General features: G+C 44.4%; 1 protein-coding gene across 6 annotated transcripts; it reads left to right on the top strand.

The window, feature by feature from the left end:
• The first annotated feature begins 20364 nt into the window (after positions 1-20364).
• On the top strand, positions 20365-98236 carry LOC144693681 (nuclear body protein SP140-like protein). 6 transcript variants are annotated; one of them, XM_078563566.1, is made up of 18 exons: positions 20365-20532; positions 29903-30042; positions 40126-40273; positions 44362-44533; positions 57228-57413; positions 58844-59014; positions 59771-59910; positions 69107-69169; positions 78542-78625; positions 81344-81413; positions 83014-83121; positions 87707-87849; positions 88703-88774; positions 89235-89353; positions 92685-92805; positions 93628-93702; positions 96353-96496; positions 97987-98236. In XM_078563566.1, the coding sequence occupies exons 3-18, from the start codon at positions 40127-40129 to the stop codon at positions 98098-98100; spliced, it is 1929 nt and encodes a 642-aa protein (XP_078419692.1). In that variant the 5' UTR covers positions 20365-20532; positions 29903-30042; position 40126; the 3' UTR covers positions 98101-98236. The 6 variants fall into 6 exon arrangements, with proteins under 6 accessions (XP_078419692.1, XP_078419691.1, XP_078419695.1 ...); XM_078563567.1 differs by lacking the exons at positions 20365-20532; positions 29903-30042 and adding exons at positions 29710-29767; positions 39432-39536; XM_078563565.1 differs by lacking the exon at positions 29903-30042 and having other exon boundaries at positions 20376-20532.
• Positions 98237-144179: the final 45943 nt, after the last annotated feature.

A 144179-nucleotide genomic window follows, 5' to 3' on the forward strand; every position in this document is an offset into this window, starting at 1 on the left:
CCGGAAGTGGCCGTGGCAAGATGCCAGTCACGATCATCCAGGAGGCGGCTAATTAAGAAGCAGCCCCCAGGAGTCCCATCCGATTAAGGGCAACCGGTTGTCCAGGGAAGCAGGAGGCTCAATAGGAGGGTCCACAGCTATGCCAGGCTGGCAGCCCCACCAGGATAGGTGGACATTGTTGAGGCAGGTAGGTCCTTCCTCTTCATAACTTCTTTACTTTTAACTTCTGTCACTTGGAATTTGAATCCTCCACCAAAATCAGTTTGGCAATTTTCTCCATAATCTTGAAATCCTCTAAATCTGTCTTTAAATCCAGGCAGATCTAATGGGGTTAAAGCCTCTGTTGGCAATGAGGGTCTAATCTACAATGAATTTAGAGAACTTCATAATGGACATGTGGTCAAGGTATGAAACTTCCCCAAACTGGCACCAAATTGCAATGCTTTCTTGTGTTATGAGAAATGAAACATGTCACACAATTACGCAGTAGGGGATTATTTTCTAAGGTGAGCCTGAGGTATAGAGAGGGAGCTTTTCTCTCCTTACGTGATCTGGGATTGTTTATGGGACAGCGTAGAGAAAGCTTTACTCTATATTTAATCCACAAAGTACCTGATCTGAGAGTGTGTGATGGAATAGTATGAAGGGAAATTTACTTTGCATTGAACCCATGGTGTACCTGACCTGGGAGGGTTTAACAGAACAGTGATGAGGGAACTTAATTCTGTATTTAACCCATGTTGTACCTGGTTTGGGGTGTTTGATGGAACAGTGTAGAGAGAGCTTTACTCTAAATAAACCACATGTCTATAAAATATTTTACTCTTTCCCTTTTGTCTGCCAGTCTTTTCCCATTCCTTCTAGGCATTTATAATATTTTTGAGGCCCTTATATTATCGCAACTCTGCTTGATTTTATTTGTTGTTACTCTCCCTCCATTTGTCATCTGCCTCTTTTTTAAGCCTCATTTTGATTTGAATTTCTCTAAACATCTAAGGAATTTGGATGCAAGCAGAATGGCTAGAAAATTGGTGAGAAAAGAGAAAACAGAAAGCAGGGGTTAAAGGCAGTATGTTGACTGGTGGAAGGGTGGATTTGGGAACACTTGTTCATCATTTACATAAATAATTTGGACTCAGGGATTGAAAGCCTAATATAAAAATTTGTGAATGACACCAATTTGGGGGTACAGTTAATATGGAGGTGCAAGAAAATATTAATAAACTTGCAGTAAAGGTGTTTAAATAGTAAATGAATTACAATATAGATAAGTGTGAGGTAAAAGGTTTTGGCCGGATAAATAACAAGGCCACATACTCCTTGGAAAATAAGAGTCTAAATGAAATAGAGGCACAAAAGCATTGAGGATTACGGAGTCACAAATCATCAAAAGGGGGACACAGGTTACCATAAAAAACACAAACATGACAAGGAGATTCATTTCTAGAGGAATGGAATTCAAAAACAGAGATGTTAAACTTCTATAGAGACTTTGTTAGGCCATACTTTGAATATTAGGCACAGTTCTGGTCTCCTTATTGCAAAAAGGATATAAGCACTACAGAAAGTGCAAAAAAGATTTACAAGAATGTACCAGAACTGAGAAGGTACAATTAAGACTGACCGGGCTGGGACTCTTCTCTAGAAAGGAGAAGGTTGAAAGGGGTCCTGACTGAGATATTTAAAATTATGAAAGGGTCTGATAGAGTAGATGTGGAGAAGTTGTTTCCACTTATCGGGGGGGACCAGAACTAGGGGCTATAAATTGAAGATAGTCACTAATAAATCCAATAAGAAATTCAGAGAGTGGGTAGAGTGTGGAACACGCTACCACATGGAGTGGTTGAGGTGAATAGCACAGATGCCTTTAAAGACAAGCTAGCTAAGTACATGAGGGAGAAAGGAATAGAATGTTTGTTGATGAGATTAGACAAATTAGGTTAGGAGGAGGCTTGTGTGGAGCACAAACAGTGGCATGGAGAAGTTGAGCCGAATGGCCTGTCTCTGTGCTTTTAATTCTGCATAATTGTATGTAATTCTATGAACTCCTTTTACTGCTTGTGGCAAAATTTGTAATATGCAATCTAACCAAGTTCTGTTTAAAAGTTTACCACTTATCTGAAAATCTTTCTTTCCAAATTATCTATGCCAACTCCCTTTCTATTGTGTTGAAACTGGCTTTTATGCAGTTATGTACTTTAATCTTTGACTCTTCCTACTCTTTTTCAGTTACTTATATTGAGCCCAATTTTGTCATGGTCACTGTTTCTGAGATGATTCCTTATTTTTACATTACCTATCTTCCCCACTTAATTTATAATACAGTACTTCCTCCGTTCTTGTTAGACTAAAGACACACTGAATTAAAATCAGTAAGAATGTTTTTGGTTCAATTGCCAGTTGGTGCTGACTGAGCTGATCTCAGTTAGGCTAGGATTTGGGCAGCAAAAGGAGCTTCAAGTCCCTGAGATAAAGGAGGATATCAACTTGCATTCATACTCATAATCATAATCCCATATCTCTTACTGGGAACTACATGTGTGCAAGAATCTGGCTCACTCACTATGACACCATCCTTGGTTGAATACGCCCCCAGCATTTAATGTTCCCTGCGCTGTCCTGTCCGGGTTCAGACCATCTGCCCCTTCCTTCGGCCCAACTTCACTGGCAATAGCTCAGCCCTACTCTCTGGAACTCACTCCCTATCACTGCTACACCACTCCATTCCCCATCTTTAAACACTTGCTCAAAATCTATGTTCGACTTTTTGGTTTCTATTCCTAACTCACCTACCTCATCTCTGCACCTGTTCCTTTTGTTATTATTCCTTCTTGTGAGATGGGTGATGCTGGCAAATCTGCTTTGATTGTCAAACACACATTGCCCTGAGGTGGCGATGGTGAACCTTCTCCTTATGGCACTGTAACCCTAGTGCAGTAGCTGCTCCCACCATAGTAGGGAGCTCTAAGACATTCACCCCGTGTTGATGAAGCAAATGAGGTGATATATTTCCTTCAAAGAGTGGGGCGGGGGTGCAGTGGGTTGCAGAAAATTGGAAAAGAAAGAAATTTAGGCTTATGCAGGCATCAAGAGCTTTCAAATGATAGTGTTCATTGAACTGCTGAATTGTAGCACTCAGTGTGTGATGTTCAGGAAGCTTAGTGCCACTTGGACAAGGCATGTGTGTAAGGCTGCTAGCTTGTCTTGCACTCCTGCCATGTGTGGTCCTGGACTCTTCACAATGGTATTAGCCTTCCTTGTCTATTCACAGGCTGAACAACAGGAATTAGGAGGGGTTGAATGTTGCCGCCACTTTGCATCTGTTCAAATAAGCGTGATAGTATCTGAATGCAGCTAATATGCTCCTTCCTTAGACAGGTATAAGGAATTTACAGGGCACAGTGTCTCAAATGCCTAACCATTTTCCATATCTTGACTTCGCCATACCCATGGGTAATGCGACTGTGCTTATTTTCTGTGCTGTACTGTTAGGTCGCCTCCATCCTGTTGGATTGTGGTTGAGTGGTTGCTCCGTGAGGCACTGCGTGCAGTAACACAGGTCAGAGACAAGAAAGAAATTCCTCTGCTGTAGTGCAGTGGAACTAAACACCATCAAATCCAACTTGGTGTGGTGTTGATTAACTAATTTCCTGAGAAAGAGCTGAAAGAGCAGTTCCGAGCTGATAGAAGATTATAGTTATTGACAAACAGGTTCAATACTCCTCACAACACTGAAAAATGTTATCTGTGGAATGCAGGCTAGCTGGTTGAGGAACTCTCACAGATCGGACTAACTTCACTGTTACCATCAAGGTAGGGGAAAAAGGATTCACAATCAGCTATTATCTTCAACCCTTGGTCCCTTAGCCAGCGACTCCATTCCTCTCCCTGGCAACTGTCTGGACCTGAACCAGACTGTTCATAATGTTGGTATCATATTTGACCTCAAGATCAGCTTCTAATCACATATCTGTACCATCACTAAGACTGCCTACTTCTCGCTCCGTGACATCACCCTACTCCAATCCTTCCTCAGCTCATCTGCTGCTGAAACCCTCAAACCTGCGTTTGTTACCACCAGGCTTGTCTGTTCTCACACGCTCTTGGCCAGGCTTCCACGCTCCACCCTCCATAAACTTGAGGTCATCCAAAACTCTTGCATGGGTCTTAACTGGCACCAAGTCCCATTCACCATCGCTTCTGTCCTCATTGACCTACACTGGCTCCCAGTTAAGGACCAAGGGCTGAAGAATTTTAAAATTCTCACCCTTGTTTTCAAATCCCTCCATGGCCTTACCCTGTCTATCTCTGTAACGTCTCCCAGCCCGACAACCAGCATGCCCTCGATTTTGTTTTGAGTCTGTGGGCAATTTTTAAAAGTTGAGTGGTCCCTTTAAATTTGTTTGCCCAGCTGCTTGCATGTGATAATTGAAAGGGGCAGTCTTGTGCACAGCCTGCATGGGAACCTTTGGGTTGCTGTGCGGCTGTGGAGCTTGGGGGGAACATTGCCTACACCGCTCTGAGATAACTGTGCTCATTTAATTCTGGCCTCGTGTGCGTCCTCAATTTTAACTGTTCCACCTGCAGCTGCCAAGACCCTAAGCTCTGAAACTCTCTTCCTCAACTTCTCCTCCTTTCTACCACTCTCTTCTCCTTTTAGATGCCGCTTACAACCTGTTTCTTTGACCAAGCTTTTTTGGCATCTGCCCTAAAGTCTCCTTAAGTGGCTTGTTGACAAATTCTGCTTTAATAATAGTCCTGTGAAGCGCTTTGAAATGTTTTATTATGTTAAGGGCACTATGTTGTTATTGTTCAGGGAGCTCTCTTTTCTTATTTAGTTTCTGATATTCCTCCTCTGCCTCTGGCTGGTCCTAATGCTCACTAAGGTAGCAGCTCCAGGACATTGGCCGTTTGCTGATACCTCTCCCACATGGCCATTTTTATGTGATATGCTGACAGGATATTCAACCACAGGTAAGTAGCGAGGGCTCACATACTTTGGCAAACTTCTTGTGGGCTTTTCTTCCTTATCTGGTAGGATTCCCACTAAGCTTCAGACACTGCTTTAAACTGTCTTCACAATTGTTGCCTTGCAGCTGTCACTCCATGTTTGTGAGGAGATTGCCACTCGTAACCAGAGCCTCCGTTCCTGCACCTCTTCTAGCATGACTTCCAAGCCTCTCTCAATAAAGGAACCAACCATAAGATAAAAGCCAAATGCTGCGGATGCTGGAAATCTGAAATAAAAACAGAAAATGATTGAGAAACTCAGCAGGTCTGGCAGCATCTGTGGAGAGAGAAACAGAGTTAACGTTTTGATTCCTTTATGACTCTTCTTCAGAGCCAACCATCCCCGTCAAACTTTGCACTCACCTTCCAACATTTTCATCAAAACTGCCCTCTAAACCACTCACAGAAAATGGATGTACAGCTTTAAGCTGTTGTCCCAGTGTTAGCTGTGGCTCAGTTATAGCCCTCTTGCCTCTTGAATTACAAGGTTCTGGATTCAAGTCTCACTCCAGGACTTAAGCACAGAAACCAAGGCTGGTACTCCTGTGAGATATTGAGGGCATGAGGTGCTGTTTTTCAGATAAAGCATTAAATTGAGGTCTCATCTGGCTATTTTGCTGGATGGAAAGGATCTTGTTTGCTATATTTTGAAGAAACGTTAACTCTGTTTCTCCCTCCATAAATGCTGCCAGACCTGCTGAGTTTTTCCAGCGTTTTCTGTTTTTATTTGAGTTGTCCCCAGTGTCTTGGCCAATATTTATACCTCAATTAGTATCACACAAATAGATTATCTGGTCATTATCGCATGGCTGTTTATGGGAGTTTGCTGTGTACAAAGTTAGCTGCTGCGTTTCCTGCATTATATCAATAACTACACTTCAAAAGTACTTCGTTGGCTGCCAAGTGCTTCGAACTGTCCAGTAGTTGTGGAAAGTGTTATATAAATGCAAGTTTTTCTTTTGTTTAGGGCCATTGCTGTTCTCTTTGTCAATGATCTGCAGTTGGGTATAGGAGGCACAAGGTAACAAAAATCCAGAGAGAGCCTCTCAGTGGGAAATCAATGCTGTAGGAACATAACATCAGACCCATAGTTATTGGAGAAAGGAGTGCTTTGCTGCAGGGAGTGGCCGAGGCAGAGATTTGTACATCTTTCAAGGGAAAAGTGAATAAATATTTGAATATTTGATGACTCAGGGCTATGTGGAAAGAGCATGGTTAGTTTTTGGATTGCCTAACAAAATGTCAGGTCAAACATAATGGGCTAAATGGTCTCACTTCTGTAGTTCCATGGTTTTAAAGTGTAGTGAGGAGGTAACAGCCTCTACCAGGAATTAGACGGAAGAAGAAGAAATATTAAAAAGGCTAGCAAATAATTTGAAAGGAACATACAAACAGCAAAAGAATACTAAAAGAGAGGGTCAGAAAAAGTGAAAGAAAGGATGGCAGGTGGAGTTTAATGCGGAGGAGTGTGAAGTGATGCACTTAGGATGGACTAAAGTGAAAAGCCAGCGTACTGTAAATGACACCATTTTGAGAAGTTTAGATGAGCAAAGAGATCTTGGTGTCCATGTACACAAACTCTTAAAGATAACAAAGAAAGTTGAAATGGTGTTGAAAAAAATAAACATTTGGCTACTTGGGTTTATAAACAGAAAAATAGATTATAAAAACATGAAGTCTTGCCAGAACTACATAAATCACTGGTTAGACCGCAACTGGAATATTGCGGATAATTCTGGACATCAGACTTCAGGCAAAATGTAAATGTATGGATTATAGATGTGGTGGGTATGGATTATTGATGTGTGTGTGGATTTTTTTTATTCTTTCATGGGATGTGGGCATCATTGGCGAGGCAAGCATTTGTTGCCCATCCCTAATGGCCTTTGAGAGTGGTTAAGACCCACATTGCTCTGGGTCTGGAGTCACATGGAGGCCAGACCAGGTAAGGAGGGAAGATTTCCTTCCCTAAAGGGCATTAGTGAACCAGATGGTTTCTTATGACAAATCAAATGATAGTTTCAAGGTCATCATTACTGAGACTAGCTTTCAATTTCAGATTTTTTTCTATTAATTTATTGAATTTAAATTCCACCAGCTACCATAATGGGATTTGAACTCATGTACCCAGAGCATTAGCTGGCCTGTGGATTACTAGTCCAGCAAATGTTGTTCAATCGCGGAATCACATCTAATGTTGGACACTGTGTTTTGAGTTTTGCAAGTACGGCCTGGTTGGGTACGGTCTGTTGCGAACCACAGCTGGGACATGCTGTTTGATATGATCTGCCAATCTTTGGGACCTCCGGCCTACATACCAAGCATCACACTGGCACTGAAATTCATATACCACATTACTCATTTGTGTGATAGGTAGAATGTCTTTTTGGCTTGACGGCAGCATCCTGTTAGTGGCGAATACCACTTGTGTTGCTACTGCATAGTAGCAGCGTGAAACAGCTAGCTTCACCTGTTGCTCAAATGTTTGGGATTCCTTGCCCTTCCAGGGTAATCTGAGGTGGACAGGGCACTTTTCAGTGCTGAAAGTAATGACCTTAGGCCCGTTCGTGAGTTTGCGTGATATACAGCACAAAATGATCTGATCAGGGTAGCCATTACCCTGCAGGATTACTTTGATGCGCCCTATTTCAGCATCAAGCTTGCATGGTGAGCAAATGGCTGGGACCCTAATTACAAGGTTGCCAATAAGACCAACCTTATAGCGCGTGGAACTGTAAGAATCCTAATGCGTGTATTGACCAGTGCTCGCAAAACTCAAAACACAGTGTCCAACGTGAGACATGATTCCACGATTGAAGAACATTTGCTAAATAATCCTCAATGTGCTAAAAATCACGCTGCCAACCAATTTAAGGTTGTCACTTGGGCTCGCAATGTGATGCATTTGCGTGTAGTGGAAGCTACATATATTAATACGCAGGGCCCTGTTCGTTGCAGACAGAAAGAACATGTCCATACATTGCGCCTGTTTCAACTAAACAAAATAAGTGACAGCCATTCACTGACTCATTCTTCAGGACAATGCCTTGACCAATCAGGTTCAAGCTGCCTGGTTTAAATTTCAAACAATGCGTGAAAGTTAACTGTTAGTCACCATCAGTGGTGCATTCTCCATGGCAATGCCACTTGCCAACCAACCAGCAGTCTCTTCACATACAGTATAAATTGTTGTTTTCCCCCTTATATTGGTATTCTTGTGAGTACAAGATGAAAAGCTTAGGCATGTCTGTTTTTTTCAGCAAGTATAGATGTGGTGAGTATGCATTATAAATGTAGTGATCTGGAATTTTGGATGTGTTTGTGGATTATAGATGCAATGGACATGAGTTTAATTCCCCCATTATAGGCCTTGTGACCAACTGAATCTGAAATTGAAGTTGAATCTTGCCTTCCAAAAATGGGTGGATTGGAGCCGTGAGAGAGATGAAAATTCAAAAAATCTGAAGCAGGAACCCAGTCCGCTTCAAACCCAATTTCTCCTGATGTTAATGGGGCTGGGACAAGGGGTAGGGCTTGTAGGCAGCGTGTTGGTCATTTAAGTAATATAATATATATAATATAATGTATAATATAATGATTACACAATGTTCAGTACCATTCATGACTCTTCAGATACTGAAGCGGCCTGTGCCTATATGCAGCAAGACTTGACAACATTCAGCCTTGGGCTGATAAGTTGCAGGTGACATTTATGCCACACAAGTGCCAGGTAATGACCACCTTGACATTCAATAGCATCACCATTGCTGAATTGCTCATCAACATCCTGGGGGGGTTACCATTGACCAGAAAATTAATTGGACCAGCCATATAAATACCGTGGCTACAAGGGAATCTACAGTGAGTAACTCACCACCTGACTCCCCAGAGCCTGTCCACCATTTCCAAGGCACAAGCCAGGAGTATGAGGGAATACTCTCCACTTGCCTGGATGAGTGCAGCTCCCACAACACTCAAGAAGCTTGACACCGTCCAGAACAAAGGAGCCCACTTGGTTGGCACCCCAACCACCAGCGCAAACTCTCATTCCTTCCATCATTGATGCACAGAAATAGCAGTGTGTACCATCTACAAGATGCACTGCAGGAACTCACCAACAGTACCTTCCAAACCCATGACCTCTACCACCTGGAAGGGCAAGGACAGCAGATGCATGGGAACACCACGACCTGCAGGTTCAAGCCACACACCACCCTGACTTGGAACTATATCACTGTTCCTTCACTGTCACTGGATCAAAATCCTGGAACTTCCTCCCTAACAACACTGTGTGTGTACCTGCATCAGATGAAGTGCAGTAGTTCCGGAAAGTGGCTCTATACAGATGAATCCTACCACAGGTACTATGATGTATTCTGTTGAGGCTACCCTTGTAGAATACTGCTTGGACATTGTGAAGCAGTCTTATATAAGTTACAAGGAAGTATTTATTAACAATAGTTAACTATGTATATTTTCACAGTAGATATGTAGAGGACTTCAAACTAGGTGCTTAGACATTGCACCTCATCTCTAGACTGGCCCTAGCTCTAGTTCATATGCCTTCTTACATCATCGTGTGGGCAGTAGTGTACCCAGTCTCATGTTAGCCCTTTAGGTAACAGATCCTTCTATCACTTTTTCAAGGGCAATTAGGGATGAGCAACAAATGCTGGCCTTGCCAGCAATGGCAACGTCATATGAAAGGTTATATCTATAAAAAAACATTGAGCCTTCAAGCCTTCATTTTAACAGTCTTCCTATTCTTTGATGATATTGTCCAGGTTTCCCGGGTCTCAGGAAACACGACAAGTGAAAGCAGACAAGGAGAGTTGAACCCACAAAGTGATCAAAGAGGACCAAGAGGAGCAGAAATATTTCCACCAGACACAACAAGCTACCCAGTAAACCACCCCACTGCCACAATCTGTCTGCTTCCTCGCCCCACCATTGGACTTTCCCTGTCCTAATACTGTCAGAACCCGCCCCCACCCACCCACCCCCCCCACCCCCCCTCCCTCCCCCCCCCGACTACCATGGCCACCCCCCTTAATTAGTCTCCCCACTCCTTCAATGATTGGGACATCTTTTCCCACAATCAGCCCTCAGGTTTCACCAAACACAGACTATTTTACAACAATTTCATCCTCTATTGGCTGAGCAAACTGTTTATGCCCAAAGGATTTTCTTTCTTGGTTCCACCCAACAGTTTTTCACAGCAGTGCTGAGTGAGGTCAGGCTGCATCCAGCTCTGGGTTGTGAATGATTGTCTATTGTTACAGTCTATTGCCAATGTAACTTATGTTGATAGCGAGAGAGGCAATCTACATAGAACTTCATTCATACAACACTCCACTACCTCAAAAGGAAATAAAGCTTCTCTTCTCAACGTGAAGGGATTATCCTCTCACACAGCAGAAATTTCCAGCACTGTTTCAATGTCCTCTGAGTCAATGGTGCACATTCAAAGTGGGTCATGTAGTTATAGTGACATCTGATGGAAAGTCTTAGTAATGATTATATGGCACAAGTTCAATATAGAGTGACATTCCTTTGATGCACTCCCAGGGCAGGTACAGCACAGGTTGAATATAGAGCAAAGCTCCCGCTGCTCTGTCCCATCATTACACTCTCAAATAAGGTAAAGGACCAGTTAGATAGAGATTAATGCTTCTTTTACAAGGTCCCATCAAACCAGGACAGGTTCGGTACAGATTAGAAACAAAGTAAAGCTCCCTCAACACTGCCCCATTGCACAATCAAGATCAGTTACAACATGGGCTTAAATAGTATATTGGCAGCTGTGTTCTGTTGTTTTCTCTACATACTCTGACATTGTCTCTCTCTCACAAACATTTAACTACCAGACATCCCTCAAAGTCACTTTTTGACATTATGGGGCTGACAGAAGTATAATAACCATCTCCCACCAAATCCTGCCACACACTGTGCACAATTTGGTAGTGAACTTGAGATTGATACAGGTTTGTTGGGTTTAGCTTCTATTTCCAATTGCAAGCCCACAATGGAACGGTGCCCCAATTCTGAGAAGCCTCCACCACAACCAAATATTTTTACCTGCTGTTATAGAATTGATTTTCCAGGCAACTTTTCTTGGTGGAAACATTGAACTTTATTTAAAAGACAGCAGCAGCAGTTACATGTGCATCTAACTCCACAGCTAAAGAAGAACTCTCTCCTAGAGGTTCCCCGTGCTACAAACTGGTTGGTTTACACAGATCATGTGATCTTACAACACAGAATTATTCTCAAGGCTACAGTCTGAAGTTTATTAAACTACAATTACTACAATCCTCCCCCTTTAACTTTTCTGTACATTTTCTATTTACAAGGATAATTGTCTCATGATATTACAATATTTACACAGGTCATGAAATTATAAGTTCGCTCTTTCAGGCGATTTCCCGATTCGTGTAGAACATCGTAACTCCACGACTTCCAAATCTTTTGCAGGAACCACATTCTCTGGAACCACAGTAACATCAGGTACCTCATTAGGCACAGGCAGTTCAGCGTCATTCACTCCGACAAAGACATCGGGCATGTCTATCCTTGGTTGAACAATTTCAACAGGACTCACAGGTTACAGGTGGAACATTATTTTATTATGGTATCTCCCTTCTTCTTAAATGATCCACATGCTTACGGGTGATCCAGACCTCCACTTCTACATGGTATGACAATGGTCTGGTCATAGAGCTTACTTTACCAGTTAACCACTTCGGTCTGCCACTGAAGTTCCTTACATAGACTGCTTCACCAACAGTAAATTCTCGCTCACGATTATGCAAATCATGAGTTGCTTTTTGGTTCCCTTGATTTTTCTCCACCTTCCCCTCCAAACTGGGAAGTATCAGGCTTAGTCTTGTTCAAAGATGGCACCAGTAACTCTGCAGGTGTTGCACCAGTTGCAATGTTGGGGGTTGTTCTGTAGTGAAATAGGAAGAAGGCAAGTTTAGTTTCCAAGACTCACCTGTTAATTTTTTCATTCTCGTCTTTTATTGTCTTTTCGGAGCCTTCTTCCTTTTTGTCGTCTTCATTCTACCACAGAGTTTAGTCCCGTCCTTCATTTTGACTTCACTGTCAGGCAGACTTCTCTCAAGTGAAATTTTAATTTGTCTTAGTTCAGTGGTTGAGCTCCCCATGACTTCATTATCTACTCGCATCTTGGAAAGTTCTACTTTTTTGCTTTTATAGCCTCTTTTGTTTAATTCAGCTGCTTCTTCAACTCTTCTGACTCCTTCTTGTAACTGTTGATTTCCTCCTGGAAATTTGAACATTGCTGCATCTTCTCTGCCAACTGGTCCTTCAGCTTGTTCAAAGTCATGTTAAATTCATCCTGTTTCTCTTCATAATTTTCCAGAGGCACAAACTTTGACCTGAAGGATTCTTGTGTGTGAAGGTCTTTCAACAGGTTTTCCTTTTCTTTGCGAACCTCAGTCGCTTCATTTTGAATTCTGTAATTCATCAGGGTCTCCTTGAGTTTCTTCTGCTGTTCTTCCATGCTGCTGTTTAAGACAGACTTCCTCGGGTTGCTGAATGGCTATACACTCCTTTTTCATCCTGTTGTGGTCCTTGGACTCTCCAGACTCTTCCCGAAGTACCTTGCCTTGTTCCTTTTCCAACTAAGGAGCTTTACCTATTTCCTTTTGAAATCTCAATGGCCAATCAAGGTTAATTTCCCTCAACCAACTCCAACCTTGAAGGCTTGGTCTCTGCCTTCTAATACCATCATGGGTAGTTGTACTGTTTGGTGTCTATAATAAACAGGTACACTAGTAATGCCCTTTACCTGGATTTCTTTGCCTGTATACATTTTCAGCTTGGCAGAAGTCTGTTCCAAATTTAATTGTTGAGCACCTTAATTAAAAATCTAAAAGTGTGCTCTCTTACTAGTGGTAGAAGCATCAGTGTCTACTTCCATTTTTAAGGGTTTCCCATTAACCTGTAAAGTGACAGTGGTTGGCACTGTCTCCCCTACTTTCATGTTGAATAAGGAATAAACTTTAGAAATGGTTGCTTCTGGTTCTTCCACACTATATACTTCATTTGACTTCGTTAGTAGCCTGGAAGCCTGTTTTAATTTTGCTTTGCAATGTTTCAATATATGCCCTCTTTTGTGACAAAAATAGCACTCCACCTCTTTAAATTGTCAATTGTTGGGAGTATGATTGTTTCCACATTGATAACAGTTAGTTTTCGAATTTGCTGCTGAGCTGTTTCCTTTAAATTTTTGGTTAGCAGGGACTGTTTCCCGCTTCGCAGCGGACTCCCTGCGAAGGAAGGCTTTTCGCGCAACTTTCAGCTGACCGTTCCCGTCCCACTAGGAAAACGGCACCATTTTGTGCACCTTGAATCACTTGTGAATCCCTTACAGCACCTTACATTGCAAGCACTACTTCTAACGTTTTCTTAAAATCAAGATCCACTTCAGCCAACAAGCTTTACTGAATAGCATCACCCTGCACACCACAGACCAAACGATCCCTGAGCATGTCATTCAGGGTTTCACTGAAATCACAATCTTCCGTTAGTTGTTTTAATTTTGCCGTGTAAATAGGACCGGTCTCCCCTGGGGTTCTATTCCGTGAATTGAACCTAAACCTCTGCATTGCAACTGAGGGTTTGGGTTGAAAATGTCCCTTAACGAGGTCAACTAATTCACTGAAAGTCTTTGAATCTGGAGCACTGGGGGCCATCAAGCTTTGAATTAAACTGTAGGTCTTGCTCCCACAAATACTTAGGAGAATCGCTCTCCTCTTTTCCTCCCATGTGGTTTTGTTGGCTTGAAAGTAGAACCCAAGGTGTTCTGTATGTTGAGCCCAGTCATCTGTGGCTGATTCTGTCAAACTGGATCATCCGAGCACTTTGGCGTGATTACATGTCGACATGTTTCACAGTTGTACAATGAGCGACCTGCACCTGGCGAGCTTCACTTTGCTCAGGACTTCGAGGTTTGTTTGCCCACCTGGCTTTGGGCAGCTTTCGCAGACATCAGCACCAGGCTTCGCAGGCAGCACCACATCACTTATAGGGGGGCTCATGGGCAGGTCTCTACCTACCAGACCTGCTGTAAGGTGTGTGGCTATTCAACAGCCGTAGGGCTAGGACATGTTTGGGGAAGGGGGAAAAGTGGCCTCAGGCAAGGGAAAAGGTTGCAGGGTGAGGGCTGTACTGGGGAAGAGGAGTATCCCAAGGTATTGGGACATATGTTGATCTGTGCGAGTGGCCTCAAGATGTTGAGGGCTGAGAAGGCAGTCTCCAGAGGAGATGAGGCCAGATGGAGATGTGAGGATGTGTGTGAGAAAATGAGTGGCAGTGAGTGAGATGCCAGCGAATGTGTGATGGGCTTATGAGTGTGGGAGTTTAGAATGATGAAACGATTGCCTTACCCTGACAGCACAGATGAGATCATTCATCCTCTTTCTGCCTGAATAGCCAACTTCTTCTGTGCAGCATTGGCACTGACCACCACTGCCACCACCTCCCAAGCTGGAGTGGTGAGATTTCTGGACATCCTGCGGCCAGAGCGATGGTGGAGAGCATCATGGCGGGCCTCCGAAAGGCATTCCAGTGATGGGTCACTGAACTCTTCTTGGCTTTCAGGGCCATGTCTTCACTGGAGCAGTCCTGGGCTTCAAGCATTGAGAACTGTGTGTGTGGCTGCAATTCAGGTATGGCACCTGGAGTGAGGAAACGGTGAGGTTACAAAGCAGTGGGCAATTCAGAGGCCGCTTTCCAGCGAGACAAAGTGTTTCCTGTGGCTTCATAATTAATGACGGGTTTGAGACGATAAAGCGTGAAAAACCGCCATTGTGGCCGGTGGATAAAATATCCTTTTTCCTGCCCACTACTGCGCTTAGTGCAAATCTGGGATGATTCTGCCCCCAGCCTGGTCTGTATTGTAAACTGTCCATGTTCTAACGCTGACATTATACCATCTCAACAGCAGCAATCTGCTTGACCCTGAGCTGCCAATATAACCCCACTCTGTTGCCTCCATGAAAGTCTTTATTGTGTTAATCAACAATGAGGAAAGGAAAATACAATTGCTTAACATTACTTCTATCAGAGTGTAGCACAGTTCACAGAGCATAACAACTAATGCAAAAATATATATTGTGTTGCTGCCAGTCTATTACTGCTTCTCAAACCTCTTTGACAGCTAAAACCAGGGTCAAAGTCCAAAGTTTTGGTATTCTGTTGCCTTCTGGGGAAAAGGAAAATCACATGAGATCAGAGAATATAATTGGCAGCTTAAATTGATGAAAGAAGGCCTCTGTCCATTTCTGGACTGCTGCACATTTACCTGGATATCTGGGAATGCGAGAATGTTTTTTTGGAGATGTAGGGAAATAGGCTTTTTTTACTAGAACAGTCTAAGACACAGAAACCAACCATATTGAGAATAAAAAAGAACATAAGTTTAATGTATAGTGCAATGCCGTGTAGCTGGGGAAACCGCTATTATTTAAACAGTAAGTTTCGTTCGCTATAGAAACTCTCCAGAGTTGTAGCTGCGGCTTCTGTATTAGAAGGTTATGGGATTGAACCATGACATGGTAACTAAATCAAAGTAACACTTCGACGCAGTACTGGCAGAATGCTGCATTGCCTGTGACCCGATTCATCGGATGAGACATTAAATGAAGGTCCAACGGTCCATCGAAACGGCAGCAATCAGTATACAAATACATCCCTGAAGAGGGAGAGAGAGAAATTGCAGTAATCGGTATACAAATACGTCCCTGAAGAGGGAGAGAAACTGCAGCAATCAGTATACAAATGTATCCCTAACGAGACACAAAGAGTTGTCGTGCAGCAAATTCAGGCTGATTTTACATTGGATCGAGTTTCTGATATTTCAAATAGTTCTTGGCAGGACTCAACGCTAACATGTCTCTACTTGTTTTTTTTTGCCTTCACTGAAGCAGGGCTTTCCACATATCAGATCTAGCAGAATCTGACTTTGCTTCAACACTGAGCAATTTGAAGGGATTAAGTAACGTAAAATGTTAAATTTAAATTCAAAGAGAAAAGCACTTCTCCCTATGATTGGTGTAAAAATTTTTTTTAGCGGGCTGTGTGTTGGCTTGAAGCCTAGAGGTTGGGATTGTTGTTCACGCTCCTTCCTCTGGTGATACTTCACATACGCTGCACTTGATTCAGACGGTTGTTAGGGATCATCTCAAAATTCCATAATGATATGAAGCGTACAGAAGACTCTGAAATTTTACTTGTTTCTATGCAGACTGCACAGATACAGATGAACAATATCAGAGCCAGAATCTGGAAGAGGCGTGTTCTATTGTCAGCGTTACGTACTCCCAGGTGAGCCATAGCTTTACTTATATATCCTACCAAACACTCCCAGGTCATAGCTAAAAGCGAAAAACTGCGGATGCTGGAAATCCAAAACAAAAATAAAAATACCTGGAAAAACTCAGCAGGTCTGGCAGCATCTGCGGAGAGGAACACAGTTAACGTTTCGAGTCTGTATGACTCTTCAACAGAACTAAGTAAAAATAGAAAAGAGGTGAAATATAAGCTGGTTTAAGAGGGGGTGGGACAGGTAGAGCTGGATAGAGGGCCAGTGATAGGTGGAGATAGCCAAAAGATGTCATAGACAAAAGGACAAAGAGGTGTTGAAGGTGGTGATATTATCTAAGGAATGTGTTATTTAAGGGTAGAAAGCAGGACAAGCAAGGTACAGATAGCCCTAGTGGGGGTGGGGTGGGGTGAAGGGAAGGGATTGAAATAGGCTAAAAGGTAGAGATAAAACAATGGATGGAAATACATTTAAAAATAATGGAAATAGGTGGGAGAAGAAAAATCCATATAAATTATTGGAGAAAAAAAAGAAAAAAAAGGGGGATAGGAAAGGGGGTGGGGATGGAGGAGAGAGTTCATGATCTAAAATTGTTGAACTCAATATTCAGTCCGGAAGGCTGTAAAGTGCCTAGTCGGAAGATGAGGTGCTGTTCCTCCAGTTTGCGTTGAGCTTCACTGGAACAATGCAGCAGGCCAAGGACGGACATGTGGGCATGAGAGCAGGGTGGAGTGTTGAAATGACAAGTGACAGGGAGGTCTGGGTCATGCTTGCGGACAGACTGAAGGTGTTCTGCAAAGCGGTCACCCAGTCTGCGTTTGATCTCTCCAATGTAGAGGAAACCGCATTGGGAACAACGAATGCAGTAGACTAAATTGAGGGAAGTGCAAGCGAAATGCTGCTTCACTTGAAAAGAGTGTTTGGGCCCTTGGACGGTGAGGAGAAGGGAAGTAAAGGGGCAGGTGTTGCACCTTCTGTGGTTGCATGGCAAGGTGCCATGGGAGGGGGTTGAGGAGTAGGGGGTGATGGAGGAGTGGACCAGGGTGTTCCGGAGGGAACGATCCCTGTGGAATGCCACCAGGGGGGGTGAAGGGAAGATGTGTTTGGTGGTGGCATCATGCTGGAGTTGGTGGAAATGGCGGAGGATGATCCTTTGAATGTGGAGGCTGGTGGGGTGATAAGTGAGGATGGGGGGACCCTATCATGGTTCTGGGAGGGAGAGGAAGGTGTGAGGGCGGATGCGCGGGAGATGGGCCGGACATGGTTGAGGGCCCTGTCAACCACTGTGGGTGGAAAACCTCAGTTAAGGAAGAAGAAAGACATGTCAGAGGAACTGTTTTTGAAAGTGGCATCATCAGAACAGATGCAACAGAGGTGAAGGAACTGAGAGAATGGGATGGAGTCCTTACAGGAAGCGGGGTGTGAGGAGCTGTAGTCGAGGTAGCTGTGGGAGTCGGTAGGCTTGTAATGAATATTGGTGGACAGTCTATCACCAGAAATTGAGACAGAGAGGTCAAGGAAGGGAAAGGAAGTATCAGAGATGGACCATGTGAAAATGATGGAGGGGTGGAAATTGGAAGCAAAATTAATAAATTTTTCCAGGTCCAGACGAGAGCATGAAGCGGCACCAAAGAAGTCATTGATGTACCGGAGAAAGAGTTGTGGGAGGGGGCCGGAGTAGGACTGGAACAAGGAATGTTCCACATACCCCATAAAGAGACAGGCATAACTGGGGCCCATGCGGGTACCCATAGCCACACCTTTTATTTGGAGGAAGTGAGAGGAGTTTAAGGAGAAATTGTTCAGTGTGAGAACAAGTTCAGCCAGATGGAGGAGAGTAGTGGTGGCTGGGGATTGTTCGGGCCTCTGTTCGAGGATGACTCGGATGGGTTTGACCTAGAATTAAGTGGCCCTTTCAGACACTCTTAGGTAAGATACAGCATAGATTAGATACAGAACAAAACTCCTTCTACAAAACAAACAGGTACATCTTGGGTATTTATAAGCATTAACGGAAACATTTCCATCTTGGAAGATTGCTACATTTGAAAAAGAAGTAAGAAACCATTTAATTGAAAATTAAGGAAATAGCAGCTTGACCACTATCCCATCAAACATTCGCAATCCGGGAACAGTGTAGGTAGATACAGGGTAAAGCACCACATACACTGTGCCATCAAATGCTCCCAGTCTGGGTACCCTGTGGATTAAATACAAACAGAAGCTCCCTCTACACTCCCCCGTCAAACATCCCCAGACTAGGCACTGTGTGTGTTAAATACAAACAGAAGCTCCCTCTACACTCCCCCATCAAACATCCCCAGCGTGGGTTCAGTGTAAATACAGAGTAAAGCTCCCTCTACACGCCCACATCAAACATCCCAGAGTGGGTTCAGTGTAAATACAGAGTAAAGCTCCTTCTACACTTCCACATCAAACATTCCCAGAGTGGGTTCAATGTGGGTTACATACAGAGTAAAGCTCCCTCTACACTCCCACATCAAACATTCCCAGAGTGGGTTCAGTGTAAATACAGAGTAAAACTCCCTCTACACTCCCACATCAAACATTCCCAGAGTAGGTTCATTGTAAATACAGAGTAAAGCTCCCTCTACACTCTCACATCAAACATTCCCAGAGTGGGTTCAATGTGGGTTAAATACAGAGTAAAGCTCCCTCTACACTCCCACATCAAACATTCCCAGAGTGGGTTCATTGTAAATACAGAGTAAAGCTCCCTCTACACTCCCACATCAAACTTTCCCAGAGTGGGTTCAGTGTAAATACAGAGTAAAACTCCCTCTACACTCCCACATCAAACATTCCCAGAGTGGGTTCAATGTAAATACAGAGTAAAGCTCCCTCTACACTCCCACATCAAACATTCCCAGAGTGGGTTCATTGTAAATACAGAGTAAAGCTCCCTCTACACTCCCACATCAAACATTCCCAGAGTGGGTTCAGTGTAAATACAGAGTAAAACTCCCTCTACACTCCCACATCAAACATTCCCAGAGTGGGTTCATTGTAAATACAGAGTAAAACTCCCTCTACACTCCCACATCAAACATTCCCAGAGTGGGTTCAGTGTAAATACAGAGTAAAACTCCCTCTACACTCCCACATCAAACATCCCCAGAGTGGGTTCAGTGTAAATACAGAGTAAAGCTCCCTCTACACTCTCCCATCAAACATTCCCAGAGTGGGTTCAGTGTGGGTTAAATAGAGTAAAGCTCCCTCTACACTCCCACGTCAAACATTCCCAGAGTGGGTTCAATGTAAATACAGAGTAAAACTCCCTCTGCACTCTCCCATCAAACATTCCCAGAGTGGGTTCATTGTAAATACAGAGTAAAGCTCCCTCTACACACCCCCATAAACATTCCCAGAGTGGTTCAGTGTAAATATAGAGTAAAGCTCCCTCTACACACCCCCATAAAACATTCCCAGAGTGGGTTCAGTGTGGGTTAAATACTGAGTAAAGCTCCCATTACATTCTCCCATCAAACGTTCCCAGAGTGTGTTCAATGTGGGTTAAATACAGAGTAAAACTCCCTCTACACTCTCCCATCAAACATTCCCAGAGTGGGTTCAGTGTAAATACAGAGTAAAGCTCCCTCTACACACCCCCATAAAACTTTCCCAGAGTGGTTCAGTGTAAATATAGAGTAAAGCTCCCTCTACACACCCCCATAAAACATTCCCAGAGTGGGTTCAATGTGGGTTAAATACAGAGTTAAACTCCCTCTGCACTCTCCCATCAAACATTCCCAGAGTGGGTTCAGTGTGGGTTAAATACAGAGTAAAGCTCCTGCACTGCCCCATCAAATACTCCCAGCACACAGCAGTCAGGCAATAATTAATGAATTTGCAGTGAAAAGGCGGGATGTCGGGGAAGGCAGGGTAAATTGCTCTTTCACTCAAGGAAAATAAATGAAAGGAAGGCTGTTTCTTTAGTTTTGTGCCTTTTGAACAATGGTAGGCACTTTGCAGATGCTCCCTATGAGGCAGCAAAATGACTTCCTGTTAAAATGTGACGATCACAGCCCTCAACTGAAACTAAGGGTTTGAAATATCTGAGTAGCTTGAATTCACGGAGCAAAGCTCAGAACCAGCTTGTATCTTCAAACCCTCAGTGCAGCTGCCACCCACCGAGACCATCAGCACTCAAGGTAAGGGTCAGTCACCAGAGCCAGTTAGTTCCCTGTTTGAAGAGCCAAATGAGGTTCCATTTGTACAGCTTTATTCTCACTGCGGTTTGACGCGCGGCAATGCTGGATCATATAAACAGTGATACAGAGAACCAGAATGCTGAAGCAATGTTACCACGCTTCGGTTACTCTTAAGAGTACGGTGTGCAGTTTTATAGACAATGCTTTATAGAAAGTGTGTTAGCAAGTATACAATGTTGATATCAGAGATAAGTGACAACAGTCACGGAGTGACTCTTGGGAAATTCAAACTATTTCCTCGGAAGCAGAAAATGTCATGGAATAAAGAAAGGGAGGGGGTAAAAAACAATGTTCGGCATTAAATTTGATTTTGCTAAAAAACAAAGTGAGCAACTGGGCTCCGAGACCTGAGTCAAATTTGGTTTTGGGATTCATTTAAGTACCACAGGTGAGCTATGGTTATCAAACAGATGCCAAGTTGTAGTTCGCCATTTTTTGGGCGGGGGTTGGGGTTGGTGGCACGAGAATTGGTTCACTCCTACTCCGAACTGGCCAGCAGTTGAGTCCATGGGGGGAAAGAGGTGATCCGGGGGAGGATACTGAATGGACCAGAGTATTTATGGGCTCAGGAGGAGGAGTCCTCCTTCTCTCATCGTTGGCATCCTTCCATCTACATATGGTGCTGGACATGGCAGCATATCCTTTGGGGGTAGAATGGTGCACTTTTGCTGATGGCTGAAGAGACCTATCCATGAGAGGCATGTTCTGCCACAAGTGCTATACATGAGGTGGTCATCAGGTGTTATCGTGGGCTGTTGTTTTCAGTGTTGGCGACTGTTGTCAAGCAGCTGTAGCCACTGGTAGTTAGTGCCCACATCACCGGCCCACAGGTGATTTCACCACTTCCTTCAGTCATTGGCCTATTGTCTCCCAGGGCCTTCATGTCACATTTGCAAACATCCTTGAAGTGGAGCTTTGGGCGTTGGCTGGTTTGTCTGGCTCTGGCTTTCTGGCCATACAAAATTCTTTGGAAATGCGTCCATCTTTTCCTGCAAACATGCCTGAGCCAGCAAAGTCACCTCTACTTCAGTGCTTGCATACATGGGAAAGTTGCCTTTGAAAGGTACAGTCGCATTCATGATTTTGTCTTGCCGTAAGATGCTGAGAATGAGATGAAAAGCGTTGAGCTTCACTTCTTGATAGCTGGAAGCTGTTCGTGCTTCACAATCATGCAATAAACAGCTCAGAACAGCACATAAACCAACATCTTGTTCCTAAGAGTCAGCTCCTGACCTTTGCCTTCTCTGCAAACATGGAAGATGTTTTATCTGCATTCTAGGTCAGTCAGCAAGCTGTACAATCTGTCCAGACTGAAAGCAAAGGCAAAATTACAACACATCTTGATCAGAGAACTCCTCTGCGCTGATAATGCTGCACTAGTTGCTTACACAGCAATAAAGATTCATGGATTGTTCTGTAACTTGTTCTCCCTTCTTCTCCCGGGTACATGAAAATAAAGACTGACTTTTCTTTTGGAAGCTATTTGCAGTCACTTTAATGATCACTGGTTTAGTATAACTAGGTAGAGTGTGCTGCACGCTCTTCCCATTTGTACCTGAATTTCACATTCATGGTTCTACAACAGGCCCAAGGCCTTGATCTCAATGTTTTGCTATGATGTGGCAGGTGACGTGTGCCAGGAGGACCAAATCCACAAGGGAAACTTGTATTTATTACGAGAAGATTTGTGGGCTGAATTCAGAAGTAATGAGTCCACTAACACCTTTAGAGATTAAAAGACCAAATTAAAACATTTATTAACTAAAGAAAAGATTTCAAGTACATACATAAGATTACAGTTACTTAATACTATGACAAATCCCAAAAATCCTAATTAACCTGACTCCCAGCTATACGCCCCTTTTAAGGCAACAGTCCAAAATAGATTCCAAATTTGAATAATTGAGCCAGCAAGTTTACCACAGCACCAATCGACAGTGGAATTCCAAAGGCTTTCCTCCACCTTTGGTTACTGCACACAGTCGACTTCTGCTAAAGTGGCTGGAGGCTTCCCCAGGGCTGTTTTACAAGGTCCTCTTAGAGCTTACATGGCCTCCCAACATAGCCTTCCATTGTCTTATATATGCTTCTCTCTCTCTTTAATCTATAAATTCCATTTTTCTATATATCTTTGGAAATGTACTTTTCCCATAATATAAAAATCTTTCATGTTGCCAATATGGTCCATTCCTTCAGGAAAAATAAACATACAGCTTGGCCTTGCTTATCTTGTATGTTGTAAACTTCCTATCATCCCTTTGAAACCTAAACAACCCCTTCATGTATCTAAAAATGCAAATTTCCTTCACACCCTACATGCTAAGCCCTCATCCATGTTTACTCATTAGCATTTCAAATGCCTTTTACCCCTAACTTCTCTTGCTGATTTCAAGCTTGCAGCCTATCTGACTCTAATTCAATTAAACCACACAGGCAGACCCATCCACACTCACACCCATAAACCTACTTTACACTAACCCACAATAATGTAATGAAAAAATGTTAGTTTCATGACAATTTAAGGAGCATATAACTCCTTTTTCTGACCCTGTTACCCAGGATAACTAAAGGTTGCTTGATCCAATTTTGCTTTGGGATTACTTCTGTTGTAGTTCAGGCATGGCAGATGCAAAATTCGGGGGTTAAATGTTGAATTTACGGGCTGCGACTTTCATTTATATCAGCTCCTCAGGACATCCCAAAACACTTTGCAGTCCTTGAATTCTTTCTGAGGTATGGGCACTTAACGTTGAATTTTGCCTCGCACTACCAAGTCCCACTTCTGGGGCTGAAAGAGAAAGGCAACCCCAGGAGCTGTTGGCCCAATCAGAGGGCTAACAGCTCAGCAGCCTCAGCAGCACCACCACTAAAAGTGGCCATTGCTGAGGCTACAGCTAAAGGGAGAGGGTGCCTCAATGGCTGAGTGCCATTGAAGAGAGTTGAGATAGGTTTGCAGGGGCCAGGCCCCAATGATCAGCGTGGTGGGGGGAACTGGGGGTGTGGAGCACCGGCGATTCCATTGCTGCCTCGGGGCTCCTGTTTGGGCTCTGAATGCTCATAAAGGTGGACCGCCATGTGGCAGAGGCAGGAAATGGCCCTTAGTTGGTCACATAAGTGGCTCAAGAAGCCACTATGTGCCCTGTTTCCCACTGCTGGTTATATGGCATGGTGGCAGGAAGATTCAGGCTCCTCCCCTGATGTCTCCACCTGCCCTCTTGACTCCTGGCCCATCACCAGGAGGCTGGGAAAATTCATCTTTATTTTTCTGGAAATTCAGCAGTCAATTTGTATGCAAAATAGGTCCCATAAACAGCCCTTTTTTTCATTGGCTAACTTAGTTCAGTACCTCTAGAAGTAAAGCAGTATCTTCTCCAAGTGAATCCCTACTTGAAGTAAATGGTCTTCCTTAATAGACGGCTTACAACCTCTTCAGTTAAGCTTTGAAGCATTTGTTATTGCATATAAGCTAGTATTACCCAGACATGTTCTTACTCACTGGTAGAGTTCCAACTGTGATTAAGTGTATTCCTGGAGGTTTCATCATCTGACTTACTCCCAAGCTCTGGCCATTTGTTGGCCAACACATCCACCCTTGTGATGCATTGCCTTCCTACCCCAGTTGGAAGGCAAAAAGACTCATTACCCAACTGGATGATGCATGACTATCAGCAAAAAAGCCTTTTTCCTATTTTCAATATTTTTATTTCAGGTAAAGAGAAATTTTTAAAGAAAATGACAAAAAAAAACAACCTTTTTGAATGTCCTGATGATTGGAAAGGCCAGGTCAATCCTGGAGAGTTAGCAACCCTACTCACTAGCCTTGTTTTTACCTCATTTCTACCACACCTGTTTGCTGAAATATTTTATTTTTTATTTAATAAATAATTTCCCCCTGAAATTTACCATTTATTCTCGTGAGTAAACTACAAATACTAATGCTGGTTTGTTCTGGTTCTTGTCTTGTTGATGCACATTCAAGGATTTGTCAGCAATAGGTTAAGTAACTATATTTACTGGAAACTCACAGGTTTCATACTCCAATCATTCTCTGATGTCAAAGTATATCTTTTCATGCTACATCTATGTGGTTTCATTCTAATTCTTGTGGCCTTTGTGACATACATTGGTTTCCGCTCTGGTAATTGTCTCGGTTCTAAAATTTTCATGCTTGTTCTCAAATCTGTCCATGCCCTTGTTCCTCCATATCTCTGTAACCTCTTCCAGCCCTACGACCCTGCTAGACAACTGCGTTCCTCTGATTCGAGCCTCTTGCACCCCCCTGATTTCTATTGCTCTACCATTGGAAGTTCAAACTGTTAACATCTGGGCCAGAATTTTCAGGTTGGCGTGCGGGGGCGGGCCCCACATGCCAACATGTAAAATGACACGCGGTGACATCTGGCCTATGTCCATGTGTTGCCGTGCTCCATTGCGATATCTCGGTGGGCAGGCGCGCGATGATCTCCAATGCGCGCCCAAAATTAATTAACGGGCCACTTAAGGCCCTTGAGGCACCAATTGACACCGATTTTTTGAGAGCCATGCGATCTTCAGGCCATCGCATGGGCACAATGGGCAGGCGGGTAGGCCACATTTTTATAAACCTCATCCACGGGCGGGTGAGTGGGGTCGCGAGTGTTATTTGTTCGACATTTAATGTTTAAACTTACTCCTACTTGCCTGTGTGAGCAGGAATACTTCAAAATTCTTCACGGCTGCTTGGACAGGAATAACAGGCTTCAGGTCAGGGCTCTGGAGTAAACATCATTTCTGGGGTCTGCAGGTTTCAGGAAGCCTTCCCTTAGCCTGGGAATGGGAGTTGTGCTCTCCACTGGAGGCACCTCCTCTGAGGAGAAAAGGAGGGCCAGAAGGGGGACGAGGCCAGGAGTCCACATTCAGCCTCCAGGGGAGCCACCTTTGGGAGGAGAGGCACAGGCACAAGGGGAGCAGGGCCAACAGGAAGTCCAAGGCGGAAGGGGCTGCAGAAGACGCCACTGTCCTGCTGCCAGGGTATACAGGCGGCAAAGCATCTACCTCAATATGTTCGAGGTGCAGTGCCGAAGGAGACTCCATCTCTCAAGGGAGACAGTGACCTCCATTTGTCAGATGATAGGCCCTGAGATCTGTGCCAACTGTGCGGGTGGGCACCCCATGCCAGTGGTGTTGAAGGCCTCAACTTCTATGCCTCCAGCTCTTTCCAGGGATCGGTGTGTGACCTTTGCGGAGTCTCGTAGTCAGCTGTCCATAATTGTGTCAAGCAGGTGACAGAAGCTCTGTTCAGGCGTGCATTGACTTTCATCTACTACCACTGGGACAAGGCCAGTCAAACAGAACCAGCCAGAGGCTTCACAGCGATTGTTGGGTTCCCCCACATCCAGGGTGCTATAGACTGCACACGTGTGGCCATCAAGGCGCCAGTGGGTGAGCCGGGTGCCTTCCTCAACAGGAAGGGATTCCACTCCATGAACGTGCAGATAGTGTGTGATCACAGGATGCTGATTCTACAAGTCTGTGCAAAGTACCAGGCAGCACCCATGATGCTTACGTTCTGAGACACTCTTCAGTGCTCCAGCCCGGCTGGATGGTTGGCTGCTGGGTGACAAGGGCTATCCCCTCAGAAGGTGGCTCATGATGCCTCGCTGCCATCCAAGAACAGAGGCTGAGCAGCGGTATAATAGGAGACACGCCTCCACAAGGGCTGTGGTAGAGAGAACCATCGGTCTTCTCAAGATGCGCTTCGGATGCCTGGACCGTTCAGAGGGCGCACTCCAGTACCCCCCCAGATCGTGTGTCACGGATAGTGGTTGCATGCTGTCCTCTCCACAATCTGGTACTGGAAAGGGGGGACGCAGTGGACGAGGAAGATGTAGACACAGTTACTCCAGCTGCACACTCCAGCAGTGAGTCCAAGGATGAGCATGCACAGGAGAACGCTGAGGGGGTAGACACTGACCCGGGCATACTCCAGGGAGGCAGGGATACCTGGGAGGCTTTCGGCTAGCCCACCACAGTTGGACCTTCAACACAAGCCAGGGCTCCAGGCTCCATACTCGATACCTGAGAGCAACATCTGCCTGGTTAGGAACGTTAACTATGTGACTTGTCAATAAAGCTCAATGACAAACAAGTCACTCATAACATCATGGGTTCCCTTCCACCTGTAGGAGTAATGAAGCTCCCTGAGCCATGCTCACATATAAACATTTAATGAATTAACAAAATGAAGCAGAAAATAAACTGAATGCAAAGGTGTTAAGCATCACACCAACTTGTCATCAACTAATAGCGGGGCAACATAAAACCACCAGTGAGAAGCCCGTGCTGTGCATAAGATGCCTTAAGTTTACGTTTGCGAGTGCTATGTCTAGGTGCTCCCCCCTCACTGGCGCTGGCATCTGAGACACCCTGCTCACTCTGCTGTCCTGTTGCCTTGATGACCTTGGCGGGCGTCCTCTGGCCCTTGGAGCCTTTGATGGCCCCGCCTGGGAGGGAACAGCCAGTGCCATGGCTGGCATCTCTCCAGTCACCGCAGCCTCATCGGATTCCACAGTCACTGGCAGAGGGTCGGAGGAGCTGCTACCCTCATCTGGAGTGACCTGAGAGGAGCCCGCAGAGACGAGAGGCAGCTCCTGCACCGACGTGAGGTCACTTCGGACCTCCCTGCTCACCATTGATGGATGGGCGCTGAGCTGGGATACTTGGTGCCCAATCCATCTCCCACACTGGCACTGACCAGCTGAGGGCTTGCAGATCCAAGCGCAACCCCAGGAGGCCCTGATTGTTCTCCTGGAGGAGCCTCTTTAAGAGCTTCGCCACTCTTTCCATGGTGGAAGCATCGCAGTCAGCCATGAGGCTCATTGCAATGCTGATGCTCCACGTGGACTCCTCCAGCACGGTGACCAAGCCACATATTGCCTCATGTATCTCCACCAGATCCCCCCGCGTACTCTGCTGGACTTCCAGCATTCGCTGCCTCACAGACGACTCCAGAGGCACATCATCAGCCACCAACTGAACATGTGCCTGGTCCCCAGCAGTCCTCTGATTACCAGCGCCATGGGCACTCTATGTCTCTGCCAGCACCTCAGGCGAGTATGAAGTGCCTTCACCGCAGTGCCCCAGGACACTAGCCAACAATTTAATTCCCACCGAGGTGCTAGTATCTGCACTGGTGCCTGCCTGGCAGAGGTGGTGTGACGCTGGTGATTCCATTTGTTCTGGGCCCTCAGGTGTGAGAGGCGGCCCCTCTGTCTCCTTCTCCTGGCCCTGCTCCGGTGATGCTAAGAGGAAGAACAAGGGCTTTTTATTAGTTTAAGTGGAGACAATGTCAATGTGTATGCCTGGCCCCCGGATCAGTATGCGCTCATCCTTCCATAATCAATGGTCAACCCATGTTGGAAGCTTCAATCACTGAACATTTAACAGTGGGGATGGCTGCTGGGACACACATGGTGACCTCAGTGCACGGCACTCTTACCTCCCTGTGGCACACCTAGCTTCACCGCCACCGGTGGACCTGAGCGCACGGCGTGTCTCCAGCTTCAGCACCTCCTGCTCGTATCTGGTGATTATGGCCAACAGGGCCTGGCCTCCGCCAGTCCGCATCCACTCGGCAGCATTGTGTGCAGTCTTCTCCTGAAAAGGAGAGAGGAGCATTGATTGGTCCACCCTGTACCTGGATTCCCATCGCATCCCTGCCACGCCCACCTGAGTGAAACATTGCAGGGCTCCAGTGAATCGTGACCCCACAGCTGCCGCACACTCACACCAAGAAGACAGGGCTGACCCCCTTTGCTCCATTACATTTGCCACCACATGGTCTAACCTTGCAAAGCAAGGATGCACAAGCACATGGAATGCCAAGGGCAGCAGATGGATGGGTGCCCTGCCACCTGGCAGCTCCCCTCCCAGTCAGTCAGCAGCCTAACTTTGACATGTTTTGCAGTTCCAGGCTGCCCCCAAAACAGTAATGTGGGTGTCAGTCTAACACATGCTGTGGGTGCAGAGCCCATCTCAGCACAACCCTCTCAGGGTGAATTAGGCATGGGCAATATCTGCTGGCCCGCCCAGCGAGGGACACATGCTGTGAATGATTCAATGCTGTAACTGCACTCAGAGTTGAAGTGGCAGGGGGGGAGGGGGGTGCTGGGGGGGAAAGCCTACCCGCTGTGTTAAGCGACCTCTGCCAACACGGTACTCACTCTTCCCGAGCTCAAGAGGTCATTGAATCACTTGCAGCACTGGACTCACGTCATCGGAGCTGGCTATGTCTGCAATCTCCTCCCAGGCACGTTTGGTCAGGTGGGGGAGCCTCCTCCTCCCATCCCTCAGAATGAGGATCTCCTGCCACACTGCCACCTCCTCCAGGAGGGCAGCTAGGCACTCATCAGAAAAGCAAGGGGCACAATGCCCCGCTGCCCTACCCTCCTGCCTGGCCTGTTCTCCAGCAGCGCTCTGGGGAGCCCCTCTGTTGGCCATGATGAACAGCCTTTACAAGGCTGCCTGCGCGCTATTTGAACAGGCTGCCAGGTCGCCATTGGACCCGGCGCTCATTGCACTCCTGCCACCACCCGCCCACTCCCGCTGTCCTCGGGAGCCGCATTTCACGCTGGGTGGGCTTTAATTGGCCCGCTTATGTAAAACGGCGGTGTGGAGCCGATCATGGGTGGCAATCGGCTCCGCGCCTGCCCACATCTGCTCCTGAACAGCTTGCCCGATGGGGAGAAAATTCCCCCCCTGTAGTATTTTGCTTTTCTCAGGTCAGGGTTAGGTTGACTGCTCCAACACAGAAGGTGGCGCTTCCCAGATCATGCCTGTGCCAGCTAAGTGATGGCACCTGGGCTGTTATTAACAGTTTGAGAGACGTTACCTCTTGAAGCCAGTGGCGTTGGAAGGGCGGGGGAACTGTCCAGGCTGGTGTCCACCTTGATCTGAAGTTACAGCTTGTCCCAGGAATTGTAGCCCAGGTTTGGCTGCTGGTTTTGCGAGAAAGGATTTGGGGAGGGGTGAAGAGCAGGTTTGTGCAATGGTTTATGCATTGGTTGTTTACTTTTGGAGCCTGGACTTTAATCCAGCCGAGGTACAATACCCTTGCTTCCTAATAGGGGCTGGAATCACATCACAAATCTGCATTAACCATCAATTTAACTCCTTTGGCTGGTGTGGAAAATGGTGGGTAACACCTGCAGTGATAGCAGGTAGGATTTATAAAAAGATTTTGTAGCATTTTCAGATGCAGTAATATAGGTTTTGTAAAGAACTCTGATTGTTAGACATATGATTTTTATACCAAATTTCTTGATTCTTTTAGAGTTTGTCCCTCGATTTATGAGACAGTGGGATTGACATACCTGTCGATATGCTTGTGGGTTTGGCAGTTACACAAGTTGTTCTGATGAAACCTGATCAGGAGCAATCATTGGCTTAGCAGTGTTTTCCTAAAATATCCAGGTATGTAACATGCAAATCCTGCTTGTAGTATTCAATTGTTCAGTTGTTCGGTCTTTGATTGTGTGTGTCCGTCCTCTGAGTGCTATTAGTCAAACCTGGGTGTGATTACAGAGAGAAGCAGAAGCTAAACTGAGAGCAAGAAGCTGGAAGCATGAGAGAGCTGATATTTTAAAAAGCATTGTAAATAACCCTCCTGCACACATAGAACGCGGTGTGTCATCTCTACATATCCTTGAGGCTGAATACACAACAATTGGCGACAAGGTGGAGAAGAGTTTAAATTTATCAGATCCAGCACTTTTCTTTTCTTCGCTGTGAGATCCAGCCGAGCCATGGGCTTGATGGATTTCAGGGTTCAAGATCTACTTGCTCACTACGGGGATGGACAGTCCGGATGCAGCAGTGGCCTGCAAGAAGTCGATACTTGTACATTGTTTTGGAGGAAAAAGGCAGGCAAATATTCAAACAGCTCACAGAAGACACGTCATTGTTTGACACAACGGTAAGTGCTCTCAAAAAATACTTTGGGCCAAAGAAAAGTGTGATGATCAAATGGTATACTTTCTGCCAGGAATACCAGAGGGCCCATCATGGTCAGATACCCTCAAACATCGGGCCAAATTGTGGAGGTACCCATCAATTCACTACACCATGTCCAGATCAAGGGAAAAAGTATACCTCATGTTTAAAGTGGAATCACTTTGCAGAGGTGTGCAGGTTATTGAAGAAGAGGACTTTAGGGGAGTAGGAGAGTCTCCTCCTGTGAGAAAACTATGGCATGTGTACACCATTATAGATGGTTAAGTACCAGGTCATTTTAAGAAATGCTCAGTTGAGATTGCAGATATTTTAGTGCTGCTTCGCATCGATGTTGACATGAAAGTTTCAGCGACAAACTCTATCATCGTTATTCTTCTCGCTCCTGCAACAGACATTCTTCAAGCTTAAGATGACTATTATTCCAGTTTTTGGAACAATCATGGTTCCGGTACGTTACAAAAACATCACCCTAGACAGGTTCATGTTCCACGTAACCAAAGGCAGAAACCTCATGGGGGTAAACCTTTTCAATAAGCTTGACTTCAAACTTGAAGACCCCACTGGATCACAAATTCATTTGATGAAACAGACTATACACAAAGGTCCTGCCTTATTAACCAGATTTGGGGAGACTAAGGGGTATTATTATGCTCCTCATGTTGACATGTCAATTCCATCAGTTTTGCAAAATTTGACATGGTTGCCATTTGAAAATTTGTACCAAAGTGTCACAGGAGCTGAAACCACTAGAAGCAGCTAGTATAATTGAGTAAATCAACTCATCACTCTGGATATCAAATCTAGTCATTGCACGATGCAAAAATGTCAAACATAGAATATATGTTGACCTTAAAGTGATCAACAAAACAATAATTCCAGACAGGTATCCACTTCCTATGGCTCAAGAACTATCAGCATCATTTCAGGACTCCACAGTCTTCACTAAGCTCGACATGATATCTTCAGATACCACCTAGTGGAGCAAAGCTGGTATCTTACAGCTTTTATTCCTCACCAAGGTGTTTTCAAGAACACAGAATGCCCTGTGGACTAAATTCAGCATCCAGTGCTTTCCAGAAGATCATTTCTTCAGTCTTGTCAGAATTGAGGAGATCGTAACCTATTCAATGACATCATTGTCCATGGAAGGGTCAAAGCAGAATATGATCAGTGGTTATTAGAGGTGTGGTGCTCACTCAGCTTGAACAACACAATTTGCCATGCAGCAAGGACAAATGTATATTTGCAGCGTCTGAGAATGACTTTCTAGAGTACAGAGTGACAACAGCTGGAGTAAAGCCTACACATGACAATATCCAAGCCATTCATGCACTTCTGACCCCATCTAATGTGAAAGAGTTGACATCATTCCTCAGTGCTGCCAACTTTTATCACAAATTTGTTCCTAAGTATACAGAGTTTGCGGAGCCTCTTTGAAAGCCATTACGCAGGGATGCATGATGGGAAGGAACAATCGCACAGCAAACAGCATTTGACATGTTAAAGGCAAAGGTAGCATCTCTGTCAGTCCTCGGCATTTCAACTCACATGCGGAAACATAAGTCACAATAGATGACTAAGGAAATGTGATTGGAGTTGCACTCTCAGTACATTGAAGGAAGCAAACAGCCAATCACTTATGTGTCAAGCCTATTCTCAGAAACTGAATGCAAATACTGTACTGAAGAGCGGGGAGCACTAGCCTGCATCTGCGCTTGTGAACTTTGGCACATGTATCTCTATGGTATAAAGTTCACTCTCCGCACCGATCACCAAGTGCTGACTACATTGTTAGTCATGTCAGGATTTGATCATTGACCTCTATACACCTACAGATGGTCAAACCATCTTCATCAGTACACATCAAGGTTGAGTATCTCGCAGGTTCAAGCAACCCAAGTAGCTGACATGCTTAGCTGTACTACTATCACAGACAGGGTTAGCGACATTGAAGACTAAGTGATTGCAATGATTTTACACGCAACCGCAAATCTTGTTATGTGAGAGGAGTTGAAGGCAGAAGCAGCGACAGTGTTACTGCAGAAAGTAAGCCAGAACCTAAAAAAAAAGTGGTCTTGAGAAATTGTTGAAGAACTGTTCCCATACTACAGAGTATGCAATGAATTCTCATTGATTGATGACAACTGTAGCAGATGCAGAACTCAAGCGGTTATCCCAAAAGCGCCACAGCAATGTGCATTGCTATGTGTCCATGAAGGACATCTGGGTGTTTAGATTAAACAACAATCCCTTAAGCAGTCTGGTAGCCAGCAATTGATCAATGCATAGAAGAGATCTTTAAAAGTTGTGTGTCTACTTTGCTCAGTGAATTACCTGTTAAACTGTGTCCCACACCTCTGCAACTGACCTCACGGCCACCAAACCAGGTCAACAACTTCAAGTTGATACTTTAGGAGAAGTGCAAACAGCCCCAAGTAATCAATGTATTTTGCTTGTTGTTCATTATCTTCATAGCAAATGGCCGGAAATCACTACAATAAATTCCATAGCCGCCACTTCAGTGATTTTTGGACAAGTTGTTTACAAATTGGGGTTTGCCGGAGACTATCACTGCAGACAATGCAGACAGTTTGTTTTCAGTCAGTTCATGGGGTTCTTCGCAAGCTACAGAATTCACCACCATCTGACATCTCAATACAACTTGCAATCAAATAGTGACATAGAACGATTCAATAGGGTGATGAAGAATGGTCTGAGAGCCAGCATATCTGAGGGGAAAAAGTTTGAACAACCCATTCATATCCTACTTTGGACATATCGATCCACCCCACACTCTCTGATCAGGAAGATACCTGCTGAACTTACGAGTGGGTGTAAATTTTGTATGCTGCTGACCATTCTTAAACCATCACCGCTATCCAATGAAAGTGATGGAAAGCAGAAGAAATCACAAAGTGACAAAGTAAAAGCATACTTCGACAAGCGAACACACGCAAGGACACCATGATTTGAAGTTGGAGTTTGGGTTCACATCAAATAGCCAAATTGCAACAACAAACTTGCATCATCTCTATCAGGTTCAAAGCAGGTTAAGCAGTTGCTCAATGCTTGGTACTAACGCTTATCTGGATGACAAGTGGAACACAAGCTGCTTGATAGCGAGCTGACCAGGTTTTTTTGAGGACAGTGATTATGAGGATATATTTCCTTTTCCGATGAGTGACTGTGATGTTGATCATCTGCCTCATCAAGTTGATCCTGCGATACCATAACCTCAATTTTTCAGATCTCAGTACCATCATCAACAAACTTCATATCTCAAAGACAATTTCTGTACTTACAGAAAACAGATGCTCCAAACTCTAAGAAATGATTTAAAATAAGGGGGAAAGGATGCAGTATGCAATTGTTCAATTATTCATTGTTTTATTGTGCATGTCTGTTCTCTGTGTGCTATTAGTCAAGCCTGTGTGTGGTTACAGGTAGAAGCAGAAACTAAACAGAGAGCAAGAAGCTGGAAGTATGAGAGAGCAGAGATGTAAAAAAGCATTGTAAATAAAGCTCCTGCACACACACAATGCAGTGTGTCATCCCTGCAAACCTCTGAGGCACAAAACACAACATTTGCTGTGAGAACCTAGACGAATACAAGATGGGAAAATATTCATCAGTCAGGGCCCAAAATCTCAAACACTGAAAAGCCCCACGGTGTGGAATAATTCACTTTTGTTTTTTTAATAGCTACACAGCAATATTGGCTAGTCAGGTGGAATATGACTCAATGTTTGCTTTCTGTTTATTTACTTTATCCACTGCTCCTAGATTTGCTCTATCGCTTATATCTTCCGCCATTGTGCTGACTTTGTGTTTTCCTACTCCTGCCGGGAGCATGATGGAGATTTTTTTGTTCGTGGTAACCAAATCTCTTGGACTTTGCAGGACAGTCCCGTTGTTTGGCCTTTCTTCCTACGTCCCGGCAGCTCAAACCCTACCCTCTGGACACCCACACGACAGTCCCGACACACCCTACTGTGCCCAATGCATGCACATTAGAAAGGCCAGACAGGCCTGAGTTAGGCCTTCCTGGGATGCGCTTTGTCCTGGATTTTTTTCTGTCTGCCCTTTCTAATGTGCATGCATCAGGACAGTAGGGTGTGTGGAGGTTGTCATGTGGATGTCCAGAGGGTAGGATATGAGCTGCCAACATGAAAATTGTGGGGGAGGAACACCCCACCCCCATCTCTGCTCACAAGAACTCACCAGCATCCGCATTTCCCCACCCACCTTGGATACTGGATCTTAAGGTCTCAACAGTTCTCCCCCACTTCTCCAATCTACCCAGCTCCTGAGTCTCAAGGTCTCATCAGCATCCACTATAGCAAAGTGTCCCTTATTTTTTTGCCCAGAGTTGAACACCCTGTTTCCATCAGCACTTGCCTAACCCACATTTCAAACCAGAATATCCCCGGATTGCACATGGGCAATGCAGCAAGAATTCCATGGCATGGTGTTGTATATAACCAGCCATTCCCCACCTATTTGTCAGTAATATACTAAAGAGTTAGTGGATGATACACTTTTCCTGTACATTTTCTTTTATTCCCCTTTCACGATTTTGAGTCATAACCATTTGCGTCATGTATAACGTGAGTAGTGGGTGTCATGCATGGGTAGAACCTCTCATCTATTAAGACAGCTATTCAACCATTGATACCTGGAGGCATTGCTACTATGACAAACCCTACCATTCCTCAAGATGGGGCCACAGGTAGATTTCTGATGAGTCATCCGGACTCGAAACGTTAACTCTTTCTTCCTCTCCACAGATGCTGTCAGATCTGCTGAGTTTTTCCAGCAATTTTTGTTTTTGCTACAGGTAAATTTCACTGATTTTATATTTAATTAAATTTAGCATTATATTTATTTATGACCTTTTATTTATGACCCTCAGGCCTGCTTCAAGCCTTAGGCCTTCCTCTTTTTCGATGCCCACTGGGCTTCCCACCCAGTGCTACAAGTTTCCATTGATACATGGGCTCTTTCCCCCATTTAGCTTTGCCACTGCCCCAGTTGTGTGATCTAGTCCTCACCTACCCGCAATTTCCTATTTCTACCACTCCATTTCAATTTTCTGCATCACAGATTCGGTCATCAGTTAAAATACCTTGTTTAGAGAGGCATCACAGCACCACCTAGCAGTTGGAGCCTGTAACTACCTTGTGACAGTCAAGCGTTTACGTATGAAGCACTGTGGGTGTACCACATGGACTGCAGCAGTTCAAGAAGGTGGCTTGCCACCATTTTCTCAAGGGCAGTTAGGAATGGGCAATAAATGCTGGCCTAGCCATCGACGCCCATAGCCCATGAAAGAATAACAAAAGATGTTAAGAGAGTAATAATTGACAGAAATGTTAAGATTGGTAGGCAGGTTGATGGAGATTACTGTAAATGTTGACATGAAAATCATTACAGGGACTAACAGTTGTGGACAGGAGGTGGCACCTTGCTCAAGATTTTTAATAATAAAAATAAATGAATATTCAGTTAAAGAATCAGCTACTGGTTCTTAAAGTCTCTTGGAGTCTAACAGTGTCTTGCCTCAGGTAAACAATGCCCACTGAAATATGTGAATCAACCATTCATGAGGTTCTTTAGCGTGAAAAACCTTTAGAAGCCCAGAATAACCAAAGAGCACAGAAAATTCCAATCTTCTTAAGCTCTTAATTCTGTTGAGGACATTGATAGAAAACCATATGTTTGAGACCTCAGAAAACTCACAAATCGCCACTATTCTGGGAATGTGACATGGGGAATTTTTAGGACTAGAAAATGACCATAAGATCCAATGTGGTAGTAGGGTTGTGGAGGGGCGGGGTGGTGTTTTCAATTGCTGGCTGCAAATTAATCACCTCAAAAATAGGCAAGCAGCAGTTGAAAACCATTTGGGTACCTAGACCACCCCATTGATGCCCAATGCATGTTAATTATCTGTTGATTAAGGATGACATTAGTACAATAATGAGAGGTGACCTTAGTTCTAAAGATCCAGATGTAGAATCAATTTGGGTAGAGTTAAGAAATAGCGAAGGAAAGAAGTCAATTGCGGGAGTAGTTTATAGGCCTCCGAACAGTTACAATACTGTAGGATGGGGTACACAGGAAGAAATAATGGGGGCTTATAAGAAAGGTACTGCAATAATCATGGGTAATTTTAATCTACATATACATTGGATGAATCAGATTGGCAAAGATAGCCTGGAAAATAAGCTCATAGAGTATTTTTGGAACAATTTCTTAGAGCAGCACATTCTAGAGCCAACCAGAAAGCAGGATCAGGGGCAGGATTAATTAATGACCTCATGGTAAAGGAGCCTCTAGGTAGGAGTGATCATAACATGATTAAATTTAGTATTCAGTTTAAGGGACAGAAGGGTAGGTCTAAGACATGTGCTTAAGACTTAAGTAAAGGTAATTACAAGGGTATGAAGGCAGAGCTGGTGAAAGTGAACTGGGAAATTAGGTTAAAGGGTATGTCAGTAGAGTTCTAGTGGCAGACATTTAAGGAGATATTTCATAATACTCAGCAAAGATACATTCCGGTGAGAAAGAAAGACTCTAGGAGAAGGATGCACCAGCCATGGCTAACTTAGGAAAGCAGTATCAAATTGAAAGAAAAAGCTTACAATTCTGTGAAAATTAATTAGGTCAGAAGATTGGATGGAATTTAAAAACCAGCAAAGATTGGCTAAAAAGCTAAGAAGGAGGGAGAAATCAAGGTTTGAGCTGGCTAGAAATATAAAAACAGTTAGTCGGAGTTCTACAAATATTTAAAAAGGAAAAGAGTAAATAAAATGAGCGTGGGTCATCTAGTGAGTGAGTCTGGGGATTAGTAACAGGAAACAATGAAATAACAGATGCGTGGAACAGATATTTTGAATGTGTCGTGACTGTAGAAGACACAAATAACATCCCAGAAATACATGTAAATCAAGAGATGAAAGGGAGGGAGGAACTTGAAACAATTACAATCACCAGGGAAAGGGCCCTGAGAAAATTACTCAAACTAAACACTGACAAGTCCCCAGGACCTGATTGACTTCACTCTAGGGTCTTAAAAAAAAATGGCCGTGGAGATAGTAGATGCATTGGTTGTAATTTTCCAATGTTCCCTAGATTCTGGAAAGATCCCATTATATTGGAAAATAGCGAATATAACTCCTCTATTCAAGAAAGGAGGGGGATACGGAAAGCAGGAAACTACAGGCCATTTAGCTTAACATCTGTCATAGGGAAAATGCTAAAATCTGTTCTGAAGGAGGTTATGGCAGGGCGCTTAGAAGATCTTGTTGCAATCAGGCAGAGTCAACATGGTTTTATGAAAGGGAAATTATGTTTGACTAATTTACTAAAGTTCTTTGAGGAAGTCACAAGTAACATGGATAAAAGGGAACCTGTAGATGTTGTGTTGGATTTCCAAAAGGCATTTGATAAAATGCCAATTCAAAGGTTACTACACAAAATAAGAGCTCATTGTGGAGGAGCTAACATATTATCATGAATAAAGTATTAGTTAGCTAATAGGAGGCAGTGAGTATAGATAAAATGGTCATTTTTGGGTTGGCAAGCTATAACTAGTGGAGTGCCACAAGGATCAATGCTGGGGCCTCAACTATTTACAATCTGTACAAGTGACTTGGATGAAGGGATCGAATGTATGGTTGCTAAATTTGCTGATGAAAAAGATAGGTAGGAAAGTAATTTGTGCAGAGGACATAAAGAGTCTACGAAGAGATTTAGATAGTTTAAGTGAGTGGGTGATAATTTGGCAGATGGAGTATAATGTGGAAAAATGTGAACTTGTCTACTTTAGTTGGAAGAATAGAAAAGCAGTATATTATTTAAATGGAGAGAGATTACAGAACTCTGGTACAGAGGGATCTGGGTGTCCTGGTACATGAATCTCAAATATTTAGCATGCAGGTACAGCAAGTGATTAGGAAGGCAAATGGAATGTTGTTGCTTATTGCAAGAGAAATGGAATATAAAAGTAGGGATGTTTTGCTGCAGTTGTACAGGGTGTTGATGAGACCACATCTGGAGCACTGTGTATAGTTTTGTTCTCTTTACTTAAGAAAGGATATAATTGCATTAGAAGCAGTTCAGAGAAGGTTCACTTAACTAATTCCAGGGGTGAAGGGATTATTTTATGAGGAAAGGTTGGACAGATTGGGAGTGTATCCATTGGGGTTTAGAATAATGAGAGGTGATCTTACTGAAACATTTACAATCTTGAGGGGGACTTGACAGGGTGGATGCTGAAAGGACGATTCCCCCTATGAAATAGACTAGAACTGGGGGCACAGTTTAAAAATAAGGGGTCTCCCATTTAAGACGGAGATGAGAAGATTTTTTTTCTCTCAGAGGGTTATGGAGTCTGTGAGTTCTCTTCCTCAGACAGCAGTGGAGGCAGTGACATTGAATATTTTTAAGGCTGAGTTAGATAGATTATTGATTGAAAAGGGAGGCAAAGGATATAGGGGGTAGGAAGGAAAGCAGATTTGAAGCCACAATCAGGTCACCCATGATCTTATCAAATGGCAGAGCAGGCTCAAGGGGCTGAATGGTCTACTCCTGCTCCTAATTTGTATGCTTTTATGTAATGCTCATCTGATTTCCTACTCTGCAATAATGACTACATTTCAAAAGAACTCCATTGGTTATAAAACTCTTTGAGACATCCAGTAAAAAGCACTGTATAAATGCAAATTTTTTTTTAATGCAATTTTTTGACAAGCCTGTAAATGCACAAACAATGAGACATTATTCTGCTTTTACTGTGTTGGTCTTCAGTATAATTTACGTTAGTTGATACTTTTTTTACATTGCAGGCTCTTTACACTTCATCTATTGTTTGCCTGATTTTGGCTGGAGGTAGTTTAAATATGCATATTGGAGTTGCTTGCAAGTTGGCACTTTTCACGGAACAATAACAGGTGTGTACAGTGGGCATACTGCTCACTTGTGGTGGTGGCATACTGGGTTAACCAATGATCCTAAATGACATTTCTGGTGGCGGCTGAAGAAAGGATCCAAATTATTTTTTGGGTAGAATTGTTGGGTCAGGAGGTGCAGAAGTGCTCTTTAAGGTTCTAGTAAAGTAGTTCAAGCCACTTGCAGCCCACCAGGATTAATTCACCCTCCACTACCCTTTGACCCACCACCACCCTGGGGTGCCTGTTTGATACCCACAGCTTGATAAAGTGGCCCAAAGGAGACCCAAACCCAAGAATGGTTCTGGGGTCCAAACACCAACTTGACACAGGCAGCCGGGCTGTTCAGCCAACTTCACATCCATTTTGGGAAGAGGTCTAAGATTACCGCCAACAAGTCCATCCTTTTTTCTCTAACGTTAAACCCATTTATTCATCATCTCAACATTCCCTCAATCTTTTCTCTCCCTAGAAACACATCTGAATGGCTTTTAACTCCAATTATATTGCCCACTTCAAAGTCCTTCTTTGGTGTGTTATATAATTTAATGCAAAGTTAATTGATGAATGCTTTCATTATCTTTTCCCACAGTATGTCCTTCCTTGGTTATTTTACTGATGTAGAACTCAGGCAGAAGCTTGTCACCAACAAAGTGGATATTTCCGTTGCGATCCATAAAGTATTTCCCTTCCTTCATGGCCTTCGAGACAAGCTGTTGATCACCGAAGAAAAATTCGATGTGAGTGAGTAACATCTTGGTGGGACAGACAAGCCCAGGAAAGTTTGGCCACAATTAAAATACTGAATGCAGTTTTGAACACCTCAGAATGTGCAGTGTGGATTTACCTAGAGGATGCCAAGCTTGGAAAGGTACTTAGGATGAGACACTGGTAATATTTCCACTGGTGTTGAGGAGAATAAGAGATTTAATACTTACAAGGAAATACTATACCCTTCCCTTGGGGAATCAGTGACAAAAGGTCATCAAACATAAAGTTGCCAAAATGAGAGCAAGGGGAGAAGTGAGGACAAATTCCTTTACCCATAGAAGAATGCTTTGTCACTGGGAGTAGATGAGGGAGAGAAGGTTGCATCTTTTAAGGAGAGAATAAATAGACATTTGTAACAAATAAAGATACAGGGCTATGGGAAGTGACTAGGGACATTGGGGTGAGTTTTGAAATTGCTTTAGCAAAAAGCCAGAACAGACACAATGGGCCAAATGGCCTCCTTCTAGGTTATAACTTTCTATGGGTTCTGTGAAACATTCCCTATGTGTCTGATCTATTAGCCCATATTTTTCCTAAATGTCATTTAATTCTGTCCTTGTGAAGTTTCACGGTTCTTAATACTTTTGAACCAAGTTCTTGGAAACTTTCTTGAACTGGACCTACCAAAATATTCGCACAGCCTCACACCCGACTCTGACATCCTACCCCAGCTTCCTTTTCACCTCTTTTCATTTTTCCTCTTTCCCCTCCCCTTTCTTCCTCCTGTGTTTGTGTGTCTCTCCTGGTTTTCTGTAGGGAACACGTTCTCTTCCCCACCCGGGTTCCTGAAGAGTTCAGCCATAGATGAGCAACATGCTGGAGTCAAACCTTTCAAGGTGTGAGCTGTTAGACATGAGAGGACGGAGCAGTAAAAAGATTAACAGTAACATTGAACATGCCACTTAGCTGCAGTACTATCATTTCTCCTCCCTTCACTCATACCTCAATGGCTTTAATGCGGCTGGTGCACTTAAATGAGTTACATGATCTGTGTTGTTACACCCCTGAGTAGTCATTGGCTGCATTGCAACCTTTGAAGGGGGCCCTCAGTTAAGCCTGACAGATGGGAACCTCTTTCGAGTTATCAGCAGTCACAGATTGCAACTCTTTCGAGTACAATCACAGTTCTTGGTTTCCGGGAGTGGGACATGAACCCACAACCCTCTGATTCAAAGGCGAGGGTGCTATGAACTGAGCCACAGCTGACACCTCTTAAATTACCATAGGAAACTCTTTCGAGTTATCAACAGTCACAGATTGCAACTCTTTCGAGTACAATCACAGTTCTTGGTTTCCGGGAGTGGGACATGAACCCACAACCCTCTGATTCAAAGGCAAGGGTGCTATGAACTGAGCCACAGCTGACACCTCCTGACAGATGGGAAAAGTGGGCTAATTGATTCTATAGTTTAACAAGCTCCAGCTAACTGAACATGCAGTTAAAACGCCTGTATTAATTTTAAAGGGCTCAACAATGAATATGGGACAAGTGGTTGGCAGGAAGTCCTGTGGTATGGTTTACTGATAATAACATTATGGATTATCAAGTCGAAAGCAGCATAGGATGTCATTAGGGTTACCATTTGTAGAAACGCACTCTGGTAGGCTTCTTAGTCAAACAAAACAAACTTTATTTGCACAAGAGCTTCCGTGGCTGCTTGTATCCAGCCAGCCCCTCGTACAGCCATTTTTTCCTAGGAAATCCCTCCCTAGAATTCATTCCCCCACGCTAGCCGCACGTTGCTTGAACAAATCACATGACCCCCTACTCAGTTGAACTGATTTTATAGTGACAGTCATCACACCATTGATCTTTCTTTGGAAAATCTAGGCCTTTGAATCTTCTATGTTGCGTCACCTGAAAACAAACGGCATAAAAGCTACTAATGTTCCCAGGTGGCAGTCTGGATTATTGTCAGAAGTTACTTCTTAAATTCAAGGAGGGCACACCACTGCTTAAAGGATAAAAAGGTTTACATTCTGCTGTTTAAAGGATAAGAAGAGTCACCTACCACTGGTTAATAGTAACCACAACAGCTTACATTTATATAGTCTCTTTAATGTAATGAAATGTCTCAAGGAGTTTCACAGGGGTATTACTAAGCAAAATGTGAGACCAGGCTGTACAAGAAGACATTTGGGAAAATGATGAAAAGCTTGATCAAAGAGGTAAGTTTTAAGAAATGTCTTAAAGAAGAAACAAGGCAAAGGGGGTTAGGGAGAGAATTCCAGAGCTCAGGGCTAAGGCAGCTGAAGGCAATGACTACCAGCGCTGAAGCAATTGAAATAAGGGATGCAGCAGAGGTCAGAATTTGAGGAGCCAGGCTGTCTCGGAGGGTTGTAAAGCTGGAGGAGATTTCAGGGATAGGGTGGGAGGGATTTGAAATCAAGGATGAGATTTTAAAATCAAAATCAGGAATCAATGTGTATGAGAGATTACAGGCAATGGGTGAATGGGACTTAGGACAGGAGAAACAGAATTTTGCATGATCTCAAATTTACTGAGAGTAGAACAGGGAAGGCCGGCCAGGAGCGCTTTGGAATAGTCAAGTCGAGAGGTAACAAAGGGCTTCAGCAGCAAATGAGCTGAGGCAGGAGCGGAGTCAGGAGATCTTACATAAGTGGAAATAGGCTACTTTAGAGATGGTGCAGATATGTGTTTGAAAGTTTAGCTCTGAGCCAAACATGGCACCAAAGTTGAAATCAGCCTGGGTCAGCTTCAGTCAATTCAGGGAGAGGGGTGGAATTGGTGGTCACAGAACTTAGTTTGTCACAGAGACTGAAGTTAATGGTTTCAGTCTTCCCACAATGTCGGACAAGCAGCCTGAAGTTTAGAGAGAGTGGAAGAGTGTTGAGAGAGGTGGGGGAGATGTAGAGCTAGGTATTGTCAGTGTATATGTGGAAAATGATACTGTGTATTCAGATGACGTCGCTGTGGGACAGCATATAGATAAGAAATTTGAGGGGACCAAGAATAGATCCTTGAAGGACATCAGAGATAATGGTACAAGAGTGGGATGATATTTATCTAATCATTGCCAGAGTAAGAATGAAACTAGATGAGAGCAGTCCCATCCAGCTGAACGACAGTGGATAAGCATTGAAGGAGGATGGTACTGTCAACCTTCTCAAAGGCTGCAGACAGGTCGGGAGGATGAGGGAAGATCATTTACCTTTGTCACAGTCACATAGGATGTCATTGTGATTTTGATGAGAGTCAGTTCAATACTGTGACCGGGACAGGAATCTGATTGGCTGGATTCAAATATGGATTTCCAGGAAAGGTAGGCATGAATTTGGAAGATGAAGACAACACATTCAAGCACTCTGGAGAGGAAAGGGAGGTTGGAGATGGGGCAGTAGTTCACAGGGGTAGAGTGGTCAAGGGCTGGTTAACTAAGGAGAAGGGTGATGATGGCAGATTTGCATGAAAAGTGTACAGTACCTGAAAAAAAAGAACCATTAACAATATCAGCTCATTTGGGAGCCAGAAAGGGAAGTTGGGTGGTCAGGAGCAAGGGTCCAGGAGGTTAAAAGATAAAAGGGTTGCACAGCCCTGGTAAAGGATAAAAAAAAGTCACAAACCAATTACTAGAGAATTGTAAAAAAGGGCAAGTAAAAAGTTAAGAAAGGTAAAACCTCTTTGCTATTGTAGAAGTAACTAATATGGCAAGCTGTTCAGCAAAAGTTAGCAACACTGCCAAAGTAGCAGTAGATATAATTAATTTCAGATTAGCAAAAGTATTCACCTGTCCTCTGCATACCTCCAATTTATAAATGCTTTAAATTAAAGGCAGAAAGCTTACAACCAATCAGCTTCTGATGATTGGAATGAACTGAAGATCCATTGGCTTCCAATGATTGGAAAGAGTTAAAAATGCCATGAAGTCTAATGGTTGCAAGCCACACAGGCAGAAACCAGTGTTCCTCATGTGTGTTTGAGTAGTGATGTTACTGATTGGACTAAGTAAACTGGGTTGCTGCAGCCCAGTCATTACAATTATTTATTTACTCCAGGGTACCACACACAAATCTAAGGTAAATGTTTCTCTTGTAGGAAATCTCAAATAAAGGAAAAAAGGACTGCAGTAAGGCTGTGTACTCGTTGCTGGAGTGGCTGGAAGACAGTAATTCTTCAACCATTCGCAAGTTTTGGTGCAACTTGTTTCAGGACTATAACTTGCAGGAGTACCCAAAGCTGTATCCCTTACAAGCCAGCTTGATTGAAGGTATGTTAATGAAGGTATCTGGGTGGTGGTACGAGCACCTACTCCTTAAAACAGACAGGAATCATTTAGTTTTTCTCTTAAAGTTTCCTTCCAACCCTATGGGAAGTATTCCCTGTCAACTTATGACTACATTTCCAAAGTGCTTAATTGCTTCTAAAGCACTTTGTGATACCTGAGGTTGTGAAAGGTTCTATACAAATACAAGTCTTGTTCCTTTTTCTACCATATGGAGGTATTGGGCATGAGTACATTTGCAGCTCTTAAAATGCTTCAATGGAAGCTGTGATAACTCTGTGGTAGGTATCCAGGCTTCTCTTCCTCCATCTTCCCCTCCCCACCACTAAATTACTGTGTCAATAATCAAATTTCTTGCAAACGATGTCGGTGTAGTAAGTAAAGTGGAATTTAAATGAACTCTGAAAGTAATGGTTAGCAGGGATTTACTGTTAAATGTTGACTGGTAAATTCCTCCCACTCCACTGGCATTACTTCACTGGCACTGAGGGAGGGTCCATGTGAGGGGAGATTTGGAAAATCAAAAAGAAAGGGCAAGGCAATAGAGGTGGTTAGTGATACAGGTAATGGTAACCGGAGTGTGACAGGAAGGGACATAGCATAAAAGGGCACCAGCAAATATGGTTAAAGTAGTGGAAAATGGCTTTAAACTAACAGAGGGAGGAAGGTTCAAGTGAAGGGAGATTTAGAAATCCAAAAATTAAAGTTGAGGCAATAGAGAAGTAAATTGATGTGGGCCAGGAAGGGACAGAGCATTTAGTGGTAATAGTACATCAGAGAGTAAGCCCTGTGCAGGAAATGGTAGTTAAAAAAGTAAAATTGAAGTCACTTTATCTTATTGCACTGAGTGTCTGCAATATGATAGCTGAACTAATGGCATAAATAGAGATAAATGGTTTAGATCTAGTTGCCATTGCAGAGGTGTGGTTACAAGGTGACCAAGTTTGGGAAATAAATATTCCATTGTACACAACATTTCAAAAAGATAGGCAGAATGGAAAAGGGGTAGGGGTAGCCCTGATAAAGGATGATATAAGGGTATTAGTGAGAAAGGATCTTGGCTCAGAAACTCAGGAAGTGGAATCAGAACGGCTGGAGATTAGGAAAAGCAAGGGTCAGAAAATACTGATTGAATGGTTTATAGGCCCCATAACAATAGTTATACTTTTGGGCAGAACATTAAACAAGAAATTATTGGAATGTGTAACGAAGGCAATATAATAGTTGGGGGACTTTTAATCTTTATAGGCTGGACCCAAAAAATTGGCATAAGCGCTCTGGAAGATGAGTTTGTAGAATGCTTTCGTTACAGTTTCCTGGGGAGTTATGATGTGGAACCAATTAGGGATAAAACTATTTTAGATCTAATATTGTGCAATGAGGTAAGGTTAATTAGCAATGCCTTGGTAAAAGATCCACTGAGAAATAGTGGTCATCATACAACTGAATTCCACATTAAACTTGAAAATGACATACTTCACTCAAGAACAAGAATCTTAAACAAAGTCGATTATGTATGTATTAAGGGAGAGCTGGCTAAGGTCGATTGGATAAATAGACTACAAGATCTAAACATGCATACACAATAGGAGCAGAAGTAGGCCATTCGGCCCCTCGAGCCTGCTCCGCCATTCAATAAGATCATGGCTGTTCTATTTGTGTTTTGAATTCCACATTCCCATCTACCCCTGAAAACCTTTGATTCCCTTGCTTAACAAGAATCTATCTAACTCCGCCTTAAATATTCAGTGACCCCATTTCCGCCACCTTCTGAGGCAGGGAGTTCCAAAGACATGGCGGTGGGTAAATAAACAATGGAAAACATTTAAAGGAACAATTCAAAATGTCCAACAAAAATACATTTCATTGAGAAACACTCAGCAAGAAATATCCATTTGTGGCTTATGAAGGAGATTCAGGATAGTATTATGTTAAAAGAAGAGGCTTAGAATGTTGCAAAATAATAGTAAATCTGAGGATTGGGAATGTTTTAGAAACTAGCAAAAGGCCACCAAAAAGTTGATGACAAGGAAACAAAAGGAATTGAAGTAAACTAGCCAGGAATATTTTTTAAATTGTAAATGGTTTTACACACAAGGGAGAGAGTAGCTAAAGTAAGTGTTACTCTCTTAGAAACAGGGACAGGGAAAATATAATTGGGAACAAGGAAATAGCAGAGACATTTGACAAATATTTTGTTTGTCTTCACAGTCGAAGACAACACAATTTGCATCCCAGAAATAGAGGATAACCTAGAGGCTAATAAGACTTGAGTATTTTGAGGATGTAAATAGTACAGTGGATAAAGGTGAACAAGTAGATTTATTATACTTCAATTTTCAAAAGGTGTTCAATATATTGCAAAGCAAAAGCTCAATACACAAGCTAATAGCTCATGAAATTGGGGGTGATATATTAGCATGGACTGAGGATTGGTTAATGGACAGGAAGCAGGGAGTAGGGTTAAATGGAGCATTTTCAGGTTGGCAGACTAACCAGTGGAGTCCCGTAAGGATCAGTGATGGGCCTCTGGTATTAACAATCAATATTAATGGCTTCGACAAAGAGAAAAGGGGTAATGTATCTACGTTTGCTGAAGATACAAAGCTAGGTGGGGATGCAAGCTGCGTGGAGGACACAGAGGTTGCAAAGTGATTTAGACAGGTTGTGAACAGCCAATAACATGGCAGATGGAGTATAATGTGAGGAAGTTTGAAGTTAGTCACTTTGGAAATAAAAACCGAAAAGTATAACATTTTTAAAAGGGTGAAACTTGTAAATTATGGTGTTCAGATAGACTAGTGTACCTGTACAAGGAATGAAAAAGGTTAGCATGCAAGTACAGCAAGCAATTAAGAAAGAAAATGGCTGAACAAATTGAGCCTATATTGTCTGGAGTTCTGAAGAGTTAGAGGTGATATCATTGAAACATTCAAGACTTTGAAGGGTTTGGCAGGGTAGATGCTGAGGGCTTGTTTCCCCGGCTAGGAAATCTAAAACAAGGGGGCACAGTTTCAGGATAAGAGGCCAATCATTTAGGACTGAGAAGAGAAGAAATATATTTACTCAAAGGGTTGTGAACCTTTGAAATTCTTTACCCCAGAGAGTTTTGGATGTACCATCACTGAAAAATTGAAGGCTGAGATGGACAGATTTTTGATATCTTAGGGAATCGAGGGATATGGGGAATGGGCGGGAAAATGAAGTTGAAGCCCAAGGTCAGCCATGATCATATTCACAGAATCTTAACAGCACAGAAGGAGGCTATTCAGCCCATCATGTCTGCACAAGCTCTCCCAAGTGAGCATTGAACTGCTGCCATTGTCCTGCCTTTTCCCTGTACCCTTGCACATTGTTTCTATTTGAATAACCATCTATTGCCCTCTTGAATGCCTCGATTGAGCCTGCCTCCACCACACTTCCAGGCAGTGCATTCCAGACCCGGACCACTTGTTGTGTGAAAAAGTTTTTCCTCACGTCACACTTGCTTCTTTTGAAAATCACTTTAAATCTGTACCCTCTTGTTCTTGATCCTTTTATGAGCAGGAACAGCTTCTCCCTATCTACTCTGTCCAACCCCCTCATGATTTTGAATATTTCTATCAGATCTCCTCTCAGCCTTCTTCTCTCCAAGGATAACAGTCCCAACCTCTCCAATCTATCCTCATTGCTGAAGCTTCTCACCTCTGGAACCATTCTTGTAAATATCTTCTGCACACTCCAATGTGTTCACAATCGAATGGCAGAGCAGGCTTGACGGGCCTTCTAGTCTTCTAGTGCTCTCATATAAGCTGCAAGGATTTCCCAGCCTTTGTTCTTTGCCCTGATCCTAGAAATAACAGTGTGCACTCCTATCTCTGGGTCTGAGACCCACATGTAGCCAGTGCTGGGACTTCAGTTTCCTTACCTGAGGCTGGGAGTTTGGTTATTTTTGGGTAGAGTGTTTGGCCTGGGCTCATGGTAATTTCTCAATGCTGGCAATAGCATATGGAGTGTAACTTATGATGGTTCAAATGAGAAGCAGCACTGACATGACCTAGGGTAGAATTTACAGTACAGAAACAGGCATATTAGCTCAACAGATCCTATGCCATTATTTATTTTCCACATAGGCCTCCTCCCACCTTACTTCCTTTCATCCTATCAACAGGTTATATTCCTTTCTCCCTCATGCACTTATCTTGTTTCCTCTTAAATGCTTCTATTTTATTCCCTTCAATTGCTCCATGTGGCAGTAAGTTCCACACTCTCTGCGTAAAGAAGTTTCCCCTGAATTCCTTCTGGGGTTTATTAGTGATTATCATTCCTGGAAGGTTTCTTGGACTGCATTGCTTTCTTATTAATGAGGGTAAAATTCCAAGTCCTGAATTTGGCTGACCATCAGATCAAATCATATACCTGTTGCTGTCCACAGGCGAGCTATACAGTTTTCCCCTCTCTTCCACCCTGAGACTATATTTTTCAACCTTCGTAAGAGGCTGATAACTTTAGTTCCTTCAGAATCTCGGCCTCTACTCAGCTGGTGCCCAGTTGCACTGTTCTGGACGGAGTACGACTCATCTCTCTGGTTATACCAGTTTTCAAGTTTACGATCTGAGATTATGGAAGTGGTTATCCCTAGCTTGGGAACAGAGGGGTCCTGTTTGGGGCAGTTAGAGGGTCTAACCCAGGCAAGGCTCAGTAGAACCTTCCAGTGAAGGCAAGAACCTATTGTATCCAGGCTCCAGGCAATTTCTAGGGCCTTCTGCTGTGTTCATATTAAAGATACAAACTTGTGCACATTCAGAGCCATCCTTTCTTTTTAAAGGAAAGTAAATAAAGAACAAAGAAAATGTGTAGAATCTGAGCAAAACCTGTTGTGTAAAGGGTTAACTCTAGCACTCTATTAATAACTACTAAGGAGCTATATCATAATGATGTCACTCAGAACAGTGAGAAGTATCTCCGGGAGGAGCAGTAGCTCAGTCCTAATGTTCTGTAACCTTGTATATCGTTAATTATGTAAATAAAAGTACTTTGAAGAAAGGATCTTTGCTTCCAGTAAGATCTCTCACTCAGTAAGACACCCTTCATCTTCCAAGACACCCCAACAATAACAGATCATTCACTCCAATTATGGAGATTCCTAACATTCCTGGCAGGCCAATTCCTTCCCATTATAGAGAATCCAATGGACTGAGCACCTTCCCATTCACCCTTGTTATTTAAAATTCCAATGGATCAATCCCTCGCCATTGTAGAGAATCATAATGGTCCAAATCTTATTGTATGAGAGCTGATGTTACACAGTCGGTAGCAATTTCACCTCCTTCAGCAGCATATGGGCACACAATCTAAGCTGACACTTCAATGACTGAGTAAGAATGCACTGCATTGTCAGAGATGCAAGGTGCAGATCTTCCAAAGGAGAAGGAAAGAGATGTCTCGTTTGCTTGTTCAAGTTGGTTGTAAATAGATCCCATGCTATTATCCCTGGAAGAATAAGAAGTTCTCTTGGTGCCCTGGTCAATATTCCTTACCCCTCTATTGGTTATGTAAGATCATGTGATCTTCCTTTATATCATACTTTTTAAAGGTATACTGCATTTTACATAAAACCATAATTACGATACCCCTCCCCCTTTACGTGGAAACACATTTTACATTTACAATTTTCTCAACATGGAAAATTATTTACACAGAAGTAATTTACAAATTCAGTCTTTCTGGGGATTTACTTATGCATGTAGAACACCTCAGCTTTACAATTTCAGATGCTTTGTCAGGAACCTCCCTTTCTGTAGTTGTCTAAACATCAGGTTCTTCGGCAGGCACCTGCAAATCTGTTTCCTTAGCTCTTTCAGGTACAACATACGCTTCTGACACATCTGTATGAGGTTGAGTTCCCTCAAAAGGAAACATTGCCCTGGTCATGAACTGGTGGAATCATTTAGACCATAAGACATAGGAGCAGAAATTAGGCCATTTGGCCCATCGAGTCTGCTCCGCCATTCAATCATGGCTGATAAGTTTCTCAATCCCATTCTCCCGCCTTCTCCCCGTAACCTTTGATCCCCTTACCAATCAAGAACCTATCTATCTCGGTGTTAAATACACTCAATGACCTGGACTCCACAGCCTTCTGTGGCAATGAATTCCATAGATTCACCACTCTCTGGCTCAAGAAGTTTCTCCTCATCTCTGTTCTAAAAGGTCTTCCCTTTACTCTGAGGCTGTGCCCTCGGGTCCTAGTCTCTCCTAATGGAAACATCTTCCCCACGTCCACTCTATCCAGTCCTTTCAGTATTCTGTAAGTTTCAATCAGATCCCCCCTCATCCTTCTAAACTCCATCGAGTATAGACCCAGAGTCCTCAAACATTCCTCATATGTTAAGCCTTTCATTCCTGGGATCGTTCTCGTGAACCTCCTCTGGACCCTCTCCAGGGCTAGAACATCCTTCCTGAGATACGGGGCCCAAAATTGCTCACAATATTCTAAATGTGGTTTGACCAGAGCCTTATAAAGCCTCAGCAGCACATCCCTGCTTTTATATTCTAGTCCTCTTGAAATAAATGCCAACATTGCATTTGCCTTCCTAACTACCGCGTCAACCTGCAAGTTAACCTTAAGAGAATCCTGGGCTAGGGACTCCCAAGTCCCTTTGCACTCCAGATTTCTGAATTCTCTCCCCATTTTAAAAAATAGTTTATGCCTCTTCTTCCTACCAAAGTGCATGACCTCACACTTCCCTACGTTGTATTCCATCTGCCACTTCTTTGCCCATTCTCCTGACCTGTCCAAATCCTTCTTCAGCTTCCCCGCCTCCTCAATACTACCTGTCCCTCCACCTATCTTTGTATCATCTGCAAATTTAGCCAGGATGCCCTCAGTTCCTTCATCTAGATCATTAATGTATAAAGTGAAAAGTTGTGGTCCCAACACTGACCCCTGCGGAACTCCACTAGTCACCGGCCACCATCCTGAGAAGGACCCCCTTATCCCCACTCTCTGCCTCCTGCCAGACAGCCAATCTTCTATCCATGCTAGTACCTTGCCTCTGACACCATGGGCTCTTATCTTACTGAGCAGCCTCCTGTGCAGCACCTTGTCAAAGGCCTTCTGGAAGTCCAAATAGATAACATCCATTGGCTCTCCTTTGTCTAACCTACTCGTTACCTCTTCAAAGAATTCTAACAGATTTGTCAGGCATGACCTCCCCTTGATGAAACCATGCTGACTTTGCCCTATTTTACCATGCACTTCCAAGTATTCTGAAATCTCATCCTTAATAATGGACTCTAAAATCTTACCAACGACCGAGGTCAGGCTAATCGGCCTGTAATTTCTAGGTGATTTGTTTCCCTCTTTCTTAGATGATCCACATGTCTCTGTATGACTCAGCCTTCCACCTTCATGTGGTAAGATAGAGGTCCAGTCACTGCAATTATTTAATCCAGTAACCACTTTAGTCCTTCTCCAAAGTTGTTCACATATACTGTCTTTCCCAGGGTAAACTTCCTGTCCCGACTATACCATTTGTGTCCAGTTTTCAGACTTCCTTGACTCCTTTCCACTTCCGCCACCCACCCCCCCAATTTGTCATTATTAAGCTTAATCTCATCCTGAGACGGCATTTCATCAATAATTCCACAGATGTGACACCTGTTGTTGTGGTTGTGTGAGGGATAGTCCTATAATGAAAAAGAAAGTGTGCCAGCTTGGTTGCTAAGGAATCTCCAGTTAACATTTTCATGCCTGGCTTGAATGTTTGAACCACTCTTTTGGCCAGTCCATTTGAGGAGGGGTGGTATGGTGAAGTTTTTACGAGTGATAAGGTTGAGGCTGACAAACTGTTGAAACTCGGCACTCATAAATGCCATGCCGTTATCAGATATGACCACTTCAAGTAGTCAATTAATGGCAAAACTTTGTAACTTCTCAATTGTAGCAGAAGACATTAGTGACTTTACCTCTTTTGTCCATCCATTTTGAGTGGGCATCAACAATGAGCAGAAACATTGTTCCCATGAAAGGTCCCACATAGTCAATGTGTAACTGCATCTATGGCTTTCCTGGCCACTCCTAAGGGTGTAACAGAGCTGTTGAAGGTAACTTTTGCAATTGCTGATGCTGCACACAATTCTTCACTAAGCTCTCTATTTCTCCATCCATCCCAGGCCACCATAGATAGCTGCGTGTAATGGTCTTCATTCGGGAAGTTCCTGGATGTGCACTGTGTAGTTCAATCAACAATGGCTTCCTTCCTTTTGGAGGAACAATCATTTGTGCTCTCCAAAATAAGATACCACCCTGGCTGGTTATTTCACGTCTTCTGTTAAAGTACAATTTCATTTCATCAAATACGTGCTCTTGTGACCAACCTTGAAGCACTTGTTCTTGTTTTTGGTTAACATTGGGTCTCAACTTGTCCAGTCTCTGATCTGTCTAGCACATACCAGTGATGAATCTGAGAAACTTAACAATAAAACTAGTTCTTGTGGAACTGGGACATCCTCATCCTTTTCTTGAGGGCAAATGATTCAGTGCATCAGCGTTTGCAATTTAATTTCCAGGCCGATGGATGAAAGTACACTAGTATGCTGCCAGGATCAGCCCATCTTTGTATTCTTGCAGAGACTATGGGTGGTATAGTCTTGTCCTTGCTGAACAATCCTAGCAATGGCTCGTGAAACAATAACAAAATGACAGCCATGCACGTACTGGTGAAATTTCTTGACACCCAAGATGATTAACAGGCTGCCTTTTTCTTTGAGTATTCCTTTTCTGCTGTGGTGAGCATTCTTGATACATATCCTATAGGCTGTTCCGTGCTATCACCCATTAAATGGGAGAGCACTGCTCCCACTCCGTAGGAAATGTGTTACGTGTCAACACCAATTCTTTCCTCTGGTCATAGTGCACTAATAGGTTTGACAAGTGCAACAATTGTTTCACCTTTATGAAAGATTTTTTCTGTGGTGTCTGCCAAGACCAACGTTGGTGATTCTTGAGTGGATAATGCAGGGGTGCCAGTTCAATTGGGTAAGCACAGCCCATAATAATTGATAATTCTTAAGAATGATTTGAGCTCGGAGGTGTTCTTTGGCGCAGGTGCCTCTCTAATGGCTCACTTTTTCCTCAAACTGGTGGAGGCCCTGTGAATCTACTCGGTGTCCCAAATAGATTACTTCCCTCACTTGGAACGTGCACTTTTCTTTTGTAAACGCACTTCAGCCTGCAAGAAACATTTTAAGACTTCTAAGTTCACCAAATGCTCCTTTTTCAGTGAGTCCTGTCACCAGAACATCATCTAAATAAATAAATGTGTGGGGCAGTCCCTGCAGTAAAATTTCCATTGATTTCTGGAATATGGTGCAAGCTGAGGAGACTCCAAAAGGCAAACGGGTATATTGGTACAACCCTTTGTGTGTATTCATTGTGACAAATTCCCAGGAGGCCTTCTCTAACTCTAATTGTTGATAAGCATAACTTCAAGCTTCGTGTAGGTGGTTCCACCTGCCAGCTTAGCATACAGGTCTTTGATTTTTGGTATGGGGTGTCTGTCCACTTTATTAACTGTCATTTTGTAGTCTCCACAAATTCCGGTGCTTTGGTCAGGTCTAAGGATGGGGACTATTGGTGCTGCCCATTCTGAGAATTGCACAGGTTGTATAACGCCCAATTTCTCTAATCTGTCCAGTTCGGTATCGACCTTTTCCCGCAGTGCATAAGGCACTAGTCTTGCCTTCATGAATTGGGGGGTTGCCCCTGGGTCCACATGAATTTTTGCTTGCAGCCTCTGTTCGCCCAAGTTCACCCTTGAAGACTTGAGGTGTATTTTTGCAGTAGCTCTGGTAACCCACATGCTCTCAGAATGGGCTGAAATTTTCCAGTTAACTTAATCTCCTTTAGCCAGTTTCATCCAAGGAGAGTTGACCCCTCGCCTGCTACCACCATCAAGGGTAGTTTTACCAATTGGCTTCTGTAATGGACAGTAACTCTTATGCTTTTAACTTGGATAACTTCACCTGTGTAAGTTTTTAATTTGGCATCAGTTTCTTCCAAATTTAATTTATGTTCACCATAATTCAGATATTTGAAGGTGTGTTCACCAATTACTGTAGTGGAAGCTCATGTGTCTACTTCCATTCTAATAGGTCTGCCATTTACCTTCACTGTTAAATGTATTGGTTCTGTCTTTCCAACCTTCAGATTGAATATCAAATATCTGAATTTGTTACTTCAGGCTCTTCTACATTGTAGAGCTCAAGATTTTTTCTTTTGTTTGAAAGGCTGCCTGATCCTTTCCTTGCACTGTCTCATTGTGCCCATTTTGATGACAATAAAAACATTTGATTTTTTTTTTTAAACTACCAATCGTAAGATTGCTTGTTTCCAACTCTGTTGCAACTATTCCTTGTTTTTTCTGCTAGGTTATTTCTTTTTTTTTTTCTGCTAGCAGTGGCTGTTTCCTGCTTTGCAGCAAAGTCTTGCATTTTTGTGCCCTTTTTGGCTGGGGCTTCCCAAAATGGAGGACAGCGCCATTTTGCGCTTCCTGTATGGCTTTTGAATCCCTTATTGTGCTTTCCATGGCCGGTGCTATGTCAAGTCCCTTTAAAACCCAAATTTGTTTCAGACAGTAATCTCTTCTGAATCATGTCCTCAATAACATCGGACATTGAACGATCTCTGAGCATATCATTTAAAGATGTACCAAACTCATAATGTTCTGTTAACTGTTTCAAATTATCTACATAACAAGGATTTGTCTCCCCGGGACAATCCTCTTTATTGAGTTAAATTTGAACTGTTGTATCATTACCGAGGGCTTTAGTTAGTAATGACCCTTCACCATGTCCACCAATTCATCAAAACTTGTTGAATCCGGGACACTGGGTGCTGTCAAACTTTGAATCAAGCTGTAGGCTTTACTCCCACATGTGGATAAGAGGATCACACGCCTCTTCTTCCCCCGCAATGTTGTTCGTTTAGAAAAAGAATGCAAGGCATTCAGTATAATGAGACCAATATAATGAAACGGAAATTCTACTTACAATTACCATGCAAGGTACAGCCTGATTTTGTTTCTCTTGATTTCTTCCATTAACTTGTTTTATTCTCAAAGCCAATTTATTGTATCTATGCTTTAACCTTGCCACCAGTTTGTTGGATCCTAGTCACCAGTTTATTGGGACTTATGGATCCTGGTTGTATGCTTGTTGTGGGATGGCCAAGTTAGTACAATAGATGAGTTAATCAGCTGACATTTCTTGGGTGGAACACATTCTGTTTATTTACAAATGTACTCAGCAGCTACACTTGTGTGCTTTCAAGTCAAACCCTATCTCTATACTACTGACTACAGAGGTAGCCCATGCTACTCTATTGGTCACATAAGGTTATGTGATCTTCCTTTATAACATCCTTTATAAAACCATAATTACCACAGTTGCCCAAATTGATCTATTATTTCCACCTGATCAAGAAATCCATTTTTTTCTTTTGGATGATGACTGCCCTCCTGTAGTTTTCCAGAATTATCTTTCTAGGAAGCAATATTTTCCACATTATCAGATGATGGAATGCATTTCCCCAATAGCTCCTGAAGCTTAATATGGGATTAGATGAAGACTTGAAGAATCAAAATAATGATGAGCACGAGGGCAGAGCAGAAAATGGATTGGAGTTCATTGCTCCAATGTGAAGCTAGCATTGGTACAGCTGTGTTGGATTTGAAGAAGTTCCTTTGGTACCAAAATTTTTATGATTCTGATTTATAGCCTAAGTTTCCTTCTCAAGTTGCACATGGATCAATGCATTTGTGTTTCCTTTATTCTGTGTTTTGCGATGTTTCTGTTTAACTATTGAATGAATAATTCAATATGAGTATTTTTCCAAGTGATGTTATCATGTCCTACTAATCAGATTATTTTGCTTTTAGGGTTCAACTGTGTGTACTCTAGATTCCCAGAACACTGAGTCATTGCTGTTACAAGTGAGACTCTGGCACAGTATAGGGTATAGATGATAGATCTTGATCTTGGGCACTGATTAGGCCTATTGTAGAGCAAGCTTTACTGTGTACTTGACCCATGCTGACCTGGGGGTATTAAATAACCAAGAGTGGCATTTCAGACAAACTTCATTCTTCTGTTACTGATATTGCATAATTACCCCAATCTTCTTATGAATCTTCTCATGAATTGTACACTGGGACACTAGAATTGAGCACCATTCACATTAGAGAAGACTGGGGAAGGATCCTACTGAGTTAGTTAAAATCCTTAGGAGTACCAACAGTTTGGATCTTGTGAAATTATTTACCATGGTCCTGAAAGAGAATTAGTGAGAAGCACTGGACATTCAAAGTGCATATGGACAGGTAAGATATAACTTATTCACAGCTATTTGGAATAGGCTGCCTAGGGAGGCTGTTTTTCTATTTTTACACTCTTAACTTGGAGAAGATTGAAGTAGTGGAAGGATTTACAAATTAACAGACTGACAGGAGAGGATCAAGGCTGATGGTTTAAGTAATTTTAAAGAGCTGGGTGAAGAAAGCTAATTTAGGGATTCAGATAGTGAATAAAGTTTTTTGCTTTTTGACTCTGTGTCTGACTAAACGGAGGGAGTGATTTTTTTTCCCTCATCCTGTTTATTCCTATGTACTGATGACTATTTCCTCTGGCCCATCATCAGATCTTGGTGAAGACAGAGGAAAATATGAACCTGCAACTGTTCCTGTTGTGAAGACTGGATTGAGTATAAAGACTGGTGTAAAGAGGAAAAAGCATCCTGATGAAGAATGCGCACATCACTCAGCCAGTGGAAGAACTCAGAAGAACAGCAGAGACCAAAGCCTAGAATGCAGCAAAGACCCAAGCCGTAAGTTGTTAGCCTTCTCACAAGGCCCTCACTCCACACACAAACTCTCAGCCTTCTATATCTGTCTCTTTCTCTATCTCACTCTCTTTATCTCACTCTATCTATCTCTGTCCTTATTCATATTTAATTTGTAGATTGATGCCAGAGTGTAAATTTTACATTTCTATAAAAGGCACTCAATGCCAGTGGTAAATCAAAATTACTCCCTCTGTCTCACATTCTCGAACTCTCTCTTTCTTTCCCTATGTCTCTGTCTTTGGCCTTCTCTGTCTCTTTATCTCTCATTCTTTTGCATCATTCTCCATTTCCACTGCTTTCCATCTTTGAATCTCCCTTCACCTTGAGCATAGATACACAAGTCATGAATTGTTGCACAGGCAAATAAAACCATAATTGCAAGAGAATCCTTGATTTTTATAAAAGCAAAATACTGCGGATGCTGGAAATCTAGAACAAAAACAAAAATACCTTTTTGTACATGTCCGTCCTTGGCCTGCTGCAATGTTCCAGTGAAGCTCAACGCAAACTGGAGGAACAGCACCTCATCTTCCGACTAGGCACTTTACAGTCTTCCGGACTTAATATTGAGTTCAACAATTTCAGATCATGGACTCTCTCCTCCATCCCCACCCCCTTTCCAATCCCCCTTTTTCCAATAATTTATAATTTTTAAAAAATATATTTTTCTTTTCCCACCTATTTTTAAATTTATTTCGATCTATTGTTTCATCTCTACCTTTTAGCCCATTTTGATTCCTTCCCCCCACCCCACCCCGACTAGAGCCATGTGCCACTAGCTTGACCTGCTTGCTACCCTTAATGTCCCCATTAGCGCATCCTTTAGATAATATCACCACCGTCAACATCCCTTTGTCCTTTTGTCTATGACATCTTTGGCAGTCTCTTCTTGGCCTCCACCTATCACTGGCCCCCTATCGAGCTCCTCCTGTCCCACTCCCCTCTACCAGCTTATATTTCATCTCATTTATATATTTTTTAGTTCTGATGAAGGGTCATACGGACTCGATATGTCAACTGTATCCCACTCCACAGATGCTGTCAGACCTGCTGAAATTTTCCAGGTATTTTTGTTTTTGTCCTTGCTTTTTCAATCCAGGTATAAAATTCAAGGAACTGACGCTGAACTTATACCAGATCTTGGGCCGCAGTTGGAGCACTATGTGCATTTCCGTGTAACCCAGTTATTACAGGAAGCAGTGTGGAACTGCTAGGATGTTACCAGAGGTCAAGAGGTTACACTCCTAAAAAGATATAGGTTTTCATGGTTTTAAAGGGAGAGAATGGGAATAAACTAATTGACTTAGGTGGAGAAAAAACTGTCACAGATTTGTTGGGCTGTTTCTGTGCTGGTACTTTCTGTAATTCTGTTAGTTTAGATTAAAATTCTGGTTATTATTCTTTTTGCTCAGGAAAAGAGTGTGTAAAATGGCAGCTGATGAAAAAGGAAGATGACAAACCAAATGTTCGGAAAACCCGAAAGCTTCCTTCTCTGCCAGACAAAGTGGATTTTGACTCCAATGAACTGCCAGTCTCTTGTGGTGGCATCACTGGAATATTGGACAAGAAGCGACTAGCACTTGGTAATTATTCCATCTTTGGGTGTTTTCTAACCACTTTCCCCTCAGTCATTTCAGCTCCTGGTGTTGTCCACCACTCTCATGGTGGGTCCCAAGTCTGCAATCATTCAAAAATGGCCTATCCTCAACATAAATGATGTTTTGGTAATGTGACCAAGAAATAACAGCACACCATGATTAGCAATTATTCTTGGATCTTCATATGATTACACTTTGGTCTTTCAAAACAGTGCAGCACCACATCATGAATAAAAGAGTTTATATTGAGCAATGCCATTCACATCCTCTGAATAAACCCAAGTACCTCACAGTGAATGAACTGAAACTGAATTGTGTTCATTATATTGTAGGCAAAACATAGCAGTTGATTGGTTATGAAACCTTGCTGTGAAACAGCAGTGAGGAAAAATCACCAGTGTTCTGTACCTTTTGGATGGTAATGGGTTAGTTGGTGGTTTCATGGCACTATTACTGAGACTAGCTTTCAAATTCCAGATTTTTTTTATCAATTAATTAAATTTAAGTTCCACCAGCTGCTTTGAAGCCTGTCCCCAGGACCTTAACCAGGTCCTCTGGGTTACTAACTGAGTGACATTCCCTCTGTGTATTGTGTAATATTTCTGTGCTTATATTATCACTCTTCTACATAATGTTTCTATCCTGTATGCTATGTTATGCAATGATTCTGTGTTATGCTCTGTTACTGTGCTGAGCAATGTTCCTGCCCTCATGTGTTCCACCTGATCGCTCTTTATTTAGGAAGCAAAACAGCATGCATAAAGTCCGAGACTGTCTGGTATACACCAAGTAAATTTGAAGCAAAGGGCGGTCGAGGCAAAAGCAAGAATTGGAAACTCAGTATTCGATGCAAAGGCTATCAACTGTCCAAGTTGATAGAGGTACACTTCGTGTTATGTTTTCCTACATATTAATGCTGGCTATGTATATATAACTTTATTCATTGCAACCAAAGCAAGTCACTTTCACTGACTAGGATAAGCTTGGTAATGCTGAAAGTGGAGAGAAATTTGGAGGACAGAAGTTCTAGTCAAAAATTCCTTTATTCTGTACCTAATCACTGCCTTACTGACCTGGGAATGTTTAACGGCATGGTCTAGAGGGAGTTTTGCTGTGTATCTAATTTCATCTGTACCTGACTTGAGAAGAGGCAGGATGAAAGGAAGTAAAGACTTGAACTTTTATAGTGCCTTTCATGATTTCAGAATGTTTTCACAATCAATTAAATTTTTATTAAGTGTAGTCACTGCTGTAATGTAGGAAATGCAGCAGCCAATGTGTGTACAGCAAGATTCCACAAAGAGCCAGCAGATAAACTATTTTGTTTAGTAGTGTTTGTTGAGGGATGAATATTGGCCAAGATGCTGGGGAGCACCCCCCTGCTGTTCTGTGAAATAGCTTCATGGGATCTTTAATGTCCACCTGATGGGGCACAAAGACACAACCTTTGTGCATTATGGGTTCACTTGGTGTCTCATTGAAGTCTTGAGGCTTGTATGTTTAAACACTAACCATTTATTGGTAATGCTTAACTATGTATAGATCCCAGTTACTGCCATGCATGGTGCTGCTCCCATGCAGGTTCCATCTGGACTGTACTCCAAGACTATTACCATGTGACTCTATACATCATACAGTGGGCAGCGCTATTCCCCAGTCCCATGTTAGCCCTTGCTTTGCTGAGCACCTTTACATTGCAATGGAATACAGGCACACACAACAGCCTCGCTTTAAAGTGTCATCTGTGGGGTTTACTTTTGTTCTACCCAAATGGTCACAGTGCCCCTTTAAGACCCAAAAAATAAATTATTTTATATATCAGAGACAGGAAACCAGATGTGCGTGTGCTCTAACATACTCCAGTAAATGGGAAGTGTATTCACTAGGAATGATCATATAATACATGGTATAAAGGGGGATATCTCAGGCTTTGCTCTTCAGCTTTCTTTAAAACTGTATCAACCTAGGGAGCAGAGACTTTTATGTTGACTCTCTTCCTCCATGCCCCTACTAATGGAAAACATGAAGCAGCCATTAGGAGGAGATCCAACAAAAAAATCAGTTGCATCCAGTCAAATTATGAGCAGCAGTTCAAATGAAGGACTGAAAAGCAGTATAACTATGCTGATTTAGGCCTAAATGGCTGAGAGCCAATAAAAAGAGGTTATAACAAAGTAACTTTATATCTACAGTTCAGAACTAAGCAGAGAAACAAAATAACTGAGTTTGGTTCCTTCTTCATGACAACCAATGTACAATCAGAAGCAGGAGCAGAGGAAGAAAAATTCAAATCGTACAGATTGCTTCCATATGCTGCTCTGTGGAAATCACACATTCTTGCAGGAAGGGGCAGTGATCTGGGATTAGTTCTTCCCCCTTTCCTGTCAAAAATGCTAATTTTATATATATCCATTGACCATACATTGTTTAATGTTAAATTAATTCCAGCTGTTGATGCATTTTAAATGTTTTTTTTAAATTGTGAGGTTGGACACAGTATGTCGGATTTAGGATTTATGAGGCATTTTTGCCAATAACTCAAAAGTGGGCAAAAACATAGGACACCTTGGCACAACTAAATTTTCTTACCACCAACGTTAAACTAATTGGTCTTGTAGTTGCCCAAGCATGTCCTTTAAGTTTTGGAGTAACACTGGCAGTCCACAAGTCCTGGCAATACTTCTTTTCTAATGAATTGTTACATACGTAATATTGCCTCTGCTATCTCTTCACTAACATGTATTAATATGCGCAGATACAATCCATCGAGATGAGGCATTTTATCCTCTAAGTCTGACTAGATGAAGGATCTCTTAATTGTCTTTAGAAGGAGAGAGGAGAAAATATAATGTCATGCCCTCATTATTAGCCACCCTGGTAAATACTGATGCAAAATAACTACTCAATATCTCTGTCATTACCCTTGAGTTTATCTTACTCATCCTTTAAATCCTAACCTGATTTTACTTGGCAATTTATATATCTGTGGAATTCTTTACAATTTCTTTTTACTATAGTTTTTGATAATTTGATTTTATAGTTCCTCTTTGCTTTTTTTTGGGCTTGTTTCCTAACCTCTTTGTATTTCCTTTTGTTATCCTCTGCTTTCTAAACATCCAATCCACTATGATTCTCCTCCCATCTTAAGTCATTCTGTCAGTATATTGTCTGGACCCCTGGCCTCACAATTGACTGACTGATGAATGGTGCACTGTACCTCAGCTCAAAGTGGAGGAGATTCACGGACTGATTCAACCTTCACCCCCATCGTGCCAAAGAAAGGTGACCTGAAACACTGCACCAATTATAAAACAATTGCTTTCATCTCTCATGCTAGTAAAACCTTGCTCTGGATCATCCTGGAACAGATCTGGAAAAAGACAGTGAGATTGGTGAGCAAACTGGATTTTGAGGTAGGAGATGAACCAGAGATCAGTGGCAGAATTTTACCTTCACCCCCACCCGACACACACACACACACCCCCTCTCTCCCCCGCCCCCCCCTGGCAGATTTGTAGGTTGTGGGGGTGGCCATAATTTCTCAGATGGCCTTCTCACCAGGTTCCCACCCGCCCCGACCTCTCCTAATTTTATGCTGGGATAGTTGAGGTCGGGGCTGCCCACCTGTCCTCACCTCAATTGAGGCCCTTAAGTGACCAATTATCGACCACTTAAGGGCTATTTCCACCCAGCCTTAATTTTCAGGCTGGGGAGAGGAGTTTGTGGTTGGAGGGTCGCCTCCATCAGAAGCTTCCCTTAAACATCAGGTGGCTCCCCCCAACCAAAAAGGACTGGCCCCTGTGGGTCTTCCCCTCCCCCCTGCACCTCCCCCAACCTGACATCTCTATCAATGCCCCCACCTCCTGTGCCTCACTACCTCATCCCACCCTAAGAACCCCACACTTAACTGTTCTGTTGAAGGGTCATTCAGACTCAAAACGTTAACTGTGCTCCTCTTCGCAAATGCTGCCAGACCTGCTGAGTTTTTCCAGGTATTTTTGTTTTTGTTTCCCACACTTAACTGGTCTGAGATTCCTGGGACTTGGATCTGGAGGCTGCTTGCAGTCCCAGTTCTGTCCACTGCAGTTTCTAGTGCTGCAGGTACTAGAGGGCTGCCCGCCAACTGGGCAGAACTTCCTCCCAACTGAGGGGCAAAAGTTCTGCCTCCAGCCAATTAATGCTTGTTGGAGCATGAAATGGCTGCGGAGCAGGCAGTATTGACAGGGGGGGATATTTTCTCCGTTGACTCCTTGGATGGGGAAGACAATCCCTGCCACCCTAAAAACCCTGGCCCAAGTCACGATTCCTAGAATCATAGGCCTGAATTTTACCCTTGGAGCGCGCGATCGATGAGCCCACAACCGGTTGGAAACCGGCCTGCCACCCGCTATCAGCCCTTGACCGCAATATCACACTGGCTGGCCAATTAATGCCCACCCAGCGTGAAATGTATCTTCCCAATGGCCAGGAAGGGCTGGGTGAGGGCCTGTTAGCCGCTGGGCCTGATGGCGACCCAGTAGGCGGTTTAAAAACAGCACAGGCAGCTCCTTGAAGGCTGCCAAGGAAGAACATATTTGTAATGTTATGGCCTCAAGTGTGGCTGGAGACACCAGGCGGGAGGACTGGTCAGGTGGGTACTTGGGGACCCCAACTCTCCCCCCCCCCCGCCCCCCCCACCAGGTTTTCGCGATCCTCCTAGAAGTGACTGCTAGGAGGGAAACCCTTGTCCCCATAGATGGAAGGAGGAGGCCACTGCACCTGATAAAAAAGTGCTTGGGAGAAGGTGGCAGTGCAGATCAGCAGCCAGGACGACGTGGGTGCAGTGCTGCAAAAGTTTTAACGACCTTGCTGCACTTGGGATGGGTGAGTACCATGTTGGCATGGATCAGTGTGTTGAAGTGTTGAGGTCTGGCCATCCGCCCATGAGCCCAGGGTGTTAGAGTCTGAGTGCCAACTGTCAATGGTGCCAGAGCTGGCCAACGGGGTGAGCCCTGGCTGCTTGAACTTGAGTGCCATGCGGCTCGAGGGCCACAACTCGGATGTGCCCTGCAAGGTGTTCCTCAGGTGGGGTTGGCCAGGCTGCAATGGTGCTGCAGGTAGAGAGTGGACTAAGCTATGCTCCTCTGTCCTTTCAGGAAAAGACGACCCATAACAACGAGAGGTTGCGGACAGGCAGAGGCCCCACAAACCTCCTAATCCTAACCAGATTTGAGCAGGATGCCTTGGAGCTGGAGAGGTGCCACACACCTCATTCAGCCAGTCGTGGCGAGGAGAGGGTGTCAGACGAAGGTAAGAGTGCAGTGCACAGAGGTGAGAGTTTCGGATGGTGCAAACATCTTGTGTAGCCCATTCGTTGATGGAAGCCTCAAAACTGGTTTCCCCATTGATCATTACAAGATGATGGCACCATGATGCAGATCTCCATTGTCTCAGCAGGGTGCCTGGCATGCACAGTGACAGAGTGATGACTTAAACTAATGACATGCCGTTGTCCTCCTTTAGATTCGCCAGCATGCACTCATTCACAGGATCCTAAAGAGCCACCCCTGATGCCAGAGGACCGCCAAGCTTCATATGTACCTGCTTCACACCCGCTCTCTGAACCAGGCACCAGCGCAGATACCAGCACCTCGGTGGGCATTAGATCTTCAGCTGGAATGTCAGAGAACAGCAGTGAGGGCACTTCACACTCACTTGAGGAGCAGGCGGAGGCAGAGTCCGCTCAGGGCACTGGCAGATAGAGGGCTGCTGAGTTGAAGGCAGATGAGCCTCGAGTCATCCATTAGGCAGCAGATGCTGGATGTCCAGTGTGATGTGCAGGAGGGTATGCGTGCCATGGTCTCTGTTGTAAGGAGTCCATGTAGGGCATAAGTAGTGCGTTAAACCTCATGGCCGAGCGCACTGTCTCCTCCATTGAAAGAGTGGCGACTCTTATGGAGAGGCAGCTCCGGGGACAGAACCAGGGGTTCCTGGGGTTGCGCTTGGTCCTGCAAGCCCTCACACAATGACCTGAGGTGGTCAGTGCCACTATAGGAGATGGATGAGGCACCAGGTATACCAGTTAGGTGCCCATCTATCAATGGCAAGCGTGGAGGTCCAGAGCGACCTCACAGCGCACGAGCTGCTTGGCATCTCTCCGGGCTCCTCTCAGGGGCGCTCTGGCTAATAGGAGCAGCTCCTCTGCCCCTCTACCAGTGACTGTGACATCTGATCTGATGTGGTTGCGATGACTGGGAAGATGCCAGCCATGGCACTGGCTGCTCCCTCCCAGGCAGGGCCAGCACAGGCTCCACTGGCCAGAGGATGACCGCCAAGGCCATCAAGGCCAACAAGACAGCAGATTCAGCAGGCTGTCTCCAATGACACTGCCAGCGGAGGGGGTGGGGCACAAAGACGTAGCACTCGTAAATACAAGTTTGAGGCACCATGAGAACAAGAGGAACTGGTCACGGGTGATCTTCTGTTGTGTTGTGTAATGTTTTGTTTATATTTACTGGTGTGGAGTAGAACACCAGAGAAGGTTATGTTAATTTGTTTGGATTGTCAAAATGAGAAATTTTGTTTTTGTTGTAATAGCCTGGGAATGCTTCACCTTTTTATTTTCTTGGTGCAGGGTAAGCCGGTATCTAATGCTGGACGTGAGTGGCTCTAAACTTTATTGCACAGGCACTGAGTGGACTTTGGGTTCAAATGAAAGGGTCATTTCAGACATCCGGGATGGAGGTGGCAGCCCTGGCATGAGGTTAAAGCTGATCTTTGGTAGCCTAGCTGAAGGAGCGTTGGGTCAAGGCATCCCTGGTGTCCCTGCCTCCCTGGAGGTTACCGAGGTCTGCCTCCATGCCCTCAACGTTCTGCTCACCGTGCTCCTCTTCTGACTCACTACTGGATTCATCCTTTGTGGCCTGTGCAGCTGTGTCAAGATCCTCTTCCTCCAGGACGTCCCCACCTTGCCAGTGCCAGATTGTGGAGAGTGCAGTATGCAACCTCTATCAGTGACACCTGCTCTGGGGCGTATTGTAGTGCACCCCCTGAATGGTCCAGGCATTGGAAGCACATCTTCAGAAGCCTTATGGTCCTCTCTATCACTGTCCTCGTGGAGGAATGGCTCCTATTATAACGCTGCTCGGCCTCTGTTCTTGTGTGGTGGAGAGGTGTCAGAAGCCACCTTTTCAACAGCCCATGTTACCCAACAGCTATCCATCTATTCGTGCTGGAGTACTGGATAGCCTTGGCACCTGAGAGTGTCTTCGGATATAAGCGTCATGGGAGATGCCAGAGTACCATGCACAGACTTGCAGAATCTGTGTCCTGTGTCACACACTATCTGCACGTTCATTGAGTGGAACCCCCTTCCTGTTGACAAAGGCACCCGGCTCACCCACTGGCGCCTTGATGGCCATATGCGCATTTGATTGCACCCTGGATGCGGGGGAGCCCAGCAATTGCTGCGATGCCTCTGTCCAGCTCAGACTGGCTGGCCCCGTCTGTACGGAAATGAATAAATGTCATTACCTACCTGAACAGAGCTTCTGTCACCAGCTTGATGCAACTGCGGACAGCTGATTGGGAGACTCCATACAGATCCCCCACTGAAAAGAGCCGGAGGCATAGAAGTTGAGGGCTGCTGTGAACTTCAGAGCCGCTGGCATGGGGTTTCCACCCACACAGTTGAAGGTCATCTCAGGCCCAATCATCTGACAAATTGAGGTCACGGTCTCCCCAGAGAGGCGGAGCCTCCTTCGGCATTGCACCTCAGACATATTGAGGTAGCTGCATTGCCACCTGTAACCCAGGCAGCAGGATAGTGGCATCTTCTGCGGCTTTGGACTACCTGCTGGCCCTGCGCCCATCGTGCCTGCGCCTGTCCTCCCACAGGTCCCTACCCGGAAGCTGCATTGGGACACCTGGCTCCTCTCCCTTCTGCCCCTCTCTTCTTCCTCAGTGGATGTGCCTCCAGCGGAGACCACAATCCCCATTACCAGGGTAACAGAAGGCTATCTGATACCTGAAAGGGTCCAAAAGATCAAAATCCTCCGGGGGTCCTTGTAGACACCAAGGAGTCCCGAAATGAAGCCTAGAAATGCTAAAAATGAAGCTCAGAACAGAGATGAAGCTGTCGTGTTCAAATAAGCAACCAGCAGTAAACCATCTCCTAAACTCTTCACTATTCACACTGACAATGCTGCTGATATTTTTTAATCCCACCCTTGGATGAGGATTTGCAAAATGTGGGCTGCCTGTTTTGCCAATGCGATGAATGCAAAACCTTACGGGCAAGGTAAAATTGAGTTCAATTGGGTTTTTAATGGCCTTAAGTGGCCTCTTAATTGATGGCGGGCACGGCCCCAACGGCCACGTGCGCCCGCTGACCTGAATATTGCTCACGTGCGGGATGACGCTGGCTCGACGTCTTCTCACGCTATTTTCCGAGCGATCGGGTCGAGCGCTTGCCCTGCCTGCGAGGTGTCAAATTCTGCCCATAATGTGCATAGTCCAAGAACATCAGTCATTATGCATGCCTGCTATTGATTTTTGAGAAGGCGCTTGATTCAGTCTCGCAGCAGAAACCCTGTTTAATGATGTTAGACCATATTTAATCGACTTGCTAGCCAAGCTTTATCGTAAACAACGAGCTAGGGTCAGAGTTGCTGGCACCCCCTCAGAATGGTTGAGTCAAAAAGGGTGTTAGACAGGGGTGTCTGCTCTTCACCATATTTCTCCTAGGATGTTGAGAAATGGTTATGAGCGAGAGAGAGATGGATATAAAGATGGGATACTGATTGGTGGGCAGCAAGTTTCGAATTGTCGATATGCTGATGACATTGTTTTGCTCGCCAACTCAGTGGAAGAGCTACAGGAGTTGGTGGATCGTCTTGATCAAGTTAACCCAAAATTCTGTCCCTTGATCAATGTTGACAAGACGAAGTTGATAGGGATGGGTGAAAAGACCTGCAAGATTCTGATTAACAGAGTTCAGCTTGAACAGATTGATGATTTTAGCTATGTCGGTAACTTATCACGGAAGATGCAGAGTCCAGCAAAGAAATTCGGGACTAGACTTAACAAGGGTCATGGCATTGTAAACTCACTTAAGAGTATGGAGTTGCTATAGCATCTCGATTGCAATGAAAATTAGCCTCCTGAAAGCCCTTGTGTGGCCGGTGACAATGTAAGACTATGAAAGCTGAACCATCAAGATAAGTGATGAAGCTTGAGTTAGAGCATTTGAAATGAAAGGACTCGGACGGATATTACTTGTGTCACAGACGGCCAAACAGAAAAATGAATAGGTGTTCAAGAAAGCTGGTGTTAAGAAGAACTTGTTTGAGGCAGTGATATCGAGAAAGTTCACATATTTTGGCCACGTGATGTGAACGGGGGTGGTGGTGTTAGGAAAAAGAAATAATGCAAGGCAAACCACCTGGAAAAAATGCACAAGGAAGACCCAGGATGGCATGGATGGATACTATCAGAACATGGACCTGCCCTCTATGGGACAGGCAGTGAGGGCAGCAGAGAATAGAAATCCGTGGTGAAAGATTGTTCATCGTGCGGCCAGCCCTTGGCATGAGGACAGATGAAAGCCAAGATAAGACAAAAAAAAATCCTCTGCTTTGTTGTCTACATACTTCTGTGTGTGTTTTCTTTAGTTTCAATTTTACTCTCTGCTCTTTATTTATCCATGGTGTTTCATTCTTGGTTAGCTTGTTCTCACTTTTTAGCAGAATATTTTCCTCCTGAACTTTATTGATCACAGTTTCAATTATTTCCCACTGCTGTTCTATCTCTGCTTAGAATTTCTCCCGTTTACAGGAGAGCTTAATTTTGTATCTAGCAGTGCTGCACCTGACTTGAGTGTTTGGTGGAACAGTATAGAAGGAGCTTTATTCTCTATCTAACCTATACTGTACCTGATCCAGGGGTTAAGTGTATCAGGAATGTATGCAGCATAAGCTTTCAGTCCCATTTTACTGTTGCTCTTTTTCCTGAATATGAATAGACAGGTAGAAACATGTTTTACATTTCCAATTCTATTTGCAATTTCTCTATCTATTGACCAGTTTCTTTCACTTGCAGTGGAAATATTTGCTATGTCAGAGTCCAAGCAAAACAGGGAAAGTTAAAGCAGCATGTACTAAGGTAAGAAATCCCTGAATTTGGTATTTATTTTGGAAGCAGAGAAGGTTGCAGCTATATAGAGGAGCCAAACAAACCTATTGGGTGGACTTTAATAAGAATGGCATGGTACCCAGGGTGGGGCAGGAAGTGGACGACACTTTTCCTGATGTCAGGAGCTGCAATGCATGCAGGCGTGTCTCCCACATGCAATGATGGACGGACAATTGCGCTCAGCAGCCTCCCTCCTCATGCGCTGTTGATGTCAGGGTCACCACGAGGTGTAGCGGTTATAAAAGCAAAATTAAGAAGTATTGAAGGCACAATGGTGGCACAGGTGCTGAGAAACTGTCTGGTATGCACATGTAAATAGATATCACTATATTTTGTTCACTTGACTAGTGCGTGCATTTGTTGGGATGCTCTCCTTCAGAGGGCATATTGCCATGCTTCATGTCTGGCAGTCATTGCCACTGAGGGACATCTCACCTGTGTCGGCGACAATGTGGCAGTGTGTTAGAGGCCAATCTTTACTGGATGGTAATGTGTGTGGTATGATTTTTGCTCCCAAGATAATGTGACATGACTGCACGTGCATATCTGCTGGCCTTGCCATAAATGACTTACCAAGCAGATTGGCTGAGGTCACTGATAATTGTAAGAAGTGATACGCTGCTTGTGCAATCATGGCCTTGACAATGTGGGCAAGAAACAGATGGCTCATGATAGCTTCATTGACTTGAGTGTCAGTGCAAAGCCGGTATCCTCAGAGTGAGAGGGAGGGGTGGTCGGGAGAATCATCCCTTTTCAGCCTGTGTGAAGCAGGGAAGTCATGCTGAACCTTTTATAAAGATCTGGTTAGGCCACAACTAGGTATTGCATCCAGTTCTGGTGACCACATTGGACAACTTGGACCTTCCCATAGAGACCTTCAAGACCTCCAACCAGCTGTATGACTGTACAACCCCCCCACTCTGAACACGAATCGAACATCTCCAACTCCATAACATTGAAACCTGGAGGAAAGCTTGGGCAGAAAGCACACTCCCACATAAACATATTGTCCCCAACCCAACACCTCAACAACCAGGCTTCAATCTCCCCTGGAGCAATAGAATATGGACTGGGAATGGCCAGCGTGATCACCTGATGTACAAGTGGCAACTCAAAACCTTGTCTGGCTGCGATTGTGGAAACCATGACCAAACCATGGAGCACATAACATCTCCTCACCCACCTCCCTGACTCAAGTTTGAGGGTGACACCGTGGAGTTACACTTGCTCTCCAGCAGGGTATTAGACTGGTTAGGGAACTTGACATTAAAACTGTAATGACAGCTTCTGCTACTAAACCCATACAAAAGAAGATGGCACTTGAGAGAGAAACTTGCAAGGCTGTGGAGTTAGGGAGGGGAATGGGATTGACTGGATTACTCTACAAAGAGTCAGTATGGGCTCGATAAGCCAAAAGGCCTCCTTCTGTGCCATTATGACTAAGTCCCAATCCTAAAATGGTTTTATAGGGAATATAAAGTACCAGCTAAAGCGAGAGAATAACAACTACACTTTTTAGCAAGGGACAGATATTTCTGTTTGCTGTGCCACCTGGTCTCTTGCAGATAGCCAGGTGGTGAAGGAACTGGAGCCTGATCATTACACATTTATAAGCTTTTATTTAGAGATGCACAATATAAATGTGCACCTCCAAATCTAACCACCACAGTTTCAGTATGTAACGAGTATACTATTAACATTGATACAAATTGGCTGTGAAGAGAATAGCTGTTGACTCTAGAATGATATCAATGGTTTGGTTGAGTGGGTGAAAAAGTGGCAAATGGAATTCAATCCAGAGAAGTGTGAGGTAATACATTTGGAAGGCAAACAAAGCAAGAAATACACAACAAATGGAAAGACACTGACAGGGGTAGAGGAGGTGAGAGATCTTGGGAGTTCATGTCCACAGGCCCCTGAAGGTGGCAGGAAAGGGTGGATAAGGTGGTAAAGAAAGCATATGGAACGCTTTCCTTTATTGGATGAAATATATAATACAAAAGCAGGGATGTAATGCTGGAACTGCATAAATCTCTGGTTAGACCACAGCTGGAATTTTGTGTACAGTTCTGGCCACCACATTACAGGAAGGACATAATTGCTATGGAGAAAGTATAGAGGAGATTTACAAAAATGTTGCCAGGGCTTTAAATTGCTGCTATGAGGAAAGATTGGATAGGCTAGGATTGTTTCCCTTGGAACAGAGGAGGCTGAAGGATGATTTAATTGAGGTATACAAAATTGTGAGGGGGCTAGAGAGAGTAGACAGGAAATGCCTGTTTCCCCTAGCAGAGAGGTCAATTACCAGAGGGCACAGATTTGAGGTGATTAGGGAGCAGAGGAGGAATGAGGATGATGGCAGATTTAAGAGAAAAAGGGAAAGTACCTGAAGTGAGAGAGTTGTTATTAATATCAATTAACATGGGAATTAGGAGAAAATCAGCAGTTTAGTGGGAATAGGGTTGAGGGAGCAGGAGGTGGCTCTGGTGGAGAAGCTGAGCTCAGGGAATGAGGAGTGATAGGAGAGAAACTAAAAATGCAATCCTGGGCTAGGGTGGGGGGAGCTTTAGAAGAAGATTGGTCCTGTGGGCTAGTGGAAGGGACAGACATGGTGGGGGCAGTAGATTGAATTGCCTTGACCTTGGTGACAAAGAAGTCAATGAACTCCTTGGACTTATGTTGGAGTGGAGGAGACAAGCAAGGAATTTTTACTGCACAGGAAGAGGCCATTTAGCCAATCTGGTCTTTGCCAGCTCTTTCTTTTTTTGACAAGCCATTCCAGTGGAAATAGTTCCAGCATCTTAAATTTCTCCTCATAGGAACATAGGAGCAGGAGTAGGCCATTGAGCCCGCTCCACCACTCAATGCAATCATGGCTGATCATCTGCAATGCCATTTTCTCCACACTAACCCCATATCCCAATGTCATTGGTATTTAGAAATCTGTCAATCTCTATTTTAAACATACTCAATGGCTGAGCTTCCACAAGCCCCCTGGGGGAGAGAATTTCAAAGACGCTCAATCCTCCGAGTAAAATAAAATTTCTCCTCATCTCAGTCCTAAGTAGATTCCCCCTCATTTTGAAATTGTCCCCCTTGGTTCCAGACTCCCCAACCAGGGGAAGTATCTCACCTGCATTTATCCTATCTACCCCCTTTAAGTACTTTGTAGGTTTGAATGAGATTGTGCCTCATTCTTCAAAATGCTAGAGAATGCAGGCCCAGTTTTTCCAATTTCTCTTCATAGCACAGTCCCATCATCCTGGGAACGAGCCTCGTGATCCTTTGTTGCACTCTGTCTATAGCAGTAATATCCTTCCCTAAGTTAAGGGGACCAAAACTGCACACAGTACTCCTGGTGCAGTCTAACCAAAGTTCAGTGCAATTGAAGAAAGGCTTTGCCACTCCTGCACTCAAATCCTCTTGTGATAAAGGCTAGCATACAATTAGCCTTCCTAATTGCTTGCTGCACCTGCATGTTAGCTTTCAGTGACTTACTGACAAGGACACCCAGATCCCTTTGTACATCTACACTTTCTAATCTCTACCATTTAGGAAATACTCTGCACATCTGTTTCTCCTACCACATTTTTCCACTTTATATTCCAACTGCCATGTTCTTGCCCACTCCCTAAGCCTGTCATAATCCTACTCCTACATTTCTTTGTAGATTAGAAGTGACGAGCGCGCATTAATTTTAAGTTAGAGCTGTCAAAAGTAATAATTGGGTCATAGAGTCATAGTCATAGAGGTTTACAGCACAGAAAAAGGCCCTTCGGCCCATCGAGTCTGCGCCGGTCAAACAAGTACCTAACTATTCTAATCCCATTTTCCAGCACTAGGCCCATACATTGTATGCCATGGCATGGCAAGTGCACATTCAAATACTTCTTAAATGTTTTGAGGGTTTCTGCCTCTACCACCCTTTCAGGCAGTGAGTTCCAGATTCCCACCACTCTCTGGGTGAGAAGATTCTCCCTCACATCCCCTCTAAACCTCCTGCCCCTCATCTTAAATCCATGCCCCCTGGTTATTGATCCCTCCACCAAGGGGAAAAGTTCCTTCTTGTCTACCCTATCTATGTCCCTCATAATTTTATACACCTCAATTAAGTTCCCCCTCAACCACTGCTGCTCCAGGGAAAATAACCCCAGTCTAGAGCGATGGAGATTGAGGGGCGACTTGATAGTTTACAAAATTATGAGTGGCATGGACAGAGTAGATAGTCAGAAGCTTTTTCCCAGGGTGGAAGAGTCAATTACTAGGGGACATAGATTTAAGGTGAGAGGAGAAAATTTAGAGGAGATGTGCGGGGCAAGTTTTTTTACACAGAGGGTAGTGAGTGTCTGGAATTCGATGCCAGAGGAGGTGGTGGAAGCAGGTACAATAGTGGTGTTTAAGAGGCAGCTTGACAAATACATGAATATGATGGGAATAGAGGGATACGGACCCCGGAAGTGCAAAATGTTTTAGTTGACAGGCAATATGATCGGCGTAGGTTTGGAGGGCCAAAGGGCCTGTTCCTGTGCTGTACTTTGTTCTTTGTTCTATCCAATCTCTCCTCATAACAAAAACTCTCCAGCCCAGACGACATCCTAGTAAATCTCCTCTACACCCTTTCTAGTGCAATCACATCCTTCCTATACTGCGGTTTCCAGAACTGCACGCAATACTCCAGCTGTGGCCTAACCAGCGTTTTATACAGTTCCAGCATAACCTCTCTGCTCTTACATTCCATGCCTCGGCTAATAAAGGCAAGTATCCCATATGCTTTCTTAACCAGCTTATCTACCTGTCCCGCTACCTTAAGAGACTGGTGGACATGCACACCAAGGTCCCTCTGATCCTCTGTACTTCCCAGGGTCCTACCATTGATCGTGTATTCCCGTGCCTTGTTTGTCCTGCCCAAGTGCATCGCCTCACACTTATCCAGGTTAAATTCCATTTGCCTCTGATCAGCCCACCTGACTAGCCCACCTATAATCCTCCTGTAATCTAAGGCTATCCTCCTCACTATTTACCACCCCACCATTATTAGAGCTGATGCGCACGCTAATTGAAAGCAAAGCTGGATGTACATTGTGCATTAGAACTTGTACACACAAGTAATTGTCCCTTAAAACTGGTACACACAATTAGTTGTGATGTAGAACTGGTATACACAAATAATTATGCATTGGAGCGGGTATGCATAGAATAATTGTGCACATTAAAAGAAATTAGGAAAGGGATAGTAGAGCTGATTCTGAGTATATTAAAAAAAAATCATTAGAAAAGTGTATAGTGCCACACACTGTTACAACTAATGTTCTTACATATAAAAAAGGAGATAGAAAAAGTCCATTGTTCTTTAGGGAAGGAAATCTGTCGTCCTTACCTGGTCTGGCCTACATGTGACTCCAGACCCACAGCAATGTGATTGACTCTTAAATGCCCTCTGAAATGGCCTAGCAAGCCACTCAGTTATATCAAACCGCTACAAAGTTTTAAAAAAGAAATGAAACTGGTCAGACCACCTGCCAGCAATCTAGGCACTGGAAACCACAATGCCAATCTTAGCCCTGTCAACCCTGCAAAGCCCTCCTTACTAACATCTGGGGGCTAGTGCTAAAATTGGGAAAGCTGTCTCACAGACGAGTTGAGCAACAGCCTGACATAGTTATCCTCACGGAATTATATCTTACAGAAAATGTCCCAGATACCACCACCACCATCCCTGGGTATGTCCTGTCCTACCGGCAGGACAGACCCAGCAGAGGCGGTGGTATGGTGGTGTACAATCAGGAGGGAGTTGCCCTGGGAGTCCTCAATATTGTCTCTGGAACCCATGAAGTCTCATGGCATCAGATCAAACATGGGCAAGGAAACCTCCTGGTGATTACCACTTGCCACCCTCACTCAGCTGATGAATCAGTGCTCCTCCATGTTGAACACCACTTGGAGGAAGCACTGAGGATGGCAAGGGCGCAGAATGTGCTTATTGGGAGACTTCAATGTCCATCACCAAGGGTATCTCGGTAGCACCACTGCTGACCAAGCTGGCCGAATCCTAAATGACGTAACTGCTAGACTGGGTCTGCAGCAGGCGGTGAAGGAACCAAGAAGAGGGAAAAACATACTTGACCTCATCCTCACCAACCTGCCTGCTGCAGATACATCTGTCCATGATGGTATTGGTAGGAGTGACCACCGCACAGTCATTGTGGAGGCGAAGTCCTACTTTCACATTGAGGACACCCTCCATCGTGTTGAGTGGCACTATCACCATGCTAAATGGGATAGATTCAAACAGATCTAGCAACTCAAGACTGGGCATCCATGAGGAGCTGTGGGCCATCAGCAGCAGCAGAATTGTACTCAAACACAATCTGTAACCTCATGTCCCGGCATATCCCCCACTCTACCATTACCATCAAGTCAGCGGATCAACACTGGTTCAATAAAGAGTGCAGGAGGGCATGCCAGGAGCAACACCAGGCATACCTATAAATGAGGTGTCAACCTGGTGAAGCTACAACACAGGACTACTTGTGTGCCAAACAGCATAAGCAGCAAATGATAGGCAGAGCTAAGTGATCCCACAACAAACGGGATCAGGTTTAAACTCTGCAATCCTGCCGCATCCAGTCGTGAATGGTGATGGACAATTAAACAACTCATCGGAAGAGGAAGCTCCACAAATATCACCATCGTCAGTGATGGAGGAGCCCAGCATATCAGTGCAAGAGATAAGGCTGAAGCATTTGCTACAATCTTCAGCCAGAAGTGCGAAGTAAATGACCCATCTCGGCCTCCTCTGGAGATCCCCAGCATCACAGATGCCAGTCTTCAGCCAATTCAATTCACTCCACATGATATCAAGAAACAGCTGAAGGCGCTGAATATTGCGAAGGCAATGGGCCTTGATAATATTCCGGCAATAGTACGGAAGACTTGTGCTCCAGAACTTGCCGCACCCCTAGCCAAGCTGTTCCAATACAGTTAAAACACTGGCATCTACCTGGCTCTGTGAAAAATTGCCCACGTTTGTCCTGTACACAAAAAGCAGACCAAATCCCACCTGGTCAGTCACCGCCCCATTAATCTACTCTCGATCATCAATGAAGTAATGGAAAGGGTCATCAGCAGTGCTAAGAAGCAGTACTTGCTTAGCAATAACCTGCTCACTGATGCCCAGTTTGGGTTCCGCCAGAGCCACCCAGCTTCTGATCTCATTACAGCCTTGGTTCAAACATGGACAAAAGAGCTGAACTCCCGAGGTGAGGTGAGAGTGACTGCCCTTGACATCAAGGCCGCAATTGACCGAGTGTGTCAATAAGGAGCCGTAGTAAAACTGGAGTCAATGAGAATTGGGGGAAAACTCTCCAATGGTTGGAGTCATACCTATCACAATGGAAGATGGTTGTGGTTGTTGGAGGTCAGTCATCTCAGCTCCAGGACATCACTGCAGGAGTTCCTCAGGGTAGTGTCCTTGGCCCAATGATCTTCAGCTGCTTCATCAATGACCTTCCTTCCATCATAAGGTCAGAAGTGGGGATGTTCGCTGATGATTGCACAATGTTCAGCACCATTCATGACTCCTCAGATACTGAAGCAGTCCATGTCCAAATGCAGCAAGACCTGGACAATATCCAGGCTTGGGCTGACAAGTGGCAAATAACATTCGCGCCACACAAGTCTCAGGCAATGACAATCTCCAACAAGAGAGAATCCAACCATCACCCCTTGATGGTCAATGACATTACCATCACTGAATCCCCCACTATAAACATCCTGGGGTTACCATTGACCAAGAACTGAATTGGACTAGCCTTACAAATACTGTGGCTACAAGAGCAGATCAGAGGCTAGGAATTGTGCAACGAGCAACTCGCCTCCTGACTCCCCAAAGCCTGTCCACCATCTACAAAGCATTAGTCAGGAGTGTGATGGAATACACTCAACTTGCCCGGATGAGTGCAACTCCCACAACACTTAAGAAGCTTGACACCATCCAGGACAAAGCAGCCTGCTTGATTGGCACCCCATCCACCAACATTCATGCCCTCCACCACCGACACACAGTAGCATCAGTGTGTACCATCTACAAGATGCACTGCAGGAATTCACCAAGATTCCTTAGACAACACTTTCCAAACCCACAACCACTACCATCTCGAAGGACAAGGGCAGCAGATGGATGGGAACACCATCACTTGGAAGTTCCCCTCCAAGTCACTCACCATCCTGACTTGGAAATATATCGCCATTCCTTCATTGTCGCTGGGTCAAAATCTTGGAACTCCCTCCCTAACAGCACTGTGGGTGTATCTACACCACATGGACTGCAGCGGTTCAAGAAGGCAGCTCACCACCATCTTCTCAAGGACAACTAGGGAAGGGCAATAAATGCGGGCCTAGCCAGCGAGGCCCACATCCCATGAATGAATTAAAAAAAATACAAGAAAGAAAGGAATAGAATCATATGTTAATGGCATTAAATAAAGGATGATGGAAGGAGGTTGTGTGAAGCATAAAAATCAGCATGGACCTTTCAGCCCAGTGATCGGTAGTTGTGCTATAAATGCTTTGTAAACTGATGTAAGTTCATTGAGCACTGGAGTTGGCAAACACAGTAATTGTAATTACAGCTGCCACAAAATAATCGTGTATTAGAATTGGCATTGGCAAGAACTACGTTTAACAGCTGGCATAAATATTAGTTGTGTGTTAAGGAAGAAAAAATATTGTAGATAGCATTAATGAATTGTTGGTGGACTTTACTCCACACTTCCAAACACACACCATGGAGTAAAAACAGAGCATTTATTGTTTTTTAAGCAGCAATTAACATGGAGTGCACAAATTTCCTCAGCTCAAAATATTCTGAATTACAGGAGGCATGTATATAATTAGTGATTTTTCTCCCCCACTCTTTTTGAAGTATTTCTGTCTCTTGTTCCAAAGTGACTCTTCACTGGCAGCGTTAAACTCTACAATCTGAAGAGGCAGAAAGAGGTTTTGCTCTGAACTCTGGACAAAACAGCTGATGTTGGTGATGCTCCATATCTATGATGAGTACATAGGTTATGGTCAAACATGCAGTGCTGTCGACATACAGGTTATGGCTGAAGCTGTGGCAATGACCGTCATATAGTGGGTGTGCACTGATGCCAGTGTGCAGGTTATGATGGAGGCGGCAGTGATGCCAGTGTGCAGGTTATGATGGAGGCGGCAGTGATGCCAGTGTGCAGGTTATGATGGAGGCGGCAGTGATGCCAGTGTGCAGGTTATGATGGAGGGTATAGCTTTTAATGGAGGGTGCAGTGATGCTCATGTTGTAACAATTTTCTATGTTTGCAGTTAAAGAAGTGCAAAGCTCTAATTGAGATCAACACCAGCGATGAATCCTCATTCTCTGAAAGCGAATTGGAATCAGACATGGAGGTAAGGAAATCTTTTAGAAATGTTCCATTTCCTTGAGGATACTTTCCTTCCTTTACTCCATGTAAGAGGATTTCCCCCTCACGTTCTTTTACCTCTCCCTTTCCAATCATCCATCATCACTCACCCTCCAAAAAGTCCATCTTTTATCGCTCTGTCGATACAAATTCCCATCCCATCTCCCATCCCTGTCTTCTCCAAGGACCTTGAACATGTTGCCTCCAAAATCCCAGACTGGATCTCTCCAATTCAGGATTCTACCTTTGACACCACTCTGAAACAGTCCAAATGACATCTGTGACTGTGACAATGGTGCATTTTTCACCCTCGACACCTCTGCATTTTGATGTGGGCAGGACTTCAACAGCCGAGGCTCCAGTGAACTGGTGAATGAGAGCCTGGCTTTGGAATAGTCAAGTCTGAAGGTGGCAGTAGTATTGATGGTAGAAGTTAGTGGTGAGGCAGGCGATGTTAAAGGTGGAAATAGGCTATTTTTACAACGCAAAAAGTCAGAATCTCAGCTTGGAATTGAACAGTTCAAGGTCACTAACAGTCCAAGAGGGCCTAAAGCCGAGGATGGAGTCAGTGGCAAAGAAGCAGATAGATACTGGATGGGGGCTATTCTTCCCAAGATTTAACTGGTGGAAGTGTACCTTGTACAAGACTAGATGTCAGACAGTAGTCTGACAACAGAGGCAGTGCAGGGGTTAATAGACATGATCATGGACACATGACCATAAACACCTACCAGGCAGCCAGATAGCTCCCCAATGGTGCATTTTTCATCCTCAACCCCTCTGCATTTTGATGTGGACAGGATTTTGGCAGCAGAGGTTCCAATGAGCTGGTGGATGAAGCTGGCATTAATATTGATGGTAGAGGTTAGTGTTGAGGTGGGCGATATTAGATGCCGATGTAGGCAGTCTTTACTTTGCTTCCATTCCAGGCACCCAGTGTCCCCTCTTTCACTGTGATAATGCTCCACAGCCAATAACCCCGACTTCTCCCTCCCTCCACTTCCCAACCAAGTTATCATTCTTCAGGAAAGTACCCAAAGAATGTCAACTGTGGGAGGTGGCACAAACAGCCTGATCCTGTCCTTGTCTGATGTCCAGTGTACTAATGCGAAGCTGGAACCTGACTAATCCAGTGCATTTAAACTATAGGTAGTGCCCTAACTGCTGTGTTGGTTGATATCAGCCAACTAGGAAGATCAAGATTCAGCTTAGCTGACTCTCATATCTCAACATTTTTTTGAATTGGATCACCTACCCTCCCGACAGTTTCTTCTGGAGCTTAAAAACTCTGTGACACACTTGGCCCCAATCATCTGAGGGAACGCTGGAGTGACCTGTTAAGATTGTTATTTGGGGTAAATTATCATGAACATTAGATGTGAACCTTTGGTTCAGTGGTAGTATTTCCACCTGAGTCAGAGGGCAAAGGGTTCAGGCCCACTCCAGACAGCCTGGGTATATTCAGACTACAATGTGGTTTATACAAACTGGATTGGCATCCCAGTGAGATACTCACTCACATCCAGACAAGGGTAGTGTTCCAATTACTGACTCAGAAGGATTGGTTTCTGACCCATTCCAAACAGTCCTCATAGGCAGAGGCTGGAGCACTGGTTCCAATAATGGATTGACATCCAGAGATATAATTTGCATCTGATGAGTGGAGGTACCCCACTGACCCTACTCCATTGTTTACGTAAGTTGGACTCTTAGGTCCTTAGTTACAGATCAATTAGAAGAAGGTAGAAACCATGAGGGTGACAATGGGAAAGCACCTCGGTCTGTCTTCCCTAGTAAGTGCCTCAAGAAACTCATTTGTGAGACTTGGGTTGGGTCGGGTCCTGCTCTTGGGGCTGAATTTTCAGGATGGTGGATTTGGCGGGGAACACACCCCTGCCGATTCCTGCAGCCCCGATGCCATGTTACATTCTAGCGAGCATTGATTGGCATAAGGTGGGATTTCTGCCCCTCACTTGGGAGAAGTTCTGCCTTGGACAGCTGTTGGCCAATCCGATTGGCCAACAGCTCTACAGTCCCTCCAGGCACAATGCTGTAGTGGCCGGAAGAGGCACTTCAGGCAGCTGTCTGGCACTAAGTCCCGGGAACTGGAGGACAGGTAAGTGGCAGGGGTACTAGGGCAGGGAGGGTAGGTCACGAGGGGCGTGATCAGGGTCTCAGGGGATAGGCCAGGGGGTGGGTGAACAGAGGTCCAGAGATCACTGGGCCTTAAGGGAGGACATCCCAGTCAGAAGGGGGCTTCTGATGGAGGTGTCCTTCCTCCTGAAATCAAAGTTACTTTATTTTTGCATTTTCCCCCTGATCTATCATCTGCCATTTTGTGGCCATTTAAGAGCCTTAACTGGGAAAAGGGCGAGTTTGACGTCTGAGGCCCTGCCCACCCTAGTGTTAAATCGCTGTCAGGTTGCAGCAGGCGGGAACCCAAAGGGAATCCCATCTGTGCAATTTCACACTCCCTTCTTTTGCCGCACCATCCTGCCCCCCGCCCCCATCGCCACACTACACCTCAGAACTTGCTGGGAAGAGGAAGCATAAAATTCTGGCTTTAGTACAGAACGGACAGATCGTGAATATTAAATCATTTTGAGCCTGGATGTGAAGTAAGTCTGAGTGAGGCTCAAACTGCGTGATGGAGGTGCTGTTTAAGAAGGTGTGCAATGTAAAATGGAATCTGTTGCTATTCCAGGAAGATATTGGGTTGATGAAGAAATTTGCCATCCAGCATGAAGATGGATCTTCCAATGAACACAGAAAAGGTTTGAGTTTGATCTATTCCGTTTCTTAAAAAAAGTGTAAGAATTAAGGGGGCCTATTTTTGGGCCCTGCTGGGACAGGGCAATGGTAGGTGGGAAATGAACATAAGCATAAGAAAGAGAAGCATGAGTAGGCCATTTTTTTTTTTTTTTGTTCATGGGATGTGGGTGTCGCTGGTTGGCCAGCATTGCCCATCCCTAATTGCCCTTGTGAACTGAGTGACTTGCTAGGCCATTTCCGAGTGAACCACATTACGATGGAACAAAAACAGAAAATGCTGGAAAAATTCGGCAGGTCTGACAGTATCTGTGGAGAGAGAAACAGAGTTGATGTTTTGAGTCCGTATGACCCTTCTTCAGAGCTACAGAGAAGTAGGAATGTGATGAAATTTATACTGTTTAAGGGGGTTGGAACAGGTGAAGCTGGATAGAAGGCCAGTGATAGGTGGGGACAAAGGAGAGATTGACAAAGATGTCATGAACAAAAGGACAAAGGGGTGTTAACGGTAGTGGTAATGGCTAAAACAAGGTGCTGATAGTGGCATTAAGGTAAGAAAGCAGAATGTAATAATATCAGGATAAGGGTAAGCACTCTGAAAAGAACAACATGAGCAAGTGACAGATGGTCCTTGTGGGGGTGGGGGGAGAGAAAAAGGATTGAAAATGGGGATAAAACATTACTATGGGTCTGGAGTCACGTGGGCCAGCCCAGGTAAGGATGGTAGATTGGATGAGATGTTAGTGAACCAGGTGGGTTTTTACAACAATTGTTTCATGGTCATCATTAGACTTTTAATTCCAGATTTTTTTAAATTTGAATTCAAATTTCACTATCTGCTATGGTGAGATTTGAACCCAGGTCCCCAGACCATTACCTGGATACCTGAAGTACTAGTCTAGTGACAGTACCACTACACCACTGTCTCCCCTGACTAATACGTACCCCTCCATCAACAGCACAAAAACAGGTTATCTGGCAATTATCACATCAGATTGCTGTTTGTGGGAGTTTGTTGTGTGCAAATTGATGGCCATGTTTCCTACATTACAAAAGGACTTCATTTCAAAAAAACTCATTGGCAGTAATGCCCTTTTGAGACATCTGGTATTGAGAGGTGCTATACAAATGCAAGTGTTTTTTTTATTCTTTAAGCCATCGATGTCCATCCCACATGTTACAGCCATTTCCATTCCCACATGCAATCCTTTTAGGAATGATGCAAAGGCCCAGTCCATCATTAGTCTACATGATGGAATCTCACTGACGATTTGACAGTTCTTTCATAGAGGCAGGTCAGGTAGCCAGGCCATTTGGACATCAGAATATAACAGCATTTGAGCTGATGCCCTCCTAAAATAAGGTTGGAAAGCAACAAATCTTACACTATGTTACACACTCGGTCTGCATGTATGCACACACACTCATATTGGGGCAGTTTGTGCAGCACATATGCAATCGCCCACTTTCCCCCGCTGAACACAAACTGCCCCCCTACTTATGCACTGCCCTCCTTGTATGCTACTGCCTTCATGCACCACAAGCACTCCTACACTTCACAACCTGTGCAGCAGTAATTAATTTTTGAAATGGTTTTGTAATAAGGTACAGAGGCTGAGGATATTGAAGAAGAGGATGATTTCTTTTCCAACGAGCTTCCAGTTACGTGCGGTTCTATGACAGGGATCCTGCACAAGTGCAGGTTTATAACAGGTATGGATTCAATCGTGTTTTCTTATGTGTCCATGTACATTTGTGTGTAGGTATGATTGTATATGTGAGCGTGTACGTGACTGGGAATATATATGCACATAGTTGTGTGTATTTATGTTTGAGTATTTATGTAGATGTGACTGTGAACTGTAGATTCACATTGTGCATTTATGGACAAGTGTGTAATTGTGCAAATGTGTAAGTTAGTGAGCATGCATATATTGCACGTGTCTTGATGTTGTTGGTTAGTATTGTGTTATGCAGTAAAATCTTATTTTCATTTTGCTTTACAGCAGCTTTGAATTTTCTCCTTCATTGCTCTGGGAAACTAGCCTGGGTTGGGTGCGTGTCAAAAATTCTAGCTGAGGTTCACATGCAAATGAACAAAATACATTAGATGACATTTCCCATTGATTGTATCCTAGCAATGCTTTTGAAGTCCTGGGCTTCAATATACAGAAGGCCCTTCTGCTTCTAGGTAAGGGGTTCACCTGGAGAGTTCCATCAGTGGCAACCCCCTCTCTTTTTAGTGGGCATGTGTCCACATTGTTCCCTCATGAAGGGGCAGACATCAACTGGAGTCTGGCAAGTCGTGAAACAGAAGAGCACTTCACCTGTCAGGGTGAGGGCTACCCCTCAGGCAACTGCAGATTAAGGGACAGCAATAGCCCCTTTATATTCAAGTTTGGCTTTGATCACTGGTAATTTCTACTTGAGGATAGCTCTTTCTGATTCTAAGAAAAGGCATATAACGGTCAAATTTTATGTAAGGTGCGAGCCTCATTGATTCTCGGAAAGCTAAACTTGTTTGGATTGGTGGTCAAATTCCATTAGTCAGGAGCCTGAGTTTTTAGATTATAACATGGTTCTAGATTGCAAAAGTCCAGTTGAGTGTGGCCTAGGATTATCAGTATAAACTCATCTTTATGAAATCCTACATTCAGGTGTTTTCCTGAAAGTGTGAAAAAAATGCTAGTGTGCAGTTTTTCATGTCTCTCTCTCTCTCTCTCTCTCTCTCTCTCTCTCTCTCTTGTATCAGGGATTATCTAATTGTTGTAAGAAGACACATGTCTGTACATGCCAGAATATGTAGATTGGCATTGTCCTTTTTTAAAAAAAATTACCTTTTTAAATTCTTTAGGCTCCTTTTTTATAGGATAATAACTCTTTTACCCTTTTATATCTCTTCATTATGGCTGTATTTCTTTACACTGATTTCTTCACATGAACATTCCTTCTCATTGATATCTTCCTGCCGTCTACAGCTTTCTTCCTCATTATCAACCACATGGCCAATTTTCATATCATCTTCTAACTTCTTAAACATGCCGCCTACATATAAGTCTAAATCATTGATATACACCACAAACAGCAAGGGATTCAATACTGACCCCTCTGGAACACCTCTGGAAACAACCAAGTATTCTTTCAGATTCATGCCTACATCTTCCGCCTCCACACGTGTTACCTTTTTGGTCTCTAATTGGCCCGACTCTTTCCTTAATTATTCTCTTGCTATTATGTCTTTATAAAACATCTTTGTATTTTATGTGATAGGTTAAATTAATACCCATTGTAACTGTTCAGTATTGCTAGGTGCTCAGCAGCATTGACAACTCAATTTTGAGTTTTAAAAGGAACCTATTTTAGAAGTTCTGGGGTGATTTTTGACCTGTTTTTCTATTTTGTAATTTTCCCTTCAGGTTCATCCCCATCCCCATCTCCTGGCATTTAGGTTTCCAATGATTTGTTGCCTTTGAGTTTGAGTGATTTCTTCAGTCCATTTCTCATTAAACAATAAGCTCCATTAAGTGTTCCAAACCCACCCCTGTTGATGCAATTCCAATGTCCACCTCCTCTTGGAAATAGAGACAAAGCACTTATTTTGTATTTCTGCCATTCCCCAATTTTCTTGCCTCCACTATTTCTGATTGGTCCTATCCCTTCATTGGCTATGATCTTCCTCATGAGGTGTGAGTAGAAAGTCTTTTTACTGGCCTTTTTTTTTTTTGTTTTGTAATCTTTCCTTCTGTAGCTTTTCCATTTTGTCTGTTATCCTGGCTTCCATTCTATTATCCCCTCTCTAATCTCTAAATACTTCTTTTATTTTAGTTCCAAATTTGACTTGATTGCACTATTCATCCCTGGAATCTCAGCCTATGACACACTCCTCTTTTATCTTACTGGACTTTATTGAGTCCATTATCTCTTCAGCTTTTGTTTAAATGGTTTCCATTGCTAAACTACAGGTCTATTTGTCAATTTATCTTCCCATATAATCTGGGCAAGCTCTTATCATTTTTCTGTTAAGTTTGAGGCTCTAGTTTCAGAAATTCTATCATGTTATGATCACTCTTACCTAGAGGATCCTGTGGTGTGATGTCATTAATCAATCCCCTCGCATTACAGATTATCAAGTCTAAAATAGCTTGGTCCCTGGTTGTTCCAGGATGTATTGTTCTAAGAAACTGACCCAAATACATTCTATAAATTCATCCTCCAAGCTACTTTTGCCAATTTGATTTATCTAACCTATATTAATATTAAAATCTCCCATGATTATTGTGGTGTCTTTCTTACAAGTCCCCATTATTTCTTGATTTAAAACTTGTCCTGCAGTGTAGCTACTCCCAGGGGACTTATAAACTATCACCACCGGTTGACTTCTTTCCTTTGCTATTTCTTACCTCCACCAAAACTGATTCTACATTTTGATCCTCCAAACCAAGATCATTTCTCACTACAGTATTGCTCTCATTCTTTATTAATAGAGCTTCCCCACCTAATTTTCCTCTCTTCCTGTACTTCTGCCCTGTCCATGGTCACTTTGCAATCATGTCTCTATAATAGCTGTCTATAATACTCATTTAGTTCTACTTGTGCTATCAATTCACTCCGATTCATTCAGATAAAGAGCCTTTGCTTCTGTCTTTTTACCATTTTTCTCTTCTGGCCTTATTTGCTGGTGCACTCTTATGTTTGTACACTCAGCCCCTTTCTGTCGCACTCTGGTTATCATTACCTGCATTATTACCTTGCACTGTTGTCTTGCCCTTTCTCTTTAACTTTCCAAATCTCCCCTCATGTGAGCCCTCAAGCACCGCAGTCTCCCCCCCACCCCCGACTATTCAATTCAAAGCTCCGTTTACAGCCTTAGTTATACGATACACCAGTGAGGTTCAACTGAAGGCCGTCCAAACAGTACAGCTCCTCCTTTCCCGAGTACTGATGCCAGTGCCCCTTGATTCAAAACCCATTTCTCCCACATCTATCTCTAAGTCACTATTGGCTGCTAAACAATCCTGAGCAAACTACATGGAAAATACTGTCCTTTTTCGCTAAAAATAGCTTCCTCACCCAGATTATTTTAGAATCATTAAAATCTCATGACTATTGTTGACTCCCAGCTCTCTAGTTTGTCTGTGAATTTCAACCTCCACTTGCACTGTTTAGTGGGCATGAATCCTTCCATATTGTTCAATTCAATCCAACAAGAGTCTTCCTGGGTGTCCCCTGTCTTGGACCTTGACAGAAGCACCAAACCCAAAATGTGCTCCCCCTGTACAGCCCTGGCCTCAGTGAGATTTCTTTTTCAAGGACACTTAAATGGCCTGTGGACACTGCTGTTATCTACCCTCCCTGATTCTTTTCCCCTCTCCTTTGTTTTTGAGGGGAAGTAATGAATGTTCATAAGATTGATTCGTGGGATAAGAGGAGAGATTGAGTAGAATGGGACTATATTCTCTGGAGTCTCATTATAGATCCCATTGAAATGTATAAAACTGTTAGAGAGCTTGACAGATCAGATGCTGAAAAGCTGTTAACCCCTGACTGGAGGCTTTAGAACTGGGGGTGTATACTCCCAGGACAAGGGTTCAGCCAATTCGGACTGAGATGAGGAGAAATTTCTTCACTCAAAGGGTTGTGAATCTTTGGAATTCCCCCCGCCACCCCTGAGAGCAGAGTACCCTATCATTTTCTTTTCATGTGTATGCAATTTGTTTAACTGTTCGGCCCCTTTAAATATTTTTTGTGCTGCCTTGAATATGTAGCAATTTAAAGGGACAAACTTGTGCTCGGCCTGTGTGGAAACTTTCAGATTGCTGTGTATCCAAACAGCTATGAAGGATCATTGCTCCAGAGGGCATCTGACGCTCAATCATTGGATATATTCCACCATGAAATCAACAGACATTTGGACATTAAAAAGTCATGGGAGTAGGGCAGGAAGATGGAGTTGATTTATAAGTTTAGTCATAATCTTATTAAATGGCAGAGCAGGGTCGAGGAGTGCTGTGGACTCCTTTTTCTTATCTTCTTATGTCCTAGCTGCCAATAGGATTGATCTTCCTCTACCTTACCTGATCCCCAGCTTTCAGACCTTCTACTTCCCCATTCCCTACACACCTAAGCTCACTTACCCATGTGATGGCTCTACTGTACACTGTTGTTTTTCCTCTTCTAATGTTCAAGATGTGCCCTCTGTCTCTGCATGAGATGCATGCCATTTGTCCCAGTTGTTGGAGATTTCTCTGCAGTTCCAATAGATATATCTACCACATTCTTTCCATTTTCTGTCTTTAAGGAATTAATGGAAAATGCATTCGAACAGAGACTAAATGGCTGACTCCATCGGAGTTTGAAAACATGAGTGATGTCAGAAAAGATATTCGATATTGGAAGAGAAATATCCGCTGTAAATCAGAGACTTTGGGCAAACTGATCCAGGTCTGTTCCACTAAATCCAATGTCTGGGTGAGGTGATGTACATTTAATTGTGAGTTTTAAACCTATATCTTTAGCATCAGGCACATTTCCAATGCTCACATTTTAATATTTCAGGTTACCAGCAATAGAGAAATCCACTTACAGGGCTTTGCAAGGTGTTACCGGAGAGCAGTTTCTGATGGTGCTCAGTGCATTAAAATTGGTTTGTGTTTTGCCCTTTAGCAAGTGTGAAATGGAAATGACACTGATGGATTTAGCGCTGGATTGCCCCAGTTAAATGAAAATGAACAGAGATAGTTGCACAAAAAGAGCCAGAATTTAACTATAAAATATTAAATAGCAAGTTTCTGAGCCAGCAGTTTTGAGCATTTAAATAAACGTTGAGTTAAAATTGTGTATTAATCTATTTTTTAACATGCTGCTGGGTAATGTAACCACCCCTCCCATAACCTGCAGCCTGTATTACTGAACATGGGCTCCCCCATTGCCTCTCATCCCATTTCCAGCTTCATAACCTTGATACCACCACATACGTCATCAACACAGATTTCCTGTCACACTCACTCTGCCCTACTATCATGTTCCGCCAATCTCACTCATTTTGTCCACTTTTGCTCTATGCCATTCATAGATTATGCATTACGCTAACACCATCCCATGACTTTATTCCACTGTCAGATGCATTCTGTCCCCTGTCTCACTCCTGTGCCATGGTTTTGTGTACTCTGCCATCCTGCCACATCCTAGAATATGTCCACAGGTTTGGAACCCTGGTATATATAATTTAATATGATTTCAGTTTTATTCCCAAGTCTATTGCTATTGATTCTTTCTTTATATTTTATTTTTCCAGAGAGGCTACTTGAAGCTTCACAAGCCTGACTGTTTGTGTGAAAAGTGCACATCTCCAGATTTTGACTCTCAGGTAAATAGATCCCAAAAGGTCACTCTTTACGGAGCAGATTCACATGAGTATTCTTATGATACAAACTGACCCCATTGTTATTTCCAGAGCGGCCTGACCCCAGCACAGTTATGGACCAGACTGATCCCAGTACAATTACAGGTAAACAGTGACCGAGAGATAGGCAGATAGTGATGAACAGGCAGAGATAGAGACCAAATGAGAGAGAGAAAGAGGGAGGGAGGTCGACAGATCACAAAATTCATAGAGAAACAGACAAGAAGATGAGGAAAGATAGAGATGCACGCAGCTGGAGAGACAGGCAGTGATAGTGACAGATAGAGGGAGACATGGAGCAGAGATGTATCTGTGTGTCGGCCTCTTGGTTTCACTGTGTTACCAAGTTACCTGTGTTGTGCATATTGGACGGTGTGTCACTCAGTGCTTGGTGCTCTGTGAATAACTTGCTATTTTACATTAGCAGGAGAATGACGATGAGTGTACAGTGTGTGACGATGGAGGGGACCTGATCTGCTGTGATGAATGCCCCAGGGCTTATCACTACCTCTGCCACGTTCCCTTGCTCAGCCCAAACTTAAGGTTTGTATTTTGTCTTCAACTATTGTATCATGATCGGAGAGCTAGGGTACTAGAATGCCAGGACAGAACATTGATAGAATCAGTGTTACAACATGGAAATGTGTCTTTTGTACAATCATAGGAGAAAGTAATCTTTAGATTCAGACTTAGCACTGTGTGAGCACTTTTGAAGTCAACTTTTGAAATCTCCAAAAACAGGGGTCGAGTTATACACGAGAACAAAATGTGACCCGCTGGTGTGGATGGCCATTTTGAAATGAGAAAAAAAATAACACCAGTAATTCATATTAAATTAATGTGGCACGGTTTATTGAATAAATTAATTGTACAAAGATATCTTTAACCACAATGAAAGCATTTTAAAATCCATCAAATTCATTGTCTTTGAAATCAGAAACAAAGAGTTCATCAAATTAATTGAGTCACTTGGTTATGGCATCAACGTAAGGATCCCACTCTGGATCAGATTTGGTGCTTCCGTTTTCACAATCATCCCTCCACAACCAATCATCTTCCTCTCCATCTATTGAATTGGCTATTCTGCAATTTTTGAACAATCTGATTACAGTTAATGCATGAAAAGCATCCCTTGATTTGATGACGAAACTACACAAAACATCAAAGTGGACAGTGTGCATATTTCCACTCTTTGTGAAGGTTTTTCTCCGTCAGCCATCCACTTATTCTTTCTGACGCAAACATGGTCCTTCAATGGCTTATTGAGGCCCACACCCAAATATTGAACTACGCACATTAGACCCCCTGGTATAACTGCAACGTGGATGTTATTTCTTTTGAGGCGCCTCTTGATCTCATTGGTTATACGGGATATGAACATGTCCCACACCAATAAGCTGCATTCTTTACATTACGTAGGACACTATCCCACACGTTATTGATCCAGAAACTTCACTGCTTCGTCATCTCTGCAACTTGCACAAAAATCCCTGCAGGGAACTTGATTTTAGACATGGATTTATGTTTGAAAATTACCATAGGCTTTAATTTCGTTTTGTCAGCCAAGCAGGCTAGTACCACTGTCAATCTGGTCTTCACATGTCCTGTGGTTTTCACGAGAATTGTTTTCAAACCTTTACACTCCACAGTTTGGTTCTAGACAGATCAAAATTCATGGGCATTTCATCCATGTTGCTGATGTGGTATAATGGGTACTCATGCGTTGGTTGTTGTCTGATGATGAACTGCTGGAAACTGGTAATTTTGACATCAAGGTCTTTTGGTAGTTTGCCTGGTAGATCTTGGTCCTCGGCCACAACACATGCCATAAAGTGACTGTACCAACAGGCTGTTGCTCTGAATTCTTTGCTACACTCAGGTTGGGTTTTTCCCGCTTGATAATATGCATTGCATTCCTGGTGTTGATGAAACCGTTCTGATGATTTTTGAGGACCCATCCTGGGCCAGTTGCTAGTCCTTGTTCTCTTGGCACAGTTGGTCATAGGCATCTACTTCAGGGCAGATTCCTCCTCCTTCCATTCTCACACCAGTTTGTCACCAACACCGAATTCCCTTGCTGCAGCATAGTTATTTGATGAGTTTGCATGTTTTACGACTTTTAGCTGAGAACCAGCTTCGTGCTTTATTTGTTTTGTTGGAAGACTCATTTCTCCATCATTTGCCAGGCAGGGTCTTCTCTGGGTGGACCTGTCTTAAACTTGTGCGCATCTTTACAACACAGCCCGTATAGCCTGCTTGATCCCTTGCGCACAGTTACAAGTTAAGTAAAAAGTGCAGTTGCAGGGTGGAAAATTGAGGCTGACTACTAATGTGAGCATAGCATGTTGTGGCTAAAAAGGGGAGTTGGCTTTTGCAAAGTGCAATTTTGGCTTAATTTATTATTTTTAATGTTCTGAGGAGCAATAGAAAATAGGTATGTCTCGTTGTAGAAACAGTGCTCTGTTTCTCCATGTAAAATAAACCAGTTTGTTGATTTACAATTGCCCTTTTCTCTGGTGTGTTTTCAGTCTGCCTTATGTCACGATCCCAGCTGCTGTTAATACTGGAGAATTCAGATCCCAGAGTAAAACCTGGCTTGATAGATCCTAACCTTTTTTCTTTAGAAATCATGGAGGAAAATTACTGAACATATTCACAGAGGTCTGCTAAAGAAAGTCTTCAAATACAAAGAATAAGATATTTATTAAAACAAGAAAAGTGAACTATATTACACCAAACATAAAGGTTGGAAAGATCTCAATACAAACACAAGAAAACAATTCAAATTCCCACTATTCCTTTTACCCCAGCAATATTTTTACAGACACACAAACCAGTGAAGAGTTACCACTAGCTTGACACAAAGGCTTCTCACTTGGGATTAGTACAGTTGCAAATGGTTTTCTTCTGGTGAATTCCTGAGCATTCACTTAATGCTTCTCACCCAACTTGTATCTCTCCCTGAGACAGCAAAAAAACCCACACTCTAAACTCACTATCTTCAACTGCAGAGCAAACAAATGAGTTCCCTAAACTCAGTCACCCAGTCGCATCTTTGCTAAACTGGCCATTTTACTGAGTCCTACAACTGATTATTCAGTTAACTACGGTTCCACTAGCCTCATAGTTTTATTTTCAGCGAGCTTAAAATCCCCATCTTCTCTCTCTGACCCACACTGAGCACTTTTTCTTTCAACTCCTGTCTTTTTTGGTGTCTGTGTCACTGGATCATTGTTACTAGGCAACAGTGAATCTTTTCTACTTTGTGTTTTCTTTTTTCCCACTGAACTTTCAACCCCTTTTAACCCATCTTTTTAACTTCAGGGGTTGTAAAACTTCATTAAGAATGCATACATACAAACAAACCAAAAAGACCTGAAACCTTTGAGTCACAAATCTCCAGACTCCCAGGCACTAAGGTTCATAAAGAAAACCCAAGTGAAACGAACTATTTTTGAAATTCAACTTAAAATTATACATTGTTCAGAACACTTTTAAAAGATAGGACCTAGAAAGATCACCATACTCATCATATGGCCCAGGTCACACTAACATTTAACAAAATATTGAGCAATAATGATATTTTGCAGGTCCTAGGAGGCATAAGATATTCCAAGAATATGTACTGAAGACCTGAAATTTGCAACAACATCAATGGGGAAGCTAGGGTACTTGAGTGATGGGTGAGTTATGTGTGGAAGAGATGGATTTTGATTGGTAAGTTAGTGTGAGGAGTGTAGTGGGAGGGTTAGTTAGTGTAATGGAGGGACGGGCTTTGAGCAGAAGACTTCTTCTTGCCCATGATGTTTCCTACTGACCTGTATCAAATTGAAAGATTTCAGTTAAAAATTTCAATTTTGTTAATTAATTCCAGTGAGAATTTGGTCTGCACTTTCTGCAAAATGGACAAACTGTCAGCAAATAAAACAAGGGCAAATGTCTCCAACAGTGAATTTGGTGTATATCAGTCAACCATGACACCAAAGTACATTCTGGTAAGTCTGTGATAACATCTAATCCCATCTCTGTAATGTACACTCAGTAAGCCTGTGGAACCTATGAAGGAATAGTATGAAGATTAATTATTCTTACCGTGAATAGTGAACCAAATGACGAACAGTGTGAATGTCTATTCTCCACTCAGTGAGGTGTCGACCTCAGGGGTATGGTGAGAAGGTTAATTTTTCACTCGGCACATTCCAGCCCCAACGAGGTATCTGTTCAAATATCGTTAGTCCTTGATTTTTCATGTCATGCTTTGATCTACTGATTCCCTCTCCTAGTTCTGTTATCCAATTGGTTGGAAGGTTCAAGGTGCACTTTTATAAATTGCATGCATTAAACCAGCCTTTTTAGCCCTGGGGTATGTGCATAAAGGCCACCCTTTGAATTTGTTTATTAAACCTCAGTAAGAGGAATAGTTTAATCTTGGTTAATGCCCCAACCAATGTACTGAACCACAAAGACCATGATGGCCTGACATTTGTTTGAGGTAGCTGATCCTAGCCTATGTTACCCATGAGAGAAGTTGACTTCAGTGCCCTGATGTTCAGGGGGAGAAAAATCATTCCAGATTTTTCTTTCCAATCACCTTACAGAAACTCCTGCTCAATATTGGGCATGTAAACATGCTGGGTAAGGACAGGGTTGCATTCGACTGTGATTCTTCATATGACCAAATAGCCACTGATATTGTCGCAGTCCAGAGATAGTGTTTAGGTTGTCTCAATACCTGAGTTACATATTAAAGAGAAGTAAGCAAGCACTAATCTGTGTGTTCTCATTTATTATTTATATTTAACTGTTTTTAATTCCAGAAATGTGAATATATTTTACTCCATTTGTCTTGTAAGACAGAATGTGTGGTGTTTGACAAAAACCCCTGTGACATTGTAAGTATTTGGCTTGAGTCACCAACATTTGCAGTCCACTTGTGTTTAGTTATGTTAAGTAAGTGTGAGGGTGGGAATGGCTGTTGTAACCAGCAGAAGTGCTCAGTATGTGAGAGTCAGCATGCATGCTAAACATGGTGAGAATAAGGATGAGCTAAATGAGGGTTAGATCTATCGGGTGCAGTAAGTACATGTTAGAACTAGTGCACGCTCCACAGTAAAGTCCCACCTTTCGTGACTTCCTTGTTTGCGGTTTCACTTAACCAAGCTTCGTGAGTAACGTTCGCTTATCCATGTTTTCTTCTCCCTTTTCCCTCCTCCCCCTGGGAGAAATGATCTTTGAAAGCTGAGGCTGATATACTCTGGCAAATTTAACACTGAAGCATCAGTAAGGAATTCTGATGGATTGGAATGGTACGGTGGAGGATACAGCAAGTAATTGTTGGGGTCGGTTACTCACGGAGTCCACTTACTGACATCTTTGTGAATTTATTCACTGGATAACTGAACTGTACAGACTAGGATGGTCTATGGATCTGTATGGGGTTGGCTGGTTTCAATTCAGACAATGACGAATTGGCACAATTGGCCTTAGAAATCAGCTTTTGTGATCCACACCAGTACCCTGGTAGAAGTGCATGCGAGTAGAGATGCACTAGTGAGAACAATTTGCTGTAGAGTAACTGCCCAAACCAATTCTGCCCTTGCATGGCTGGAACCTATCTAATTGAGTGCCATTCAAAAGCATATCCCTCATTCACGATTTTGCTGTTTGTGAGGTTTGGCAGGACTTTGCCGTAATTGTGTTAGAACTGGAGCAAGCATAAGGTGTGTATGACAACCACTATGTGGACACATGTAACATGTCAGAGTTCACATGGGTGCCTTATCTTCACATTTAGTAAATGAGTATTAAATCATCTATGTTTAGCAAGATTGTATTGGAATGCTACACATGAGCTCGTACATGCATTTAGTGTGCATTAGAGTAAGTGTGTGTGTGTCTGTCCTGTACAGCCCCATCCCACAGCCCATCCACCTTGTTCCCTCCCTTCCTGCGCTTTCGCCTTCTACTGGTCCCACTTCCGCTTCTCTCCTATTCAGAACCCACCCATACACTGTCCTGTGAAGTCCTGAAGTTTATCTGTTGGCTGTGCTATAGAAATGGAACTTGTTCGTGAATGAGAGAACCTAGTTCAAAAGTGTTCTACACAGGCAGCAGTTGATCAGTGTTAGCAAAGCTCTTCATAATCTTGAGAGTTGATCAAATTAAGGTTTTCAAGTCTCCTTTCCAACAATACAAACCCCTACATTCCCTAATCTTTCCTTAGGGCTTAAATTCTTCCTTACTGGAATCATCCTGATTTCCAGTCAACGCTTTTACAATGGTGCGCACACAGGGCAGGATTTTCCCTCCCGGGGCGGGGAGGAAACAGGAGAGACAGCTGTTTCCAGGTCCCGAACCTGCCCCCAGGGGAAGCAGTCACTCTTTGCAACTTTCATGGAAGCTCCTTGATTGGCATGGAGACAGCTTCCACGTCCAATTAAGGGCAGCGGGTGAACTCCCGAAGCTGAAGGGTCAGTCAGACGCCTTCCGGCTTGAGACAAGCAAAGCTCCAATGGTTGGTAAGTAAGAGGGTGCGTCAACATCGAGGTGCCCTCTCACTGAACATTTTAATAATTAAAAAACAGAGGCCACAGGTTACCACTGTGAGGGGGAAATCCCATACAGGGTGACCTTTGGCTGTACCCACACCCCGGGAGGCCGTGTAAGCCTGCCTGGAGTGCTGGCACCCTGGCCTAGCAGCTGCTGGGTGCCCACCTCCAGGAAGTTAAACTGTCCCCCATTGCATTAAGAAACTGGAGGCCGACTGGAAAATCCCAGACAGCCTCCGTCAGTGTGTTTAACAAGGCTCTTAATGAGCCTAATTGGTTACCTGCCTCATTAGGGGCGGGTAGCCCTACCAGCTCTGAGCCTGTCTTGGCTAAAATGGTCAGAATCTGAAACGGCCTCAGTGAGGCCCAAAAATTCAACCCATAGTGCTGCCCTTCCCATCCAATGGCTGTACTGTTTCACATAAAGTTACTCATTCCCTATAAGCACTGGTATAATTTCTGATACAGTCCTCTTCATTCCCAATAATTTTCCCAATAGTGTTCCAGATACAGTTATCCTTGCCCCCTGCTCTTAGAAGTTTTAGGCACAGTCCTTTTTCATTGTCTGAATTCTTACATTTTCATATACAGTTCTGGTCATTCAGTCAATGATCTTGCTGTTTAATGTATAGTCTTGCCATTGCCAGTCTATGATTTCATATTTCCTTACAGTCCTGTATGTTCACAGGGATTTTACCTTCTCAGACTAACCCTACCCACCACACCCTCCCCACCATCCCCTCAGCTGAAACAGGGTTGGGTGCTAAATTGGAGTGGGTGAAATACTCATTCCATTTTAATTTTAAAATCTGTGATTTTTCAAATGCACTTGGAGGGTCCATATATCCTGCTTGTTCTCTCTACACTAGCAGGTTTCATGTGGCCTATTCAATCTTGACCTAGAGTCTTGCATATACAGTAGTAATCAGCGACTGAGCTCTTTATGCTGACACTCTTGGACAGTCCTGCTTATTCTTGGTCTACACTTTCACAGGTTGCAGGGTACACTGATATAATTGAAGACCCCATGTGGCTCTGCAGGGTGAAGGAGAAGCTGGCCAAGAACGAATACCAGATTGTGGGCGGTTTTATTGATGACATGAGGTTAATCTTCCATAACTGTGCCAGATTCAACCAGGTAATATAGAAAGCAGCATGATTTTGCCAGCAGGGACTTATCATTGCAGTTATGGTGGCCCCTAAAGAGAGTTGCAAATTAATTACAGCTCCATTCTGTGTTTTAAAGATCCCCTGTGGAAATTTTGGAACAGTATTTGCTTCACTTCCTTCTTTATCCCTTTCTTGCAATTAAGAAACTAACTATTTAGGGTTCCTACCTTGTCACTGCTACTTCACTGTATGCTGCACAGGCCATTTTTGGAACATTGTTTTGACAAGGGCAGAATATGGTAGACTCTGGTGATAATAAATTGATTGGTGGTCATTGTATAGACTGGCAGCCAGTTGCAACAATGCAAGTCAATAGAAGTGGGGTGGGATTGAGGTGAAGCCCAGAGGGTAAAACCAGTGAAACCTGGAGAAAGGCCCAAACTGAAGTCCCGTTTTAAGGTATACAAGACAAGTACCAGTCATTTCCCAAGTTTTATTGGTTCATCCTTCTAGTGGGTGGAGTGCCAATTGTGAGTAGGTGTGGATGGCAATCATCGGAAAAGGAATGAGCCTGTTTCTGAGGTTCTGCTGCCATGAGTGGAAGGTGGGCCATTTCTAAAGGTTTTAATTTGGAGGATCCTTGGCCTTCAATTGGGTAAATGTGAGAGCCAAGTATAAGAAAAAGGATAGGGAGTAGAAGAGGAGCATGGGAAACTACTAAAAAGGCACACGGAGAATAGGAGGAACAGAGGTGGAGGGGGTGGTGAGAAAGAGGAGGAATAGGGAGGAGAGTGAGCGAGAGGGGGGAGGAAAGAGGGAGGAAAGGGGGAGAGAGGAAAGGGAGGGGGAGGGGAGGGGGAGGAGAGAGAGAGAGACGGGGAGGAAGAGGAAGGGGGGGAGGAGAGAGAGGGAGGAAGAGGAGGGGGATGGAAGAGAGGGGGGGGAGGAAAAAGAGGGGGAAGAGGGGGAAGAGGGGCGGGGGGGGAATGGGAGGGAGGGGCGGGGGGGAATGGGAGGGAGGGGCGGGGGGGAATGGGAGGGAGGGGCGGGGGGGGCGAACGGTGTGCTGGGGGCGGTGGATGAGGGTCGGTGGGAGGAGGTGGAGTGGGTCGGGGGCTGTGGGAGGTGGAGAGAGCAAGCATGAGGGAGAGTGTGGGTGAATGTCCGGGACTGTGAGGAGAGTGGGGCGTCTCTTGGGGAGAATGAGAGGGGTGCTGGGACAAGAACATGACAGGTTTGGGGGAGAGAGAGGGGATGCTGGAGGAGGAGAGTGAGAAGCACTGTGGTGAGCATAGAATGACGAGTGCTGGGTGCGAGGAGAGAGTGAGAGGGGATGTGCAAAGAGTGAGAAGAGCTAAGGGAGGAAAGAGTAGGGTATCTCAGCGGAGAGTGGGAGAGGAAATGGAGGGGATGAGAATGTGACAGCTGCTGGGAGGAGAGTGTGAGATATAATACTCTTATAATTGATGTAGATTATAGTCTGGACAGCTCACCAATGGTTTCTCCTCTTCCTACTAGGATAATGAATTTGAAGCCATTGGAAGGAAACTTAGTGATGAATTTGAAGAGGTTATGATGCAGGTGTTTGATATAAGTAACAACAACCTTTACATCCCACAAATGGATGAATGAACACTGGTTTATTAACCCAAGAACCACAATGGATTACTGTGTCAGAGAATCTTAATTGCACTTTTTAATATACACATAAATATACATATATTTTCTGTACCTTTTAATAAAATGGAAAGCTGATGAATGAATGCAATATTGCCACTTGCTTACACTTTATTTATGGGAGTGTTTGTGTGCCTTGTGTGTGTCTGTGCATGTATGTTTGGTTATTCTGCATATTCTGCTGGGATTACAGGTATTAGTGTGTGTGAGCTTGCATGTATGTGTGTATATTTCTGTATGTACATGTGCATGCAAATGTAAGACATGTCTGTGCAAACAAAAGAAAGGCTTGCATTTATATAGCACCTTTCACGACTTCAGGCATCCCAAAGCACTTTACAATGAAGACACTGTTATAAAGTGAGAAGAGCAGCAGGCAACTTGTGCACAGCAATCTCTGGTAAATAGTGAATTGATAACAGATCATCTGTTTTAATGATGTTGGTTGAGGGATAAATATTGGATAACTCCTCTGTTCTTTGAAATTGTCACAGCATCTTTTACGTTGACTTGAAAGGCCAGCTGTGGCCTTAGTTTAACCCCTCATCCAAAACACGATACCTCTGACAGTGCAGTGCTCCCTCAGTATTCCACTGGAATGTCAGTCTAGATTTTTGTGCTCGAGTCTCTGGAGTAGGAATCCATAGCCTTCCATCTGAGCTCAGCGCTAACAACTGAACCAGTGCTGACACATTGTACAGAATCTTGTCCTCTTTAAAAATATTTCGGGTGTTGGGACCATTTCCGGGTCCCGACCCTGCGCAGGTCACTATATCAACAGGGGGGAATCATCTGGGAGGCGGCCAGTTGAGAGGCCGCATCTGCGTTTGCCATTCAATTCAAACCATTGCGAGCCTCTCCAATGGAGCCTGGCAGCCCTCACTGTGACTCCAGTGGGACTGCTGTTGGGGGTTGGACTGATGGAACGGCAGGAAGGCACTGTATCTGCCATTGGAGCCAGTGGAGCAGATGCAAGGTTCACTGTATGTAGCTATCAAAGACATCCATCTGCACATCCATTCTTCACTCCACTTGCAAGCTTCCACCAGACTCCAGAAATAGGGATTAAGTGTCCTTTTAAAATCCTGTCAGGGAGCCAGCGGCTGCCACAGGGGTGCCCGCCTCCAGGAAGATCCCCTGGAGGTGGGAACACTTCGGCATGCATATCAAACATGCAGCGTTCCAAATTTCCATGCCCGCTTCCAAAACAGCCTTTGCGGCATCATACCAGCCCCAGTGGAGGCGGACTCCCTTCAGCAGTGACCTGCCCGGTAACAGCAGGCTTCCAATCAACTTCCCACCTGGGCATATAGCTGGCATCACTGATGGAAATGAGAATCGTGTGTTTTCTATAATGGAGGGTGGGGGGTGTCTGAGACACAATACCATTTTTATGCTGGGACCGCAAATTAAAGACCCCCCTCTATACTGGGAAGGTAAGGGTTACTTAGTGTCTAACTGCAGAGTTCCATTTAAGAAATGCTCACTGTAATATGCCACCTAAGATAAAAGTGACAAATAGTTCAGGAAATTTTCTAAAATTCTGTACTCTCCCAGCCACGTGCTGAGTTCCAGAGGGTGTCTGTCATAATGAACTTGATCTTTGAATATTTTGGGTGGCTAAAATTTTGTACAATCTAACGGTTTGAGTGGGGACTTCCAGATGTTAGCTGAACATGCTAACCTGGGCCTATTGTTCCAAGTTGATGTGTGATTGACGGGGACAGACTTCCTTTCTCAACATAAGGACCTAGGTCTCTGTGCTTTTCATTTGATCACCGTCAGCAGGCAAAGGAGTTTGGACAACAGGGATATGTGGGCCAGCCTTTCTGCAGCAACATTGTGTTTCTTTGCAATATATTAAAAAATGTTTCATAATTGTGGGTCAGTGAGGATCTATCACACATTGCCTTAACCTACCTACATCTTGATGCTAAAGCAACTTTCTGCAAGAATTGAGCAGAGTGCAAAAATGGGCTACTGATTTGCTGTTGCCTTATGAACTTTCACCTTAGACCATTTTATACCTTTGAAATTCATGCCTACCTTTATGCTAACCTAGCATGACTTGTCATTTCAAAGAACTCAAACAATTGCAAGATGTGATTGCTTTTAGGTGACCATGAGTTTGGGCTCAAGGCCCACTGACAGGATTCCCAAACCCCAGTGGGATATAAATACGGTCAGGTATCCTACAGATTACTGTCCATTGATTTGGGCTGTAGCAGTTAGTGATACAAGACCTTTAAACACTCTGTCACTGTTGTGCAGCCTGAAGCAAAGTGAACTGAAGAACCTGGATATTCAGAGGAGTGTCCACCTCAAGCTCAGTGCTTTTTTTATTCTTTTACCGGATATACTCAGCCAGTATTTGTTGCCCATCGTGAATTGCCCTTGAGAAGGTGGTGGTGAGACAGCTTCTTGAACCGCTGCATTCTATGTGCTGTAGGTACATCCACGGTTAGGGAGGGAGTTTCAGGATTTTACAGTGAAGGAACGGCGATATAGTTCCAAGTCAGGATTGTGTGTGGCTTGGAGGGGTCTTGCAGGTGGCAGTGTTCCCATGCATCTCCTGCCTTGTCCTTGTAGGTGGTAGAGATCATGGGTTTGGTAGGTGCTGTTGAAGGAGCCTTGGTGAGTTGCTGCAGTGCATCTTGTAAATCATACACACTGCTATCACTGTATGTCAATGGTGGAGGGAGTGAATGTTTCGGTTGGTGGAGGGAGTGAATGTTTCGGTTGGTGGATGGAGTGCTGATCAAGTGGCTACTTTGCCCTGGATTGTGATGACCTTTTTGAGAGTTGTTAGAGACGTACTCATCTGAGCAAGTGGAGAGTATTCCATCACACTCCTGAGTTGTGCTGTGTAGCTGAGGTACAGGCTTTGAGGAGTCAAGGGATGAGTTACTCACCTCAGGATTCCCAGTCTCTGCCCTGCTCTTGTAGTTCTGTTTCTGGTCAATAGTAGCCCCCAGGATATTGATAGTGGAGGATTCAGCAATGGTAATACCAATGAATGTCGAGGGGAAATGTTTAGATTCACTCTTGTTGAAGATGGTCATTGCCTGGCACTTGTGTGGCGCAAATGTCACTTGCCACTTATCAGCCCAAGCCTAAATGTTGTCGAGGTATGTTGCATTTGGACATGGACTGCTTCAGTATCTGTGGGGTCATAAATGGTACTGAACATTGTGCAATCATCAGCAAACAGCCCAAATTCTGACCTTGTGATGGAGGGAAAGTCATTGATGAAGCAGCTGAAGATGGTTTGGCCTAGGACACTACCCTGAGGAACTCCTGCAGTGATGTTGTGGAATTGAGATAATTGGCTTCCAACCACAACCATCTTCTTTTGTGCTTATAGCTCCAACCAGCAGAGAGCGTTCCCCCTGATTCCCATTGACTTCAATTTTTCCAGTGTTCCTTGATGACACAATTGGTCAAATGCTGCCTTGATGTCAAGGGCAATCACTCTCACCTCCCCTCTTGAGTTCAGCTGTTTTGTTCATGTTTGGATCAAGGCTATAATGAGGTCAGAAGCTGAGTGGACCTCCCAAAATGAGCATCAGTGAACAGGTTATTGCTGAATAAGTACAATTTGATAGCACTGTCAATGACACCTTCCGTCACTTTGTTGATGATCAAGAGTAGCCTGATGGGGTGGTAATTGGGCTGGATTTGTCCTGCTTTTTTGGACAGGACATACTTGGGCAATTTTCCACATTGCCGGGTAGATGCCAGTGTTGTAGGTATACTGGAACAGTTTGGCTAGGGGCATGGCAAGTTCTGGAGCACAAGTCTTCAGTAATATTGCTGAAAATTGTCAGGCCTCTTTGCAGTATCTGATGCCTTCTGCCATTTCTTGATATCATGTGGAGTGAATGAAATTGGCTGAAGACTGGTATCTGTGATGCTGGGGCCCTCAGGAGGAGGCCCAAATGGATCATTCATTTGACACTTCTGGTTGAAGATGGTTGCAAATGCTTCTGCCTCGTCTTTTGCTGGGCTCCCCCATCATTGAGGATGGGTATATTTGTGGAGCCTCCTGCTCCAGTTAGTTTAATTGTCCACCACTATTCATGACTGGATGTGGCACGACTGCAGAGCTTTGATCTGATCCATTGATTTTGGGTTCGCTTAGCTCTGTCTATTGCATGCTGCTTCTGGCACGTAAGTAGTGCTGTGTTATAGCTTCATCAGGTTGACACCTCATTTTTAGGTCTGCCTGGTGTTGCTCTTGGCATGCCCTCCTGCACTCTTCTTGAAGCAGGTTTGATTTCTTGCCTTGATGGTAGTGGTAGAGAGGGGGATATGCTGGGCCATTGGCTAACAGATTGTGGTTGAAGTACAATTCTGATGCCGCTGACGGCCCACAGCATCCCATGGCTACCCAGTTTTGAACTGCTAGATCAGTTCTGAATCTCTTAGCATAGTGGTAGTACAGAAAAACACAATGGAGGCTATGCTTAGTGTGAAAATAGGACCTTATCATCACAAAGACTGTGTGGTGGGCATTCTTACCTAGATAAATCTGCAACAGGTAGACTGGTGAGGACCAGGTCTGGTTGGATTTTTCCCCCCTCTTGTTGGTTCTCTCACACCCGCTGCAGGCCTAGTGTGGAAGATATCTCCTTCAGGACTTGGCTGGCTTGGTCAGTAGTGGTAATAAAAAGCCATTCCTGGTGATGGACATTGAAACCCCCGTTGCCCTGACTGTGATCAGGAGAAACTCGAGCAATGGACTCTTCACAGTGGTGAGAGTCAGAGCAATGTGAGAAAATGGTACTTCTCAGAACCCTGTTGCTAACAACCTTGGGCCTCCATGTTTTATCAGCAATTCTATTTTCACAATCTCCCATTGGGCAGTCCAAGTTCCAGTATATTTTGTGAATCTGGTGTTACAATGAACAGAGTTATAATTACATCACAGTGAGTGGACAAACAGTAGAATGCCCCAGAGTGAATGAGACTAATGTATAATCTCTCTTCATCGTTTAACATGTAGTTCAAAGGAATGCGTTACAATTACTGAAATGCATGCAAAAAATGACAAATACTCAAAATTGTGAGGTACTAAATACACAAAAATGATTTTCTGTTCCATTGTGTATATTTTGAAGATTAGCCTATGAAGCACTAATGCATCTCACTGCATGCATGCTCATTCTGATTATGTACCCTCTAGTAGTTGCTTCAGCAAAAGAGTGTAGGTGTGTATTGCTTGGTCAGGGATCATGAAGTGACTTGCACTATTGCCGTGGAGCATGTAGCACTATCCCCAGAAATGACGAACTGTCTCCAGGAATAATTTTAACTATAACGTAGGAGTGACATGAACAATCTCCAAGAATGGCTTGAGTTATCTTCAAGAGCAACCTTGACTAACACCAGGAATGATCCTTGTTTCAAGGACTACCCTGAACTAACAACAGGTGTGACCTGAACTATATTCAGAAATTGTCTGAACCATCTCTAGGAGATTCCAAGGATGTGTTGATTAGGCTTGGAACTATTAGGCTATCCATGGAGTCCTATACTTTCCACAGTAGTGTTCTGCAGCTGCACACAGTGGGCATGCAGCCTGAATGATGTTGCTAACCTCTGCAATCCCTCTCTATGTCTGTGAGCCCTGCCCAATGAGCTCCTTGGAGATTTGACCAATGTCAGATAAACCCTATGTCAGTGCCATGTACAATATTGGTGAATTCATGTGTCTCTGGCAATTGGGTTTCCAGCGCTATGGGACAGTGCACTCTCTATGCTTGATGTATAATGAAATCAAAAGCACACTCTTTCGAACAAAACATGGATCTTGGCTCTGAAGAAGAGTCATATGGACTTGAAACGTTAACCCTGTTTTTCTCTCCACTGGTGCTGTCAGACCTGCTGAGTTTTTCCAGCACTTTTTGTTCTTGTTATGGATCTTAACAATTTGCCTTGCTCCTCTGATGTTGTTTCTCTCTCTCTCTGATTGGTCAATGGTTATGGAATAAAAACAAAATGCTGGAAAAACTCAACAGGTCTGGCAGCATCTGTGGAGAGAGAAACAGTTAATGTTTTGAGTTCAATATGACTGTTCTTCGGTTGTGAAGGTTATGTTTGTCTGCAGTATGACATTTGCACTCTCCGTATGTTACTTGTGGCCACTGGTGTGCTTCTGTCTGCATTCAAATGAATCCCAATATAACTTTAAAAAAAAAGAAAGACTTGCATTTATGTAGTGCTTTTCATGATCATCGGCCATCTCTAAGCACTTCACAGCCACTGAAGTACTTTTTTGAAGTGTAGTCAGGAAACTGCAATAAACTTCCACAAACCATAAAATGTTAATCAAGTAATCAGTTATTTTTTGTGATATTGATTTGAGGGATAACTATTGGCTTGGACACCAGGGATAACCCCCCCTCCCCCACCAAACCCTGTTCTTCTTCAAAACTGTCACGAGATCTTTGACATCCACCCAAGAAGACAAAGGAGCCTTAGTTCAACTTCTCATCCAAAAGGCAGCACCTCCGACAGTACAGAACTCCCTCAGTAGTTGATTTTTACTCCCAAGCCCTGTAGCAGGACTTGAACCCAGAACCTTGTGACTCAGAGCTGAGTGTGCAACAGCAGTTTGGAGAAGAAAAGGTAAAAACAAAAAGCTAAAAGCTACAGCGGATGCTGGAAATCCAAATCAAAAACAGAATTACCTGGAAAAACTCAGCAGGTCTGGCAGCATCGGCGGAGAAGAAATCAGTTAACATTTCGAGCCTTCATGGCTCTTCGGCAGAACTGAAGCATAGTTAGAAGAAGGGAGAAATATAAATTGGTTTAAGGTGGGGGGGTGGGGTGGTGGAGGGAGAGAGAGACACATTGAGGGTGTGGTGATTGTGGAGATGAGCAGATAATCAAAAGATGTCACAGACAAAAGGGTCAAAGAGGTGTTTTGTCTGAGATAAGTGCTACTTAAGAATGGAGGACAGGATATTCAAAGTAAAGCTCTAGTGGGGGTGGGGTGGAAAGGCTAACAAGGTTTTAGTTTTAGATTTAAAAATAATGGAAATAGGTGGGGAAAGAAGAATCTATATAAATTATTGAAAAAAAAGCTGGGGGGGGCGGGGAGAAACGGGGTGGGGATGGGGGGAGGGGGAGTTTAAGATCGAAAGTTGTTGAATTCAATATTCAGCCCGGAAGGCTGTAAAGTGCCTAGTCGGAAGATGAGGTGCTGTTCCTCCAGTTTGCGTTGGGCTTCACTGGAACAATGCAGCAAGCCAAGGACAGACATGTGGGCAAGAGAACAGGGTGGAGTGTTAAAATGGCAAGCGACAGGGAGGTTTGGGTCTTTCTTGCGGACAGACCGCAGGTGTTCCGCAAAACGGTCGCCCAGTTTGCGTTTGGTCTCTCCAATGTAGAGGAGACCGCATTGGGAGCAATGAATGCAGTAGACTAAGTTAGGGGAAATGCAAGTGAAATGCTGCTTCACTTGAAAGGAGTGTTTGGGCCCTTGGACGGTGAGGAGAGAGGAAGTGAAGGGGCAGGTGTTGCATCTTCTGCGTGGGCATGGGGAGGTGCCATAAGTGGGGGTTGAGGAGTAGGGGGTGATGGAGGAGTGGACCAGGGTGTCCCGGAGGCACGCCTTCTCCTCCTTCCCAGAAACATGATAGGGTCCCCCTTGTCCTCACTTATCACCCCACCAGCCTCCGCATTCAAAGGATCATCCTCCGCCATTTCCGCCAACTCCAGCATGATGCCACCACCAAACACATCTTCCCTTCACCCCCCCCTGACGGCATTCCGTAGGGATCGTTCCCTCCGGGACACCCTGGTCCACTCCTCCATCACCCCCTACTCCTCAACCCCCACTTATGGCACCTCCCCATGCCCACGCAGAAGATGCAACACCTGCCCCTTCACTTCCTCTCTCCTCACCGTCCAAGGGCCCAAACACTCCTTTCAAGTGAAGCAGCATTTCACTTGCATTTCCCCTAACTTAGTCTACTGCATTCGTTGCTCCCAATGCGGTCTCCTCTACATTGGAGAGACCAAACGCAAACTGGGCGACTGTTTTGCGGAACACCTGCGGTCTGTCCGCAAGAAAGACCCAAACCTCCCTGTCGCTTGCCATTTTAACACTCCACCCTGTTCTCTTGCCCACATGTCTGTCCTTGTTTGCTGCATTGTTCCAGTGAAGCCCAACGCAAACTGGAGGAACAGCACCTCATCTTCCGACTAGGCACTTTACAGCCTTCTGGGCTGAATATTGAATTCAACAACTTTAGATCTTAAACTCCCCCTCCCCCCATCCCCACCCCGTTTCTTCACCCCCCCCCCCCACCCCCCCAGCTTTTTTTTCAATAAGTTATATAGATTCTTCTTTCCCCACCTATTTCCATTATTTTTAAATCTAAAACTAAAACCTTGTTAGCCTTTCCACCCCACCCCCACTAGAGCTGTACTTTGAATATCCTGTCCTCCATTCTTAAGTAGCACTTTTCTCAGACAAAACACCTCTTTGACCCTTTTGTCTGTGACATCTTTTGATTATCTGCTCATCTCCACAATCACCACACCCTCAATGTGTCTCTCTCTCCCCCCACCACCACCACCCACCCACCCACCCCCCCCCCCCCCCCCCGCCACCTTAAACCAATTTATATTTCTCCCTTCTAACTATGCTTCAGTTCTGCCGAAGGGCCATGAAGGCTCGAAACGTTAACTGATTTCTTCTCCGCCGATGCTGCCAGACCTGCTGAGTTTTTCCAGGTAATTCTGTTTTTGTTTTGGAGAAGAAAAGGGTTCATTATCCCACAATCATTACCACAACAGAGTAAAAAGTGGTTCATGACAACAAGTTTAATAAATTAAGCAATGGTATTCTGATCAAACCAAGACTACCTGGTTTCAAATCATAAAATATTGGTAGAAAATGTAAAAGATATTTTGAACTAGTTAATGTTGCCATGAACTCCATGATACCACCTGCTGAAAAGGCCTGTTTGTTTGATCTGGTAGTCAGTCAGATAAGGTATGGAGGGCTTGGTACATACATTGTTTTTTATTATTCATTCTCAATGACTTGCATTTATTGCCTATTCCTACTTGCCCTGAGGTGATATTTTTTGACACAAGAAAGTGGTTTGCTAGGCTATTTCAGAGGGCAGTTCAGGGTCAACCAGGTTCAGGGTCAACCATAATATAAAAACAAAAAGCTAAAAGCTACTGCGGATGCTGGAAATCCAAAACAAAAACAGAATTACCTGGAAAAACTCAGCAGGTCTGGCAGCATCGGCGGAGAAGAAATCAGTCAACGTTTTGAGCCTTCATGACCCTTCGGCAGAACTGAAGCATAGTTAGAAGAAGGGAGAAATATAAATTGGTTTAAGGTGGGGGTGGGGGGGGGAGAGACACATTGAGGGTGTGGTGATTGTGGAGATGAGCAGATAATCAAAAGATGTCACAGACAAAAGGTTCAAAGAGGTGTCGAAGGTGGTGACATTTGTCTGAGAAAAGTGCTAATTAAGAATGGAAGACAGGATATTCAAAGTACAGCTCTAGTGGGGGTGGGGTGGAAAGACTAACAAGGTTTTAGTTTAGATTTAAAAATAATGGAAATAGGTGGGGAAGGAAGAATCTATATAAATTATTGAAAAAAAAGGGGGGGTGGGGGGGGGAAGAAACGGGGTGGGGATGGGGGGAGGGGGAGTTTAAGATCTAAAGTTGTTGAATTCAATATTCAGCCCAGAAGGCTGTAAAGTGCCTAGTTGGAAGATGAGGTGCTGTTCCTCCAGTTTGCGTTGGGCTTCACTGGAACAATGCAGCAAGCCAAGGACAGACATGTGGGCAAGAGAACAGGGTGGAGTGTTAAAATGGCAAGCGACAGGGATGTTTGGGTCTTTCTTGCGGACAGACCGCAGGTGTTCCGCAAAACGGTCGCCCAGTTTGCGTTTGGTCTCTCCAATGTAGAGGAGACCGCATTGGGAGCAACGAATGCAGTAGACTAAGTTAGGGGAAATGCAAGTGAAATGCTGCTTCACTTGAAAGGAGTGTTTGGGCCCTTGGACGGTGAGGAGAGAGGAAGTGAAGGGGCAGGTGTTGCATCTTCTGCGTGGGCATGGGGAGGTGCCATAAGTGGGGGTTGAGGAGTAGGGGGTGATGGAGGAGTGGACCAGGGTGTCCCGGAGGGAACGATCCCTACGGAATGCCGTCAGGGGGGGGTGAAGGGAAGATGTGTTTGGTGGTGGCATCATGCTGGAGTTAGCGGAAATGGCGGAGGATGATCCTTTGAATGCGGAGGCTGGTGGGGTGATAAGTGAGGATAAGGGGGACCCTATCATGTTTCTGGGAAGGAGGAGAAGGCGTGAGGGAGGATGCACGGGATATGGGCCGGACACGGTTGAGGGCCCTGTCAACGACCGTGGATGGAAAACCTCGGTTAAGGAAGAAGGAGGACATGTCAGAGGAGCTGTTTTTGAAGGTAGCGTCATCAGAACAGATGCGACGGAGGCGAAGGAACTGAGAGAATGGGATGGAGTCTTTACAAGAAGCGGGGTGTGAGGAGCTGTAGTCGAGGTAGCTGTGGGAGTTGGTAGGCTTGTAATGGATATTGGTGGACAGTCTATCATCAGGAATTGAGACAGAGAGGTCAAGGAAGGGAAGAGAAGTGTCAGAGATGGACCATGTGAAGATGATGGAGGGGTGGAGATTGGAAGCAAAATTAATAAATTTTTCCAGGTCCCGACGAGAGCATGAAGCAGCACCGAAGTAATCATCGATGTACCGGAGAAAGAGTTGTGGGAGGGGGCCGGAGTAGGACTGGAACAAGGAATGTTCCACATACCCCATAAAGAGACAGGCATAGCTGGGGCCCATGCGGGTACCCATAGCCACACCTTTTATTTGGAGGAAGTGAGAGGAGTTAAAGGAGAAATTGTTCAGTGTGAGAACAAGTTCAGCCAAACGGAGGAGAGTAGTGGTGGATGGGGATTGTTGGGGCCTCTACCAGGTTGGTGCGGAACAGGAGTCTCATATTGGCCAGACCAGATAAGAACAGTGGAGCCATAGAGTCATTATGGTGCAGAAGGAGGCCATTTGACCAATCGAGTCCATGCCGGCTCTCTTTGGAACAACCAATCATTCCCACTGTGGAGGAATAAAATACGTGTGTAATTGGGAATGAAATAAAATACACATAATTGTGAATGAAATAAAATACACGTACAATTGTGAATGAAATAAAATACACGTACAATTGTGAAATAAATAAAATACACCTATATTTGTGAGAGAAATAAACTTAAAATACATGTATAATGTAATTTACTGTAGACTGTCCCCAAACAGTCACGCGGCCAGCACATAAATTAGAAAATCAAAGAGCCCAGTGCTACCTTCCCAGACTAAGGGGATGTCAGATACGGTGGCAAAATCTAAGAAGAAAAAAAACTATTGTGTGTGTGCATTGCCCAGGATATGTAACCAATTATCACTGTCTATTTGCTAAACCATTGACATTGTCTTGTCTATTTGCTAAACCAATGACATTATCCTGTCTAATCGTTAAACCATTAACACTGATCACTATCTTTTGAAACCATTTGAAACTATTGTAATTGCCCAAGTTTCTGTCACGAACCTTTTGCTATACCTATGTATGTAAAGAGGTGTTAGGCAGAGACTGGTTCGCTCCGTTGTATGCGACTAGGCTCTCCGTGTTATCACGACTTTAATAAAGACTTCCTAGACAAACCTCCAGGTTCTGAGTGTTCACTCCGTTTTTCCGCCACACCCACACTCTATCCTTGTGGCCCTGCAAGTCTATTTCCCTCGAGTACCCATCCAATTTCCTTTACAAATCATTCATCGCCTCTGTCACCACCACTATCATAGGCCAGGTGGAATTTTACAGCAATCTAACAGCTTCGTGGGGCAGGGACGGGGCCATAAAATGCAGCAAGCCACTCAAAAGTCCATTGACTTTAGCAGGACCATAAAATCCTGCCCATTGTCATTTTTACTGTTGCCAGCTTTTTATTTCTAGATTTTTAAAATTGTGTTCAATCTCTCAAAATTCCACTTGTGGTGGGATTTGAGCTCATGGTCCCCTGGATTATTAGCGCAGACCCCTGGGTTGCAATGAATGTAAGAATAATGATGCACAGGTCAAGACCCCCTGGTCCATTCAGCCTGTTCCACACAATTGTGATAATGTGTATCACGATTTATACACTTGCTGCGCCACCCAAAGCCATGTGACCACCTGAGGGTTTGGGGGGGGAGGGGAGGACAGGTAACCAAATAAAAACTCAAGTCAATCTGGCGAAAGAGTCTGGGACTGACCCATATAGGCGATCAAACGAGTCCAGAAGATCACTGGCGAGGCATTACCTGCTGTAGTTACCTTTCGTAAGAGGTGTTTTCCCTCCCAGCCAGATACAGGTCCAGTTCTCTCTCGAAGGAATTCAGCAAACCTGTGTCCACCACACCAGAGGTTCACAATTCCCTGACATCTAACCTAGAACTGGCTTTACACAACTTAAAATGATGACTCCTCCTCTTCCCTAATCTATTGAATTGGAACAAACTATCAACCGGAACCAGTTTTAGCCCTTACAAACCCAATCAGATCCATCCTAAGTTTTGTTTTCTTAACATGTGGAAACCCAATTTCATTTTTTAGCCTACCTTGATAACTAAGGAGCTTTATTTAGTTTAGCCTAGTGAGCCTTCTCTTCACCCTTTCCAGAGCCTCAAGATCAGCAAACATGTACGCAGATCAAAATTGGACACACTGTTCCAAGTGAAACTTGACCAAGGTCCTGTACAATGACAACATGAGTACGCCTCATCTTAAAATAAATCTTCCAATGAATGCACCCCAACACCTTATATTTGCTGTAGCTGTTGCTTCATGGCATTGCTCATGTACCTTCAGAAATGAACAGATCACTTTCTTCTCCAACTTTTAAAGTAGAAAAATAATCCACAATATATCATCAGCCCCGTGGCACATCCAAGGCGGTTGGAACAGCTCAGTGGGAAAACTGGGGACCCGTGAGCAGTTCCATGGGAAGTGCATGATAATGGAGGAGGTACCATGGTAGATCTGAGGTAACAAGGGAGCAACATAGGGAAACCAAGATAAAATTAGCTCCTTGGGATGTCTACCGAAATTTCTTATTGCTGCTCTAAAACAGACAAGCTTTTTCATTCTTTCTGCCAATGAAAGCTAACTAAAGACATAAAAGCCCATAACTTCCAAGCTCCCCAGTGTTGGATTTGAGGGGGGTACCCCAAAAATGTGCTGGGGAATCCCTCTGGGAAGTTCCAGGTAAGGGTTTGCATAGCAATTGCCCAGAAGTGCACACTTCCTCTGCACAGTGCTGGGAACCATCCGAAAATGTAGTTTGAATCACAAAAAATAAGATTGGTTCTGACAGGGCTCTAACAATAGTTACTTAGAAAAAGAACAATTAAAACCTCATCTAACTTCTGAGTGACTACTGCAAAGACCCAGACCGACCCCACGGGACTCCCTCCCCACCTTTCCACCTGTGACCCCTCCCCATGGGACTCCCCCCACTCCGACGTCTGACACACCCCACCCCCGACATCCGACAATCTCAACCCCCTGACCTCTGAACCCCCTGACCTCTGAACGCCCAGCCCCAACCTCTGACACCCCCCACCCCCAATACCCCACTCCCTCCGACGCCCACCCACCCACTCACCCCCAAGGAAATCAGACCCCATCGGATCCCCCCAGACCTTGGATCCCGCCCCCCCACGATCCCACTTCCCCAACCTCGATCCTCCCCCCAACCCCCACAGGAAACCCCCTCCCACCTCCCCCACAGACCTCCGTCCAACCCTGTCCCGGACCATACCCAGACACCCCCACCCCCCAAATTCTATTCACTTACCTTAGACACTTAGCTTCCCCCGGCCTGTCAATTTCCCCGGCCCTTTAAATTCATCTGCTTTACGGCAGCAAGCGCTGTACAAAGGGGGCATGTCCTCCTTGAGTTCGCTGGAGATAGGCTTTGCTGGGGTCTGCGGGGAGTCTTTCGATGCAGGCCCCAAGCAACTCTGGCGAACGGAAGTGTCAGCACAATTTTCAAGACCAGGTAAGTGTCCATTTATTTCTTCTGATTCCTGTGGGCCAGCACTTTCCGAAGCCAGTCGGAAGTTACAGCCCATTATAGAGCGTGAGAACTGACGGTCACTCTAACCAGTGAGACATACCAATGTTTGGTTTTCCTGGAAAGAGGGATGAAATTATGAATAAAATCCTTAGGCCATCTGGCAAAAACAAAAGCATCTCATGCAATATAAACAAAAGTTGACTTATTCAGCCACTGTAAAGATGTTACCCTGACGATCTACTACCCATTTAACCAATGATACTCAGGACCTGATGACCACCCCACCAACCCCCCCCCCCCCTCCACCCCCCACCCCACCCCCGCTGGATCATTTGTTGCTCACCTGTGAACCTGGCAGAATAAAATCAGATTAATCTTTGCGTCTAAAACATGGTTTATGGCCAGTGAGGGTGTATTCAGGTGAAAGCCAAACTAATTTGTATATGGGGTTAATCATGTTCACACCCCAATAGGCACTCTGCCAGCCCAGCCCAACACTGGAGTAATATCTGATTTTCTATCTTGGGAGACACCTATCAAGCCAATAGACTCTGAGGTTGGATTGGTCTGTTCTATACATGTCATCGTTGACAGGGTACATTAGGTATTTTATAAAATTCCAGCTACACTCATTTGTTAATACCCTTATAAAGAAGATTTCCAATCCTCCTGCATTCATTGTCGAAACTTCAGGGGATTCCTCCTTTGTGATCAAGGTATGCTAACTTTGTTCTGATAACAGTAGATTAATTTAGTGCATTAATACTCCATTCTGGTAAAATAAAATCGTTTATTGTACAAGTAATTCATTTGAAAGAAGGTATGTTATTTTAATGTACTATCAACTAATCAACTACATTGTGATAAAGGTGTGCCGGTCTAATGTATATTAAGCCACTGTAATAAAGGCCTGTTTGTTTAATGCACTACTTTGAACAGCAGAGTTGAGGAGCTCATCTTTTCTTTCAGAGGCTTCCTCTGTTGGTTTAGGAGAAAGCAGCCTTATGCAAAAAGCATTTTGTGATGCTCAGAGACCGACACAGTTGAGCCACAGTTGTTGTGCAGGAGCAGTCAGCCCAGCAGGTTCCACGTCAGTGTACTGAGCGCCTCTTCATTCTGAAAGCTGCACAAACTTCGTACTGAAGGAAAGGTAAATAGAATGGCACCTGCAGACATTTAGCTCCTCAATGTTTGCTAATTAAAGATGTTCAAAAATGATCAACTTAAATGGATGTATCATAAATATACCAGATTTGAAGTAGTGCAAAGGATGAGATTTCTCCCCTGAGGAGCCCTGACAAATGAGATTCCATAAATGAGGGGTCTGAACTGGTAAGATTCCTCTATAAGGGGCTCAAAATGGGGAGATCGTCTCCACATAGGGTTCCAACAGATGCTGTACAAGCGGTCTGAATGAGTAAGACTCTCTTTTGGGAATTTCAAATGGATGAGACTCCTTCCCTAAGAGATCCTGAAGTCAGTTGGTGAGGTTCCCTCTTTAGGGCTTCTTCAATGGCACAGAGAGTTTTCCCAGTGGTTAGCTCAGCAGCACAGGTCAGGAAAGTCCCACGCTTGAACCTTGTGCTATGGCAATGTGGAGCATTGGGAATATCATATTCCTGATATCCAACTTCATTGTAGTTTGTAGGGGAAACCACCAATTCGATGAAATTATTTTGATGGTGAATAGGAGTAATTCTTAACCACTGATTGCCATAACTAACTGAGAGAGGGAGACATATCACAAAAAATTCCGAAGTATTCTTTTGAGCCAAATTTGTTATGGGTAGTAAAATTGCCCACTTCTTTCACAGCTCATTCATAACACCCTCTACCATGGACATGCACACCCTAGAACTCTACATTCTTTTCCTGACTCTAAGAATCAAACTTCTGAAAGATTATTACCTATCCAAAAGAGGCTCCTCTTTTCTCAGAGTCCTGGCTACTTGCAATAAGATTGTAAATGTTATACCGCTGTTAAAAAAAATGGGGGAGGGACAGCGAGACAAATGTCATCACTACAGGTCTATCCGTCCAATGTCTGTGGTGGGTAAAACTCCAGGAGTCCATTGTTAAGGACATAACAAAATTATTTTTTGCATGGAGAAGCATGGCTTAATAAGGGACAACCATTGTGGATTTGTTATATCTGACTAATCTGATTGAGTTCTTTGATGGGGTAACAGAGACTGTTGATGAAGATAGAGCAGTAGATGTTGTATATATGGACTTTCAAAAGGCAGCTGATAAAGTACCACATAAGGGATTTATTCAGAAAATAGAAGCAGATAGGATTAAAAGAATGGTGGCAACTTGGATGCTTAGCTAAGAGATAGGAGACAGAGAGTTGTTTTTCTGACTGGAGAAAAGTGTGCAGTGGAAACCCCAGAGGTCAGGATTAAGATCATTGCTTTTCTTCTAAATGACCGGGACCTGGGTTTAAGGGGTACTATTTAAATATTTGTGGCTGATACAAAAACTTGGTAGTAAATAGTGAGGAAGAGAATAACAGAAATGAGGAGGACTGAGACAGAACGGTGACATTGACAGACAGATGCCAGATACAATACAATTCAGGTAAGTGTGAAATAATGCACTTTCGGGAATGAAACAAAGAGGCAGTATACCCTAAACGCCCTTCAAGGCGGCTGCACAATGTAATAAGGTAATTAAGAAGGGATATGGGATCGGTGACTATGTAAATAGGGGCATTGGTTGAAAAAACAAGGAAGTCATACTTACACTTTACAAATCATTGGCTTCAGTTGGTTTATTGTGTCCAGTTCTGGACATCACACTTTAGGAAGGATGTCAAGGCTTTAGCAAAGGGAACTTTACTAGAATAATACCAAGGATATAGAACTTCAGTCACATGAAGAGATTGAAAAGCTGGGATTGTTCTCCTTAGAACAGAGAAGGGAGGAGCTGCTCAAAATTATGAAGGGTTTTGATGGAGAAAGAAAGGTGAAACTGTTTCTTCTAGTGAGTCGGTAACCAAAGGTAACAGATTTAAAATAATTGGAAAAAGAATTGGAGGGAAAATTCAAAACATTTTTCGCAGGTTAAGATTTGGAATGCACTACTGTAGTAATTATAGTTTTGACAAATGTAGGACAAAACTAATCCTGTGTTGTAAGATCACATGATCTGTGTAAACCAATGAGTTAGCTGTGCTCTAGGAGAGAGTCCTTCTTTAGTTAGATGCACATGTAACTGCTGCTGCTGTCTTGTAAATAAAGTTCAATGTTTCCATCAAGAAAAGTTGTCTGGAAAATCAATTCTATAACAACTACCTGAAAGTGTACTGGAATCACATTCCATAGGAATTTCCAAAAGGCAATTGAACATGTACTTAAAATGACTAAGTTGTAGCACTGTGAGGGAGAATTGTGATTATGAGACTAAACTCTTTCAAGGACTGGGTAGAGAGGCATGATGGACAAAATGGCCTCCTCCTGCGCCATAAGAATCTATAACTCAATTATTCCACTATCTTGGAAGGAAAAAGTCCTTTCTCTAGCCCTGTTCAAAGCTGATAAATTTTACTTGTGACTTCTCAGTTGTTTCCGGTTGCAATACATTGGATTGGATTCTGGTCTGAGTTTGGTTACTGGTTCTGGCCCTGGTTCAAGTGGTCCTGAATCTGGTCCAAATGGATGTACTGGTCCCAGTTTGTGTAAATTTCTGGTTCCAACTTGCGAACAAGCTCTGGTTCACATTTCAGATGCTTATGCTGTTTCTGGTCTTGACTTAGGTTCTGATCCATCTATCGGGATATCTTCTGGTTTATGTGCTGTTTCCAGTTTGAGGATAGTTTCTATTCTAGGAGCTGCTCCTGGTTTGGGCGTAGTTTCTGGTTCTGTTTCAGGAGCTGCTCGTGGTTTGGGTGTAGTTTCTGGTTCTGTTTCAGGAGCTGCTCCTGGTTTGGGTATAGTTTCTGGTTGTTTCAGGAGCTGCTCCTGGTTTGGGTGTAGTTTCTGGTTCTGTTTCAGGAGCTGCTCCTAGTTTGGGTGTAGTTTCTGGTTCTGTTTCAGGAGCTGCTCCTAGTTTGGGTGTAGTTTCTGGTTCTGTTTCAGGAGCTGCTCCTGGTTTGGGCGTAGTTTCTGGTTCTGTTTCAGGAGCTGCTCCTAGTTTGGGTGTAGTTTCTAGTTCTGTTTCAGGAGCTGCTCCTGGTTTAGGTGTAGTTTCTAGTTCTGTTTCAGGAGCTGCTCCTGGTTTAGGCGTAGTTTCTGGTTCTGTTTCAGGAGCTGCTCCTAGTTTGGGTGAAGTTTCTGGTTCTGTTTAAGGAGCTGCTCCTGGTTTGGGTGTAGTTTCTGGTTCTGTTTCAGGAGCTGCTCCAGGTTTGGGTATAGTTTCTGGTTGTTTCAGGAGCTGCTCCTGGTTTGGGCGTAGTTTCTGGTTCTGTTTCAGGAGCTGCTCCTGGTTTGGGTATAGTTTCTGGTTGTCTCAGGAGCTGCTCCTGGTTTGGGTGTAGTTTCTGGTTCTGTTTCAGGAGCTGCTCCTAGTTTGGGTATAGTTTCTGGTTCTGTTTCAGGAGCTGCTCCTGGTTTGGGTGTAGTTTCTGGTTCTGTTTCAGGAGCTGCTCCTGGTTTGGGTATAGTTTCTGGATCTGTTTCAGGAGCTGCTCCTGGTTTGGGTATAGTTTCTGGTTCTGTTTCAGGAGCTGCTCGTGGTTTGGGTGTAGTTTTTGGTTCTGTTTCAGGAGCTGCTCCTGGTTTGGGTGTATTTTCTGGTTCTGTTTCAGGAGCTGCTCCTGGTTTGGGTATAGTTTCTGGTTCTGTTTCAGGATCTGCTCCTGGTTTGGGTGTAGTTTCTGGTTCTGTTTCAGGAGCTGCTCCTGGTTTGGGTGTAGTTTCTGGTTCTGTTTCAGGAGCTGCTCCTGGTTTGGGCGTAGTTTCTGGATCTTTTCAGGAGCTGCTCGTGGTTTGGGTGTAGTTTCTGGTTCTGTTTCAGGAGCTGCTCCTGGTTTGGGTATAGTTTCTGGATCTGTTTCAGGAGCTGCTCCTGGTTTGGGTGTAGTTTCTGGTTCTGTTTCAGGAGCTGCTCCTGGTTTGGGCGTAGTTTCTGGATCTGTTTCAGGAGCTGCTCGTGGTTTGGGTGAAGTTTCTGGTTCTGTTTCAGGAGCTGCTCCTGGTTTGGGTATAGTTTCTGGTTGTTTCAGGAGCTGCTCGTGGTTTGGATATAGTTTCTGGTTCTGTTTCAGGAGCTGCTCCTGGTTTGGGTGTAGTTTCTGGTTCTGTTTCAGGAGCTGCTCCTGGTTTGGGTATAGTTTCTGGTTCTGTTTCAGGAGCTGCTCCTGGTTTGGGTATAGTTTCTGGTTCTGTTTCAGGAGCTGCTCCTGGTTTGGGTATAGTTTCTGGATCTGTTTCAGGAGCTGCTCCTGGTTTGGGTATAGTTTCTGGATCTGTTTCAGGAGCTGCTCCTGGTTTGGGTGTAGTTTCTGGTTCTGTTTCAGGAGCTGCTCCTGGTTTGGGTATAGTTTCTGGTTCTGTTTCAGGAGCTGCTCCTGGTTTGGGTATAGTTTCTGGTTGTTTCAGGAGCTGCTCCTGGTTTGGGTGTAGTTTCTGGTTCTGTTTCAGGAGCTGCTCCTAGTTTGGGTATAGTTTCTGGTTCTGTTTCAGGAGCTGCTCCTGGTTTGGGTATAGTTTCTGGATCTGTTTCAGGAGCTGCTCCTGGTTTGGGTATAGTTTCTGGATCTGTTTCAGGAGCTGCTCCTGGTTTGGGTGTAGTTTCTGGTTCTGTTTCAGGAGCTGCTCCTGGTTTGGGCGTAGTTTCTGGATCTGTTTCAGGAGCTGCTCCTGGTTCGGGTATAGTTTCTGGTTCTGTTTCAGGAGCTGCTCCTGGTTTGGGTATAGTTTCTGATTCTGTTTCAGGAGCTGCTCCTGGTTTGGGTATAGTTTCTGGTTCTGTTTCAGGAGCTGCTCCTGGTTTGGGTGTAGTTTCTGGATCTGTTTCAGGAGCTGCTCGTGGTTTGGGTGTAGTTTCTGGTTCTGTTTCAGGAGCTGCTCCTGGTTTGGGTATAGTTTCTGGATCTGTTTCAGGAGCTGCTCCTGGTTTGGGTATAGTTTCTGGTTCTGTTTCAGGAGCTGCTTCTGGTTTGGGTGTAGTTTCTGGTTCTGTTTCAGGAGCTGCTCCTGGTTTGGGTATAGTTTCTGGATCTGTTTCAGGAGCTGCTCCTGGTTTGGGTGTAGTTTCTGGTTCAGGAGCTGCTCCTGATTTGTGAGTAGTTTCTGGTCATGTTTCAGGAGCTACTCCTGGTTTGGGTGTAATTTCTGGTCCCGGTTCAGGAGCTGCTCCTGGTTGGTTTATAGCTCCTGGTTCTGGTTAAGGTGCTGCTTTCTTTCCAATTTATGTTTAGATCAGTAGACATGCCTCCATAAACTGTTTACACCCCTCATTTCATCCACAGAATGTCAGGCTGTGATAAAGCTCCTGAGTTGGATCTCATGCAGATACTGAGGGTGAACAGGACGGAGATTTCAATGGCCATCGATGATCTCTTCCCCTTTCTCCATGGACTGGTGGATCACGATGTCATCACAGAGCAAGTATTCAAGGTATGAAAATGGATCACATGCTCAGCCAAGCAATTGACTTCATGACAATGGACCCTGGCAATGCAAATTGAGGTACTCAGAAGTGAGGCTGTGATAGAACAAATTTATCCCATCCCTTGTTTCCATTTTGTAGAAACATAGGAAATCTCTGCACCAAGAAAGTCTATCAAGTCTATTCATTTAGGCTACCTGTTCACCCATCAACAGTGCCTGGCTCAGGTATCAGATTTCGAAATCTCTTTTAAATGGGTTGGAGCTCTCACTTGGACGGAAGAAACTAGGAGCTTCTCGAAAGCAGCATAATGTAAAGTCCAACTCACTGTAAAGTGTGCAAGTGCATTGCCACAGCTTATCCTCTGACCACAACATGGGCACAAACCATTTCCCAGCCAATGCTGCAGATCTGGTTTAGTCATCACTGGCTGCTTAACCCAGGTTCTCATGTGAGGCTCTTTGAGAAATTGATGGCCTGCTGTGAGGCTGATTGACCTCCAGTGACTGGTCCATGCAGCCATTTTCCCTGCTGACCGTAAATCCACTTCATGGCTTAGTTCTGCAGAGAGAGTGTGAGAAACTGAATTTTAGAGATGGCAAATGTGAGGAAGAAAGTGGGAATATGGGTGAGAATGCATGTGGGAGGGATGGGATAGACAGAAAGTGAGAGTGTGTGAGAGAAAGGAAGCCTTAGAGAATAGGAGAATGTCTGAGAAAGAAAAAAGGAGCGTAAGCGACAAGAGAACATGTGCAGAAGTGTGATAGATAGGAAAATAATTCAGAGAAAATGAAGGTGAGGGAGCCTGAGAGAAAGGGAAAATGTGAGAGAGGGAAAGAGCGAGAGAATATGAGAATCAGAGTAGGGAAAGGGCGAAAGAGGAAACGTGAGAGAAACAATGATGGAAGAAAGACAATGACGGCAAGAACAAGAAAAAAGTGAGTCCAAGAAAACATGAGAAACAATGAGAAGGTGGGAGAAAATGAGAGAGAGAAAATGTGAGTGCCAAAGGGAGTGAACATGAAAGAAAGTCTGTGAAAGAAAGAAAGGAAGCAAGCCAGGAAAAAAGTAGAGAAATAGAGAATAGAGAAAATGAGAAACACAGAAACTGCATGAAATAGGCTGCAAATGAAAATGTGAAAGAGGTGTGAGGGATAGCAAGAAGACCTGAACTTCGCAGATGTGTTTGACTTTAAGCATGATTAACATTTGAAAGAACAGTTTCTATCCTTCTATCACCCAGTCTCAAACTCTTATTCCCTCTGAATTCCCTGAACGGTTTCAGATTAATGACAAGTTACTCATTTATTTTCAACAGGAAACATTACAACTGAAGGAACAGAAGGGCAGCAACAAGGCTGTGTACACTGTCCTCACATGGCTCCTGGAGAAGAGCAATGGCTCCATCAGTGAATTCTGGAGGAATCTCTTCAAAGATTATAATCTGGAGCGGTATCCCAAACTCCAACCAGTTTACCACAGTTTTTCAAAAAGTACGTGTAAATTCATGGCCCTGATGCATATCTGCCACAGAGCACACAGGAAATGAACAAGTGTGTAACAAAGGTTCTTACAATTCAGGAGGCTGTGATAATGTCATAAACACATGAACAGAACATCAATACAATACAAAGAGATCTTGCAGGGAGAGTATTACAAGGAGATGAAGGAAAGAGTGTTTTTCTCCTTGTGCGGGCTGCTTGTCTGTCTGTGTTGATTTTATTTTGTTTATCCCTCAATATTTCTCTCTCTCTCTCTCTCCCCCTCTCTTTCTGAGTCTGGGCGCCCCCCCGCCGCCACCCTGTGCGTGTCTCTCTCACTCTCTCTCTCTATTTCTCTTAGTTTCCTGTTTCTGTGAGTGTGTTTCTGTGTCTCAGTCCTTGTCCAGCGGGGAAGCATTTCCCTTTATTTGACAGTGAGAACCGGGTGGTAGTGAGACATTGACAACGGTTTTTACATCTCCCCTGATTTTAATCGAGGAAGAGATAAACTGTACTCCCAATAACTATCACTCACCTCTACAATACCATGCAAAGCCAAAATTATTCCCTGTGGCTCCATTCAATTATCTGCATGTCTCTCTTTTCATTTCTATCCGAGCAGAGTGTGTTACGAGAGCCTGAGGGGGAAATAGTTCAAATGTAGTTACTTTGGTGCTCTCTGTCTACTGGGTCTGTCAGTTTTTCCCTCTCTGTCTCTCTCTATGTGTGGCTCTTTTTACTTTAGGTTTACTCTAGATTTCCCAGCCTCTCTCCTTGTTGCTGTCTAAGTATATACGCTTGTGCACACATCTCTGTTTCTGAGTCTTTGCTCCTTTCTTCTATCTGGCTGCAACATCCCTTCATTTCTCTCTTACTGTCTGTCACTGTCTTTCTCTCAACCTCTGTATGTCATTCTCCCCGTCTGTCTCTCTTCTGCATGCACCTAGCTCTGTCCCTGTCCTTGTTTGTGTGTCAGCATTGTGGATGTCTTGTGGCTCAGTAGCTAGTGCTCCTGCCTCTAAACCAGAAGTTCCTGGTCATGGTCCGACTCCAGGACTTATTTGAGTGTTAATGATACAGTTCAACAGGTTGATAATCAGCCTGCTAATCCTTCCAACACTTCCCCACTATTCCCCGTGAGGAAGAAAGTGTGCATGAAGACATGAAACAAACAAATTGTGTGTGTCAGTGTCTTTCCCTTCTGTTTATTTCTCCCTCTCTCCACCATACCTCTTTCTCAATCTAGCCTTCTTTGTCTCTCTCTCTCTCAGTCCAAGGGCCAGATTTTCGTGCCTCTATCCGTGTTGGAACTGAGGAAGGCAGGATTTTAAAATGACACGCAGAATGACCTGATTCCAGGATTCCCACCTTCATTTACAATTGTGGGATTTCTATGGCCCTGAGCTAAGGGTGTGCAGATAGCAGGCCTGTACCCAACAATCCCAACCTTGCCTAGTCCGTTGCGTGACATAGGTGTCGATCTAGGAATGATGTTCTGCTGAGAGGGTTTGAAGAGTTAGGTCCAAGTTAAAAACTCTTTTATTCATTCATGGGATGTGGGCATCACTGGCGAGGACAGCCTTTATTGCCCATCCCTAATTGCCCTTGAGAAGGTGGTGGTGAGCTGCCTTCTTGAACCGCTGCAGTCCATGTGGTGTAGATGCTGTTATGGAGGGTGTTCCAGGATTTTGACCTAGCGACAGTGAGGGAACGGCGATATATTTCCAAGTCAGGATGGTTAGTGGCTTGGAGGGGAGCTTGCAGGTGATGGTGTTCCCATGTATCTGCTGCCTTTGTCCTTCTAGATGGTAGCGGTTGTGGGTTTGGAAGGTGCTGTCTAAAGAGGTTTGGTGAGTTGCTGCAGTGCATCTTGTAGATGGTACACACTGCTGCTACTGTGCGTCAGTGGTGGAGGGAGTGAATGTTTGTGGATGTGGAGCCAATCAATCGGACTGCTTTGTCCTGGAAGGTGTTGTGCTTCTTGAGTGTTGTGGGAGCTGCACTCATCCAGGCAAGTGGAGAGTATTCCATCACACTCCTGACTTGTGCCTTGTAGATGGTGGATAGGCTTTGGGGAGTCAGGAAGTGAATTACTTGCTGCAGGATTCCTAGCCTCTGATCTGCTTTTGTAGCCTCAGTTTTTATATGGCTAGTCCAGTTCAGTTTCTTGTCAATGCTAATCCCCAGGAAATTGATTGTGGGAGATTCAAAGATGATAATGCCATTGAATGTCAAGGGTGATGGTTAGATTCTCTCTTGTTGGAGATGGTCATTTCCTGACACTTGTGTGGTGCGAATGTTACTTGCCACTTGTTGGCCCAAGCCTGGATATTGTCCAGGCCTTGCTGCATATTGACACAGACTGCTTCTGACCTTATGATAGAAGGAAGGTCATTGATGAAGCAGCTGAAGGTGGTTGGGCCTAGGACACTACCCTGAGGAACTCCTGCACTGATGTCCTGGAACTGAGATGATTGACCTCCAACAACCACAACCATCTTCCTTTGTGCTAGGTGTGACTCCAACCAGTGGAGAGTTTTCCCCCTGATTCCCATTGGCTCCAGTTTTGCTAGGGCTCCTGATGCCACACTCGATCAAATGCTGCCTTGCTGTCAAGGGCAGTCACTCTCAGCTCACCTCGGGAGTTCAGCTGTTTGTCCAAGGCTGTAATGAGGTCAGGAGCCGAGTGACCCTGGCGGAACCCAAACTGAGCGTCAGTGAGCAGATTATTGCCAAGTAATTGCTGCTTGATAGCACTGTTGGTGACCCCTGCCATCACTTTACTGATGATCGAGGGTAGACTGATCAGGCGGTAATTGGCCAGGTTGGAGTGGTCCTGCTTTTTGTGTACAGGACATTTCTGGGCAAGTTTCCACATTGCCAGGGAGATGTCAGTGTTGTAACTGTATTGGAACAGCTTGGCTAGGGGTGCGGCAAGTTCTGGAGCACAAGTCTTCAGTACTATTGCCGGAATATTGTCAGGGGCCATAACCTTTGCAGTATGCAGTGCTTTCAGCTGTTTCTTGATATCATGTGGAGTGAACTGAATTGGCTAAAAACTGGCATCTATGATGCTGGGGACCTCTGAAAGAGGCAGAGATGGATCATCCACTTGGCACTTCTGGCTGAAGATTGTTACAAATGCTTCAGCCTTATCTTTTGCACTGATGTGCTGGGCTCCACCATCATTGAGGATGGGGATATTTGTGGAGCGTCCTCCTCCAGTGAGTTGTTTAATTGTCCACTACCATTCACGACTGGATGTGGCAGGACCACAGAGCTTAGATGTGATCTGTTGGTTGTGGTATTGCTTCGCTCTGTCTATCACTTGCTGCTTATGCTGTTTGGCACGGAAGTAGTCGTGAATTGTAGCTTCACCAGGTTGATAACTCAGTTTTAGGTTTGCCCGGCGCTGCTTCTGGCATGCCCTCCAGCACTCTTCATTGAACCAGGGTTGATCCCTGGCTTTTCTGTTGAAGCGTCCTGAGGACTCGAAACGTCGACTCTTTTCTTCTCCGCCGATGCTGCCAGACCTGCTGAGTTTTTCCAGGTAATTCTGTTTTTGTTTTGGATTTCCAGCATCCGCAGTAGTTTTTTGTTTTGATCCCTGGCTTGGTGGTAATGGTAGAGTGGAGGATATGCCAGGCCATGAGGTTACAGATTGTGTTTGAGTACAATTCTGCTGCTGCTGATGGCCCACAGCGCTTCACGGATGCCCAGTCTTGAGTTGTTAGATCTGTTCAAAATCTATCCCACTTAGCACAGTGGTAATGCTACACACCACAATGAAAAATGCAGAACATCAGAGTTAATCCTTTCTGGATTGTTACCTGAGCCGCATGCCAATTGGCATAGCGTCAAGCAGGTTAGAGAATTCAACATGTGGCTAAAAGATTGGCGTGGTAAGAAAGGATTTTGATTCATGGGGCACTGGCATCAGTACTCAGAAAAAAGAGCTGTTTCATTGGGAAGGGCTCCATTTAAACCAGTCCGGAACCAGTGTCCTGGTGAATCTTCTAACTAGGGCTGGGGATAGGTCTTTAAACTAAGAGTGGGCAGGGGATGGGGCGGGGGATGCGTCAAATGAAGGGGGATTTAGAAATCCAAAGAGTAAGTTGAGGCAACAGACTGTGTGGCATTGCAGGTAAAAACAAGCAGAGTGGAATAGGAAGGGGCAGAAAGTTTAATGGTAATTGTACATCAGCAAGTAAGATCCATGTAGGAAATAGCTGTAAAAAAATGAAATTAAAGGTTCTTTATCTGAATGCATCCATAATAAGATAGATGAATTAATGGCCCAAATGGAGATAAATGTCTTAGGCCTAATCACCATTTCAGAGACATGAGTGCAAGGTGACTAAGGTTGGGAAATACATATTCCAGAGTACACAATATTTCGAAAAGACAGACAGAATGACAAAAGATGAGGAGTAGCCCTGATGGTGAAGGATGATGCAAGGACATTAGTGAGGAAGGATCTTGGTTCAGGAGATCAAGAAGTAGAATCAGTATGGGTGGAGAGTAGGGCCGGGATTTTCCATGAAACGCACTAAGTGCATTAGTGGGTGTAAAAATAGTGTTCCACCCTCCAGCCGCAATGGCAGGTTTTCACACCATATTGTGCACTTCAGAGTGCATTAATTATTCATCCATGGGGAACACACTGTTCCGTTGGCTGGCGGCATTTGATTTGCCCCGCATGCTAACTCCAGGCGCCGTATTTAAATGGCACCCCTGCACAGCATTTGCACTCTCTGCAGCCTAGGACTCCTGCAGTGAAGACATGGCTCCCAAAGGCAGAAAGCACGCTGTGAAATTTAGTGACACCTCACTGGTGCGCCTGTTGAATGCAGTCGAGGCTCGCCACGATCTTCTCTACCTCCGCTCTGGCCACAGGATTTCCACTAAGGTGACCAATCTGGCTTGGTAAGCGGTCGCAGCGGTGGTCAGTGCAAAAATCCTGCAGTTGAGATCACTCTCCCAGTGCAGGAAGAGAATGAATGATCTCTTCCGTTCTGCCAGGGTAAGTCGACTATCTCATCTCTCTCAACTCACACACTTTCAAGTCCATCACACATTCACAAATCTCACTTGCTGCCACCTCAAAGGACATCACCACTCACTCTCACACACCCTGACATCTCCATCTGGCCTCATCTCCTCTGGAGTTTGCATCCCAATCCTGCCTCGGTCTCCACTTGCTACCCACACATGCCAGGCATCCTTATCATCTGCCCTCTTAAGCATCTTGCTCGCACTTTCTCCATCTGTCTTCATGCAGGACAGTCTGGCTCACAATAAGAAGCAAGACCCCATACCGGTGCGGGGGGGTGGGGGGTAGGGTTGGGGGGTAGGGTTCTCATGGACTTTGAGAACAGAGCCATAGAGCTGGCAGGATAGGACATCGACAGGCCTACACAGACGGTGAGGTGGGCAGCGCACACCCAAGTGAGGGTCCTGCCTGTCATCAGACAACCATACTGTGAGTGACATCTCCTGTTTCAGAGTTACCTGCCATGCACTAATTGTCTCTCCTTTCTTTCATGGTCACCTCCTGGGAAGCTGCTGAGGGCATCCATGAGTCAAACCCTCAACTCAAGCCCCGACAACACCTCAGATGAGGAACTTAAGCTCAGCACCTTTGAAAGCTCGTCACAGCGCTCATGCACACCCTCCACCAGTGCAGAGACACATACCTGGGTGAGGTCTAGTTCCCTATTAGCCTCGAGGTCACAATCTGGTGAGCACAGCCCACCGTCTGGTCCACAGCAGGCGGAGGCAGGGACATCAGAGGTGACCTGCACTCGGAGAACTGCATGAGGCCACGATCCTGCTGAGTCCAAGTCCGATGACCAGCCTCCGGACTCAGTCATACCTCAGTTGCTGGAGCTACAACGACAAGCTTGGGAACATCAGGATGGGTTGTCAGCTGCATTCCTCAGTTTGCAATGCACGATGGAGGAGTCCATCTGCCTTCAGCCTGAGGTGATAGCACCGGCATGCCAATGCACTGAGGTCAACACTGGGAGGATGGCAGCCGCCATGGAGACCTTGGTCCAGGACACCGATCCTGTACTGGTGCAGGAACTACGCTCCATCGCTGTAACCATTGGTGGTATCCATCAGTGTCAATGTGAGAGGTGTGCGGGGCTCCTTGATCTCACTTCAGCTGCTCCTTCTCCTCAAGGAGTCAGCTAGGGGCCCTTGGGCACCTATAGGGAGGAGGAGCAACAGCTCAACACCCTGGGGCCATCCACCCAGATGACTCCAGGAATGTCCGGCTGATCCCAATCATCTCTTCCTGTGACCCCATCAGCTCCAGCTCCACAGGCCGAGGAGGGTGCAGCTGCCACACAACAGGACACCCAAAGCAGGCCAGGGCCTTCCAGGTCTCGGCCCTCCAGGGGGTGGCCACCAAATTTATCACAGGCAACAAGATGTAGCAGTCAGCAAGCTACCTCCACCTCCACTGTGCATGTCGGGGGAGCACCAAGGTGTAGTGGCAGGGTAAGGAAAGTGAAGAAGATGTAGTTGCACAACTTTGGCATGGGCGTTAACCACGAGTATATAATGTTCACAAATGTAAATAGACTCGCAATCATTTCATATCTCCTTTTGTCCATGCCTCCTTCTCATCATGAGCTGTTTTGCTGTCAATCATGTGATACCTTAGTTCTTGCACCTACTTATGGTAATGGTCTATATCCTGGGCGCCTCTTCTGTGCAGTGTGCTACCATCTCACCACAGTGAGTGTCTCGTTTCAACATAATTCTCCTATCAGTAATGCCTGCACCTTCATGTTAAGTGTGCTTGTAGAATGAACCTTGTTCCCATGCTTTGTAGGGTCCTGTCATGTGTATTCTTGGCACTGTACAATTGAGGCAGAGGTGCGCCCCTTTCTCGTCTGCATTCTTGAAAGGTAAAGGTGTGGTGTTTAAAGAGAGATGTGCTCCCACATGGAGAAGGCTCAAGTACCGTCTAACTCCATGTGCCTGCTGTCTCTCGGCAGGGTTATAATGCTATGAGCCTATCCTCAGAGCTTATGAGCGCTGCCCTCAGCCATACAGGTTTCCGACGTTCTCAGTCAAACTGCTGAGCTCAGTAAAAAGTGGGAGCACCTTGCCACCTCAAGGTGACAAAACAATGGCATATTTGTGTGCAGGCGCTGAGACATCCAACCTTAAGGTTTCTCACCCTGCAGTTGTGACTGTTGTGGGGAGAAGGGCCTGGACACAAAGTTGGTGGACAGCGGTGTGCATCCCATCACCTTGACACTCCAAACGGTTACTGATGCTGTGGTGATTTCTGAAGGCCAAAACAGCCATTAAGCATGCTAAGGAATCGTACATTGTTGCTTCAGACAATATTGAGGGGAGCAATGGGACAGGAACGAGTATGTGATGAAGCTGAACAGTGCTCTTTATTAACAATGACGTATGCTCTTGTGGGCTTCATATTGTCTGATCATCTTGGACGTCGCAAAGGGCAGGGCTGGCCATGAGAGCACATGTTGTGCGTAAGAAGAGGCATCTCAGTATCAGGCAGCCAAATGTCTGACCTTCTCATGCTCAGCTGCTCTGTTTCCATAGTAGGGTTAGGAGAAATGCAGCTCAGGATCTTTGATTTAAACTGCCGGATGTCTGTGTCATTTCAGGAAGTGTACCACAGCTGGCTGAGTCATCTCTAAGTGCAGCCACAGCAGGGTGTTTCATCAGCTGTCTTGTCACGAGTGTTATGTTTCTGTTTCACCATCGAAGCATGGCTGTGTTGGTTCTGATGAATCTCCATGAGGAGACTCGCCAGATTGAAGGCATGCAGGCACTAGACTACTGAGAATCATATAAGTGCCCCTACACTGTAGGGCACTGTTGCGACTGGGATTCTGGATGGACGTGTAAAGAAGCATCACTTTCAGATGTCTGATCCAGGATGTCCTCCTCCAGGTAGCACCTTATCCCAGCACGGACACATGTCCTCGAGGCTAGGTCATCCTTCACAGCATCAGTGCAATGTGAGCATTCTGTGCAATGATGCATTGTCATCTGGAAGTTCATGGATGAAATTAGAGGAGTAGCTATGCTGGTGGTCATGCTGGCCCATGATGGAGAAGAGTTTTCCAGGAGAATCCTCAGTACACCTCGTTATCTCCCTCCTGAAATATGCTGGCAATGAAGGACCCACCAGCGCGCCTGCCTCATCTGGCCTATGCAATGGTCTCTTCGTCTGCATCCTCAGCTTCCATGACCTCATCACCATCATCCCCTTCAAGATCCTCCTCATTGGAGGAGACGTGCAGCTTCTCCATCTTATCATCTGTCAAGTCCTCCCCACTTTACAATGGCAGGTTGTGCAGTGTGCAGCAAGCCACAATGATGCGTGAGACCCTCTGGGGAGTACTGGAGTGCTCCGCCAGATCTGTCCAGGCATCGGAATTGCATTTTCAGGATCCCTATGGCGTGTTCCACCAATGTCTGAGTTGCAGCCTGAGCCTCGTTATACCTTCTCTCAGCAGGTGTCTCAGGCCGCTGCACAGGCATCATCAGCTATGACCTTCGCGGGTACCCTTGTCCCCAAGGACCCTGCATCCTGTGTGGACCCTCAAAGGTGTCAGGGGTCTGAGACCTACTCAAGATGTACGAGCTGTGGGCAGTTCCTGGGTACCTCGCGCACACCTGGATGATAAGTTTCTTATGGTCGCACACCAGCCGCATATTGAGCGAGTGGAAGCCTTTCCCATTGGCGAATTGCACTGCCTGTTGCCAGGGAGCTTTTATAGCCACATGAGTGCAGCCGATGGCACACTTGCACATGCGGTAATCCAGAAATCTCAGCAAAGCTCAGTGCTCTGGCGTCCTGGTTTGCTTGGTCTCTGTCGACATTGACAAAATTGTGGGCCTTTGCAAAAATGGCATCTGTGACGTCCTGGATGCATTTGTGGGTGGGAGATCTCTCAGAGGTACCCAGCCGACCCCTGGAAGGAGCCACTGGCATAGAGGTTGAGTGTGGCGGTTACTTTCACAGCCACTGGCAATAGATGCCCTCCAAGCTCCCGTGCTGCCAAATCCTGCAGAAGGTGGCAAATGTGTCACCAGATCCCTTGAAATACAGAGGTGTCTCCAACACTGGTTCTTGCTCGTCTGCAGATAACACAAGTGACGTCTATACACCTTGCTGCTCCTTGGTCTTAAGGATTCTGCTCCACCCTTCAGCAAGCCAGGCGCCTTCTTCTCATTCTTCTCTCCTGCCTATAAGCAATAATGTAGGCAGCGATAACACCAGACTCCATCTTCCTGATGGTCTCCTCACTGCCGTATCAATAAGAAACACGCAAGAGTCCACATTGTTTCCAAAGGTCCACTTTGTCTATGATTGTGGGCTCAAGGTCTTTTTACACATGCCGAAGAGTACTGGCCCCTGAAATGATGCCCAGTGCAGGATGCGCATGAATGGTACCACAAACCTTCTCTTACCCCCAGCCCACATTACCAACTGCCAACAGCTTTGGCCAGGTGACTAGATGTTCTGCTTTCAGCCCAGGTGCTGGGATCATCATTACCTGCACTCTAAGGCTGCGCTGTTTGGAATAAACATGAGGGTTAATGTTCAGTGAGTACATGAGGTTAATTTAGGGGGCCCAGAGGATTCTCCTCTGTGAGTGGCTACATTTCTATGGCCACTTTTCCAAGCGGGTTCTCACACTTGTCCAGTTGCCCAATAGTTCTGCAGCTCCATAATACTCTGATGAATTTGAAGGCTGCAAACAAGGGGTTAAAACTAGGGGAACAATCATTGCCATTTTGAGGAATCAGTGTTGAACGAATGGGCCTTATTGCTTCACTTTCCTTACTTCCTGCATGTCAGTTGAACAGCTGCTAACCTGTCTCAGCTGTGCCTCTGTCCTCATTTTGGAAGCATTGGCCAGGATTTTCCCCGCGGCGATTTGGGGGCGGGGCCTTCTTGCCGAGGGGAAAATGACGCAGGATGATGTTGGGAGGAACCCCCGACGTCATCCTGGGCCATTTAAATTTTTAGGAAGGCGGGCGGACAGCGAAATCAGCTGTCCGCCCGCTGACTTGTCAATGGGCAATTGAGGCCATTGACAGGCTCATTAAGATAATTAAAGACCTGCCCGTCCAACCTTAAGGCTGGTGGGCAGGCCAGGAGCCCCAGCGGGCTGCAGATTATTAATGAAACTTCACTCACTGGCGGGATGAAGTTTCATGTCCATTTTTTAAACATTCAATAAATTTTAAGTGTTTATTATTAACATGTCCCATCTCATGTGACATTGTCACACGAGGGGGACATGTTAATAATTTTAATATTTTTCTATTTTTGGAGTTTTTTTACCTGTCAGTAATCTCCCTGAGACAGCACTTGGTCTCAGGGAGCAGTGCGCTCTTTCGTGCGCATGCGTGAAAGAGCGCATTTTGACAGATAATGAATCCCTCCCCACCCCGCACAGGAAGCGCATAGCGCTTCCTGTCGGGCAGGCCGCTGGGCGGGCCTTAATTGGCCCGCCCACTCAAAATGGCGGCGGGCCCCGTTTCGGTGGCAGGGGTTGGCTGTCAGCCCACCGCCGAGCCGGTGGGGCCCGCACGCCATCCAAGGGCAAAATTCTGCCCATTATTTCATTTGGGTGGCCCTTTAATGCACCCGACCCTCCCCCCCCACCCAGTCATGTGTCTCAGTGCAACCTTCCCTGCTCATTGCCCCCATGGAACCCTTGCCCCAGAACCCATTCCCTTCCCTTAGTCCTGCCTGGCCCCTTCCCCAGTGGAGCCATTGCCCTGCAGCACAGTAAAAGTCACCCCCGCCTTTAATCTTCATATAGACTGGACCAATCAAATTGGCAAGGATGAGTTTGAAGAATGTTTTTGTGGTAGTTTGCCCTCATATTCTTTTTTTTCCCCTTTTTATCAACTTTTTGGTGGTCCTTTGCTGGTTTCTCAAATGCTTCCAATCCTTAGGCTTGCTACGGTTCTTTGCAACATTAGAAGCATTGTTTTCTAAAATCTAATGCCATACATATCTAATGCAATACATTGTGGGACCAATTAGGCTAAAGCTATTTTAGAGTTACTATTGTGTAATGAAACAGGGTTAATTAGTAATCTCATCGTAAATGATCCACTGGGAACTAGTGATCATAATACAATTGAATTCCATGTTAAGTTTTGAAAGTGATGTACTCCAATCATGAACAAGAATCCAAAACTTAAGCAAAGCCAATGGCATTGCTTTAATGGGAGAACTGCCTAATATTGAATGGTTAAATAAATTAAAAGGTACGGTTGTAAATAAACAGTAGGAAAACTTTAAAGAAACAAATCAAAATGTTCAACAAAAATGCATTCCATTGAAAAACAAAAATTCAGCAAGAAAGATCCATCCATGGTTTACTCAGTTAATTAAGGATGGCATTAGATTTTAGAAAACAATGCTTCTAATGTTGCAAAGAACCGTAGCAAGCCTAAGGATTGGAAGCATTTGAGAAACCAGCAAAGGACCACCAAAAAGTTGATAAAAAGGGGAAAAAACAGAATATGAGGGCAAACTACCCTGGAATATAAAAACAGATTGTAAGAGCTTTTAGAAGTTGTTACAATCCCAGCTGATGTTAATACTGGACAAATCAGTTCCCAGAGTGAAACCTGATTTGATAGATCCTCACATTCTTTTTTAGAAACCATGGAGATACATTCCTGAGCAAATTCACAGGAGTCTGCTGATGAACTTTTAATACAAAGAATAAAATATTTATTAAAACAAGAAAAGTGAACGATATTACACCAGACATAAAGGTTGGAAAGATCTCAATACACACAAGAAGACAATTTAAATTCCCACTATTCCTTTACTCCAGTTTAATCTTTACAGACATATAAACCAGTTACCACTAGTTTGATACAAAGGCTTCTCACTTGGAACTGGCATAGTTCAAATGGTTTTCTTCCAGTGAATTCCTGAACATTCACTGATGCTTCTCACCCAACCCTTAACCTCTCCCAGAGACATCCAAAAACCTCACTCTAAACTCACTGTCTCTTCAACTGCAGAGCGGATAAATTAGTTCTCTAAACTCAGTCTTCCAGTAGCACTTCTGCTAAACTGATCACTTTACTGAGTCCCATAACTGATTATTCAGTTAACTACTCTCCCAAAAGCCTTGTAGCTTTTTCTTCTCAGATAGCTTAAAATCCATGTTTTTTCTTTCTGACAAACACTGAACTCCCTTTTTCAACTCCTGTCTTTCTGTATCTGTGTCACTAGATCCCTGTCACTAGGCAACAGGCTTTTCGACTCTGTGTTTTGCTTTTTTCCAGAATCACCAAAATTTCAACCCCTTTTAACCCATCTCTTTAACTTCAGGGGCTGTAAGACCTCATTAAAAATGTATATAAACAAATAAACCCAAAAGACTTGAAACTAGTGACTAGTGGGGTACCGCAGGGATCGGTGCTGGGACCCTAGCTATTCACAATATATACTAATCATTTAGATGAGGAAACTAAATGTAATATCTCCAAATTTGCAGATGACACAAAGCTGGATGGGAGGGTGAACTGTGAGGAGGATGCAGAGATGCTTCAGTGTGATTTGGACAAGCTGAGTGAGTGGGCAAATGCATGTCAGGTGCAGTATAATGTGGATAAATGTGAGGTTATCCACTTTGGTAGCAAAAACAGGAAGGCAGATTATTATCTGAATGGCTATAAATTGAGAGAGGGGAATGTGCAACAGGACCTGGGTGTCCTTGTACACCAGTTGCTGAAGGTAAGCATGCAGGTGCAGCAGGTGGTAAAGAAGGCAAATGGTATGTTGGCCTTCATAGCCAGATGATTCGAGTACAGGAACAGGGATGTCTTGCTGCAGTTGTACAGGGCCTTTGTGAGACCACACCTGGAATATTGTATGCAGTTTTGGTCTCCTTGTCTGAGGAAGGATGTACTTGCTGTAGAGGGAGTGCAGCGAAGGTTAACCCGACTGATTCCTGGGATGGCGGGACTGACATATGAGGAGAGATTGAGTCGATTAGGATATATTCTCTGGAGTTCAGAAGAATGAGGGGGGATCTCATAGAAACCTATAAAATTCTAACAGGACTAGACAGGGTAGATGCAGGAAGGATGTTCCCGATGGTGGGGGAGTCCAGAACCAGGGGTCACAGTCTGAGGCTATGCGGTAGACCATTTAGGACTGTGATGAGGAGAAATTTCTTCACACAGAGAGTGATAAGCCTGTAGAATTTGTTATCATAGAAAGTAGTTGAGACCAAAACATTGTATGTTTTCAAGAAGGAGTTAGATATAGCTCTTGGGGCGAAAGGGATCAAAGGATATGGGGAGAAAACGGGAGCAGGCTACTGAATTGGATGACCAGCCATGATCATAATGAATGGCAGAGCAGGCTCGAAGGGCCAAATGGCCTACTCCTGCTCCCAGTTTCTATGTTTCACTGAAACCTTTTAGGCACAAGTCTATTCAAACTCCCAGGCACCAAGGTTCATAAACAAAACCTAAGTGAAACTGAAATCATTTTTACCTTCCTCAACACACAAATATATATATAAATTCAACTTAAAATGATACAATGTTCATAACAAAGTATATAAAAAAGAAGAAAGTAACTAAAGTAAGTGTTGGTCCCCTAGAAGCAAAGACAGGAGAAATTATGGGGAGAATGAGCAAATTGCATAGACAGTGAACAAATATTTTGAGCTTGTCTTCATAGTAGAAAACATAAGTGGCATATCAGAAATAGAGGGTAACCTAGGTGCTAAAAAGAGTGAGGAAATTAAGGAAATTAATATCAGCAGAAAAAAATGTACTGGAGAAACTTAAGAAATCACCAGAACCTAATGGTCTACATCCTAGGGTTCTAAAAGGAGTTAGTTGCAGAGATAGAAAATGGTACAGCAATGATTTTCCAAACTTCCCTATATTTTGGAACAGTCCCAGCAGGTTGGAAGTTTGCAGATGGGACACCTTTATTGAATAAAGGAGGCAGAGAGAAAATAGGGAACTACAGGCCAGTTAACCTGACATCTGTGGTCGGGAAGCTGCTGGAATCTATGATAAAGGAAGTCTTAACAATGCACCTAGAAAAGCATTGTATGATTAAAACAAGTCAACATAGTTTTACTAAAGGAAAATCCTGTTTGACAAATCTATTAGAGATTTTTGAGGATGTAACTAATAGGGTAGATAAAGGAGAAACAGTAGATGCAGTGCTTCTGGATTTCCAAAAGGCATTCAGTAAGGTGCCACACAAATAGTTAACAGGCACGATAAGGGCTCAAGAAGTTGGGGTATATGGTTAGAGGATAGATTAATGGGCAGGGAGCAAAGAGTAGGCATAAACCGGGCATTCTCAAGTTGGTAGGCTGTGACTAGTGGAGTGCCGCTAGGATCAGTGCTTAAGTCCCAGCTACTTACAATCTTTATTAATGACTTAGACAAAGAGACAGAGAGTAATGTACCTAAGTTTGCGGATGACACCAATCTAGGTGGAAATATAAGCTTTGAGGCAGACATAAAGAAGCTGCAAAGAAATGTAGACAGGTTAAGTGAGTGGGAAACAAGATGGAAGATGGAGTATAATGTGGGGAAGTGTGAGGCTATTTACTTTGGTCATAAGAATAAAAAAGAAGAATAGTTTTAAAAGATGTGAAACTCATAAATGTTGATGTTCAGAGAAACTTGGGTGTTCTTGTACAAGGAGCTCAGAAAGTTAGCAAGCAGATACAGCAAGCAATGAGGAAGGCAAATGGCTTTTATTGCAAGGGGATTGGAGTACAAGAATAAAGTCGTATTGCTACAGTTGTACAGGGCTTTGGTGAGATCACAACTGGAGTACTATGTATAGTTTTGGTCGTCATATTTAAAGAAGGATATACTTGCACTGGAAGTAGAAGTGAATGTTCACTACATTGGTCCCTGGGATGAGGGTTGTCCTATGACGAGAGCCTGAGTAAACTGAGCCTATACCCTCTGGATTTTGGAAGAATTAGAGGTATTCTCATTGAAACATACAAGATTCTGTAGAGGCCTGACAAGATAGACACTGAGGTTGCTGAGGAATCTAGAACAAGGGGACACAGTCTCAGGATAAGGGGTCAGTTGTTTAAGGCTGAAATGAGGAGAAGTTTCTTCATTCAAAGAGTTGTGGATCTTTGGAATTCTCCACTCCAGAGGGTTGTGGATGCTCCATCGTTGACTATATTTAAGGCTGGGGTAGACAAGTTTTTAGTGTCTCAGGGAATCAAGGGATGTGGGGAGAGTGGAGTTGAAGCCCAAGTTCAGCCACAGTCATATTAAATGGTGGAATAGGCTCAACGGACTGTATGGTTTACTCCTCCTACTACTTGTGTTCTTGTGAATAAGTATTTTGGATCCCCTGCTATTTTCATGGAGTTGGGCTGGTTTTGGTAGAAGACATGGTTCACAGCACCTCAGAGGACTGATAAGCTGTGGAGACACCTAGTGTGGAGTTGGGAACTTTGTGACAGGTAAGTTCAAAAGGTGTTGACAATTTCACATGTCATAACATAATGTGTGTATAATAAACTAAATATGTTTTTAATACAGTTAATGATAGGGCTTTCTTTAGAAAAGATAATTGATAATTAAAGTTATTAGCATTGTGAAAGTGTTCAGATGTATTAGAGTACTTTATCCGGTAAATGAAGTACTCTTTTGTATTCAAGAATATTGAGATTATGATTTTAGTGTTCAGATCCCCCATGTGATTTAACCTTTTCCTTGATTGACAGTCCACCCAGCTGTTAATACCTTTTGAAGCAGTGGAACAGGGATGCATCTGTTCCCTTGCTTCAAACATTGAACAGATGGCTGAGGTCTTCCAATGACATCAAAGGTTTTAATGTATTTAACTATGGAAGTTTTGTTAACACAGCTGTGCAATGGAATCCCATTATAAATGCTGGGCAGAGTTTCAAACCCACTAATGGATGTAATTCAGCATGGGCTGTTGATGCAGCTGCAACGGGACTGTGAACTTTGTTTTGATTGACTGCTTTATGAGGCATTGATAAGATTAAAGCTTTTGAAGAGGTTTTTGAATGGCTTTTGTTTATTATGAAAATTTTATAACCACTTAAGAGAAGTAAGTTTTTTTTTCAAGTGGGGTTTGAATGGCTGTGTATTTGACAAACAGTTTATGAGCTCAGAAGAGAATTAAAAATTTTTGAACAGATCTCTGAATGGCTGTTTATTTTAACAGTTTTGTGAGCATCTCAAAGACTTCCCAATAGGGCTCATGAGTTATGTACATAGCGGGTGCTGGATGATTAAGCATGAGGATATGAGGTGGCATAGGGTGATATGAGGGGGCATGGAAGTGTGGAGAGAGCATGAGGGATATGTGGAGAAGAGAGGTAAGGGCTAGTGTGCCTAACAGTCATGCTCAGAACTGGCCTTTTGCCCCAGTGAACAGAGGTAGGCCTGCTAACCTGCTCAGCTCAGCATCCACTCACCTCTGTTCCTGCCTTAGGTTTGCTTCATGAGGCTGCAACCAATCACTGCCACCCCGGCATGAAAATAATGTGGAGCAGCCGGCAGGATTGTGACGTGGCAAATGGTCCAACTCACAATTCCCACCTCGATGATGAAAGTCTGGCCTATGTCTCTGTTCGTATCTGTCTCAGTCAATATCACTATGTGGCTCAATCTTTCTCTCTGGATCTGTGTCTGACATTATCTAACAATTCCCTGTCTCTGTCACATTTGGACATCTGCTGCAGTCAGTTTGTGGGAGACTCTCTTTCCCTGTCTTTCGTACTAAGAATGAACAGCAGTTTATTGGGCATCTCTAACCAGATGAGCATGCTGGGAAATAAATGGTTGCCCTTGTGCTTGCTGTTGACCATTGTCTGTTGACTAACTTGCTGTTGGGAACACCAGCTCCCAGTTGGGACTCCCAACCTGCACTTAATGACTGCAAATTTCCAGAAATTCTGAGTTCCTATCCTGAGTGATGCCTCCAATAGCCTAGAGATCAACAATTTAAATTTCTTGCATGCGAGGTAGTATAATTAATAACTAGCTGTTAGCCTGGTGTTGGCTAAACCATATTCATTATAAACAGAATCATTACTAGCCTTTTCCATGGAGCTCGTCACTGACTGCTGCTCAGAGCCAATACCTGCAGGCGGACATGATTGGCCAAGGGGGAATCTGAAATCAGTGAGCGGGGCTTTGAAATTGGGGAGTTTCTGAAATCTAGCGGGGTCTTGACAGTGGGAGAGGCAACATGTGAAAAAGGTTGCTGAGGACTGGGGGCTTAGAGAGATTGCAGAATGGGGAGGAAAAAGAGAGAGAGAAATGCTGGAGAATGGGGGAGGGGGAGATGGAGACTGGGGAATGGGGGAGGGGGGAGAGTGACTGCAGATTGAGGAGGGTAAGAGGGAGCTAGGGAATGAGAGCTCAAAGAGCGAGGCAGGAACTGGGACTTGAGGGAAGAGGGAGACTGGGGAATGGGTGCTCAAGGGGAAAGGTACGCTGACCAATGGGGTTGCAAAGCGAGGATGAGACTAGAGATGGAGGGGAGAAAAGTATACTTGGTTGTTGGACTGGAGATCAAGTAGGAAGGGGGACAATGGAGCGGGGACAGAAGTAAGATCCAGCATTTCCTGCAAGAGTGGGGGCAACAGTGAAGTGGTAAGTGAGAGCGGCACTAGGAGAGAAGAAGCCAGTTAAAGGGGCCAGTGAAATGTGAGTGATTTGTGAATGATTATTTCCACTTGTGGGTGAATGGGGAACTAGAGAGTAGAAACCAAGGATTCTCAATGGAAGAAACAAAGAAGGGAGGAGGAAGGTTCTTGAATTAGGCATTAGCAGACCATGGGATCCTTTACCACATGTAGGTGTTGAAGTAGAGGCTAAAATTTAATTTCAAAGGGAATGGGATAAAGATTTGATCATGTAACTAGATATAACATGAAAATGCATCACATGGTCAGCTGTCATGTGGTCAGAATGTCTCATGATCAAACCTCCAGGAATGCTTCCAACCAGAATTGGCCATTCCCGTAGAATTTGACAGAACAATTTATAACAGAACCACCCTTAACAAAACTCAGAGAAACAGCAGGAAGAAAACGAAAAGAATCACTGTGCTACTTGGAATTTACAGACTTAGATCTCAATAAACTGAGACGTGGAAGGAAGGCGTCCAAAATGTCTCCCGACCAGATAACAGCAAAGCCTCTGCTGAAGCGGAAATCTTCCGAGGAGCCGTCAGCCAACGCACCCGTCACTAACACAAAGTGTGCCAGCAACAAGATTACGCCAGGTAAGAGAACAACACACTATAAGGAGCCCTGGATCACAGCATTAAACAGACCATTCAGCATAAACAATGAATAGTCATTTGATAGTACAGAACTTGAGTATTGCTGCTGCCAAGCCAAAAAGACGTTCTGTCTATCACACAAATGAGTAATGTGATGTATGAATTTCAGTGCCAATGTGTTGCTAGATATGTAGGCTGTACATCCCAAAGACTGGTGGATCATATTAAACAGCCTGTCCCTTCTGTTGTTCACAATGGGCAAGGTACAGACCGTCCCCAACCAGCCCGTGCTTGCAAAACACGGTGTTCAACATTAGATGTGATTCCGCGATTGGACAACATTTGCTAAATAATTCTCAGTGTGCTAAAAATTACACTGACAACCAATTTAAGGTTGTTAGTTGGGCTTGCAGTGTGGCATGTTTGTGTGTACTGGAAGCTACATATATTAATACACAGGGCCCTGTTCTTTGCAGACAGAAAAAACATATACACACATTGTGCCTGCTTCAGCTAAACAAAATAAGTGACAGCCATTCGCTGGTTCATTCCTCATGGCAATTCCTTGACTAATCAGGGTCAAGCTGCCTGGTTTGAAATTTCAATGTTCGGCAGTTAACTGTCAGTAGCCATTAACTGGTGCATTCTCCATGGCAATGCCTCTACCAATCAGAGCCCACTTGCCAACTAATCAGCACTCTCTTCTCATACAGTATAAAGTTGTTGCTTCCCTTGACATTGGTATTTTTGCGATTGTCCTGATGAGTGCAAGATGAAAAGCTTCAACAAAATGTCTTTTTTTAGCAAGAAACAATGAACCCAGGTCACACCAGTTGTCGACACACAAACACACTGATATACACCAAGTACCCAGACACACATATACATACCAGGTACTGAGACATACAAGGGCATGCAAATAGCCCAGGCCCAGAGATATACACACACACACAATCTCACTCTCACAATCTCACACTCTCACTCTCACGCTCTCACACTCTGTCTCACACTCCCTCACACAGTGCTGAGATGCACACACATACATTGACTCATAGAATATTTACAGCATAGAAGGTGTCTATTTAGACTCTCAGGTCTATGCTGGCTCTCTGTAAAAGCAACCTAGCTACTCCCACAGCCCTGCTTTTTCCCCACAGCCCTGCAATTTTCTTATTTTCAGGCACTTATCCAACTCCCTTTTGAAAGCCTTAGTTGTCTCTGACTGCACCACACTCGGGGTGGAAGTTTACAGCCCCCCCCCACCCCCACCCGCCCAGGAGCAGGTCGCAGGTCGGCAGATGGGGGTGAAGCCAGGCATGCTGTAAAACTGTATGCCATGGTGGCAGCGCTATGCTCACCACCCACCTGCCTTCACTGGTATTTTACCAGTGGCAGGAGAGGCTTCGGACGGTCTGCCTGGTCTTGGGCCAATTGAGGCTCTTAATTACCAACTAATAGTCAATTAAAGGGCCTCCTCGTGCTGTCACTGGATTGTCCTACATTGGTACTGGATCACACAATCTTCTGAGTCAGAAACTCAAGGGCTATCAACTGAGCCACTTTTAGGAGAGAACTGGTAACAGAAGAGCATCTAAGAGTAACTTGGATGCTTGGTTTAACCCTTTTCAGCAATGCAACGTTAACCATTTCACTTTTCAGGAATGATATTGAAAGGAAGAATCGCGAGAAAAACAGAGAACACAAACATTGTCAGAGTGCCTCAAAAAAGTGGTAAGTGACCTAGAATTCCAGCAGGGCCAGTTAGAGTGAGACTGTGAAGGGATCTTCAGGAAATGGGACTGTTACAGTTTGGCTAACCCCCAAACTTTGCACTCGTGGCCAGCTTGGAAGGTAGCTTCCATCAGCAGAATCACAGATCAGATGAGGTCTCAAGGATTAAAAATCTGGCTGTTTGTTGCTGGGTTATGGTGGATTTGATGTGATTTTCCCACCCAATTCCTCTGACTGAGGTTTCTGGCCTTTCCAGAACTGGGGCATGTCTCTGTTTGGGTTTTGAAATGCAATCATTACTACATGTCCTGTCTGGCTTGCTGAAGTCACGTGGCCTCTGCCATGCGGCATGGAGCTGGGGAAGCCATGTTAGATTCAGTTCAATAAAGACATTACACTAGAAACATTGTAGTCTTTGAGCTCGTGACATGGTGTCAGAAGTGGAGCTGAGATTGAGCTTTGAAAAGCTGGAGAGAAGCCACAGCTAATGAAAAAGGAACACAGAACTGTTCAGAGCTGCTAAAAGCTGCTGAAAAAGGCCATTGACACATCCCCCTTTTCATAATGAGCAAAAGACACAGTCTCCAACATGGCAGGATCTTGACCCATCTCAGAGATATGCCCAGGACTCCAGCTGATCTTCTGACCTTAGAACTTTTAAATTATTTTCATGTGCTCCTGGGCTTTCCATGTAACAATGAGATATTACTCTGTCTGTGGAATCATGCTAGACTTGCACTAAGTGCGGTAGCGGGCAGGAAAAATAATGTTTTACCCGTCGGCCGCAATGGCGGCTTTTCACGCCGTATCGTCCCAATCCCGCCTCATTAATCAAGCATTCCAGGGGAACACCTTGTTTTGATGGAGGGTGGGCTCTGATTTGCCCACCATGCCATCACCTTGCTGCTACCTCATGCCGAGCTCTATATTTAAAGTGCAGCTGCATTCACACCTCTCAGTATTTCCAGCCTAGGACTGCTGCACAGAAGACATGGCCCTGGAGGGCAAGAAGACTGCAGCCCCTCCTCCAGTTCAGTGACGCATCCCTGGAACGCCTTTTGGACGCTGTGGTGGCCGCTGTGATGTCCACTACCCCCACTCTGGGTGAATGCCAGCAAGCAAGGTCATCAGTCCAGCATGGGAGGCGGTGGCAGTGGTGGTCAACACCAATGACCTACAAAAGAGGACGGCCACCTAGTGCCGAAAGAGGATGAATGGTTTCACCCATTCCACCAGGGTAGGTCACTCCTCTCATCACTCTCATCTCACACACACAAACCCATCACACATCCACAGGGATCTCACACCTCAAGGGACAACAGCACTAACTCTCATACACACCATCACATCTCCATCAGGCTCAAATCCTCTCAAGCTCGCATCCTCATCCCATCCATGGCTCCATTCACCACACAAATAATCCACACAGTGCCATGCGTCCTGCTCACACTCTCTCCCTCTGCTTCATGCAGGAGAATCTGGCTCAAAGTATCAGGGAGAGGTCTCAGACAGAGGTGGAGTGACCCACATTAGGCCCCTCACTCACTTTGAGGAGTGTGCCATTGCGCTGACTGGTGAGGACGTGGACCTTGCCTGCAGTGACGGTGAGGTCGGCGGTGAACACTCACATGAGGATCCTGCACCAAATTATCCCTCTCTCAATGCAACTGTGAATGCTCCCTCTCTCTCCTGCTTTTGACTCTGCTGCCATGCACTAATTATCTCCACTTTGGTTCACAGGAGCTCTGCCAATTGACCAACACCCTCATCCAGGTCCCCACCTCCAGCCAAGAGGACACCTCCTCCATTGAAGAGCTGGAAATAAGCAGCCTGGAAGACCCATCACAACGCTTACCCACACCCTGCACCAGTGCAGGGACACAGACCTCGGTTGGACCTAGATCTAAAGCAGGATCTGGTTCACAATCTGGTGGCCACTGTATGGATACGTGTCCGCAGCAGGAGGAGGAAGCAGGTTCAGCTGAGCTCCCCGGCACTTGGAGGACTGCTGGGGAAAAGGTATCTGTGAGGTCCGAGTCAGATGACGAGCCGCTGGATTCGACCTTCCAACTCATCCTGGAGAGTCAGCAGAAGGCGGAGGAACATCACACAGAGCTGTTGGAAGCCCTCAACAGAGTGGCACACAAGTTGGAGGAGTGCCTCTGCCTTCTCTCTGATGAAGTGGTGCCCACATGTGCACATATGGAAGTCTCCATGGGAAGGATGGTGGACGCCATGGAGTCCCTGGTCGAGCAGAATGTGGAGATGCGCACAGATCTGCACTCCATCGCTGTAGCCATGGGTGAGTTCCTGCAATGGCAACGCGAGGGGGAAACAGGGCACCTCGACGTCCCTCCAGGTGCTCCTTTCCCTCAAGGGGTCAGGCCAAGACTCCCGTGCACCCGAAGGGAGGAAGAGCAGAATCTGGACACCCCTGGATCATCCATTCAGGAATTTGAGGCTGTCCTCTTCCTCCAAGTCCTTTTTGCCTGTGTCCCCTCAACCTCATTCTCTGTCACTGCAGAGGGAGCAACAGGAGGACAACGAAAGCAAGCCAGGGCCCCAAAGCTTGGACTCTCCAGAGGGCTGACACCAAAGTCATCAGAGAAAACAGGGTCAATTATTGCACAGGCTGTCTCCACTCCTGCTGCGGATGTCAGGGCAGCACCTAGAAGTGTTTAGGCCTAGAAAAGTTAAGAAATTCTTATCGCAGTTGGTTGCATGGGCGAACACATTTTGTCACTTTATAATCTGAAAATATATTCACTTTCACTGAATAATGTGTAATGGCGTCTTTCAGCTTCATTTACATGCTTTGCAAGTCCTCCCACTCCATCCCCCCCACCCCCAGTAGTAGTTCAGCTGCATGCAGCCAGCCCACAAGTGATTCTAGGGGGAGAAGTGTATGTGTGGCAGGGCCTTTTGGAGCCTCGTGCAAGCACTCTCCCACGCACACGGATCCTTGCTCCATCTCAATGTCCTGACTGTTTTCAATGGGAGGTGGTGGTATTATCACTGGATTAGTAATCCAGGGACCCAGGTTCGAATCCCACCATAGTAGCTTGTGGAATTTAAATTCAATAAAAATCTGGAATTAACCACAAAATTGTTAATTGACTGGCGTGTTTTCTTGCCGACGTGGGTGGTAAATTTGACATGGGGGGATGATTGCGGCAAGCTGGGTTTATAATGATGTGCTATGTATTACAATGAAGTTCCTGATTTCCGGCGGTGGGAAACGTGGCCCTCCGTTGACGGGTGGAGTGGACGATTGCAAACATGTTTCACAACGGCGTGAAACCAACTTTTGGCCTTCCCCCATATTGTCCACTCACACCCGCCATGACATCCAGCGTCAGTGAGCACACCACCCTGTGCATCTGTGAGACATTACTCTGTGCATCAGTGAGACGTTATTCTGCGCATCGGTGAGTCATTACTCTGTGCATTGGTGAGATGTTACTGTCAGTGACATGTTACTCATGTCAGTGAAATGTTAATTTTTGTCAGTGAGATATTATTCTCTGTGTCAACGAGACGTTACTCTGTGTCAGCAAGACGGTTCTGTGTGTGCCAGTGAGTTGCTATTTAGTGTTTCAATGAAATGTTATTTCTGTTTCAGTGAAATGGTGTGATAACGATTTTGTGAATTGCGTCTGAGGCTTTTCATACGTACTTATCTTGACCTTTCCTTTTAATAAGGAGCACAACCAGCTCAAAGAGATAACAATCTTTCAACCAGTGAGCTTCCTGCCTCTAGTGCGAATGTGAAAGGGATTCTCATCAAGCAAGTCTTGGAGTCAGGTAATAAACCAATCACATCACACACTA

This window comes from Cetorhinus maximus, chromosome 19, assembly GCF_964194155.1.
Source record: "Cetorhinus maximus chromosome 19, sCetMax3.hap1.1, whole genome shotgun sequence".
Taxonomy (NCBI): Eukaryota; Metazoa; Chordata; class Chondrichthyes; order Lamniformes; family Cetorhinidae; genus Cetorhinus; species Cetorhinus maximus.

Coding starts and splice junctions, on each gene's coding strand:
- LOC144693681 (XM_078563566.1), top strand. CDS start 40,127: ATGTCCTTCCTTGGTTATTTTACTGATGTAGAACTCAGGCAGAAGCTT. Junction 81,414..83,013: donor TTCCAATGAACACAGAAAAG/GTTTGAGTTTGA, acceptor TTTTGTAATAAG/GTACAGAGGCTGAGGATATT. Junction 87,850..88,702: donor CTTTGGGCAAACTGATCCAG/GTCTGTTCCACT, acceptor TTATTTTTCCAG/AGAGGCTACTTGAAGCTTCA.